The sequence below is a fragment of the Rhinatrema bivittatum genome, chromosome 12 (genome assembly GCF_901001135.1).
Source record: "Rhinatrema bivittatum chromosome 12, aRhiBiv1.1, whole genome shotgun sequence".
Taxonomy (NCBI): domain Eukaryota; kingdom Metazoa; phylum Chordata; class Amphibia; order Gymnophiona; family Rhinatrematidae; genus Rhinatrema; species Rhinatrema bivittatum.
In genome coordinates, this window is record NC_042626.1 from 4,466,716 (window position 1) to 4,608,308 (window position 141,593).

The 141,593-nt window shown below is 49.5% G+C and overlaps 5 protein-coding genes across 6 annotated transcripts in view; all 5 read right to left on the reverse strand.

Annotated features, from left to right (window-relative positions):
* Window positions 1–4,327: 4,327 nt before the first annotated feature.
* Window positions 4,328–39,184, reverse strand: NUCKS1 (nuclear casein kinase and cyclin dependent kinase substrate 1). 2 transcript variants are annotated; one of them, XM_029574223.1, is made up of 8 exons: window positions 38,795–39,184; window positions 12,123–12,172; window positions 10,420–10,525; window positions 10,166–10,221; window positions 9,808–9,957; window positions 9,265–9,417; window positions 8,986–9,135; window positions 4,328–8,553 (listed from the first exon to the last, which is right to left on the reverse strand). In XM_029574223.1, the coding sequence occupies exons 1-8, from the start codon at window positions 38,809–38,811 to the stop codon at window positions 8,360–8,362; spliced, it is 876 nt and encodes a 291-aa protein (XP_029430083.1). In that variant the 5' UTR covers window positions 38,812–39,184; the 3' UTR covers window positions 4,328–8,359. The 2 variants fall into 2 exon arrangements, with proteins under 2 accessions (XP_029430083.1, XP_029430082.1); XM_029574222.1 differs by lacking the exon at window positions 38,795–39,184 and having other exon boundaries at window positions 12,123–12,222.
* A 1,213-nt stretch (window positions 39,185–40,397) lies between these two features.
* On the reverse strand, window positions 40,398–50,825 carry RAB29 (RAB29, member RAS oncogene family). Its single transcript, XM_029574224.1, has 5 exons — window positions 50,040–50,825; window positions 47,382–47,453; window positions 43,272–43,453; window positions 42,382–42,503; window positions 40,398–42,187 (listed from the first exon to the last, which is right to left on the reverse strand). The coding sequence occupies exons 1-5, from the start codon at window positions 50,161–50,163 to the stop codon at window positions 42,076–42,078; spliced, it is 612 nt and encodes a 203-aa protein (XP_029430084.1). The 5' UTR covers window positions 50,164–50,825; the 3' UTR covers window positions 40,398–42,075.
* Window positions 50,826–55,140: 4,315 nt separating this feature from the next.
* Window positions 55,141–69,134, reverse strand: SLC41A1 (solute carrier family 41 member 1). Its single transcript, XM_029573288.1, has 11 exons — window positions 68,936–69,134; window positions 67,451–68,528; window positions 60,325–60,432; window positions 59,270–59,341; window positions 59,034–59,178; window positions 58,322–58,468; window positions 58,086–58,233; window positions 57,584–57,663; window positions 57,151–57,285; window positions 56,588–56,736; window positions 55,141–56,213 (listed from the first exon to the last, which is right to left on the reverse strand). Exons 2-11 carry the CDS (start codon window positions 67,817–67,819, stop codon window positions 56,028–56,030), a joined length of 1,539 nt encoding a protein of 512 aa, XP_029429148.1. The 5' UTR covers window positions 67,820–68,528; window positions 68,936–69,134; the 3' UTR covers window positions 55,141–56,027.
* Window positions 69,135–103,537: 34,403 nt separating this feature from the next.
* Window positions 103,538–123,418, reverse strand: LOC115073885 (N-fatty-acyl-amino acid synthase/hydrolase PM20D1-like). The gene is made up of 13 exons (XM_029572815.1): window positions 123,196–123,418; window positions 114,897–114,983; window positions 114,523–114,755; window positions 114,321–114,407; window positions 109,633–109,766; window positions 109,089–109,208; window positions 108,932–109,007; window positions 108,459–108,520; window positions 108,272–108,350; window positions 106,982–107,053; window positions 104,557–104,725; window positions 104,338–104,437; window positions 103,538–104,246 (listed from the first exon to the last, which is right to left on the reverse strand). The coding sequence occupies exons 1-13, from the start codon at window positions 123,374–123,376 to the stop codon at window positions 104,117–104,119; spliced, it is 1,530 nt and encodes a 509-aa protein (XP_029428675.1). The 5' UTR covers window positions 123,377–123,418; the 3' UTR covers window positions 103,538–104,116.
* A 1,016-nt stretch (window positions 123,419–124,434) lies between these two features.
* LOC115073884 (solute carrier family 26 member 9-like) overlaps window positions 124,435–141,593 on the reverse strand; it is a 42,508-nt gene continuing 25,349 nt past the window's right edge. Inside the window, exons 6-21 of the mRNA XM_029572814.1 lie at window positions 138,176–138,340; window positions 137,732–137,884; window positions 134,507–134,589; window positions 133,986–134,133; window positions 133,546–133,659; window positions 132,984–133,061; window positions 132,738–132,833; window positions 131,398–131,504; window positions 131,015–131,084; window positions 130,510–130,602; window positions 129,920–130,030; window positions 128,663–128,932; window positions 128,509–128,563; window positions 128,065–128,210; window positions 127,806–127,865; window positions 124,435–127,112 (exon numbers count right to left, since the gene is read on the reverse strand). Coding sequence (XP_029428674.1) covers window positions 127,065–127,112; window positions 127,806–127,865; window positions 128,065–128,210; window positions 128,509–128,563; window positions 128,663–128,932; window positions 129,920–130,030; window positions 130,510–130,602; window positions 131,015–131,084; window positions 131,398–131,504; window positions 132,738–132,833; window positions 132,984–133,061; window positions 133,546–133,659; window positions 133,986–134,133; window positions 134,507–134,589; window positions 137,732–137,884; window positions 138,176–138,340 — 1,797 coding nt within the window. The 3' untranslated portion in view covers window positions 124,435–127,064. The remainder of the gene's footprint in view (window positions 127,113–127,805; window positions 127,866–128,064; window positions 128,211–128,508; window positions 128,564–128,662; window positions 128,933–129,919; window positions 130,031–130,509; window positions 130,603–131,014; window positions 131,085–131,397; window positions 131,505–132,737; window positions 132,834–132,983; window positions 133,062–133,545; window positions 133,660–133,985; window positions 134,134–134,506; window positions 134,590–137,731; window positions 137,885–138,175; window positions 138,341–141,593) is intronic.

The window sequence follows — 141,593 nt, forward strand, 5'->3', positions numbered from 1 at the left end:
TGCAAGGCCAGGATCTGAATTTAAGAAAGCATGGGATAAACACAGCGGATCTTTAAGGAAGTGATAGGAATTATAAAGCTAAAATAATTGGACCGATGAGCAGACCGGATAGGCCGTAATGTTTCCCACTTTCTAACAACAGAAACTATATCTAAGTGGAACTTATCAAAGCTGTCTGTCCAGTAAAAGGTGAAGTTACTACTTATCTGATAATTTCCTTTCCTCGGGCAGGCCATCCACACCAGTGGATTATGCACGCCTACCCACAGATGGAGACGCAGTAAAGCGGACTCGCTGACATCACTGACATATAGCCTGCCAGGATCGCTAGAAAAGCCAAACTATGGACAAACTCATACTTCCAACACGACTATTAACCAGCAGCCACTCATCTGCTTCCAGCCCACTGTGAAGCACTGGGCTCAGTAAAACGTTATCAACTGATACTAGGGGCTGCTTATTTCACATACCAATCGTTCAACCGAAGCAGAAGAGTCTGCAAATAAAGGAAGAACTGAAACCAAACAGGCAGCCCAGGATGGGTTGTGGATTGGCCTGCCTTCCTTAGAGGAAAGGAAATTATCAGGTAAGAGGTAATTTCTCCTTCCTCCCCAGTATGATAAATAAAAGCTACTCCTGAAAAGGGTCAGAGGCTGCCTGTGGTCTCATCAACACCGCCTACATGAAAGCCGCATCCTCTTCAGCCTTAACGCTTGGAGGAAGTACATGAAGGAGGACCACACTGCTGCCTGGCAAATCTCAAAGGAGAAAACAACCGAATCTCTGCCCACGAGGCCGCCTGAGTTCTAGTGGAATGTGCTCTGACCTAACTCAATAATTGCACAGCTGCATCCACATAGGTTAGAGAGATCGTCACTGCTGCCTAACAGGCTACCGATGCCCACGATGCCGGTTCCCCTTGTTTACCTCCACCCTGGAGCACAAACATCTGATCAGTCTTCCTTAAGGAGCGAGTAACCTTCAAGTACTGCACCAGATGCCACTTGACAGCCAAGCAATGCAACAACTGATAAGCCCACTCATCTCTATCCCTGACCAGAGAGAACAGGGAAACAGACTGATTCAAATGAAACTCCAACACACTAATGTCCCAAACTGTAGTGCCCCCAGAGCTATCAACAGAAATGGCTCAGGGCAAGAGCAAGCCTGTAGCTCAGAAATCTGCCAGGCTGAACAGATTGCCAAATTGAGCAGCTACAAGGGGAGACCACATAGCAGCCAAAATGTAGGGTTGGGGGAATAAAATAAATCGCAAAACCAGATTAAGGTCCCAAAGAGGCACAGAGAGACACAAGGGAGGATGCAGATGTTTGAATCCCTTTGAGAACCTGGACACATATAGATGGGTAGACAAGGGTCTACCATTGATCCTCCCCTTATAGCATGCGAGAGCTGCTACCTGTACCTTCAGTGTTCAAGGTCAAGCCTTTAACTAAATCTTTCCACAAAAACTCCACTATTAATGGAATTTCTACTTTAAGAGGGTGAGAACATCACAGTCCATCCCAGCTTTCAAATACTCCAAACCCTAATATAAGCCAGAGGTAGAAAACATCCTGGCACAAAGCAACGGAGAAATCACTGCAGAAGAACCACCATGGTTTGGCAACCAAGTCCTCTCAAGGTCAAACCGTAAGAAAAAACCAACCAGCATTGTCATGCAGTCTCGGCCCCCGATACAGCAGATCCTCCCTGCCCACCAGGAACCACTGAAGATTGGCGTATCAGTCTCCAGGGTCACTCCGGGCCACTACAGGTATGGTCTCATTCGAGTCACCCCGCTCCGTGGCCACACCTGGACGAGAGCATCAACTCCCAGCACTACTGGATCCCTTCTGCAACTGTAGAACCATGGGACTTTCACGTTGTTGGAGCTTGCCCCAAAGGCCTTGGCCACCAGCTCCCACTCTGAGGAAGTCTGCCTGCACGTTATCCTTCCCGGCAATGTGGGAGGCGGCTATCACCCGAAGACCATGCTCTGCCCATACCATGAGCACATCTATCTATCTTCCCCCCCAACATGAGCAATCCCCACCGGTGTGGACTGGCCTGCCTGAATGCAGAGGAAGTAGCACATTCAAAACAAACTGGAGAAAATACTTTTCACTCAGAAATTCATTGCTGGAAGATGTAATTAAGGCATTTAATGTAGCTGGGTTTAAAAGGTTTGGATGAGGTCATGGATTAAAATTCCATAAACCATTACCAACCAGGTAGATTTGATGAAAACCTGTTTATCCCTGATCACAAGCAACAAGGAATCTACATGGGATCATACCAGATACTTGTGATTTGGAATGGCCACTAGTCTGACCCACTTACCCCTCTAACATACATTGGCAGGTATCCTCCACCTGAAACCTCTGATCCGGCAGAGCTAGTATCCACCATTCACATTTTTCACTCCCATAAACCCAGCCCCCCATTCATCTTTCTACTCACCTGGATTTTAAACTCTAAAGTATCTGTATAATTTGTAAATCATTTACTATGTCTTCCTCCTTTGCCGTAGAGCATCTGATACCCTTATCATGAACCACCATAATGTAGCCTCTATCCTTCCAGGCTGCCCTCTTCACCACATTATTAAAACCCCAAGCATCTTCTGTAGCAAACAGAATACAAGCAGCTTGGGAATCCATGTACCTACCTACTCATATGCAAGACCCACCCGATGCCTCAGGCCACCATCTGTTAACTGGACACCTGATAGGCTTTACAGAAAAGCCACATTATAACGTGTGGGGGCAAACAATCATTCTACCAGGAAATTGACTTCCCACATGATTTTATTCAGGATGGAACATGTTTCCTGGCGACATGACCATCTGCTCCCATCTTTTATGTGCACCTCTCTCCAGCCCAATACTATTCTACCGTACTTCATACACAAGGTGGTGCATGTCTCCCAAATCCCTTAAAGGCACTCAGTCCACAGTCGGCTGTGTGCTGATGCTGAGCGGGAGGGAAGCAAAGGAAAAGCACTGTGCGCCAAGTAAACTTTGCATTTATTTGTACGAGAAATTCTTTTCAAGACTGCAGCACTGGGTAGAATCATCCTACAGATGGTAATCTTGTTATTACATCAGTTTAGGCCAAGCCATTTCCAACTGCTCTTTTGGGTTTCTCCAGTTTACAGTGCCATGAGCCTTCAACCACATTTTATCTTCTGTCTCTCTCTGCTTTAATTCCACTAACTGCAGGCTGACTGGTTCCCATACAGACAGCTTGGCAATAAGGACCTCATAATGGCCATCTTTCTGTATCTGCAGGAGAAATCCTCTCTCACAGCTAGCACAAAGGATTCATTTCTGGGAACAGGCGCTGTTTAAACATGAAGACGCTCACAGCCACCTGGCAGCACATACAAATTAAACAGATGAGTCATGTGCAAAATAACCACTACTACCGCCAAAGCAAGAGGAGGGTAATCATGTCCTAGACGAGAGGCCGCCACAGACAGGTGCATGGGTAGCTTTCTCCTTAACACATTCTTGGCTCCCAATCAGAAGTCTGCACAATTCAATCTGCACGATAAGTGTTTCCATGGAATTGAGTACTGGAGACTTGGAGGGAGCAGAGGATACGAGCTTCACATCGCAGTAGTGACACCTTGCAGTACACTTGTACAGAGAGCAAAGCAGGCCTTTATAAACCTCTGGGCTGACATCCCTCACTATAATGGGAAGAGTGGGGCATATTAAAAGAGAAGAATCCCAGTAGCTGAAAGCCAGAAGCCTAATAACAAGCTACTACCACCAAGCTGCAAATTATGGAGAGGGTCCTTCGTTTACACGCCAGGGGCAGCAGTGCACTGCCCTGCACAGGCAAGAAAGAACACCATATAACTCCAGCACAGACCAGGCAGGCAGAGTTCAAGCCCCCACCCCCACACAATGCAATAAGGAAAATAGATGGCCACTGTCTAGGGAGGCTTTAGTTACTGCTTTCCATTATCTTCTTACATCAAATACTTGTGCTTTTCCAGGGCTCTGCCAATACCTCACATGCAACCCGGCACAGCGCAAATCAACTTTGCAAATGGTAGTGCAGCAGCTTAGCGCCCTCTGCTGGCTCCTGGAAGAGTCTGCACAAAGCAAATTCACTACAGCAGTCTGAAAAATTACACAGAGCATGGAGGGAGATTAAAAGCCCTTTTATAAAGCAATTTTTAAACCAAAAAAAGTTTACAAAAAAGAAAGATAGAAAGAAGAGTTTGCGCCATATAGTCCCCCACCTTCCCATCCCAAAAAAGTTGAGAAAATAATAATAAGAGGAAGGACACAAGTCCAACATGCTGAATACATTTTTCATGATTTTTTTCTTTTAATACAAAATACAAGCAAAGGGTACACATACTTAAAACAGCGCTGGAGCAGATACACAGTCCTCAAAACCCTTTTAATAAAAGCAAAGCATTTTTTTCCATTTGTTAAGTTTTCTTTTGCAGGTACATCGAGAGAGACTGGAATATGTCAAAATTAAAAGTTATCACAAAGACCACACTAATTCTACCAAATGCAGATTTGCTTCTATAGTTTTACTAACATGGTCAACAGAAGTCATGTTCACTTCAACCCCTTTTTTTTTTTAATATATATATAGAGATTATTTTTCTCTTTCCTATTTAAATAAAAGCATCGACATTACATTCAAACTCAACCCTTAGTACCATGCAGCAGAGTTCAGCATCCCTGAGATATCCCAAGAACTTCAAACCCTGCTGCAGCACATCCCAGCGAGTACAGGGGGCAAGGAAACGCCCGAATGCTTCCTGTCTCTGGCCCTCCAGAAGCCTGGGTATGTTACACTGTACAACTGCGCTATTCACTACAAAACAACATCTAGCTACTTGATATAAAGCTTTCAGCTTTTAAACACCGCCCAAGCAATAGCAAGGGGCCTCCATGATAATGGTGTGTCAGAAATACCTACTTGCCATGGCACAGATTTTGTTTTTACAGAGGTATGATCAGTTCACAGTGCTCAATGTCCAGGAGTCGGGGGCTAGTTGCATTCCTTCCATCCCCTTCCCCCCATCACTCGGAGTTGGTACCCTACAGGATGGAACAGCTACTTGTTATAGGAGAAGGCCTGGACAGGTCTGGGTTCCTTAGCTGTAGACCACACAAGAGAGATGTCACCGATCTAAAAAAGCTGCTAAAAGACCACAAGGGCTTATTTTATTTTATTTTTTAGGATTAGGGTTAATTGTGACAGCACGCTCATTGTAAACAAATCATGTTACGCTCTTATTTACAAATCTTTAATTGCTTCCGCAGAGGAAAAAGAAAAAGTTAAAAAATTCACAACTTTCCAGAACACAAGCTCAATGCACACGTTCATACATGCTACTTCAGGGACTTCTCCAGTTCACATCCCACCGCAAACAGTGTCATGCTCAGACGGACGTCACTGGCATGGCAAGGTGGCTTCAACTCAATGCAACCACCAAGTCAGCTTGCACACTCTGCCTATAGCATGAGCAGCAGCTGTCAGTCTCAAACAGCTGGATGTGCTCCTAGATACTCCTTCCCCCCAAAACACACCACCAAACGTCAACTAATGAAGACCATCAAGAGACTAGGCAGGCTGCTAGGTTATCTGAATTGGATTTAAAAAAAAAAAAAAAAAAAAGGAAATGTTCCCCATTTCATGAAAAGGCATTCATTGCCAAGGCAGGTTACAGATTTTAGAGTTCTTACTGCTGAAATAGTAAAATGGAAATAAGCAGATTTGGAGAAAAAGAATACAATTAAAAAGTGGTTCTTCCAAAATCCACTATCTTGAAAATAAAAGCAGTAGGAATTGAAAATGAAAATGTAGCTGCAGGATCAACACCCCACATGCATCTAAGCTGCTCTAGTAAAAAGCTAACAAGAGTGAGTGAACACAGCCCTCCTGCTCCATGGAACCAGGATGTTATCACTGAGCACGCTCAGAACCTGCTACGCATTCACCACAGCAGCAGACATTTTCCTGATTATAAAATTCGCCCCAGTTTTTGCTCTCCAACCAGATGCTTGCACAAGGCCTACCAAGTGCTTCACAGACGTGCCCAACTTAAAAATGTAACAATTGAAAATTCTACACTGGTCACCAGCTTCACGCTCCTTTTCAAAATCTGATCGATATGCTTTACAAGAAGCTAATGAGGCAATGTGAAAAATTTACAACGGTTAGACCTTTGGGCCACTCCGTTATTAACCTCAGATGGTGGTGACCAGTGTGCACCAGAAGGCTGTCACACTGTGAGCAATATAGGCAAGGCCAGCAATGACAGACCAACCCCTCACAGAAGGGCAAAGATCAGACAGATGTCGTGATTTAAGTCTTTGTGCTGTCTCTACCCTCAGCTAGCATGACCCTTTCCCAGCACCAATTGTCTGCCATAACAACGATGGCAGCCGTCTTCTCCCCATTCCCAGGGCAGAGTACACAATCGGAGACTTCCAGAAACACCAACCTAGACCACCTGCAAGGCAGGGCAGAACTGGCCAGGATGTGTGTAATTCTGCTTCCCAGGCTTAACATGAACATTTCTGCTTAGATGGGAGGCCAGGTCACTTTACTCGGTCTAAAATAAAGGACAGCAGGCCTTCTGACCGTCCAACTCTTCATGCACATCCCAAACCCACTTCAGACTGGCTTCCAAATAAACTAAGAGATAGAAGATTTGGCAGGTTAGAGGATGCCCTAGTATCAATTTCTGCCTGTGCTCCAGATTCACTTTGCCAAGAAAATAAACCTTAAAAGGTAAAAGACCAAGTCTCTTCACGGACCTCCAGTGCCAATCCTCTGCTAGGGAGAAGCTGGATAGTAGGAGAGAGGTGCTGTGAGTGCTGGCCTGAGAGACCATTTCCAAGCAAGAGGCCAGGAAAAAAAATCATGAACGTGTGGGGAGTTGGAGGGAGCACTAGAATGGGCTAATGCCATCCTCCCCACTTGACACACAGAGGGGGTTAAAAGCTGGAAGGATCAACTATCCAGCAAAACGGCTGGAAGACCTCTGGTGCTTCAGAATGGAAGCCACGCAGCAGTCCAAGAACACAGAACGCCATCTGCCACACCTGCCCTGCACGCCAAGCACATACAGACAAGAGAATTACAGGTAGGAAAAAATAAAAATACAAAACCAGCAGAACTTGCTAGACTTTCTTTAAAAGAGAAATAAATTGGTGGGGTAGATAGGGCGTCCAGTTTTTCTGCACCAGTCACACATTTCATGGCAGCTCCTTTGTCCAATGCATCCAGCATGACAGGGCCAAGTTCTCACTGAATCGAAAAAGGGGCGAGAAGAGGATATAGGATGCTCGCACACATTTCCTGGTGGGATGTATCTTGGTTAATCAAAGCCTGACTCATGGGTTACCCAATATCTGCAGCAGAGGAACGTGAAACCTCTGTCTAAAGTCATTTCCCAGCTATGCTATCAGGGAACAGAAAAACTCCGTGCGAGAGTCAGAAATGTAGCGTGACCATCTACTGACTGCAGGCATGGAAGGGTAGTGCAGCATATTTTCAAGAAACCAGACTCTCTCTCCATGCTGGACTGGCTCGGCTCTATGCTCACCCTACAGACATGAACTGGCATTAAGTAGGATTTAGCTGCTGGGTACAATGACAATACTGTCTGGTGGAAGCTACTGGGGGCATATGCACCTTTGAAATTTGATAATACATAGAGGCGAGGGACAGCTTTACAAACTCACCAGGATTCAGCACAGACGAGTGGTTGAAGGAGCAGCTCAGATTAAAAATGTCACATTAGTGCTTCAAAAATGACAGACTGGTCTGTTCAGACTAAGCTAGTCCTGTCCTTTGAGAAATGGGAGCCACGTCGCCAGCACAGCTTCTCTCCATTCCTCCCTAACCAACGTATTAAGCTCCTAGCTCTTCATGGAACTTTATGGCAATATTTGAAAATTGGGAGAGACAAAAGTAAGTTTTCAAAGTGATATTACTGAACACCTATCTGACAAAATATCGGTAGAGTCACTTAATGTAAAGCCAAGTCTTATTCACAAATGTAGCAATCCTTTTCTCAAAAAAAAACACAAACCCCAAAACAACCCCAAAGACATTACATTTTTGGCTACCTTAATTAGGCCTTGGAATTGGCTCTGGTGAGCAGCTGTAGAGTAAATCTTCTAAAATTGTTGTGGTAATAATTTTATTTCTTTAAAAAAGGATACTGTATCTAACACAGCTGAAAGCAAAGACCGCGTTTAAAGCCCATGAGTCAAGCTATTCCCCAAACTATCCTCTACCCCAGTACGTTTTTATTGGAAATTTTCTTCTTTTTTAATAAAATCCCCACCCCCTTTGCCCAAACTGTTTAATCTTCAGCAGATGGCGCCTCGTCCTCCGAGCCCTCATCCCCAGACTTCTCTGCAGGGGGACTTGTAGACTTCTTCTGTGGCGGGCTTTCTGGTTCCTCATCCTCATCGTCCTCCTCTTTTGGAGACTGGGACTTCTCCTTGGAAGCTTTGGGGCGGCCTTTTCCCTTCCCCTTCACTGGGCTGGGTGTCACTGAGGAGGGAGAAGACAGACCTCAATGCACCAGTCGGACTGGGCAGCTCCATTCCAGCCTCGTACTGATGCCAGGGCACCAATGCCTCTGTGTGCTGCACACACTCCCATCAATTACAGTGGAAAAGGCCTAGAGCCAATGCTGAGCCCTGGAACAAGGCCCTACCCAGGGGTGCTCACTCCTCCTCACCATGGCATCCATTAGTATTGCTCGTTCCATCTGTAATTAGCAGACACTATGGCCCTCCAGCATACGTCAGGCACAAAGCATGCCAGACTGCCTTTTGTATGGCACGGGATTGCTGTTAAGTGAGGTTTTATTTTTTTCTTTTGCAATTCTTTAAGCTCCTCCAGCAGAGGAGTCACATTTTCACCCTTAGCAGGGATGAGAGCACCTCCTACTAGGACATCACCTGACAAGGGGGCGCTCACCTGTGGCCTTTAGCCGGGGTTTGGGAGATTTCTTCTCTTTCCTCTCAGGTTTTGATTTCTTCACAACCTTCTTCTTGTTCTTTTTTGAGTGGCCGTAATCACTGTCGTCGTCATCTTCCACCATGAAGTCCTCATCACTGCCGGAATCCTCTGTGGGAGAAAGACCAACTTAGGCCCTAGTATTCGCTCACAGTGTTAAAAACATTCCACATTAGAAAAGTGAAGTCAAACGTTAGGAGCCGCTGCAGACGGCCAGCTTTGCTTTCTGCAGACACTCACTCTCCAAGAAGGCTGCTTCTTCCTCCTCCTGCTCCTCATCCTCACTGCCTGCATTATCCATCAGCATCTCCCGCTGCTTCGAGGCGGCTTTGGACGCCGCCTGCCGCTGCTGGCGCACGGTTTTACGGTCCTCTTTGTCATCCTCACTGTCTTCTGAAATAGAAAGCCACCAGGGATGTACCAAAAGCGCCAGAGCGCGCCAGTGAGAGAAGGGGAGGACAAGTTAAGCAAAACTCTGCAACTCCAAAGCAGCTCAGCACACAAGTGAAGCTAAAGCAAGCACGGTGCCCTCTCCCCTGGGAAGCAGGGAGAAACCGGTGGGTGAAGGGGGCCACCTTTGAGTGGCCTGCATAGAACCAGCCCTGTGCCCTCCACATACTGGGAGAGCGCACAGCGGCAGCTTCTCCCTGAGGGCTAGACCATTATAAACAGATCTGTCCAGCCCGGCCTGTATATTCTTGGTAAGTTACAGTGTGAAAGCTGCTAAAAATGCCATACTGCGCCCTGAATTTCAGATCAAAGAGTGGCGCTGATTCCTCTTACCTGGGGCAGCTCGTTTTCTAGATTTGATGGCACGTTTATTTTTGTCGGGCTTGGCTTTCTTCCCTTTTTTACTCTTTTTCGAGCTCTCATAGTCACTGTCAGCATTTGCATCACCTGCTGCCAAATCATCTTCACTGCCAAAATCCTCCTCTAGGGAGATGGACAAGATAAAAATATCTAAAAGTCACATTTCTGAAAACATGTCAAATGTGGCAACCTGTACAGTTTAGAGTGATGCCCCCAAGCCTACGTAGTATTTTCTTAACACAGCACTGCCCCAGTGAAAACTTTCAGGGCATGCTTTGTAGGCAGCAGACTTGCAAGTTCGGCCGCACAGCTCAGGAGAGATTCCACGTACCTGCGGAACGGGGCTCCTCCTTTTTGGTCTTCACCTCTTTCTCATCGGAATCTTCGCTGCAAGTCAAAAGGGAACAAAATGTACAACAGATTAACGGGAAGAGGTGCCCACAGATCCAAAGGATGCCCACAGATGGGGAATCATGGCTCCACAAGCTTTTCATTCTGCCTTCCTCCCCCCACCACAACCACCTTTTCCAACTGCAAACAAACGTGGGGCAAAAACGGATTGGAAAAACCTATGAAGCCAGCTACCTGTCCTCCTGAGAGTTTCTCCCAGGCCGTCTCTTATCTTTGGCCTCACGGGGAGAGGCACGGATTTTCTTGGCTGGTGGGGCAGTGTCTCTTCCATAGTCTTCATCTGGGTGAGAGAATTCAAGGAGTTATGCACAGGACTCAGCTGCACCATAAACACTGCATCACCCAAACGCTTTATACTGTATAAGCTTTCCATGTCTTTATAAAAAGGATCTCCAATAATCCACTGAAGCCCAGCAAATGTTTGCCTTGTACCAGAAGCCACAGTGCCGCATTGACCACATCACGGCACTCCATAGGTAACCCAAATGAGACTGTGGAAATCCAGGCGTACGCCTCTCTTTCCCTACAACTGCCAGTACCAACACAGGCAGCTTCCTCCTACAATCGTACAACAAATTGTATTCCAGTCTGACTCAACATTTCTGTGAAACAAAGAAAATTATGAAACTCCAGCACTTTGAGAACTATTAGCAACAAGGTGCAGACTGCACATCTCATGCAGGCCACTAACCGAAATGAACCGGTTCTTGAACTGTGAGAAGAGGAACACAATTCGGGTTTAACTCTAGTCCAGACTAGTCCTGCATAGAAAGGTGACAGCAGAAAAAGACCGTACCGGTTCTCTCATCCGCTCAAACACATCCTCCTTCAGAGAAAGAAGCGGAGACACCCAGCCTAACTCCAATACAGCCAGCCCTATCCACTCCAAAAATGTACTAAAATCCCTGACCACCACCTGAGGAAAACTGTACCTGGATTATTTCTGACCCGACTGCTTGTCAGATAAACTGGAATTCCCCCATTACAAAGGCTGTTGCTGTCAGTCTGATGCAGAGGGAGGGCTGGCAAGTGACTGCATCATCTTTTCCCAGCCCTCAGAGGTTGGACACCTTGCCCCTCTGTAGTCAAGTAGTAGTTCAGAACCTGCCTAACACCCCCCCCCCATCTCAGGAAATAAAACACACACTGCTACCCACCTGGAGAAGGCTGCAGGCAGGCCTCCCAGAGTCCCTAACGTTCAATACGAAGAGGCAAAAATGAGTCAATTTACATTCTTGCTCTCTAACCCATCTGAATATTTTTGCTAATTTGTTGAAGGCTTGGAATAATACAAGGCCATCTTCCTGCCATAATACTCATCAATCTGGTAGGCAGTTATTAAATTGCCTCAGTCCTCCAGCCACCACATGACTGTGTTTGTTCCCTTGTTCGCAATGTTTTCTTTCAATCATCCCTTCTAATTCGATGTTTATAGCTTTTGTTGAGCTGTGCATCGCTTTGCGAGGTTTACTGAACTCTAAGACGATTCATGCAGCTCTTAAATAAGTCAAAGTGATTCTTGCACAGACATCCCAGAAACCAAAGCTGGGAAGTAACTGGACTCTAGATGCCAAATCCTATTAGGGTTTCCCAAGCCCTGCAGGTTCTCCACTACATTAGAGAGTTGTAAGTCTGAGCAGAAGGGGCTGCAGTAATGATTCGTGAGGGAGGAAGGCACCAGCAGTGTTACACATAAGAGAAACAAGCCCTCATATCTGTAAAATATTGTCAATCAGTCGTATAAAACTAAACTCACCCAAGCTCCGGGCTCACTGACACCTTACCTATCCAATATAAGCTTAATGCTCATTTAAAACAAATATGGCGGCAGCGGCTGGCAAGTGAAATGCACCTGCTCAAACAGAAGCGTCACTCACCAGCATCATCAGATTCCTGAAACTGCGAGTAATCTACCACCTTCCTGTTCCTGGAAGAAAGAAACATGGGGAGAAGGTCATTCATTTGCAAGATTACAGGGCATTTCAGTTATCGAGAAACTGACAGCACTGATAAAATACCCCAATGACTGCATCAAATACTACTAAATATTTCTACAGCACTACACGAAAGCACTGTACAAACAACAGCAAAAAGACAGTCCCTGCTTGCTAGAGCTTACAATCTAAGACAAACATACAAGGCAAGAGACTAGGGGGTATTAAGCAAGACAATGGTTAAAGAAAAATTGAGACTAAAAGCAGAGAATCAGGCTTAAGATGTACAAGTGTCTTCAGAAAGGTGGTCTTTGGATGGGATTTAAACATGGCAAGAGAAGGAGCATGACGAACCAGTTCAGGAAGACTATTCCAAGCACGGAGTCGGAAAGTGGCGGGGCGGTAGAGGAGAAGGGCACAGAGCGGAGTGCACGAGGAGGGGAATAGAGAGAGATAAGCGAGGAAAGGCAGTGAGGTGCTGCAGAGTGAAGGCATTTGTAGGTGAGAGGAGCTTGAACTGTATGGGGGAGCCATTGCAGTGACTTCAGAAGAGGAGTTATGCGAGCGTAGCAACTGTGGCAAAAGGGAAATCATGCAGCTGAATTTAGGACAGATTGCAGTGGAGAGAGAGGGCTTGCCGGGAGACCTGGGAGGAGCACATTGTAATAACAGTTCAGCTAATTTAAGATATATTCCACCACGTTCACCTCATCTTCCAAATATATCCATCAGCAACAAATATTACCAGATTATTATGAGGGCAAACTAAAGCTGGAACACACTGCAAAGTTGACTCCCAACATTTAATCCTTCTACCAATTCCACTCCATGATGCAATTAATAAAAGCAAATTTAGTCCAAGGGTGGAAAAACTGAAATACACAAAGATCTCCTTATCTGTCGTCACTGAGCAGTAGTGTCCCCAACTATGCAAATTCTTACCTGACCTCCTGTGAAAAGAACAGCAACACTGCTGAGCACCATAATTAAAGAAATGCAGTAGCAAAATTAATTGCATGCATCAAAACACCAGAAGCTAGCGTGCACTAATGAAGAGCAAGATGATGAAATGGGTTTGCGTCAAGGTGATTTATTTATTTTTTTAAATCAGTATCATATCTCAATCAGAAATGTGATGCGGCAACTTCCAAGTCACGCCCAACTGTGCAGACACATGTCAGTGACACTCCCACAGGCCTCATTTACATTATATTGAAATTAAATCCACAAAGCCAATGGATGAAAAGCAGAGAAAAGAAAAATTGGTTACACCTGCTAATTTTCATTCTTGTACCGCCACAGATCAGTCCAGCAGATGGAGACAGAGAAAGTTTCACTCATACTGTACATAACCCAGAGTGCCACCTGCGGTCACTCAGTACTGACCCGTACCCAAGCCAAGATGACAGCAATCACCATACATTCTAAGCAAACCCCCTCCTCTCCAATGAGTTGCCCCAGCTATAAACATCAAATTAAAAGGGACAACAAACAAAACATTGCGAACAAGGGAACATAAGTGATCAGCATTGAAAGCCTCCAACAAATCCGCACTATATACAAAGCATCAGTACGAGCGATGCCCCCTCCCCCCGCTGAATAAATGGGCGAGTCTCTGGACTGATCTGTGATACCACAGGAACGAAAATTAGCAGGTGTAACCAATTTGCCCTTCCCTGTATGTACACAGATCAATCCAAACTCCTATGATGTACCCAAGGTCCCCTTAACTTGGGGGGAACCTGGAGAGTTCTTCTTGTAGATGGAAGCCGAATACCCTACATCCAAGCGATCATGCCTAGCAAATAAGCCTGCAATGACTTCCCAGTAGCCACCTTGCAAATTTCATGTGGAGACACCTGTTGCGACTGCGCCCAGGAGATCGCATCGAGGGCACCCTTTACAAATGTAAGTCGACTATCGCTTCCTTCAGCAACCGCGCAATTGTAGCCTTAGAAGTCTTACCTCCCCTCCCTTCTCTGGACCACTCCACAGTACAAAGAGGCGACGCGACCTTCAGATACCTCAATAACGTACTCCTCCCATCTAAGAGACTAAGCTCCCCTGTGTGAGGAGTAGAGGAACCCAAATCCGAAAAAAATGGAAGTTCCACCATCTAACACTCAAAGCAGCGACTAAATCAGACATCTCTAGAAAGGGATCAAGACACGATGTCTGGAGCTCCAAAATTCTCCTGGCTGAACAAATGGCCACAAAGAAAACCCCTTTAGGAGTCAAGTCCTTAAACGCAGCCTTCCTTTGGCAGTTCAAACTGAGCCTCACACAAGCCTCTAAAGACTAGATTCAGATTTCAAGACAGACAAGTTCCGCACCTAAGGACGCAAGTTCTTATCTCCCCGAAGGAGCTGTATAACATCCGGATGTGTGGACAGAGGATACTCTTGCACCTTACCCCGGAGACAACCCAATATCACTACCTGGACTCTCAGAGAGAAGGCCAGTCCCTTGACCACAACCTCCCTATAGAAAAGCCAAGATATGCAACACTGTAGCTTGAACAGGCTGAGGCTGCACTCCAACAGCAGACCAGGACTTGAAAACTGTCCAAATTCACACATATGCCAAGGATATAAGTGATCACCTAGCCTACAATAAGGTGGAAAAAACAGCTTCAGAGTATCCCCCGTCATCTCCTCAAAAGCGAAGCCGCAAGACCCAAAAATATTGAGCCCTGATTTCTGAACCTCAGCAGTCCGTCTATGGCCATGTTGATCAGATCTGGGAACAATGGTCGACATGGCCACTCTGGAGCTAACAGGATCACATTGCCTGGATGTTTCTCTATATACTGTAATCCCTTGTCCACCAGAGGCCACAGAGGAAAGAAAGAATTCCTCAAATCCATGGCAGAACCAGAGCATAGATTCCTTCCATATCGTGTTCTCTTGGGTCACCATTATGTCCCTATGAGGATACCTCATCTTCCATGAGACATCATTGCCTTTGACAGCTCAATTTCCTGGGGTTTTTCTCCCATTGAGAAAATTCCCCATCCCCAAGTGCTGCTCTGTCCAGAGAATCAACTCCTGGGCCTCTAGAGCCACTGTGCAACTCTTATTTTCGCCTTGAAGGTTGATGCAGGCCACCATTGTCGCACTGTCTAATAGGATCCATACTGGATGGCCATGTAACCATGGCAGACATGCAAGCAACACAAAACTTAACACTCATCTCTAACCAACTCATAGACCATGAGGCCTCCTGTTTTCACCACTGGCCCTGAGCCAGTGGTCAAAAACAAGATATTTTGACACCACACCCTCCATCCGGAGAGGCTTGCATCGGTGGTGACTATTACCCATTTCAGAACCTCCAATTCTACACCACACTCGAAACTGTCCTGGGTTTCTCCCTCTAAAGGAAGAGAAAGAGGGAAATCTTCCAATAACGGATTCCAGTGGGAGAGAAGAGCCCCCTACAGAAGCCACATATGCACGAACGCCCAATGCATGTATTACATACATCTTTGTTCCACAGAGAACAGGGCTCGAGAATACAAGTTGATGGGCAATTTTACATGCAACACTAAAAAAGTTGTTTATGCAATTATTGCCTGTGTGAACTTATACATTGGACAGACATGGTGCAGTATTAAAAACCGCATGTGTGAACATTTAAGCGGCATTCGAATGAGTAAAGTAATAGCACCATATTCAGTTGGAACACAATTATACCTCATGGACTCTGACGTTGAGTGGAATAGATTACCATGTGGGTGAGTTCTCTTTTTGGTCAGCTCAGATAGAGCAATACACCATTAGGCGATTATTGCAGTCTTCTTTTTGGTCAGTTTTGACAGTAATGCATGGCTATTCTATTGGTAGTTCTCTATCAGGTTGTTTTGGATTGTGAGTTACCTTCACTTTTATCGATAACGAGGCTGTGATGTTTTGTGGGGTTGAAGAATCCAATTTCTTAAAAATTTGAATTTTGGAAGTATTTTAGCTATTTTGGATTTACGCCATCAGGCATAAATAGACTTCAATTTCAGGTTCGTTTAGTTTAAAACCGGTTGGAGTTTCTGCGTATGCACAGCATTTTTGTGATCATGCGGCAGTAGGATTCCCGGTTGGTTGTATCTTTTGAAGCTTGTATAAGGTTGGTACATTGATAATTTATATATAGTTTGGTGCAGGTTACTACAGTCGTTTATGATCTTTTTGTTTGTAGATGTTATTGGTTTTCAGGTTGATGAATCACAAAAGATAGGTATCTATACGTAGTCACAGATTTTGAAGGGTAAGTTAGCTCTATTTGTAAGAAAATTAACAAACATTTAGGTGCTTAGTGTTTTAATTTTGATGGAGAAGTCATCTTTATTTAACTGATGAAGTGCACTGCATTCAAACAAATAGTTACAGCATGAGTGACCGACTAGGCATTCCAGAGAAAAATTGAAATTTTCGATTTAAAATTTGTGACCAACAGACTGTTTTAAAGACTGAAGGGAGAAATATCAATCCCCCTGAGGAAGGCAATTTGGCAAAACAGGGCCCTTTATCCGGGTTTCTGAAAGTGATACACAGAAAAATTACTTCATGAGATAGAAGCAAATCATATATAAAATATCTGTCTAGCGCTTAGCTGTGTCACAAGTTGGACTTTTTTATAAATTAGTATGGCTGAATTATAGTGAGCATAGCTGGTTCTTGATTATTGCTGTTAAACATTTTTGGTACATTTTTGCATTTTTACAAAATGTGTATATGTATTAACACATGTGATCTGTGATATTGTTTGACATTTTTTCTGGATTTTAAATCTTAATAAAGCAACTTTGTTTAATCCAGTTTAAAGTATCAAATCCTACAAGTAGTAATTATCATCTTTGTTAAATCCACCACCCATCCCAGAAACTTCAAGCACATCGGTATGTTTTATACCGAGTGTAGACAGAAATGCTTTGATTTCCCACAAATAAGCCAATCATCCAGACACAGAAGCACCAATACACCCTCCTTTTGTAATGTGGCCGTCACTACCACCATCATCTTAGTGAAGGGAAGGCTTGAAAGTGAAAATGTTCCCTTAGGATCATGAACCTCATGAATCTCTGGTGCTCCAGTCTGGTGGCCTCTGTCAAGTCAAGAGATGCCAAGAACTCTCTGCCCCTGACAGACCTCAGAGGTGGACCTCAGTCGCCACGCAGACCCTTGACAGCCGAATTTACCTTCTTTAAATTCAATGTTGGCAGAAACTTCCATTCCCCCCCCCCTTTTTTTTTTTTTTTCGGAACTATGAAATAGATGGAATATAGGAAAACTGGTTCTCCCCCTTTGTAAAAACCTGCCTCAGAGGCATTCCACTGAAGGCCAATTAACTCGTGACTTGGATACAAGAGGGAAAGAAACAAGATGCTTAACTTAAATTGTCCTCTGGCCACACTGAGCGTGTTCAGGGTCTGAGCCAAAACATTCCACAAAACATCTCTACCAAAAAGGAAAAAATCTCAGCAGAGTCTGATGCAGCTCTCAATCAGATGTGAGAAAGCCAATTCCCTATCGGAGACCTCTGATGTCTTGTGATCCACATCCTCTTGAACATTACCAGGGATAGCCTCCCTGCAGCATTTGCCCACCGTGACTGACAAATGGGAGGCCCAGCACGCAATCCCTACATAGTAGGTTGCATCATCTTTGCAGGGCACCTGGAAACATTCCACCCAGGAGGAGGATGGATCTATATTGGAACCCATAGGCCCAACCTCTCTCTCTTGGGGAACCTTCTGCCATTGGGAACAAGGGAGGAGGAGAACTGACCATTGTATCACCTCCCACTCCACAGGCTGAGGGGATGTCCCAACATTGTCATAAGCCGTAGTAGTCAAATCGCTTTGGGCATCTAAACAGGGGAGAGACCTGAATGGCTCTCAGGCAGCAAGCCTCACAGATAGCAAGGTACCTAGAACTGTTCGTCCCTGGCACCTAGCTCTCCTGAACTTCGGCTCTAGGCAGTCTCCTTGCGAACACTGTCACTCAGGCATACGCATGCAAATGTGTGTTCAAAACTAGATCATGGTCATAAGTGCACTAATACCCACACAAATACATGCTCCAATCTAGGTTGCGGTCTTACGTTCTCAAATACCTACACAAACATGTGCTAAGTCTAGGTCACAGACGTATGTGCTCAAATCTAGGCCACGACCTTACGTGCATATGTCCCAGCGCATGCAACTTCCACGCGGCGGGAATGCACGCACACGCCTACGTGCACAGGAAAAGAACCACTGCTGCAGCCTACCACGCAGCTAAGCAAAGCATACCTAGGCCTGGATTCGTTCAATAGCCAGCACCAAAGGTCTGAAGAGCTTCTCAACAGCTCAAGCTTCTACACTAACTGAGAATACCTGGAGACTGGGGCCGAGAGCCAGCAACTTGTTCCGCTAAACAAGCTTTGCGCAAAAGCAAATTAAAAACAGCAGAAACCTCTATCAGAATCAGAGACTCCTCCTGGATGCAAGTCTCCCCTCACCTCTGCTGGACAGGGAACCACTGGTGATAGTTAAGGAGGAGATTCTCTTGCCTCCCCCCTTGATGCTGCAGACACTGCTAGGGAATCGAAAATGGCCGCCGTTCCTGCGCTGACAGGGAAAGCCTCAGCTCTAGACCCAGTCACCTGTGAGGCTCGTTTAGCCGTCAGTCCAGTGGTGGGCTCCCCCGAAGTGCCTTCCCCACCAAGGATGCATACAGAATTCAAGCCGTCTGAATTTAGGAGCGAGTGTGCACACAAATGGCACCGTCTGCTCCTGCCATTGCCATGGGCCCGAGCAGCGAACAGCTATCGTAAACCCTGAATCTCAGGAAACCACCGGGTGACCAGTTCTGAAGCGATCAAGGCCCCGAGTGACCAGCACAATGATGCCACTGCCTCCCAGTTGCTCTTGCTTGCTTTTTTTTTTTTTTTAACCAAACATTTAAAACTATATTCACTGTTGTAACTAGCCCTGGAACAAAGATTCAATACTTCCATGCTCAGATGGGACCCAAAATGCAGCTGCCAATGGAACCAACGTTGCCTCATGGCGGATGAGGGATCTAGACCACAGATATAAACCCCCACAGAATCTTGGCGCGATCTGCTATCAAGAGTCACCAACCCCCTGCTTGTCCACCTCAAGCCAGGGGGGATGGCTCCACCAGTACTTAACCCCTTGAGAGGAACTGGAGATCTGTCTTTTTTTTTTTTTTTTTTTAAATATATACTCCAGACTGCTGGTTTTAACACCATCTATCATCTGCTGGAGACAGAGAAATACTGAGGGACTGCAGGTGACTCACTGGATTATGTATAGTATCAGGGAAACTTTGTCTCTAATTGCTGGCAGGCAGGTAAAACCCAGGAGTCTGGACTGATGTGGGTACTACAGGAAATGAGCCTTACCAGCTGTTTGGGCTAAGCCCAAAAGGATCAGCGGAAGAAAACAGGCTGCACATAAGCCAGCCCCACAAGGCCACCACGCTTCTGGTGACAAGGAATAGGCTGAGGAACCAGCTTCACTGGAGGCAGCTGAGACTATGAATGGTAATGGAGGGGCTGGCTGCAAAGATTTCAACCAGATCAAAGAAGCAGAGTCTCATATGGGTGAGCTGGAAGTCACTCTAATGGTAGCACAGCAAAAGAAAAAGTGAAATCCCTAGAAATGGAGGCAGATGGCTTTGAAAATTGAGAGGGCCGTAATAATTTAAGGATTATTGGCCAGAAAATATCGAGAATTGCGAACTGGACATCTTCCTCTCAACATGGTTCCCCAGAAATACTGGGCCTGCAAGGCAGGCTAACAATATGGCAATGGCACTGGATAAGGGTGGTAAGCCCATGCTTTGATCCTGTCTCCACAATTTCAGTGAAAGCAAAAATTAAATGTCGCCAGGAAAAAAGGAGTGTTCCTGTTTCAAGATAGTCGCATTTACATCTTCCCAAATTTTTGCCCCTGAGCTGTAGCAGAAAAGACAGGCCTATGTTGAGGTGAAAAAGGAGTTACAAAACCACGGTGCGTCATATGCTCTACTGCACCCATTAATGTAAATGGGCAACCAAGTTTCTTCAATCACAGAATTTCTGAAGAAAAGTGGGCATGACAATCAATGCTGAACTGCCTATGGTTACTTTCTAAGACGCCCGCACTCCGTGTTTTCGTAGGCTTCTCTTGGGTTTCATTCCCCTACTTTTACCATCATGGCTCTGGTCTCAATTTCTTTGTTGGGAGTTGTTGTATGTGAGAGGAACTGTTTTGGGGGTTCCCAAAGACTTCCTTTCTAATCAGGTCCATTTCATTTACTCTCCAGCGAGCTTTAGTGGAGTTAATCGTGTTGGAGCCTTTACCTTTAAAAGTTTTTCTTGGCTTTTTTTTTCCCACTCGTTCCCCATTAATTTTTGCAGTATTTTTGGATGTAAGTTAATTTGCAGCGGGAGAACCCCAACTAGTATTGGTGCATTGAATATTTGTCTATTTTTTCTGATCCACAGCTTGTTAATGTATTCCTCTGCAAATCTCGAGTGGACACATCAACCGAAGCTCCGCCCTTGTGGGGCAAAGCCAACTCAGCATCCACAGACGCAGCTGTGATAACCTCCTGAATCCGGCGGGCAATCATTGCCCACATACCTCCACCATGCAGCACAAAAGGATCAGACTTCCTGAAAAGGTCGTTCACATCTAACACCTGCAAGAGAGGTTACTCCTCAACATCTCTAACCCTGTCCAGCGTTGGCAGGGAAATAAATTGATTCAAGTGAAATTCTGAGACTACTTTCGACAAAAAGTTGTTCCGTCCCGGAGCGCACGCAGGAACAATTTGTGGCAAGAAAGAGCCTGCAATTTGGACACCCGACACGCAGAACAGACTGCCCGCAGAAAAGTTGTCTTCAATGTAACCTCAAGGAAAGGCTATGTAGCAGCTGAAAGGTGGAACCTGCTAAGAAATCCAGAACCAGATTCAGGTTCCACAAGGGCACAGGCAACCCACAAGGGAGGCCGAAGACGCTTCACTTCCTTTAAAGACTGGGAAACATTTGGATGGGCTGACAAGGATTCACTATTTACTCAACCTCTAGAACAGGCGAGAGCTGCCAAAACCCTTAAGCACGAATTCAAATCAATGGTACCACCGGTCAATTTTAACTAATCTGAAATCTTTAGCCAAATGTATATGTGGGCCCCTTACTCTAAGGGTCTGTATTGTGACACAGACTGATACGGTGTGGGGTAACCTTACTTTAATTACATCATTTTTTTGTTAAGATTTTTGTTTATATGTTAAAACTTATTATTTCTTTCCAGTATCAGTCAATTGTTCATTCTCGCTTTTACCACAATATTCAGAGATACAAGAGGAACAATAATACTCATCCGCTCCAATCTTGGTTGGTCTCCCGACACGAACGTGTTTCGAACAAAAAGTCCTGCTTCAGGGGGTTTCCTTCAGTATCTACTTCTAAAAGCGTCTTCCCGTATTGAATGATGCGAATTTCACCTTCTTATCCTCTTATCCAAGAGCAGACGCAGCTCAAAGGGGCTGGCGTGGAATTAAGACGAACATGAAAGCCAAAAGAACACAGTGCCGGCTTCTTGTCCTCTGGCAAATGAGGGACCTGAGATTCACCCCAACTATTGGCCATCTTTAACAACTCACTACCAAAACAGCAGGGAGCCCTTAAAGGGTAACCTAGTAAGGTTGAACTTGGAAATTATATCAGCCGACCAATTCCACAGCCATAGCTGCTGCCTTGCTATCATCACTAAAGCCACACCAGGTCACAGCACAGGTCCGCCAAGAATGCAGCTACTGGTTCCAACAATGCTCTGGAATTCAAACCAGCTTCACTCTTCTAAGAGAGACGCAGACTAGTTCGAGCCACCAGGAAGCAGCACAAGGTGAACTGCAAATTAATCGCCATGACCTCAAAGACAAGCTTAAGGATGGCCTCAATAATCCTACCCTGTGCATCCATCAACGCTGCTCCACCTTCAACCTGGATGGTTGTTCACTTGGTGATGGAACACACCAGTGCATTCACATTCGGAAAGCGCAACTGTTCCCTTGCTGCCAGATCCAAGGAGGACAGTCCTGCCAAAGCACGGCCTCCTTTAAAATTAGCCTTCAGGGCGCCCCATTCAAGGTCAATCAATATCTGAAAGAAGCATGATGCCTTGTGAAGCGTATCGAAAATGGGATCCTTAAAATTGCACTCATGGAATCCACTACAGGAGCTCCCAGCATCTTTAATGTTTGGGCCACCAGAGCCAGCAGCTCATTCCTATGAAAGAAACATAGCATTGTCCAATAAGGCTCCAAATCCAGAGGAATTTCACCTTCTTCCAAACAGTAGGAATAAGAACATAAGAAATTGCCATGCTGGGTCAGACCAAGGGTCCATCAAGCCCAGCATCCTGTTTCCAACAGTGGCCAATCTAGGCCACAAGAACCTGGCAATTACCCAAACACTAAGAAGATCCCAAGCTACTGATGCAATTAATAGCAGTGGCTATTCCCTAAGTAAAATTGATTAATAGCCATGATCAGTGCCATCCAGATCTCTGCAGCTGCGGCCCTAATCAGGCTGCAACGTATACTAGTGCTTACCCCTGGAGCTAGGCCGGGGAGCAGCAGTCTTGGCTGGTTCCGCCGACCAAACCTGCAGAAAGGACTGCAGCTCTTGAAAAAAATTCCACCCAAGAGAGAGTGGAAGGGTCCCATTCCAAACCCTGCAGACCCTACCATGGTATCCGTCACTATATCCTCCACTAAGGACAAACCAGTCAGAGGGCTCCCAGCAGGCGTGAAAGGCTGCTGTAAACTAGGCATGCAGCATGTCCAAAACAAGGGCGTGCACAGCAGCGCTGAATGTTCAAACGTTAGGCGTCCATTGTTGGACGCCTAAACCCCAGCGCTTATTGATGCGGTAGGCAGTCACGCCCTGCCGGACGCTCACAAAAACCGGACGCCCAAAAATAGTAGGCCCAGCAGTCACGGACGCGCAAACCAGACACACAGGCGTGGCCAATGTCACTTCAAAGTCTCACAGCAGACTTGTGCAGAAGAAAAACATGCACAACGCTGCAGCCTAACATGCGGCTACCTCAGGAGAGCCTGAGCGTGGGTGGGGCCTAGCCACTGGCTGCTCAACCGGCCAAAAACGCTGTAAGACACCATCTCCCAGAGGAGAACCGACAAGAGAAGGGACCCACACCTCTCTGACATATGCAATGCGCTTTATACTTTTTTTTGTTTTGTTTTTTTTTACACTTGAGCTCAGCCCCTCCCGGCTGTGCACATGATTGGGTCTCCATCTGAAAGGGGGGTAGAGGGCTAAGGCCTTCACTGCCGTGCCTCGGCGTTCTCCAACCGCTAGGCCTTTTTATAGTTTTAAGTCCATGCTGATCCTGGCTACCAGACACTCAACTGAGGGAGGGACCCCAGGATTTCACCTCTTGAGCAGTGCTCTCCTGGTCTTTTCTCCTTTAGTTTTAGGGGTTGTTTTTTTTTCTTTTTTACTAGCAATCCCCAGTAGGGAAATGCACATCCATCGAATGGAGATAGAGAATACTGACAGGCTGTCAGCTTTACTCGGTCTCTATCTACTGGTAAAGGTGCAAGACCCACTGAGTCTGAGTGCAAAGGAATTCTCTCTTTATGACTTTTTAGGGTTGTGACTTAACAGGATTATCGTGTTTCTTTACTATTCCTACTGTACAAGCTGTGCAATTTTCTGTGTGATCTATCTAGTGGGCTGAAATAGGATGTGCAGTAGGAAATTAAATCCAGGGTCATCTGGAAGCGAGGCATGTGGTCTCATGGTGAGACTTTCGGAAATCCCATTTATTCTCTCTCTCTCGGACTGCAGCCAAATATCCACTGTAAGGTACACTTGGTGCAGGACAGAAAGAAAAACAGGTTCCCTTTTCCGAGCTCAGGAAGACTGCACTCAACATGGAACAATTTGTTTTAATCACTTCTGGAATGTGATTGCAGGTTTCCACATGTAACAGAGTTGCTTACCTGTAAGTAGTGTTCTCCAAGGACAGCAGGATGATAGACCTTACACATGGGTGACATCATCAGATGGAGCCCGATGCAGAGAACGTGAGCACACTGAGCATGTCCAATATGCCCTATACCAGGCATCCATGCGGGGTCCCCTCTCCAGTTTTAAAACATAGTATACCGTATTTTTCACTCCATAAGAGACTTTTTTTTCCCCAAAAGTGGGGGGGAAAATGTCTGTGTGTCTTATAGGGTGAATATAAAAAAAAATAAATAAAATAATTAACTACAACACCCCCACCCCCCCGGAGATTTGTCTTATGGAGGGAAAAATACAGTAAAGAAAAATAGGAGAAACTCAACTCCACGGGGTGGTGGGCGGGTTTCATGAGGACAGATATCCTGCTGTTATTGGAGAAAGCAGGTGTTGCTTACCTGTAACAGGTGTTCTCCAAGGACAGCAGGATGTTAGTCCTCACATATGGGTGACATCATCAGGATGGAGCCCAATCACAGAAAACTTCTGTCAAAGTTTCCAGAACTTTGACTGGCCCCTACTGGGCATGCCCAGCACGGCACTAACCCTGCAGCCAGCAGGGGTCCCCCTTCAGTCTTATTTGATAGCTACAGGCAATGCCGAAAAAATAAAACGACAAAACGTTACGAACCCAACACTGCGGGGCGGCGGGCGGGTTTCGTGAGGACTAACATCCTGCTGTCCTGTGAGAACACCTGTTACAGGTAAGCAACACTTGCTTTCTCACAGGACAAGCAGGATGGTAGTCCTCACATATGGGTGAGTACCGAGCCGAGGATGTCCAAACATACACCAAATTTACCCAACGGCGTGCAACAGGCACAACAACTGGGGTGGAATTTGGTAGAGGGCATCCTGAACCCCACCGGGCAGGCGGAAGGGTGTTGGTAAGTCACGTTGGAAATAGGTTACGCAGGACAGATTGGCTGAAGATGGAATCCTGTCTTCCAGCTTTGTCCAAGCAATAGTGGGCTGCAAAAGTGTGGAGAGAACTCCAGGTGGCAGCCCTGCAAACACAATACCTGCCCCTATCCACGTTGCCAGACAACAGAGACTAATCTCAATTATGACATCTTCAATCACTCAACTCCTAGGTCTCTCACTTTTCACGTTAACCCTATTCAATGCACAGTCGCTTTCAAAAAAAATGCATATTCTTAATGACTACCTTATAGAGGTCAACCCAGACATCTGTGCAATCACAGAAACATGGTTAAAATCCTCAGTACTAACAAACCAGCTGCCTACACAAGCCTACGACCTCATTTCAGTACCCAGACCCAAAATAAAAAAAAGAGGCGGCCTCCTCCTAGCTGCTAAAAAACAACTAGGCCTAACCCTACAACATACAAACTCCTCCACAAAACTCGAATTCTCCCTATTCAAATCTGAACAGCTACAAATATGCCTCATCTATGCCCCACCAGGAACGCTAGACTCTAACCCCTCTCCTTTAATAGAGCTGATAGCCAAACACGTCAACGCAGACAAACCAACTACAATCCTAGGAGACTTTAACTTACACATCGACTCTTATCCTCAATCCACAAACTGTGAAACAGTTCTTTCTTCACTCAGTCACTTGGGTTTTACACAAATAGTCAACGGTCCTACACACAAGGCAGGACACACGCTGGACCTCATCTTCATCAACGACAGCTTATCCATCCACTCCAATCCCTCCTGCGCACCAGTCCCCTGGTCAGACCACCGAATCATCGACACGACCCTTAAGATAAAAAACCTCCCACCACCAAAACCACCATTCATTTCAGGAAACCATGCCCATTGGACCTACTCAGCGAACGGTGCTCCAAAGAACTTAACCAGCTAGACCTCTCCGACGCCACCAGTGCCACCACTTCTTGGATCAAACTTACCAATAAAATTGTGGATCAACTCACCACTAAAGTAATACAACCTGCACTTGACAACAGAAAACCTTGGTTCACCCTGGAACTTAAATCCCTAAAACAAAAACTACGAAATGAACAAAGCTGGAGAAAAAAACCCTCCTCTGCATCCCACGCTGCCTACAAAGCCACCCTCAATACTTACAGAAACACCATCCATAAAACCAAGAAAGATTTCTATGCAAAAAGAATCCACAATTTCATCTTTGACTCAAAGGCATTATTCTATGTCTCATCACTTACCAAACCAGCTCCCCCGTCCATTCCAGACCACCAAGCTCTGAACAAAGCCAAAGAACTTGCCAATTACTTCAAGAAAAAAATCTCCAACCTAACTCGCTCCCTTACAACCCACAACTTCACACCAACCCCCCTCAACACATCCCAGCCCCAACAGAATTTTAGCCTAGAGTCCTTCGAACCTACATCCGCCCTGGAGATCGAAACTACCCTCAAGAAAATCAAACCATCCTCCCATCCATCGGACCCACTACCTAAAAAACCTGCTCACCGCCATCCCAAACACCATCGCACAACCCATTGCGGATATCATAAATACCTCTTTAGCTCAAGGCACAGTGCCCAATTAGCTAAAACTAGCAATTCTTAAACCTCTACTGAAAAAACCAAACGCCTCGCCTACCGACCCGGCTAACTTCCAGCCCATCACAAACCTACCCCTGATTGCCAAACTGATGGAAAAAGCAGTCAACAAGCAACTGTCAGAATACCTTGAAGACCACAACATACTCTCTCCGGCTCAGTATGGTTTTCGGAAATCTCTAAACACAGAGTCCCTTTTGCTTTCTCTCACGGACACCATCCTCTTGAACCTGGAGAAAAAACAATCATACCTTCTGGTGCTTCTAGATTTATCCTCAGCTTTTGATACGGTAAATCACACATTACTCATAGACCAACTAGCAAACATAGGCATCAAAGGTACCGCACTCAGCTGGTTCAAGTCCTTCTTGTGCAACAGGTTCTACAAAGTCAGAATAAACAAGGAATCTCAGCCTGTCCCATCAGACCAGGGTGTACCTCAAGGCTCCTCACTCTCACCCACTCTCTTCAACATCTACCTCCTCCCTCTCTGCCAACTTCTCTCAAATCTTAAGCTCACTCACTACCTCTATGCGGATGACATACAGATTCTCATCCCAATCACAGAGTCACTTCAGAAAACCATCACCTACTGGAAGGACTGCCTACAACCTATCAAACAATTACTTTCCAGCCTTAATTTGGTTCTGAATGCCAACAAAACGGAGATGCTACTTATTTCACATGACTCAAATCAACCCATCCAGCTCCTCGCACTACCGGTGGAAGAGCAAGAAAGTTTAGGTGGTAACCCAGAGCAATGATTGCTAGCACCCATTGGTCGGTTGTGACTGATTGCCACATGCCGTGAAAGTGGCACAATCGACCTCCCACTGGTATGCCTGGCAGAGGAATCAGGCTGCTGCTCTCCAAGGGAAAGTCAAAAACCTGAAGCAGGCCCCAGCTGGGGAGCTGCTTGCGGCTTTTGCTTCCGGGGCTGGCAAGGCTGAGATTTTTGATAGGGCCTCGTAACTCGGGACCTTGTTGGTGGAGGATAGTACTTCCTTGGGCAGAAGAATGACTTCTTAAGAGTCCTTCTTGAAGGGCTGTCTAGAAGGGAAGTCAGAAAGTATCGATGAGAGCTGTTTGAGGGTCTCATGATGGTCCTTTAATTCAGCCACTATTTGCTGAATCTGTTCACCGAACAGATTATCTCCTATACTGGGCAGGTCAGAGAGCCTGTCTTGTACTTCTGGGCGAAGGTCAGAAGACTTGAGCCAGGCCCAGCGTCTTGCTGAAATGGCAGTTGCAGACACTAGTGGAGGTGTCTAAGATATCGTAAGCTGTTCTTATCTCATGTTTTCCTGCCTCAAACCCCTTGTTGACAAGGATTTGAAGATGTTCTTGGAATTGGTCAGGCAGGGTTTCAGAGAAGTCCTGTATCTGCTTGAAAATGACCCTGTTGTATTGGGTCATGTACAGCTGGTAAGAAGCAATTCTGGAGATGAGCATGGCCCCTTGGAACACTCATCGACCAATATTGTCTAGGAACTTGTGTTCCTTGACAGGAGGGGTAGAGGAGTGAGGCTTCGTCCTTTTTGCTTCCTTTTGAGCTGATTCCACCACAACTGAGTGGTGGTCGAGCTGAGATTTTTGAAAGCCAGGGGCTGACTGTACTAGATAGGTAGTGTCAGCCTTTCTCTGTGTACTGGGGCAATGGATCCAGGGTTTTCCCAGTTCTTTTTGAGGAGGTCAAGAAGAACTTGATGAATGGGAATAGAAGTGATTACTTTAGGGGCATCCAGGAACTGGAGAAGCTCCATCATCTGGTGCCTATCATCTTGCTCCGTCTGAAGCTGAGAAGGGACCAATTCCGACATTTTCTTCACAAAATTAATGAAAGAAAGGTCCTCTGGAGGAGAAAGCTTTCTACTTTCAGTAGGAGAAGGAGGTGAAGATAAGTCATCGGTGTCTGTGGAAGTATCATCACCCCAAGTGTCATAAGGATCAGCAGGCTGGCCTGTAGGACGAGAAGGGGGTTGGATACCCGAAGGGCCCGGCTGAGGCTCTGAGAAAATCGAAGGAATCACCGGGGGCACCGTGGACACCCTGGGGGGTATCGGTGCCGGCATCGAAGGCGCCGATGTGCGTATCGCCCCCGATGAATGAATCGGTGGCGAGGGATGACATGGCATCGATGGCTGAAGCAATACCCCCAAAGGGGGAATGCGGAATGGTGTTTCTCCTCCCGATGACGCTGTCATTGGGGAGCGCACCGGAGCCAGAGACCCGGGAATCACCGGTGGAAGGGCAGTCATGAGCACTTCCATCCGGGATAGCAGCGGTGCCAGCACTGCTGGAATCGGGTTGGTGACCGGTTCCACTCTCTGTGCCGGTGTCTGAGGAACCTGGAGCCGTTGCATCGCCTTGTCGATGGCCTCCTGGACCAGCCAGTCCAGTTCTTCCCTGAGACCTGGGGCAATCAGCCCCGGCTCTGTGACGGAAGAGGGAGGCTGAGGCACAGTCGGAGGGACCACCTTTACAGGCGGAATCGCGACTCCCAAATCCCGATCGGGTGAGGGTTGCCTCGATGACCCGGTCGCAGGAGTGGTCGGTGCCATTCCTGGATGGGGCTTCTTCGATGGTGGCTCGGACGGTGGCGAGGTCGATGATTTCGCTCCCTCGACGGTCCGAGACTTACAATGCCGATGTTTCTCCCTACGATCCCCTCGATCTTGAGGGGGAGAAACGGGAGTCGATGGCCGCGACGACGTAGATGGGCGGTCACCGGACGGTTGTCGATGCTGGTGCGACTTTGACGGTGCCGGTTCCGATGACGTCGATGCGATGGACGGCATTGGGGTGTGAGCACGGAAAAGGAGTCCCATCTTCTCCATTCTGGCTTTGCGACCTTTTGGTGTCATGAGGGCACATTTGGTGCAAGTCAGGACATCATGCTCACGGCCTAAACACATTACACAGACTCCATGAGGGTCTGTGATGGACATGGTGCGAGTACAGTCCGGGCACAGACGAAACCCAGATGCCATGGCCACAGAAAAATCGAGCCGCGGTACGGTCAACGGCCAATCGGCTGTGAGGGCCAAACTCGACGGTAATCGACGAAAAACGGTGAAAAACTTACCGGAGTACCGCGGCTTGAGAAAAGTTAGAGGAGGGACCCCTGTGGGGCAATTTAAGTTTAATTAACTCCGTGAGGAAATTTCCTGTCAGGAATCTCTTCAGAGCTCCTAAACCGCGAGGCTATTGCTGCGCGGAAAAAAGACGGCTGAAGGGGACCCCTGCTGGCTGCAGGGTTAGTGCCATGCTGGGCATGCCCAGTAGGGGCCAGTCAAAGTTCTGGAAACTTTGAAAGAAGTTTTCCGTGATGATGATGTCACCCATATGTGAGGACTACCATCCTGCTTGTCCTGTGAGAACAGCAGTTACAGGTAAGCAACTCTGCTTTCTCCAAGGACAAGCACAATGGTAGTCCTCACACATGGGTGAATACCTACCCATTCTAATAGAGAGGGGAGACAGCCTGAACCCAAACGGGCCCTAAGCAGAAGTGTTGGGTTCTACATCTCAAACAGGCTCTGGAGGACAGACTGGCCGAACCTAATGATACGTCCGTCACCCCATCCAGACAATGAGATGTGAATGCGTGGAGAGACCTCCACATTGCAACCTTGCACATCTCCACAGGAACTGCTCGCAAGTGGGCCACCGATGCTGCTATGGCTCTGACAGAATGAGCCCCAAGATGCAGTCCTGCCTGGGCACAATAAAAGGAAATGCAATCTGCTAGCCAACTGCATACTGTCTGTTTGGCAATGGCAACACCAACCTATTCTTGAAAAAGAAATACAAAATTGGGTGGACAGTCTATGGGCTCCTGTCCGCTCCAGATAGAATGCTAAGGCTTGCTTGCAGTCCAGTGCTCTTTCACCTTGGTGTGAATGGGCCCTAGGAAACAAAATTGGCAGGACGATTAACTGGTTAGGACAGACGTCTCTCACCACTTTAGGCAGGATCTTAGGGTATGAAAGCAAGACCACCTTGTCATGATAAAACGTAGTATAAGGTGGATAAGTCAAAGCCTGAAGCTCGCTGACCCAGCACGCTGAAGTGACGCCACTAAAAATATGACCTTCCAGGTCAGGTACTTCAGGTCACAGGTACACAGCGGCTCAAAAGGAGCATTCATCATCAGCTGAGCCAACACCACACTGAAGTCCCAAAACACAGCGGGAAGTCTTAGAGGAGGCTTCAATTGAAGCAGGCCCCGCATGAACCATACAACTACAGGCTGTACAGAAATGGGCATACTATCTACACCTTTGTATGCGCCAACTGCACTGAGATGAACTAACAGAGCTGGTCTTTAAACCAGCTTCCAATAGGCAGTTTGTGTGTGGGGCAGGAGAACAGATCTAGGGCCTCCTGCTCACACCACATGGAAAACTTCCTCCACTTCAGTCCATAGGACTTTCTAGTGGAAGGCTTTCTGGAAGTCACTAAGACCTGATACACATCCTCTGAAAGATCAACCAGCTGCAAGATTAACCTCTCAATATCTGGATGCCGCAGCCTGCCTTGGTCTGCGTGATGAGATCTGGGGACGTCCCCAGACTGATTGGTCTCCGGATGGACAACTCCCAAAGGAGTGGAAACCTTACCTGTCTCGGTCAATGAGAGGCTATGAGAATCATAGTTCCTCTGTCCTTGTGAAGCTTCAAGAGAATCTTTACCACTAAGGGAATCGAAGGATATGCATACAGAAGACCCTTGCCCAATGACGGGTAAGAACATCCAAGGCTGGTTTGCCATCTGACCTATACAGGGAGCAGAACAGAGGCACCTTCCTGTTGCAGGGAGATGTGAACAGATCTATATCCAATTCAGTACTCTGTGGTCCAGGGACCACTTGTGGGGTCTGAAGGCTTGACTCAGCCTGTCCGCTACCACGTTCTCCATCCCGGTCAGGTACATGTCCCTGAGCACCATCCCATGAGACAGCGCCCATGACCAGATCTGGACCACTTCCTGACATAGGACGGACAATCCTGTGCCTCCCTGCTTGTTGACATGCCTACTTAGTTGGTGTGGACAACTTTGTTGGACAGCCGTTCTCTGAAAGTTCTTAGTGCGTACCTGATCACCCGAAATTCCAGGAATTTGATTGGACAAAAGCATTCCTCTGCGGACCAAAGATTCTGGATGCTGAGCCCATCTACATTAGCTCCCCAACCCAGAGTGGATGCATCCGTGGTTAGGACAATTTGGGTAGGGGGACTCAAACGAGATCCCCCATTCCAGATTTGAAAGTACCCGCCACCAGGACGAGTTCCGGAGAGACGGGGTGACTCGGATGCAATCATGGAGGCTCTGAGTGGCTTGGCGCCACTGTAGCCTCAAATCACATTGGGCTCTCCGTAAGTGTAAATGTGCCAAGGGAGTGACATGGGTGGTTGTGGCCATAAAGCCCAACAACCTCAAGAGATGTCAGGCTGATATCTGCTGGCTCTGTTGAATCTCTGCCAAGATGGTCATCAAGACTATCTGGCGATGCAGGAAGGTCTTGGCCTGAGCCGTGTCTAGCAGGGCTCCTATGAAGTCCAATTGAAGTGATAGACTAAGATGGGACTTGGGTAGTTGAGAACGAACCCCAGTGACTCCAACACCAGGATGGATCTGGTGGCCTCTGCCTGAGAGGTGCTCTTGACCAGCCAATCATCCAGATATGGGAAACATGTATCCCCAACCTGCGGTTATGTGTCACCACCACGGCTAGGCATTTTGTGAAGACCTGTGGGGTTGACACGAGCCCGAATGGCAGCACTCAGTACTGTTTTCCCATCACAAATCAGAGATACTTCCTATAAGGAGGGAAGATCTTGATATGGGTGTATGCATCCTTTAGGGAGCATAGCCAGTTCGCTTTTTGCAAGAGGGGAATCAAGGTGCCCAGGGAAACCATCTTGAACTTTTTTTTCTTTTAGAAACTTGTTCAAGGCCCTTAAGTCTAGGATGGGACAGAGTCCTCCTGTTTTCTTTGGAATCAGGAAATACCAAGAGTAGAATTCCCACCCTCTGCCCTGGTCATACGGGCTTGATCACTCTGGCCATTAAGAGGGAGGAGCACTCTGCTAGTAGCACCTCCTGACGCGTTACTGGCCCCCAAAATAGGCACGGAGGGCAATTTAGCGGGACATGCAATAAATTCAATAGGTATCCAGTGGCCCAATATAACCTTGAACCCACTGGTTCAAGGTTATACTGGGCCACTGGTTTGCAAAGAACCAGTCTTCCCCCGACCAGAGGGTCCATCATCCCAAGTACAGGCAACTTGCTTACGCTCAATACAGCCCTAGATAGGTAACTAACAAATATTCATAAAACTCAGAACAAAACTTGCAGTTAAATACCTATTTTGCCTGTCTTAAAGTCATCAATCCCAAACTTCAAAGTTTAAAACAACTAATTTGTATATATAAAATTAGATATGTATCCCTTCAGTGATATATTAAGGACTGGATCTTTTTCATCGCTTACCAAAATGTACATATGGTGCAAAACATTCCCTTCAAAAATAAATAAAAAACCTAGATAAAACTGGACCCTGTCCACAATAAAAAATGGTCTAGAGTTCTTTTTGTAACCAAGTCAGCTTGCAAAAAAAAAAAAAAGGGATAGGCTAAAGAAAAAAGCCTCTCTGTAAAATCTGAAAGGACACCTTGCAAATGCTACTGGCAATCAATATCAAATAAAGTACGAACATTCATCCTCCAAGATACTATATCTTGGGAAAACGAGTCACCCAAGCTGAAATGTTGGCATTTGTCCTGTAATTTTTTTTTCCAGTAATAGGTATTTTTTGGTCAATGCCTACTACCCTCTTAGACAAGCAGCTTCAGAACTTCACACCTGAATACCAAGATCTGAATGCATCCCGCAATACATAAAATGTAACTAGCTGCAAGTATAAAATCACTCAAAAATGTTAAGAGAAAAATCACAAGTTTTAATGAACCAACATTGACCAACAGATTCCTCCAACTCAACTCACCCCCATCATAGTGCAGCATTATGAACACAATGGGAGGGCACCAATTTAGACCAATTCTTCTGTCACTTAACTTAGTTCTATTTTTACAGGTCCAGAAGTAAGAAGTAAACATTACAATTGCTGTTTCCTTCATTAAAAACAAATATAACCTGTGAAGATACAGAATTCAAGATAACACCATCTTTGAAAACAGATCACCAGTCTAAATAAGCAGACAATGTTGAAGATTACACACATACCACATAAGCAAAAATACAATTACTACCTTAATTTTACAATTAGAGGGCTACTGTCCTAGGTGCTACAGCAAAAGAAAAAAGTGTCATCTGAATATCCTGAACATACCTCCTGCAAAAAACAAGAAACAATAGCTGTCTATATACATTTAATACCATCAAAGACTATTACATACCTGTCTTCCATAATAAGTATGAAAAGAAAAACATAATGAAGTTGTATCAGCATCCAAGAGCTCCAGCAGTGCTGAAGGGACCAGGGAGCAAGGAAATAAACAAGATAATTCAGGGTCTTACGTGTTCACCATATACTGAGATCACTTAATGACAACCAGCATCAATTCAAGTGCTTGAAGCCCTTACTACAAGACAGTAATATAAAGTGATGTGAAAAGTATTCTAATTCCTGTAATACTCGCCTGAAGTCTTAAATGTATATTAAAACATCTCATTACTTATATTAATTCCTGTTTATGAATACAACCTCCATAAACTGTTGATTTATGGTACAACTGCTACTTTTGTAAACCACTGTGATCTTTATATGGAAAGACAGTATATAAAATGCCGAAATAAATACTTATTCTGAATATTCAAAACAAGTACATGCATTACCAGACGAGGCCCCATTGACTTTTCACCACTTTCTTTTTTTTATATAAAGTATCAATATTTCAGTCACAATTTATTAACTGCACATTCATAGTGGAGCGCACTGTTAGCCCACGTTTGGACGCGCATTGGACGCGCTAGCTTTACCCCTTCTATAGTAAGGGGTAATAGCGTGTCGAAAACGTGCGTCCAACCCCCTCCCCCCCCCGAAACTAATAGCGCCCGCATCATGCAAATGCATATTGATGGCTCTATTAGTTATTCCCACGCGATTCAGTAAGTAAAATGTGCAGCCAAGCTGCACATTTTACTTCGTTAATTTCTGCCGGCACCGGGAAAGCAGAAAAAACTGCTTTTCTGAACACCCTCCAACTTAATATCATAGCGATATTAAGTCAGAGGCCCCAAAATTTAAAAAACAATCAAAAATTTAAAAAATAAAAATTTAAATCGGCTGGTAGCACGCGTGTCGGAAGACGGACACTTAATTATGCAGACGTCTGTTTTCCGAACCTGTAGCTGTCAGCGGGTCCGAGAACAGACTCCGGCAAAATTGAGTGTCAGCTGTCAAACCCGCTGACAGCCGCCGCTCCTGTCAAAACGGAGGCGCTAGTGACGCACTAGTGTCCCTGGCGCCTCTTTTTACTGCAGGCCCTCATTAGCACATTCTTCCCCTCTGAACCGTGCGCACAGAAGAGCGGGCGCTCGGCCGCTCTCCTGCGACATTTACTGAATTGGCCTGTACTGTAGGGTGCTTTGCAACAATTTTTTTTAATTTCAATTTGAATGATAAAATTACCTTGATTTATTTTACTGCTGTTATTTGGAATCGAGTAGCTGCCTAGTAATTATAGTAGTCAGGGCTCAAATCCTTCACGTGCTCCTTGTGACCTCGGGCAAGTCACTTCACCCTCTGTTGACGTGGGTGCAAAACTAAGGGCCAGGTGTACTAAGGTGCACTCAGAGGTCAGTTTTACCTGCAGCTGTGCACACATCTGCACTACTTAGAGCTTTTGCATGGAAATTCCACACTAAGGGTGAAACTGGCTATTAGCCCACCCTCCCCTATGCGTTTTACTGCTGGTCTGAGGTACAGTTTCCAGCACTAGTATTAGATTATGGGAAGAAGAGATCCCACATCAGGACATGTAGTTAGTGTTTTATGCACAGAAAACATGATTCATACATATAAAATGTTACTGTGCTCTAAGCCTTTTCTTTGAACACATTTTCTGTCATATGTGCATTTACCTCTGCTAGAATATTAAGTCAGAGGAACCAAAACTTAAAAAAAAAGTCTGCCTACAGTTCAGCGGTTAGCAAAACCGGACACTCAATTTTACCAGTGTCCATTTTCCTAACCCATGGCTGTTAGCGGGTTCGGAAACAGACCCAGTAAAATAGAGCTTCGGTTATCGGACCTGCTGATAGTCACCTCTACCACTAATAAGGAGGTTCTAGGGAAGAGTTATTGTTCCTAGCGCCTCCTTATTAGCACACTACCTCATTTAAATACTGAACCACGTGCCCAGGAGAGGTGGCTGGGTGCGCGTCAGGAGAGCGGGCGCTCAACAGAGCACCAACTCTCCCCTGTTTCTTTCTGTCTCAGCCTGTAAGTGTCAAAACAATAGTTTAACACACAAGTTAATTTTTTTTAAAATTCACCATTCAGTAAGAACATAAGAACATAAGAAAATGCCATACTGGGTCAGACCAAAGGTCCATCAAGCCCAGCATCCTGTTTCCAACAGTGGCCAATCCAGGCCATAAGAACCTGGCAAGTACCCAAAAACTAAGTCTATTCCATGTAACCATTCCTAATGGCAGTGGCTATTCTCTAAGTGAACTTAATAGCAATGGTATGGTAAGCTAATGGTATGGTTATGCATCAGGAGGTAAATGCAAATAGACCAGAAAATGTGTTCAAAGAAAAGGCTTGGTGCACAGTAAGGCGTTATATGTATAAATCATGTTTTCTGTGCAGAAACAGGCATTTTATACACATAGCATGGTTTCTGTGCATAAAACACTAACTACATACCCTGATGTGGGATCTCTTCTTCACATAATCTAATACCTGGTGCTGGAAACTTTACCTCAGACCAGCAGTAATGAGTAATAGAACAGCCCTCCAACTTAATATCACTAGGATATTAAGTCAGAGTGCATACAGAAAAGCAGTATTTTCTGTACACTTTTCCAGATTGCTCAAAAATTAATGCTGCCCTGGGCATTAATTTCTGAACATAAAATGTGTGGCTTGGCCACACATTTTACTTTCAGTATCCCGGGGACTAACTAATAGCCTCACTATTAGTTTTCAAGGAGGGGTGGTGTTTGGCCGCACTTTTTGGATGCGCTAAACACCTTACTGTATAAGGGGTAATAGACGCACGTTGAAAATGTGCAACCAATCGCATGCTAAACAGTGCGCTCGGCCAAGCGCACCGAATTTTATTGGCCTGTTTGCTAATTACATCAGCCCCTTAGATTGTAAGCAGCCCGTGGAGCCAGGGAAAATACCCTGTATACCAGAATGTAACTCGCCTTGAGCTACCAATGAAAAGCCTTGAGCTAAATAAAAAGACAACTACCAACACATGGTGGAAAAAAAACAAAACAGAAATAGGATGGCAGACAGGACCATACAACAATCTGCTTCTCTACAATTCCTACCACTCCTTTAGAGATCTCCTTTACTACTCCCATGCTTTCTTGAATTGACATTCTGTCCTTGTCTCCACCACCTCAAATGGGAGGCTATTCTATGCATCTACCACCCTCTCTGTAAAGAAACATCTCTTTATATTATTCCTTAATGTATCCCCTTCCACCCTCATCTCTTGACCCTTCCTTCCAGAGCCTCCATTCCTTTGGATGAGCCCATCTTTACACGACAGCCAGTGCAAATGAACACATTTTTCTCCTTTAAGGAACGTCAATTACAGGCCTGACTATGGTGAATCCAGCTTCAAAGGACATCAGTCCCCTGTCCACAATATAAAATCACCTCCCACTTCGACTCAGGTGAAGGGCCAGTAATGGAACCAGAATAGACCAGTGATTTGACTATGTAAATTAGGATGCAAGTCACCAATGTTACCATATATATGTACTATGGCAAGATAGCCTTAGGATCCTTTAATTTGCATCTAAGCCTTTCCATGAAAGATCTACCATATTTTGCTTGCAAACGCGATTTAAAGTTGCAAGATAAACACCAGACCCTCTCAGGTCAGAGTATTCATTCAAATAATCTTCAGGATTCTAAAGAGATGGTATAACACCACCACGTGTATCCTGCAGTTTGTTTGAAATCGTGTCTGCATGTACAGATTCAAGAAAGCTTAGCTTGTTTTATTTAATGTTAATCAAAGTAGAACGTTATCGCAACAATGCAAGCTCCGCTTCAGCTAATAAGAACTTCCAAAGAGTTTGCTTTCTGAATGCGCGCCATTTTTCTTCTAGGAAATACGCGTATTTTAAAATCCCGCTTTACATGGGCACATCGACCAGGGGGGTATTTAATATCAGGCATTCCGCGATTCTATAGTATTCATTGCGGATGTATCGCATACACAATAAAAAAAGGGCATTAAACAGATAAAAACTAAAAACATTCAACATATGATTAACAAGCTGGCTAAAGCCATTTTATTTCTACATCAGAGAACAAACTACACAATTATTTAGGAAAATAAAGCAGCTACAGCAAGCAACATGGCAGCCTCCGCTCCTCTGGCTGGAAAGCGGTTCCTGCACACACAGGCCTTACCAATGCGTTACAAGCAGCAGCCTCACACACTTCTGGAGAGTAATATAATAAAGCGATACATAAATCCCTTGTCGCCATACAAACCTCAGCAAACAGATCCGCGATTCAGTTCTTTGCGAGAAAGGAAAAGCAAAGAGCAGCCCCTATTGCACCAAACAAAGGATCTCACGCACAGGCCTCACAACTGCAAGGCAAGCTGCAGTCTCGGGTTGCTGCAGACCGTAGGAAGGCCCTGCACGGTGCACAGCAGGGATGCGTTCATGCATCCCCGAGCTAAAGTTACGCAGATGTTGCAATAAAACATGGCAGCTTTCCTCCTCTCCCCGGTGCCAGCACCCGGACAGAGGCCGCTGTTGCATCTTCCAGGCTGGAGACAAGAGGTGGCGGAGGGAAGAGAGCCCCCGAGTAACCCCGCTTACCTGACCGGGCGCGACATCTCAGCAGCAGACACCGGAGCCCAAGCCCTAGACAAAACAACTAAAAACAAAATAAAGTCAACGACCCCCCTCCCCCAACCTGCCCGATCGTCGCGAGGGGGGACGCAGGTCCGCGTGAAGCGCGCGCGCGGTCTCTACGCCTCAGGCCTAGTACTGAACAAGGCCCCGGATGACCGGACACACCCACCAAACCGCGTTACAGCATCCGGAAGAGGAGAAAAACCGAAAAGCCACCGCAGGTAGGGGGAGCGGGGGGAGGGGGTTAATATTTATTATCCGCTAAGCTAATCACCCTCCCCAGCACCGACCAAACTGAAACCGCTGCCCAGCCACAACGAGCACCCGCCTCCTCCGCCGCGCGCGCAACCAAACTTGCCGCCCGACCTCCTGCACTCTCTCATTGGCCCGTTCGAATCATCACTCTTGCACTGGGAGATCGGGAATGGGCTGAGGAAGTCCCGCCCACCTAGGGCTCGAGGCGGGCGGAAGAGCAGTCAGGTTCGTGTGAGAGGGCGTCCCTCGGAGACAACAGAGGCGGGCTCTCCCCTCCCCCCGCAGCTATTCCTGCTCTCGGGACGCAGATTCGCCAGGAGCAGAAAGCGCAGGCCGCTGCTTCCTCGCTGCGAGCTGGAGTATACGCTGCAGGAGTTTTGTGTTTTGTTTAAATTATGATTAAAGGACCTTTCTGCCGTTTCCCTCTCCCCTGGGCCCACCACGGCCTGTTCCTGCGTCGTATTTTCCCTGCCAGCGGCAGATTCGCCGGGACCTGCTGGGCAGGGGTTTCGTTAGTAGTTAAGTGTTTGAATGCAGGCGCCACCAGCACTCGGCCCAGGAACGTCAGGGCGTGCTGGTCTCTGTGACACGACCCTTGGGGGTTATTGCTAACATTGACATTTACAGGGACGAGAACTAAAAATAGGGGAGAGGTTTCGGATAAGAACGTCCCCGTCCCTTCTCTCCCGCAAGTAACATAAGTATTAGAAATGCCATTATTGCCCCAGGCCATGTGTCACGTTACTGGTGCTCACTCTATGCAGCACTAGTCAAATACATGCGAGAGCCACTCCTACTCCGTGCAGCTTAAACTAGTGGCCTAGTGCTTAAAGCAGCAGACTGAAGCCAGGGTTCAAAGTGCGCTGCTTCTTCTGCTTATTGGGACCTTGAATGGAATCTGCTTTGAAGTGCCAGGAAACGCACTTCAGTCCCCATCTTGTCCAGTAAAGGGGAAAGGTTAGACCATCAGCTCTGGTACATTTAATCTTCCCATTGAAAACAGCATTGGCTTTATTTACTGTATTTAGCTCTGGCAAGTTACATGCAGGTACTGTAGCCCAGAGGGCTTACAATCTACAGTTGTACTTAAAGCAACAGAGGGGGAAGTGGCTTGCCCAGGGGTGGTGGGATTTTAACCCTGGCATCCTGAAAATCAGGCTCTTGCTGTAACACCTAAGCTACTCCTCCACTCCATGATGAACAGGAGGAAGCAGACTGCATTCGTCCAGTTTTAAAATGCCACTATCAGAATGGAGGGACAGGCCTCCATCAGCATATTTTCAAACCAAACCAAAAAAAAGGAGACAATCTCACACTAAAGTTGGGCACCCACGAGTGGTGAAAAATTAAGCACACGTAGTTCCAAGGCCTCCCCCCACTAATATTTCTTGTACACAAGCCTACAACTCAAGTTCAGCATCATTGCACTTTACTAACATCAATTCTTCCACTATTTTTCAGCAGAATAGACTGCAGGCTTTTTAAACTTTTGATTCCTCAGCCCTGCCTCACCTTTCCCATTCAAAATGCTATGAAGGAGGCAAAATCTTTTGGAAGGAGAAAAATGGGTATTGTTCTATAAAAGCAACAGTCACTCATGTCTACACCTATCACAGATCATGGGACTATGCAAGTCTGAGCCCATCCTATCGTAACTCTGGCCCTAGATAAAGGGTTACATACAAATGGAAATAATTCTTTCATTATGTATATTGTCTTAGAGCAAGGGCTTAAGAGGGCTGAAAGTAAGAGTAAAAAAATTTATTCAAATTTCTATAAGTACATGGGTGGTTAATAAGTGTTATAAAGAGAAAGCAATTCCTATGTCCTTCTGTTTAGTATAACAATAATTCACTGCCATTCTGCAGAAATTAAAGCCATTAAAACAATTAGAGAGAATCTGATATTGCTAAACAGTTAAAAACAGTATTTATCTGTCAATTCTTTGGCAAATTAGTTGCATTTCAATAGGATGTGGTTAGCTAAGCTTTTCCCAAAGCAGAATAAAAAAAATAGATTTTTCTTTTTTTAATGCACTTTTGCTTTCTGCTTGTATTTAAATGCCTCTGTGGTAAATTAATAAGGAGAGAACAGGAGAACTGTGGCTCATTTGTATGTACCTGCTGTGCAACTTACAGGTCAGATATATACAGGAAAAAGAATGTGAGTGGTGCAAAATGTATCTTTTTCGTCAGATAAGAGCATAGTTACTAAGCAATAGCGTTATCTAATAACATCTATGCAAGAAAGGGCACATGCAAGCAAAAGAAACTATTTTTTCTATTACCTTGCTCTTCAAAAATCATTTAGGGCCATATAAGACTTTGGTGCCCTCTATGCAGTGGCACCTTAATGGAATGGAGCGAAGCCAACATGGTTCTGCCAAACTTTATAAAGTCATTAAAACATTCTCTGGGGAGAGCAGAGCAAAATGCAAGGACTGCAGAGCCACTGGAGAATTCAGCAAAACTACAGCAGAAAGGAAAGATTTAACCTTGTTAAAGGCATATTTTGTTGAACTTTTTGTAACTTGCATCCTGTACACCTGTTTTGCAAAAACTTTAGTTTGGCAAGTACATTCTGTTTCTGACACCCACAAGAATGCACAGATGCAAAGCTCTTTCTTAACTTCATATCTTAGTTTTAACAATTGTTCAATCTCTTCCAAGTACTTTTGGTAGCTGTCATCAGAAAATAAAAATGTGTAAGCTGGTAACAATGGAGGAAGGACTATCATTCTGTCACACATTAAGAGAGTCCAAGAAAAGCACTCCTCACACGTATGTCTGACTGACTGAGGCCAGACTAACTATTCTCCCCACTGTGTACACAGATGAGCACTTCATAATCCTGCTGGTCACCAAGCCTAAGGACTGAGTGTCTGAATGGAAGAGAATTATGCTGTTTATCTAATAAATTAATCCCAGAATAAGGGGGGGGGTGGGGGGAAACAAAAAACACAACTCCTCAAAAGTTCCACTGATGTGTAGTTAGCAGCAACCCCATCCAGGCACAGGGGTGTCCTTCAGGTTAATGTACTCTCCCTGGGCAGAGGGAGAGGGCAGATCATCACTTGTGGCCAGCATCTTTTCAATAAGAACTCTGGAAATGGAGGAAATACAGAGATAAAAGCAGCATGTTAATAATTCATTGAAAGCATCTTTCATGCCACTAGGATCCCTGCATGCTTACAGCAGCTTCTAGTCAGCTCTGGTGGGCATGGCCAGGCAGCACATTTTCTGGCTCCCAAAAACACACAGATTTATCTGGAGTCAGTCACATTGCTTAGGACATACCTCATAGACTCATTAATGTTCTTATTTTCTTTGACAGATGTTTCAGTCCAACCAATGAAGTTATTCTCCTTGCTAAACAGGTCAATTTCTTCCTTGGTCATGGCCCACGGGGACAGATCACACTGTGTAGGCAATAAATAATAATTAGAAATAGAAATGGTACTAGATGCAGAAGCTTTTATTTAAACCAGCGATGCATTTTATAAAGACACACTGATTCCATTCATAGAATTTTAGTGTCCTTGTTTTTCTTGTATTACCCATTACATCATATTTTACTTGTATACAGGAGTTCTGCAGGTTCATGCACAGAATCTGATGAACTGTGCTTTGTAGTGTTTAATGCCTGTACTTATGGTGAACAATAAAGATGTAGCAAGATTCTTTTAAACCTGTGATCCACATCTGAAGGGGAGACTCTGGGTCCCATCCTGCAAAGAAACCTTTTCCAGGACCAGTGCATCTACGAGAACTCTGCACTATACCATCAAACAGCAAAAATGACTATTGTTATTCTTAGGCAGTGTACTGTGAAACACGTTGTTCTCAATTTATCATTGAGAAAAGTACATTCGCCTATGTTGGATATATGATAATGCAAGTGAATACAAAAGTTAAGAAAGTGATTAAATTACGAATATTTATGAAAGATGCACAAATGGATAGCAGCTGAGGCTAAAGCTTGGATAATTGGTGCTACTGCTCACACGTTTCAAATCTTGCTTGATTCAATCATTGCTCTGTGCGAGTCACCTTTGAAAGACTGCACTGGAGAGTGAACTGCAAAATTCTATTCCAGGTATTCTGAATGCCCATAGCTTTAAAGAGATGCACAGTTTTCAGATAAGAGGATTCTATACGGATTAGTTTATTTATGCAGGCTGCCTCACTTTATTGGCCAGCAGGATACAGGGAAGAGGGCATCCATTTGGAAGACTAATCTTGCTGTCCAAGTCCTGCTTCCACTTCTGGCTATTCCGAAATGTGGTGACATTGGTGAGATCAAACATGATGACACAGGCAGAGGCCTTCCTGTAGTAAAGTCTGGTCATGGATGTGTAACGCTCCTGCCCTGGGGAGAGAGTGAAGTCAAAGAGGAATGATTTAAAACAAAATTCTGCAACAAGTCATTCAAAGCTGCTGAAAAATGCCAAACTGACAACACGAGATATAAAATCCATCTCTGTGTCAGGACAGGTATTAACACTTGGCCACTGCCATTCAGGATTTCAGTGCAGTTTTAATGCTCAGATTTTTTTTTTTTAACTCCCAATGCAGCAAGCTAATGATCTAATACACTGGGAGTTTAAATAAAAGCTCAGTGAGAGTAAAATATGCCTTCTGCTGCCAAACCTTAGTTGGATAAGACGTTTTTGACTTTTTCCTACTTTAAATTTTTTTTTTTTTTTACTGGTTTTAAGTGCTAGAGCAGTAGCACTGGAAACTTAATTCCGTCTCTGACCCTTCAGTTAAGTTTCCAGCGCTAAGAAACTCCTGGCCAGGTCAATACACCTCTCCGCTTCAGGGAGTACTGCTTAATGCCCTCACTTTCATGGGTAAGCAGGGCTCCCCTGTACGCGCCTGGATCAGTCCAGACTCCTGGCAGTCGTCTTCTGTCTCCTAGCAGGTGGAGAGGGTGCAAAACCTAGGGTACAGGTGTTAGTTTTAGTTTGGTTCTATGCACCGCAGAGGCTTGCCTGCAGGTGGAACCTCTCGCCTCCCAGGGGGTTGCGAGGTCCTAAGGGGACCATCCCCCCTGGTTTCCGAGGCAGCTGAGGTGTGGGGGATTCCCACTTTCCAGCACATCTTTGCAGCTGGGCTCACTCCCTCCGGCTGACCCTGAACCCGAGGTGCTGGTTGCATTTAAGAAAAAGAAAAAAAAAGCAGTTCAGGAAAGTTTTTTTTACTTTGGCTGTCAGTTTCTTTCCTTCTTCTCTGCCGCAGGGAGGGGGCCGAGCGCCGATTTCGCCGTTGCAGGGGAGTAGTTTGTTTTTCTTTTCTTCCTTCGCTGTTAGGGTAGCGCTTCTGTGACAGCCGCGCCGGTCGGCATGCAGAGCCTGTGGCTCCACTTCGGCGCGGCTGTCCCGGGATGGCCTCTGTTCCTCCTGTCGGGCGGCGAGGGGGGTCCTCGGGTGCTGTCCAGCCTCGGGGCCGACAGCGATCGCGCGCCGGAGCGGCAGGGGGGCTGCCGATCGCGGAGGAAGGCCCGTTCCCGAGGAGCCCGGGAACGGGTGCCATCTTGGATTCCACGAAGTCAATTTCGGCGGGAACGGCCGCCATTTTGTTACCTTGGGGGGGGGGGGGGGGGGGGGGGCCGCGGGTTCCGAGTCAGGATCGGAACTGGGGGAGGACGATCCCCCACCGCGTCTCTCACCACAACACAAGGTCCCTGATGGGGACGGACCTGGGGGGCTTAGGCCAGGCAGCAAGCCTCGGCTCCCGGAGGGGGATACAGAGGAGGGCTCCTCAGATTCGTCATTTGGGTCAGACTTTGTCCTCCTGATGCACAGGGCGGTCAAGGCACGGCGCCTGGCAAGGAAGAGACCCCCTGATACCCCCTTCTCGGACCCCCCTGGGGGGCGGGGGAAGCCCGTTAGACACGGCCCGGCCCCGGGGGGCACGGGCAGTGCCTGACCGAGTCGTGCGAGGACAGTCCGGGAGGGTCCCGGATTCTTCCACAGATACGGATGGGCAGCCAGATGATCCGGATGAACTGTCCCAGTCCCCGAGGGGTGTGGAGGGGGACGGAGATTTGTTATCCACTGGTTCTTGGGGGACCCATGGAACGGAGGGGGTTGACCCAAAGGTGGTTCCCCTCATTCCAGAAATCCTGAAGGAGTTAAGTATCCCGGTGCCGCAGGAAGAGTCCCGACTTGGGGCGATGGATCCGGTGGTATTGGGATTAGGGGGTCCTCCCTCGGCCTTCCCATTACATTTTTCAGCATCAGATCTGCTTTTTAAGGAATGGGATACCCCGGAGTTAGGGACTCAAGGTGGCTAAGGCGATGGATAAGCTATATCCCCTCCCGGAGGATACCTTAGAGTTGTTGAGGTTACCCAAGATTGATGCGGCGGTGGCAGCGGTCACAAAGAAGACCACTCTTCCGGTGACAGGGGCTACTGCGCTAAAGGATTTACAGGACCGGAAGCTGGAAATTCAACTTAAGAGAATATTCAAAGTTTCGGCCTTAGGTGTTCGGGCGGCGATTTGCAGTAACTTTTCCTTGCGAGCTGGCCAACGAGTCTCTCTCTCCCGAGGAAGCGCGCCGGGCGGCACGATTGGAGGCGGTGATTGCTTACAGTGCAGACGCCTTTTACGATTTGCTTCGTACCTCGGCCAGAACCATGGTTTCCGCGGCCTCCGTGAGGCGTCTGCTGTGGCTTCGTCATTGGTCAGCGGACGTGACAGCGAAGGCCCGGTTAGGCTCATTACCCTTTAAGGGCAAGTTGTTGTTTGGCAAGGAATTGGAGGATCTTATCGAGTCTCTGGGTGACAACAAGGTTCATCGCTTGCCAGAGGACAGACCAAGGACCAGGGGAGGTCCGGCCTCTCGGTCTCGTTTTCGCGGTGGGTGCCGCCTCGGTCTTCTCGAGGATCGGTGTCCTCCTATCGTCACAGTGCCAACAGGCTTATTCGCGGTCCTTTCGCAGGCGCCGGTTCAGTCGTCCGGGATCCGGTCTGAATGTGCAGGGGGGCAAACCTGCACAATGATGGGCGGCCGGTCCATTCCTCCGTCCCGAAAGTCGGGGGCAGGCTGACCCAGTTTTACGGGGAATGGACCAGGATCACGTCGGATCAGTGGGTCTTAGACTGATCCGTGGTACTACAGGAATGAAAATTATCAAAAGGTAAGACCTAATTTTCTTTTGGTGAGCATAAAACTCCTTGCTGCATCGGCGGGAAAGTTTACACTCACAAAATGAGCATTCAAATACAAGCAAAAGGTGAGCATTGACCAGAACGCACCAGCCTGAGAGTGAGCTGAAGGCACCTTTCCAAAGAATTGAAAGAAAAGAAATCCTCCCCAAATAACCGGGGAGAGTCTTTAGCATGTGCTGTAATGCACATGATATGGCAGTAATGGTTTCTCTGGGCTTCTTTAGTATTTTACCATTATATAAACCTTGTTTGAAAGCACAGTACTTTTTCTGTAATTACTGATCATGAAAAGCATGTTACAGAGGTGAATGGTGCAAGTGTGCAACGTGACTGGTCCTTCCACCCAAGCTGGCCAGGTATTCAGGCCTAGCACAGTGAACATGCATAAGATAGCTTTGCACACATCCACCCAATTCTGAGACCCACAGCACTGCAAAGACCTCGTGCGCATTCATTGTCGATAGCCTGGACAACCTAAGCACCAGGTTGAGAACGAGTCACAATATTCACCACTTTTAAGCACAATACAGTTAAAAAATGAATACTGTGTTTAATTACAGTACAATTATGGTGTAGTTAAGTACTGAACACTTTATCTGCAGTGGAGAAATAGCCTACTGCAGTGGTTCTCAACCCAGTCAGGATTTTAGGATATCCACAATGAATATGAATGAGAGTTTTGCAGAGGCAGTGCATGGAACTCTCTCCTATGCATCTTCCTGAAAACCTAACTGACTAGGTGTGTCCCCAAGACTGGGTTGATAACCCAGTGGCCTAGTGGTTATCGAGGCAGGTGGAGAATCAGGGAAGCCAGGGTGCAAATCCCATTTCTCCCTCTGATACTCCTTGTGACTTGGGCAAGTCACTGCCCCTCCATTTTCTCAGATACAAAATGAGGGCCTCGTTTTTCCGTAAGACACAGAATATGATAAATCCTTAAGTAAACAGGCCCCTTAGAATGTATGAGATTCCTACAGTACCTGATTGTAACTTGCCTTGAGCTTGGATTGGGAAAGGTGAATGATTAAATCTATAGTCCACATCTGCAGTGAAATTTATTAAACCATCCTATTCTGTTCTCTAACCCCTTCTCATTTATACCAACATTTTTAGGCCTTACCTGCAATGTCCCATAGCTGAAGCCTCACTGTGTCTGAATCTGACCACTGTACCACCTTCAAAGCAAAGTCCACTGCATACCAGCCAGAAAAAAAGAAAACAGATTTAGCAGATAGCCTGGGTCATCTAGGTTTGTATTTAAATGTGTAGTTATGCAAACTTCATGCTTTCTCTCCTACATGGACTCATGTGACCCCTTTCAAGGAGGAAGATTTTAGGTGTCTGACAGCTCCCATCCCGATGCATTCTGGTATCTGCAGCATTGATTTCAAGAAGCAGGGGCTACAAACAGCACAATGCACTGGAATTTAAGTTCAAAAACCAGGATCCCTCCTTGAATTGGGCCACTTGGCTGCTCTGCTCTTCTTTCCTTCACAGATGTGTTTTCAAGAACTTGACTCTCATCTTAAGCCACTCTGGATCCGTGCCACTCTGGCTTTCTTCTTCTACATTCCACAGAAACGGCTTTTGCCAAAGTCTCCAGTGACTTCTTTGTGGCCAGGGCCCTCTACTTAATCCTCATCCTCCTTGACCTTATCTGCTGCTTTTGATATCGTTGATCATTTCTTGACACACTGTACTCTGCTCTATCCTGGTTTTCTTCTTACCTCTTCCATTGTATTTTCACTGTCCTCTGGTAGTTCTTCCTCCAACACTATTCCACTACCAGTCAGTGCACCTCAAGGCTCTGTCCTGGGCCCTCTACATTTCTTTTCTCAGTGCTCTGATCTCCCACAGCTTTTAGTACCACTTTTATGCTCAGATCTACCTTTCTGCATCAGAAATTTCACCAAGAATGCAGTCCCAAATCTCAGCCCGGATGTCCTGTCGCCATCTCAATCGTAACATGATCAAGAAGGAACTTCTCAGCTTTCCCCCAAACCCGCTTCCCTCTCTTTCATCTTTTTCTGTTTCTGTGGATGGTGCTCTCAAGCTCCATATTCCCTCTGCCCGCAACCTTGGGGATCACATTTGATTCCTCTCTCTCCTTCTCTACACCGCTGTAGTGTGTTGTTTCTTCCCCTGTAACATCAGTAAAATCCTTCTTTTCCTTTCTGAATCATGCTTCCAAAACACTCAGCCACTCTTCCTGCTTAGACTACTGCAACTTGATCTTCATGAACCTTCCCTTACAACCTCTTTTTCCACTGCAATCTACACAAATGTAGCTGCATGACTTTTTAAAAAGGAATGGAGGGGTGATCCAGGAAACTACAGACCAGTAAGTCCGACATCTTTGCCAGGCAAAATAGTAGGAAGCTATCACAGAACAAAATTACTGAACATATAGATAAGCATAGTTTAATGTGATAAAGCCAACATGGATTTAGCCAAGGGAAGTCTTGCCTCACAAATTTGCTACATTTTTTGAGGACAAATGTGGATAATTTTCTAACTTTTCCCAGCACCCCAAATCTCCAGAAAGTGTGGATAGTGGAATAAGGTAAACTCTATTTCTTCTTGCTATACCAGGAAACAGAATAACCTTGGATCTGTGCACACTGCCTTATGCCAGTGCTGGGAAAAAAAAAATCAAGAGGTCACTATTATTAAGCCTGAAGTCATCTTTCACAGTTTCAGAAAACTAGTTTGGAAAATACAATAAGGCACCCCTGGACACAACTTTGTAAAACATATTCAGCTGCAGTCAAGATAAACCACCAAAGACTTGGTAGTAATCCCAGCAGAACCATTCTCTGTGTATAAAAAGCAGAAGTGCTACTACTGCTTAACAAGTCTATTGCACCACTACACAGATACAGACAGACAGACAACAGAGACACAAATAATTTCAAGCAATCATTTAAGTATTATGGTAAAACATGTTTAATGTGAGATTGTCTAGATCAGGAAGTCAAGGTTTTCAGAATTAAAAGTAATCTCAGAGGGGAGGGAGTTGTTTTTATGTATTTTGAACCCAGCTAGAGACGGAACAAGACACCAACTCAGGAAGACCATTTCAGCCACATGGAGCCCTAAGACAGAAATTTTCTGTCAAGCATCAGCTTTCATTTTTACATAAACCCACAGCATGTAACAAACAACTGGCATCTCAAAGATTTCTAAGGAGAATTCCTTGCTCAGAATACAAACTGACATATTGCACTACCACAGCCAGGTAAAAGCAGGGCCCTGGCTAAACAAGTGTTTAGACTCAAGCCAACTGATTGTTTGCTTTCCAAGAGAGTTACAATAGTATTCAATAACATTTATCCAAACAATGACCTGATGGGAATAACATTTAAACCACATATTTCACTACAAACGCTCAGATCACAAAACAAAGGCCTCCTAGAAATCCCAACTAGAAGAAACAGCAATTTCAGTCTCTGGCCCCAAACTATGGAACTCCTTGCCAGAGGACCTGTGAACAATAAGAGACTTTAAGAGCAAGGTAAAAGACATGGCTATTCACAAATACCCACTGTCTGAAAGAAAACTCCAGTTCATCATGAGTCTGATAACCAGAAATGTCCTAATTCCCCCTACCCTTGGCCTACCAGGCATCCTCTGTCTCTATCTGCCTCCCTCCGTTTTTCACTATTTTATTTATGAACGTCAGACCTGTACACCATTATGAACTAGTGATTTTCACATGGAATGATGGTTTATAAAACACATATTCATTGTATCATTCTTACTTATAAGTGGTTATTACCTCCCATTGTAGGTTTGTAGGTCTTCGTGAAGTTGTCATTAGTATAGCGCTCGAGTAGGGACGATTTCCCCACGTCTCCATCTCCTATGATGAGTACTTTGAACAGGTGATCGTGGCTCCCCATGATAACGTGGATTAGGGAGGCCCTTCTTTAGGACACTCTCAGCATCTCCACTCCATTTGCAAATCTCCAAAGGGTTAAGCCATCGCAGTTACATAAATTATAAACAGGAACCCTGCTACTAAAAGTGAAACTAAAAGCAGCAGCAGCTGCTGCCTTCTTGGGAAATCTGTGACGGCTCCTCTCGTATGAGTCAGGCTCAGGCACTTTGCAGCAAGTGTCCCGTGCTAACAGAAGTCCAGAAGGGATCCCCGAACCGGGCCTCCAGGATCCCCTGCTGCAAGAAGCCAAATCCGCTCCCGGGACGCTTCGCTTCTTTCCCGCCTAGAGAAGGAGGAAAGGCTGCCTATGAGCACCCGGTTCCGGCTTCACGCGCAGCTCCTTACCCGGCCCTACAATGTCATATGACCACGCCAAGATAGGCGCCTAACACTACATTTCCCGTCAGGCGCTGCCACCCGTCAGAGTGGGCGTCGACTGAGTGCAGGACGCAGCGCACCCTGGGAAATTTCCGGCCGCCGACGACATCCACGTGTGCGGCTGAAGTGAAAGGAGCCCAGTAAAAGCAGAAAGCATAGCAAGGCCCAAATCAAAACCCAGTCTGGACCTGCTCAGCGTTAGGGAGGGGTTGTTTGACTGCTTTACAACGGCTGGTTTTATTCGTTTCGGCAGTAAATCTCTGCCCGCTGCTCTTCAGGTCCTACCTCAGTGCTGATGTTAATGGGATGGAAGCTGTGTATTATTGAGTTAATTCATTGTCCCATGAGATAATGATAATTGCGTTTATAATTAATTTCTTGATTCACTTGCCAACCCCAATGGAGCCTCCGCTCTAGCCTCTACGTTTGTACTTAGGTGGGAAATGCAATGAATAGCTGGGTGGGGAAAGTGACTTTATTGAAAGGAAGGCTGGAGCAAGAGAGAGAAGTCCCAACGTCGCCCTGCCTTTTTTTTTTTTATCTTGAAGCCCACAAAAAAGAGTGATAATTGCATCAAAAAGTGTGTTTGACAGCCTAACCTGGTTACATACATTCAGGTCGGGCGCACCGTTAGTCCCTGTCTGGACACGCTATTATTACCCCTTACTGTATAAGGAGTAATAGTGCGAGGAAAACACGTCCAACCCTCCAAAAACTAATAGGCTCATCAACATGCAAATGCATGTTGATGAGCCTATTAGTTTTTCCTGCGCCATACAGAAAATAAAATGTGCAGCCAAGCCGCACATTTTACTCTCAGAAATTAACGCCTGCCCAAAGGCAGGAGTTAATTTCGGCTGGCACTGGGAAAATGTACAGAAAAGCAGAAAAAACTGCTGTACACCCTCCAACTTAATATCATGGCGATATTAAATCGGAAGCCCCAAAAATAAAAAAAATTCAGCCCGCTCAATGTTGCCAGTGTCTGTTTTCCGCACCTGTGGCTGTCAGCAGCTTTGACAACCAACGTTGGTAAAATTAAGTGTCGGCTGACAGCCGCCGCTTCTGTCCATAAGGAGGCGCTGATACAATTGCCCCTTTAGGCCTTGTGCTGGTGGGATTTTTGCCACCTCCAACCAAATGGAAGCAGTGGCCTTGTGTGGATGTGGGAGGGAGGCTGTTTGTACTCTTTCCTCATAATCTCCACAAACACCCCCTCACCCCCCTCGGTGTAGGGGGGTGGGAGAATGTGTTCATTTGTTTTGGGGGTGAAAGGGTAGGTGTGCATATGGGGTGAGTGAGCTGGGGGAGATGTGCACTCTCCCCTCTCCTTCCACCTCCCTTCTCTTTCCTCATGTCTGTGAGTTTGAGGAGGGGCAGCATGGTAGGGAAGGGTTTTGTGTATGTGTGTCGGGGAGTGACTGGGAGAATGGAAGGGGCTTTCTGGCAGTAGGTGGTGGTGGAGGTGTATTTGTGGGAGGGGTCAGGTGTGTTGGAGAGACTGGGATTGTGTGTGTGTGTGTGGCGTTGGAGAGTGACCAGAGAGGGGGATTTGTGTGCATGGGGGAAGGTAATGGGGTGCCTAGGAGTGGCAGAGGATGTTAGATGTGGTGGGTGGGGGTTAGGAGTGTCAAGAAAGTGATGGGGGATGTGTGCATGTGGAGGTGTCATGGCGCAATGGGACGGGGGAGTGGTTGTTATAGGGAGTGCAGGGACGTTGGGGTGGGTGCAGACGTAGGAGACAGGAGGTACAACTGAGGGTGGGAGGAATGTGTGGAGATGGGGGGTCATTGGGGCACAGGTGGGGGGGGGGGTGTAGGGAAGTGCTGGGAAATGACTTGAGATGAGTGTTGTAGGGAGTGACAGTGGGGTGGGGTAGGGAATCCACTTTATTCCTTGCTGTACTCCTCCTGTGGGGGTGGAGGCAGGAGTTTGGGTGGGGTCTGTATGTCAGGCAGGGAGTAAGCTGTGGGACACGAGCTAGGTGGAGCAGAACACTCCCCCCCACCCCTTTCACTCATGCTTATGTGGAGAGGTGGGAGATGGGGATAAGGAGGCCTATGGGTGGAGGGGGTAGTGTGAGTTTGTGCATGAGAAAAGGCATTTGCAAGCACATGCAGGGGAGTGGAGAGTGTGTGTGCACAGGGGAGTGGAGGAGTGCACACATGCGTATGAGGTAGAGTGAAGGCCCGAGTATGTGCACCTCTCACTCCTACTGCTTCCCCCCCCAGTGCTGTTCTGCTGCCTGCGCTCCTTTCTCTGCTCCAGCTGAGGTCATTACATTGCACATACACAACACAAGGCTTACCCACAGCCCTAGTACTCTTATAATAGAGATCGGGCTGCTGTGTTAGTGGATTTAGGAGATGGGGACTTGCTTTAGCAGTAGTTGAAAAACACAAGTAACAATGTCAAGGAGCAGCAGAAGCAACACGTGGTTCCCGTCGTCCGTGTTTTGCCGCTGGCAAGCCTTGCGCACTGGTGCACTTTTAAAGCCCCAGTGACCTCTCTTCCCTACCCCATAGTTGTGGTCCTAGCAGGGCTCAAAGCTTGCTGCTTATGATTTTGAGCAAGTCACTGCCCCTTCTGTTGGCTCAAATATAAACGGAGGGTAGAAGTGCTCTGGAGCAGAGAAATTGTTACTGTACCTGCTTTTACAAAGCACTGTAAACTTTCACACTTCTGTACCTTTTTCACATTCTGCTTTCTAAGAAAATTCGTGTTAATGCATTTGTGTGTTTGTTTCACTAATCTACCCACCATACTCTACACATTCACTGTGAAAGAAAAGTTTTAGAAATACTCCAAAACTAGTATACAGAAGTATACTATAGAATACAGAGTGGCTGTAAGCTTCACAGTACCCAATATAGGATCACATCAGCAAAACAGTTGTTGCCTTCTGCTGGTAGTATGAGTAAAAGCCATGCATCCTGGACTGGACTCCTGGGATGATAAGGAAAACAAACATGCTTGATAGTGGCCAAACACATTTCCAGTGTCATAACAAATCCAAATTAGCTCCAGTTCTAACAACGATCTTAACAAGGCCCATATTAAGTTAAATATAGCTGACCTGATTCAAATACTCTTGGAAGAACAGAGCTGCTTCTATTGTATGAAGAGAACTGAAGCAAAGGTCAAAAGGATTCTGGGTAGCATTATTGAAGGGTACAGACTGAGGGAAGGCTAGAAGTGATTTTTAAATGTTGGACTCTCTTTTAGGGCACTGTCAGCGTCAGCAGTATAGAGTGGAAAGTTTGGTACATCCAGTCAGCCTATTCCTCCCACGTTACGAGCTGGGAGGTCACAGAGGCCTAAAGATTACTTTAAAGGAACCACAAGGGACTCGGGGTAATACTGGGAAACATTAATTGTTAACAATTTCAAGGTTATTGCACAGATATAGCTTTGTATGGGAACGTGGTAAGAAGGAAGCCACAGCACGTGGCCCATAGCATTTGCACTTAAGGTACACTACATCCATGGGGGAGAAAGTTTTGTCAGCAGCTGCACCCAGAGCGGCACATTTTGGTCTCACTGCTAAGCGCTGTGTGTGGTATAAAGAAATACAGCACCGCACCCTGCTAACACCATAGCGTGCTGGGAAGACCGAGGAGGAAAGCCTGGCAGTCTGCTGAAGATCTGGCACCGAGGAGAAGATTTCAGTTTTAGCAGAACAATGGAATGGTTCAGGCAGAAGAAAGTGAACATCCTCGTGAAGCCAAACCTGAATCCAACAGAAAATCTGGGGCAAGGCTTGACGGCAGCAGCGCACAGACAAGCCTGAGCTTTTCTGCCAAGAATGGGAAAACCGGCGCTATCCTGCTGTGCAAACTTGCTCAACGCTTATCCTGAACGGACTTCTGCCAATTATTGAAGACTTTTTGTATTCTTAATTCCTTTTAGACTATTTCTAAAATTGTTCTTTGCCGATGAACGTGTAAAGCAGTGAAACAAAACTTTATGGATTTTGGTTTGTAGTTTTTAGACAGCAGGGTGTGAAGACTTTTACAAGGCACTGCACTGTGGCTTGGAAAGGGGAGGGACGGAAGGAACGCTCGTGTTGCTACTGCTCCCTTATAGCAGTAAGCAACAAAATTAAAAAAAATCTAAAGTGGAGGAGGAGACGGGAAGGGTAGGGAGCTGGGGAAGGCCAGGATGTGTCGCCGCACGGGAATTGTGTAACTGCTCCCCCCTGCGTGCATTACAAAATCTGCCACGGATGTGCGCTCGCATTTTATAACACGCACAGCCATGCACACGTCATAAAATACGCACGTCCATGTGCACTTTGTTTAAAGTCTACCCCTTAGCGTATTCTGAGTTGGGTTTAGGATTTGGCAAGCGAGATGTCTTAGCTGAAACCTGATAAGAGTTGATGGATGTCTTGGTTGTTACAGGGGAATTTTGTGCATGTGATATTGTAAAGCAGCGAGGGCCTCTGCTGTTGGCAGAATATAAAAATAAGGCCCCAGCAGCCTGAATACTGCAAGCAGATACCTAACCCTCTCACCGCCATGAGAGCCCAGACGCCATCTTTCCTAAAGACAGGAGACAATTCATTTTATGTTCTTTTTATTTTACCAAATATAAATTTAACAGTGTAGGTCAACAAATTCATTTACAGCAGCTATAAATACTCTTTATAAGATACACAGTTGTAAATTCTTTCAATTTTCATCCGTCTGAGGGGGAAGGTGTAGATTTCATCACAATCAGGCCAAAAGCACGCATGCAGTGCAAGTCTGTGCAAACGGGAGGGGAGTGAACCGTCCCACAGTGAATACGGTTTTCAAAATGCCGTTCTCTTTGGCTGCCTCCTCATGACAGCCGATGCTGGTGCAAACCACAGAATCCAGTGAATGGAAGTAGAAATCTCTCTGCTTTAAGGAGGAAGTCATCCACTGGGAGACGAGAATTAAGTCAAACAAGATTTGTCCATCCCTGTGGTAATGAGGTGGGACATGCCGCATGTGCAGTAGGCATTTTAAGGAAGGGGGAGAGTCTTGCGTTGGAGATAGGAATTCCCTTAGCAAAATGAGATCGTTCTGTCAAAGGATCTGAAGAACAGGTGTAAAACGAAAGCACACAGGAAGTACAGGGTACAAGGACCTGCTGTTTACCTACAATAAAATCTGTTCTAGCAGAAGACAAGGAGCCACCGCATGCTGGCAGGCCTTCCATGATCACCCTTTACTCCTGGCTGCATACACAGGGGCAATGTTCAAAGTCCGGATTTGGACAAAATCTTCCAGATGCTGCTCAGAGTTCAGATTTTACCAAATGAATTGCACTTGCTGAGAGTTTTCCAGACATGCCTCTGGGTCCTTGTTACATCCAACCTTACCATAACAAACTCCATTTTTCAAAGATGACGTAAAAAATCCTCATTCAAAAGAACGAGATTTCGGCCTACGGAAAGCTAGGCAGGAAGATCAGATTGCATTAATCCCCAACATCAGTGTCCCGGTCTCCAATCAGCCAGAGGATATGGAAGCTGAGGGCGAGAAGTCCTGTCCCCAGCAAGTCTCCCAGCGCTGTCAGGTAGGGGATGGAATAGTTGTCAGGATTCATTCCTCGTTCCCACATCCAATGCACCATCCAGTCAGAGATGTACAGAAGGAGCAGCACCTGCAACACAGGCCCCAAGGGAAAGAAGAGCTAAGCACAGGTTACGTAGTGCTACAGGCTATGCAGCTCTATGACAGCACTACAGGACACAGACGACTGACCAACACGGGGGGGGGGGGGGGGGGGGGGGGGGAGGTGGTGGGATTTATCCCAGCAGCTTCCTCATGCTTCTCTGGACTCCCAGCTCACATTGGAACCAGTCCGTCCTGAGGCTATAGAAGAATGGGGGGGGTTCACCTGCAGCTACAACGCCCAGGCACCTTGTGTCCTCACAGCATAGCCAGGTGGGCTCAGGGCCAGGCAGCAGGCATTGCTATTCCATGCTGCTTGCAACTCGCGGGGCAACACTGGGAAGGGCGAAAGAGTTTCCTTACCTGCAGCAGGGCAGTGGTCATGTAGAAAATGATGAAGATGAAGGTAAGGGTGGTGTGGCCACCTTGCATGGAACTGATAGTATAAAGGAAAACCAGGTGCCCTGGAACTACCAGCAGGAAGAGCACGCGAGTGGATCGGGAGTTCACATCTGTCAATCAGAAAAAAAAAAAAAGAGTAAGACAGCGATCCTATCATGTAACACGGTGGGGGATGTGAGAGGCCCAGGTTTAGTCTTGTCCTATACCCAGCACCCACGAGCAGACGAGTGACCAGCAAAGTCCTGGTGGGCTAGGATTTGTTTCCCAGATTGTAGAAAGATGGGACTTGCTATTTATATAGCAATCTCTCTAGAGGTGAGAGCACAGCACACAGAGAAATGTTTGCTTCTGCAGGGCATCAGCAAGGTTTACTCCCTTTATTCCCTCCTATGGTGGTCCAAGGAGCGCAACAGGGGCTGAGATTTTACAAAATCATTTCACATCCGACCACAAGCCTGCAGGAGAGGCAATGTCACATCTTTTTGTACCTCGGTCTGGCCAGCAGGCCAGGGACAGTCACGTACCAGCACTAAAGAAAGTGCCACAGGGATTTGGGCACTTGCACGGAGGGGCTTCTGTCCCCTCGCCTGGCATCCCCTGCATGTGCAGATACGTAGAGATCCGACTGGCCTGGACTGCCACCAAGTTACCTCCAACACCTGCACGGAGGGGTAACAAGAGGGAAAGCACACTTAGACTATCACTCTGCCTTCCAAGCATTAGTTATTTAAGGTTTTTCTATACCGACATTCGTTTTTAGACATCATATCGGTTTTGTGAAACAAACAAACAGAAGACAGACACCCCCCTGTGGCTTTCCTCCCTGCACCCCCAGCATGTGTAGTGCGTGGGACCCCAGAGATTCAGCTGGGGAGAGGGGAGATGCACGTCTACGTGCTGCGGGTGGTCCCCTTCCACCAGCAGCGGCACTTGGCTGAACCCCGACAGAAGACTTACCATTAATAACTGGAGTGAACACAGCCATGCCAGCAAAATTAGGATTGGAAACGGTTTTATCCAATATCAATCCCCCAGCACTGCAAAGAAAAAAAAAAAAAAGCAAGAGAATGTTCCTGAGCTTGGGTGAACCACTTTGCTCTTCTCCGTACAGAACTGAACTTTTGCCACATTAAAAATATAAAAAACAGACAAGATCCAGCCACATGCAGGAAAGAAAAGTGGGAAGGGAGGCAGAAGTGCAGGAGTTCCTGGCCACACATGCAACACGCTGGCCCAGAAAGATTTGTGCCTGGCTCTAGCGATGCCAATCGTTTCTGCTTTCCAAGCACTAGGCCAAGTAATGCATTGTACACAGACACCCAGACAGAGCTTGAATCTTCCCTCTGGACCCACCCACAGTGCTCCTTGTTGTATGCAGCCACCCCCCCCCCCCCCCCCAATCTGCACTGGGCTGCAAACCATGACCAGGACACCACCCATCCCTGGCGCTCTCGTCTACCTGCTTATTGCCATGGCAACGATGACGGGCTCCCATCCTGAATACAGCACCTCCCGCGTAGTCTGGCTCCTCTTTGCAATGATGATCCAGAGGGGCAGCAGAGCCACAAAAAACGCGCACACCAATGGGTTTAGATAAACCTTGGTCTCTGCAGCGGGCGAGAGGGATAATCAAAGCAGAGGACCCCAAAGCCGAGCTGGGAGCTCTCCCTCAACCTTAATTCCCACCAGACTTACCGAGCTCCTTGTACAGGCCCCAGCTGATCCCCGAGAGCAGAGCCAGAGTGAGCAGGTCTCCCAGGCTCGCTGCAATGGGAGTGGCCACGTTATCTGGATTTATCCCAATCTTCCGAGACCCAATGATGACCCCAATCATGATGATACCTTCAGAACAAGAACAGAAGGGACCAGAAATTAAAATCCAGACCCACAAAAGTACGTCACCATGAAAGCCTAACCCACCAAGATCTGCATCCCTTTCTTTTTAGGGTAGGAGGAGGGGGATTTAGGCACTCGATACAAGCAACCACAGAGCGGTTCCTTTTAACTTCCTGCTGATGGTTGCAGGGTCAAATCCCAAAGTACCCCAGAAGGTTTACCAGCTCATGGGGAGTTCCCCTCAGTGCAGACTCCTCTCTGCAGGAGGAGATCCTCATTGCCCTGCAGATACTCTCATGTTAGGCCTCTCAGGACTGACCCGTCCTGGAGCCCCTCTGTCCTGGCTCGGTGATAAACTCCAGGCAGAGCAGGAAGTCGTGTCCGATACAAGGAGGCATCAGGGCGAGAACCCTCCTGATTCCCAGAGGATAACTGCATGAACAAGCCACAGGCTGCTCTCCTCTGCGCCTCAGTTTTCTCAGCTCCGAATTAAAGATTTCCTTTTTCTGCCCCGAGTGCCTGGGATAGAAAGGGAAGCTGTGATCACACAGGTCTTCTCCTCCCGCCTTACCTAGCACAAGTGATGCGATGAAGGCCGTGGCCACACTGCTGGCACACAGGAGAACCGCGTGGTCCACGTAGAAGTGCCCGTCTGGAATCCAGCCAAACACCACCGCCGCAATGGAAGCCAGGAAGCCCACCACAGTGGCCTGGACCTGGAGGGAAGCAGAACAGGGAGAGGAGGCAGGAATGACGTGTGCCACAGCGTGCACCGAGAGGCACTCCCCTCACATCCCCCCCAGTTACCTGGATGAGGGCCATGTTGCCAGTGATCATGGTCCACTGCTCTTTGGCTGTGTCCATCTGCCCAATGTTAGCCTGGCAAGAAGAGAAAGACAGCCCTCTGAGGCCAAGCAAGCACAAGAGTCGCCCATCTGCCTGTACAGCCTCATTCCCAGGGGGGCCCTGGAGGACAGCGTATGGGATCCAGCCCCAGCATCCCCCACCTTCTTTGCAGAAGTTATGGGAATACCTCAGATGCATCCTTCCTTCCTGGCTGGCTCTCTCCAGTTGCTTTTCATTGGTCTTAGAAACCTCCTCTCTCAGACTTCCTACCCTCCTCTCTCCTCATGCACAGCTTCCATGGGAGGGGGGGAGAGGGGAAGCGCACCAGCCCTTGAAATAAAGATTTCCTTGCATGGCAAAACACCATGAAGTCTTTACAAGGAAAGATTGCAGCCAGAGGTCACCTCGTCCCAGCAGCCTGACCCAACCTGCGGCAACACTGACAGGGCAAGAGAGGAGTTTGCAGCAACAGGGGCCGAAGGGCAAAGCCACATCACCAAATCCCTGGATGAGGTTTAACTAAACACTGCCCAGGATACACTGAGCCCAGCACATCCGCCGCAGCCCTTCCCGCCTTACAGCGCTTCTCTTTAGTAAATGTGACTGTGCAGGAGCCAGGGAAAGCCAGAAATCACCTTCCAAGAGGAGGACAATGCTAAACCCTGCCCGCGAGCTGGCCGGTTCCCCGGCACCTCCTGCAGCCAGATCACTTAATCCTCAGCGTCACGCCAGGCGCCGCTCACGGGACGTCTGCCACAGACCAGAGCAGACAGCACCACCACGGGGTCCCCAAGCAGCTCACAAGGCTAAGGCCATGCTCGGTCCTGTGCCCTCCTCCACCTCCGGCCAGGGACACTGTGAACCTGCTCTACAGCGCGTACACAGCTTATGGGGGGGGGGGAGAGCTGAAAGAGGTAAATGCTGGACAGGTAAGGCACTGGGAGGAGGGGACGCAGACCAGCATCTCTCTCGTATCCCTGCTGCAAGCACAAACGCACACCCCATGGGATACTCACAGCTGTTGAAAGACGCGATGCTAGGGTCATCTCCAGGTTCCCCTTCAATCCCAGCAGTGCTGGGACCAGGATAAACACCTCCGTCACCTCCTTAAAAACATCCCAGTGCTGAAAACATAAGGTCACGTGGTGAGAAGAGGCCCCCGGGCAGGCTGAATATGCCACCACATGTCCTCCAGCAGAGATTTCCCAGGGCCACGCTTTGGCTGCTCAAGCTGTGCCTAACCCCCGAGCCTGTACGGCTTCAGCTATGCTCCAAAAGAGGCTGCCTGCCCCACACAAGAGCTGCCAAAGCTGGGCGAGGAAGGGCTCAGCCAGGGGAAAGGGCTCGCAGCAGCAAACCCAGCTTGATAATCAGGGCCAGGGGATGTCTCCCAATCTGCACCTTCTGGGGCCTGTCAGACCACCCTCCTCCACCTCCATGTGCAGCCCCCTCGTCCCTGGTGAGCCACGCATTGCAAGCAGGCGCCTGCAGCCCTGGAAGGGATGTGGCGGGAGCAAGCAGCAATGCTTCTCAGCAAACACACAAAACAGAAACTGACCTAGGAATAAACTCAGGAAGATCGGAGCACTTAGCCGAATAAAACAGGGGCGGAACTGGAAGGTACTGAGGGCCGGCAGAAGCACTAGGTGCACTAGACGATGGCCTAGGGTGGCAGGGTCAGCAGCCACGGAGACCTGCTGTCCTGTGCCATCACTAACAGCCCGGCTCCTGCCTCCCTCCCGCATGTTCAGATGACTGAGGCCCCTCCGCCAGCTCCACAGCCCCTCCCTCCCTCCGGTGATTGATGCCTCTCCACTCTTTTGCCATCCCGGGGGAAGCAAGGAGCCAGGCAGGGGGAGGGGCAGGAGCAGGACACGGCACCACGGCGGCTCAGCTCCTTGCACCGGCCCCTCCGATAACATTCGCACATAAACTTAGCCTATATTTTCAGCTAACAGAGACTGAACGGGGACCTCCCCAAACCTATCTCCGCATTGAGTTTGTGATCTTATTCACTTTGTGTATTTTTTATTTTATCATTGTTAATGTTACAGCCTGCACTGTGCTTCCAAACACCGGAATAAAAAACAAACTAAGAAAAGCCCACTGGTTGCTTCAATTCAAAAGCATCATTTTGTAACTTCTGAAGTTTGTCAACATCGATCAAGAACAGTTTAGAGAAAAAAAACCAGAAAAAAAACCCCAGACTTGCTTAGAAAAGCCACAAAGCCCGTTCAAGAAATCTTTTCCAGTCAATATTTCCTTTCAGGCAGTGTAGAAATAAGGAACAAACAACCTACAGGTGAGATCTGCTTACTGGACTAATTTAGGGTGGATTTTTAAACTTCTCAGCAAAGTGGAACATGATTAACAGAATAAACAGATCTCAAGGCAAGTAACACAGCTCTGCCAATGCACCTCCCTCCTGCCCTGCAGCACCTCCTGCTATTCCAGTACTGAGACCCTCACACACAGCTCTGCCCATGCACCTCCCTCCTGCCCTGCAGCACCCCCTGCTATTCCAGTACTGAGACCCTCACACACAGCTCTGCCAATGCTCCTCCCTCCTGCCCTGCAGCACCCCCTGCTATTCCAGTACTGAGACCCTCACACACAGCTCTGCCAATGCTCCTCACTCCTGCCCTGCAGCTCCCCCTGCTATTCCAGTACTGAGACCCTCACACACAGCTCTGCCCATGCACCTCACTCCTGCCCTGCAGCACCCCCTGCTATTCCAGTACTGAGACCCTCACACACAGCTCTGCCCATGCACCTCACTCCTGCCCTGCAGCACCCCCCTGCTATTCCAGTACTGAGACCCTCACACACAGCTCTGCCAATGCTCCTCCCTCCTGCCCTGCAGCACCCCCTGCTATTCCAGTACTGAGACCGTCACATATAGCTCTACCAATGCACCTCACTCCTGCCCTGCAGCAGCCCCTGCTATTCCAGTACTGAGACCCTCACACACAGCTCTGCCAATGCACCTCACTCCTGGCCTGCAGCATCCCCTGCTATTCCAGTACTGAGACCCTCACACACAGCTCTGCCCATGCACCTCACTCCTGCCCTGCAGCACCTCCTGCTATTCCAGTACTGAGACCCTCACACACAGCTCTGCCAATGCACCTCACTCCTGCTCTGCAGCATCCCCTGCTATTCCAGTACTGAGACCCTCACACACAGCTCTGCCTATGCACCTCACTCCTGCCCTGCAGCACCTCCTGCTATTCCAGTACTGAGACCCTCACACACAGCTCTGCCCATGCACCTCACTCCTGCCCTGCAGCACCCCCTGCTATTCCAGTACTGAGACCCCTTACACAGCTCTGCCAATGCACCTCACTCCTGCCCTGCAGCACCCCCTGCTATTCCAGTACTGAGACCGTCACATATAGCTCTACCAATGCACCTCACTCCTGCCCTGCAGCAGCCCCTGCTATTCCAGTACTGAGACCCTCACACACAGCTCTGCCAATGCACCTCACTCCTGGCCTGCAGCATCCCCTGCTATTCCAGTACTGAGACCCTCACACACAGCTCTGCCCATGCACCTCACTCCTGCCCTGCAGCACCCCCTGCTATTCCAGTACTGAGACCCCTTACACAGCTCTGCCAATGCACCTCACTCCTGCCCTGCAGCACCTCCTGCTATTCCAGTACTGAGACCCTCACACACACAGCTCTGCCAATGCACCTCACTCCTGCCCTGCAGCACCTCCTGCTATTCCAGTACTGAGACCCTCACACACACAGCTCTGCCAATGCACCTCACTCCTGCCCTGCAGCACCTCCTGCTATTCCAGTACTGAGACCCTCACACACACAGCTCTGCCAATGCACCTCACTCCTGCCCTGCAGCACCCCCTGCTATTCCAGTACTGAGACCCTCACACACAGCTCTGCCAATGCACCTCACTCCTGCCCTGCAGCACCTCCTGCTATTCCAGTACTGAGACCCTCACACACACAGCTCTGCCAATGCACCTCACTCCTGCCCTGCAGCACCTCCTGCTATTCCAGTACTGAGACCCTCACACACACAGCTCTGCCAATGCACCTCACTCCTGCCCTGCAGCACCATCTGCTATTCCAGTACTGAGACCTTCACACACAGCTCTGCCAATGCTCCTCACTCCTGCCCTGCAGCACCTCCTGCTATTCCAGTACTGAGACCCTCACACACAGCTCTGCCAATGCTCCTCACTCCTGCCCTGCAGCACCCCCTGCTATTCCAGTATTGAGACCCTCACACACAGCTCTGCCAATGCACCTCCCTCCTGCCCTGCAGCACCCCCTGCTATTCCAGTACTGAGACCCTCACACACAGCTCTGCCAATGCACCTCACTCCTGCCCTGCAGCACCATCTGCTATTCCAGTACTGAGACCCTCACACACAGCTCTGCCAATGCACCTCACTCCTGCCCTGCAGCACCATCTGCTATTCCAGTACTGAGACCCTCACACACAGCTCTGCCAATGCTCCTCACTCCTGCCCTGCAGCACCCCCTGCTATTCCAGTATTGAGACCCTCACACACAGCTCTGCCAATGCACCTCCCTCCTGCCCTGCAGCACCCCCTGCTATTCCAGTACTGAGACCCTCACACACAGCTCTGCCAATGCACCTCACTCCTGCCCTGCAGCACCCCCTGCTATTCCAGTACTGAGACCCTCACACACAGCTCTGCCCATGCACCTCACTCCTGCCCTGCAGCACCCCCTGCTATTCCAGTACTGAGACCCTCACACACAGCTCTGCCAATGCACCTCACTCCTCACCTGTAGCACCCCCTGCTATTCCAGTACTGAGACCCTCACACACAGCTCTGCCCATGCACCTCACTCCTGCCCTGCAGCACCTCCTGCTATTCCAGTACTGAGACCCTCACACACAGCTCTGCCCATGCACCTCACTCCTGCCCTGCAGCACCCCCTGCTATTTCAGTACTGAGACCCCTCACACACAGCTCTGCCCATGCACCTCACTCCTGCCCTGCAGCACCTCCTGCTATTCCAGTACTGAGACCCTCACACACAGCTCTGCCCATGCACCTCACTCCTGCCCTGCAGCACCCCCTGCTATTCCAGTACTGAGACCCTCACACACAGCTCTGCCAATGCACCTCACTCCTGCCCTGCAGCACCCCCTGCTATTCCAGTACTGAGACCCTCACCCACAGCTCTGCCAATGCACCTCAGTCCCACTTGTGTCATGCTACACTGTGCACTGCAGCAGTTTCACAGCAGAAAGTCGGTGGAGGGAGTGTGGTAGTGCAAGAGACTTGCTTTTCCCAGCAAGTGTGCGAGGCAGAAAGCCAGCACATGCCGTGCCATATAGTGTTACTCTGACTGCAAATTCTCCAAGGACACCCCAGGATGCACACAATCTGATACCCTGTCCTGGACTGCATTATTCCAATCGGATCCCATTCCTACAGGAAGCATGGCCCAAGCTTTACTCTGCAAACTCCAGCAGCTTTATCAATGCAACTCCCCACATAATGTGTGTGTGTGTAAAACCTGACAAGTTGTGTCCTCTCAATCGCCCCCTCCCTCTCCGTGCTCAGTCCTAGGCAACATTTGGCAGGAGAGGGAATCCAGAGTGCGACTACCTCTGGGTTACAGGAAAGGAGCTAAGGAGAGTGGATGATAAAAATACGATCATCGCAAACAAAGAAGAATTGCCTCAATAATATAATTAAACAGCTGCTGGAGGGCGGGTGTCCTACAGCCAGAAAATAAGCGAATACCACCTTATGCTCAAACTTTCCAAGTCCTAAATGTAGGGGATATCAGAGACATTTTAGAAACTAAAATATTCCAAAGTACTGGCAACTCCTTTTAAACATTTTAGTCCTATTTTCAGTGCAATGAGCCCTGGTTGCTTCTGTGCCAAACGCCTCCCCTTCCTACCCACAGTCTCACCACAGAGGGCCCCTCCCTAGACAAGGGCACCCAAAGCACAGGCCATGTCCTGCGATAGGTCAGACAAACACAGAACCTTCCTCCAGGCCTGGAGCCGTCATCAGGAAAGGAGGGGCCAGCACTGCAGCACCTGCCAAGTATCAGGCCAGTTCAGGCTGAGCGCACCCTTACACAGTAACGGGTAATGACCGCGTGGAAAACGCACCTCCAACCCCCCCGAAACTAATAGCGCCCGCAACATGCAAATGCACACTGATGAGCCTATTAGTCCCGCTCGATACAGAAAGTAAAATGTGCAGCCAAGCCACACATTTTACTCTAGGAATTTCAGCCGGCCCCGGGAAAGTGCACAGAAAAGCAGAAAAATTGATTTTCTGTGCACCCTCCGACTTAATATCATGGCGATATTAAGTCGGAGGCCCCCCCCCAAAAAAAAAAAAACCCATCTGCCCGCGGGTTGGAAAACGGACGCTCAATTTTACCAGCATCAGTTTTCCGAACCCGTGGCTGTCAGCGGGTTCGACAACAGACGCCGGTAAAATTAAGCGTCGGCTGTCAGACCTGCTGACAGCCGCTGCGTCCACCAATAAGGAGGCACTAGGGACGCACTAGTGTCCCTAGCGCCTCCTTATTAGCGCGGGCCCTCATTTGAATACAGAATCGCACACCCAGGAGAGTGGCCTCCCGCGCAGTTCACTGAAACGCCCTGTATTTGAGGGAGGGGAGGAGGAACAGAAATTCCACTCAGTGCACAGTCCAGGTGTCCTGACAGCTGTCCCAGGTCTTCCATCAATGACCCTTGGAATCACAAGCCAGGACAGCCGGTGCTGTGCGTCTCCTCACCAGGGATCCTGGCAGTGGCAAAGAAACATGGAGAGGAAGGCAGTAAGGGACTGCATAGAGCAGTCAGGGGCACGGGACCACCACAGCTAACATTACCGTCCCAGACGCTGAACAGGATATTAAATAGTGCAGCAGTCCCAGCTCCCAAACCATGTTTTCTCTCTCTCTGGCCATGAGCTAACCTCTCACTTGTGCAGGTGGGAAGAGAAGGCTCCCCCGAGACACCTCATTAAAAGATCAATTTCTGCTTCACTTATTTGAAATGACGAAGTAGAACAGGTCTCCATGAACGGATGCCGACAGCAGGGTCCATCCAGCCCACGTGACCCTTCCCTAGCACCGTCAGTCCCACACAGGAACAGACTGATGGCAGATGAACTCCCTCGGCACCTCTGTCTGCCCAGTGCCCATCAGCCCTTCCTGCTACAATAACACAGACTCTCCTCTCCACTTCCCAAACAAAGGATCCTCTGTGCCTGGAAGCAGCTCTCCAGTTCTTACACTGGTTGTTTGCTGCCACGTGTGGCCATTCTATGCACCCAGCAGCAGCAACAGGCCCTGTGCGTCACTAACCCTTACCCTCAGTCACAGCCCCAGTGGGTTTCCTGGACCCACACATCCAGGAATGACACGGGAGGGACTGGCTGAGCTGTGACTCAGAGTCCTAAGGGCAAGGGGTGGGAGGGAGAGCAGTGTGTGGTCAGCACCATCCTCAACCCTCCAGGCACAGGCAGGCGTAAACTCCGTCCTCCCTTCCAATAATGCCAGCTCCTTATCCCTTCATGCTGGTGCCCTGTACTTCTATTCCTATTAAGAACAGGGAGAGGACACTACCCCCTCACAGACCTGGGGCTTCTTGCATACTACCCAGACAGCTTCCCCTTCCCTTTAATCCAGGCGCTGCAGTGACGCTCCCGAGCCCTAAATCCAGCCCCTACGTGAGGCCTGAAAGACCGTGATCGTCGCTTGGTCTTATTCCAGTCTATTTCATCTTGTGCAGTTTTACAAGTCTTCCATAAAAAGGGGTGCGCTTTTCATTCAGGCACCATACCATGCTTTTAAGCATTTCTCTCCCGCCGCCCAGCGGATTCGCAGGCAGACTAAACATTTTATCCCTCCCTAGTACTGGCTGTCCAAGCTCTGCGTACAAGCCCGGAAGACTTTGGATGTACACATGGTCTGCTCTGCAACACTCATACATTAATCAGCCAGCTTTCAAAAATATGAAGCGGCTGGAAAAACAATCCTCAGAGCAAGTCAAAAAAGGAACGTTTGTGATCACCATAGATAAATGCGATTAAAAGCAGTGGATCTCCTCACAAGCAGGCACGCCCAGCACCAGGGGGGAAGAGGAGACCCGCATCTACCTACCTGCACAATGTCCAAAACCATCCCAGCAGCCACGGTCCCAAAGCCCGCCAGCAGGAAGGGGAAGAGAACCTGCAGAGCGATGGAGAAGGAGGTCTCCTTCCCGGGGGTCTCCGGGCTGGGGCAGTGCTCACTGTCCTCGCTCTCTGCGCTCTGGCTGCCGTTCTCCAGCAGGGCATCCTCCTCCTGCACGCCTTTCCCGTTTGCCCGGGACTCCAACACCACCACCGTCAGCTCTTCCTCCTGCCCCGAGATCTTGGCGGTGTCCCCCAGCTGCAGTCTCTCCAGGTTAGCATTGAAGTCTTCATGGCCAGTGCCAACGGGGCGCAGCGCCCCAGTTGCCCGACCTTTGCCGTCTGCCAGGGAGGACATGGTGCTCACGTCTAGCACGGGTACTACTCAGCTGTGCAGCTCCCTGCTGGTACCGATGCCCGCATTGAAGGGGCAGTCTCTCCGGGACGTCTCTCCTCCTCCTCTCAATGCCAGGCACTGTGTGTACAGCAGTGATCCCCATCAAGCAACAAGCAAAGAGGGGGGGAAACAGGACTTTCGATAGAGGCCGTTAATGAGTAAAGGAGAAAAAAAGTGATCCAGGGGCAGCAGAGGGCCAGGGACATCCCTCTCCCTGGCACCACCCCTCCTCACTCCCTCTGTCCAAAAGACCTTGGCGGCCCTGCTCTGTGAGCTCTCTTACTGGTGTTCCTGGCTGGTCCCACAGAAAGGGAGGTCCATGTGCCAAAGCTGAATCCCAAATATCCGCTTCAAGAGAGCCAAGCTTGTGGAAGGCGAGAATCAGCCCCAGAAAGGGGCGGCAGCTTTGTCTTTTGGGATCAGTCTGGGTGCAGTTTTAGTTGGAAGACTTGTGCAGGCTCACTGTCCTCTCACCTCCCTTAGCTGTGGCTTGAGCACCAGGGCAGAAGGCAAACAGCAGACTCCTCTGAAAGGCAATCTCTCACCTTCCAGCGAACACGTGGCAGAGGATTTATTTAAAGTAACAGGAAGTTGCTGGGTTAGGTTACTTCGTGGTGCATCTGGCATTTCAAGGCCTGGGAATCCCTTCCCAGAAGGAGATCTTCAGCACCTTAAGGAAAGAGAGAACAAGTTAGCAGGCCCTGGCAGCCAGGACCCAGCTGCTCTGTCACATGCAGGCTCTGAGGGCAGGCAGCTGGCCATGCCTCAGTCTGTCGGATGCACCTAGCGGTGGGCGAAGTGACCACACCTGTCCACCCAGCCCCGAGAAGCAGCAGCAGAAGAGCTGGCATGACCCGGCTAACAGGTATTGCAGGTCCTACAGAGGCTGAAAGTTTGTTTGTTCCAAGGGGGTCATTAGGGGTCAATGGTACTGCCCCTCCCCCATCCTGAGGGGGAAGGGGCTGATAACAGCGCGGCTTGGGTAGAAGGGGCTAATGATGGCCAAGGCTCCCGATCAGCCTTGGGGAAACATTAGCGAGCCCCGGACCCCTTCCTCATCAGGTACCTGACACTTACCGGGCCACGGGAGGGAACGAGCTCGCTCGGTGCAGAATCAGCGGGGCGCGTGCCCCCGGGAGGGGGAGGGGGAAGAAGGCAGCGGATACTAATCCGGGCTCCTCGTCACGGGGCGGGCGGGCAGACGGTCCCCCACCCTCGCCGCCGCACACCGGGAGAAGCAGCGCCGCTTTCCGCTACAATGTATCCCCCTCCCGAGCCAATGGCTGCGCCCCTCGACCTCCGCGCAGCTGCTCATTCGCCAGAAGAGACAAACGTGGGTGGGAGCTGGGCGGAGGCTCCGCCCCCTTTGGCCCGAGACTTGGGAGCTTCTCCGCGCTTTGGGCGGATCTCGCGCGCTGCAGTGGCCCGGAAAGCATTAGGCAGGCAGCGAGGATGCGAAGGCGCCGCCGCTCTTTGCTTTTGTAACCTAAAAACACCCCGGTTCTAATTCTCTTCTTTTTGGTGTCTCCGTTCTCATCCACTTACATCGCTTCCCAGTTCTCTATAGAATGCGATTTAAAGTGCCTCTCCTACCTTCTCAACTGGTTAAACTCCCACTACCTTACAGCACAGGCTGGGTTTCTCAGTTATCAAGCACCATCTCTTTGGAACGCATTACCTCGATCTCCTACTGTCTAACATTCAGAAAAGCTGTCTTTTATATATAGAGATAATATTAGACATTTCTGATTGCTTTTATTTTATGTACTTCCGTTTTAATAAATGAAATGAAAATGACAGCTGATTACAGACCGCAAAGAGCCAGCCCCAGGCGCCAGAGGATCTCCATTAATGCCTCCACCACCTCCTTAGGTGCACAATCGGGTGCATGATCTTCAGTTTAGTAGACCCGGAACATGAAGTCTACCCAGAGACAGCAGCAGCAATTCCAAAAATGATACAGTCCATGGAGTCAGGTGCATTGCAGAACTGTGTGTGAGGGTCTCAGTACTGAATGAATATATATATATATATATATATATATAACCAACCAAAAAATTATTTGGCAATAATGTCTCCCCTAGTGCTAAGGCTTATATACCAACAAATTTCCCAACAAATTCTTGTCAGGGTATAAAGCACTGTTGTAACATGTAATAAAATATTTCAAAGAATATGGCTATTTTTAATCCTATAAAAATTTATTTATGATTTCAAGCAAATGTATGTTTTACAAATTATGAGATACAATTTACTAAAAACCTCACCACAAACCTTAATATTTATTGACCCTCCATCCTGTTCTAGTATAACCCTCAAGCTGACCCTGATTAATTAAATAATCCCCCCTCTCTCATTGACGTTAAAGCAGATCAATGGAAAAGATACACCACTTAGTACTTCAACTATTTTCAATGTTATATCTTCAATCACATTCCTTAATAATCCTTTATATATATATAACAGCAAATGGGCTAAGATGATCCCACTAAAAATTATATAATTCACTCATAAAAACAATACACAATGACTTAAAGATTAAAATAACAAGACAAACTGCTCAGCCGATATTTCTGACCATAAGCACTAAACTGGAAAAGGTCTCCACAAATAGAAATGCCTATAACTTTTTCCAGCGGAAAAAGAAATCATGTGTGATGCAGGGCAGGAGTAAGGAGCTTTGCCAGAGCTGTGTGTGTGAGGGTCTCAGTACTGGAATAGCAGGGGGTGCTGCAGGGTAGGAGTGAGGTGCATCGGCAGAGCTGTGTGTGTGAGGGTCTCAGTACTGGAATAGCAGGGGGTGCTGCAGGGTAGGAGTGAGGAGCTTTGCTAGAGCTGTGTGTGTGAGGGTCTCAGTACTGGAATAGCAGGGGGTGCTGCAGGGTAGGAGTGAGGTGCATTGGCAGAGCTGTGTGTGTGAGGGTCTCAGTACTGGAATAGCAGGGGGTGCTGCAGGGTAGGAGTGAGGTGCATCGGCAGAGCTGTGTGTGTGAGGGTCTCAGTACTGGAATAGCAGGGGGTGCTGCATGGCAGGAGTGAGGAGCATTGGCAGAGCTGTGTGTGAGGGTCTCAGTTCTGGAATAGCAGGGGGTGCTGCAGGGCAGGAGTGAGGAGCATTGGCAGAGCTGTGTGTGAGGGTCTCAGTACTGGAATAGCAGGGGGTGCTGCAGGGCAGGAGTGAGGTGCATGGGCAGAGCAGTGTGTGAGGGTCTCAGTACTGGAATAGCAGGGGATGCTGCAGGGCAGGAGTGAGGTGCATTGGCAGAGCTGTGTGTGAGGGACTCAGTACTGGAATAGCAGAAGGTACTGCAGGGCAGGAGGTCTATTGGCTGAGCTGTGCATGTGCCGGGAGGCTGGGGTTCAGTCCTGTCAGAATGCTGCTCTCAGAGTGATTCCTGCTCCTTTTCAGATGTTGTTTGTTTTTTTTTTAATCGAATGGAACTTTGGGTTTGTTACCCTGCCGTTTTCTTCTGCTTCTTTCTCTTTCCAGCTTACTTAGAAGCAGGGCTCAGATCCCATGCTGTCAGTCCTCATTTGTAAGAACCTGGGTTCATTTTCCCTCTTTTATAATCACCTGCAGTGATAGTCCTGGCTCCTTCCTGAACCCTGCAATTTTGAGCCCTAAATCCAGGCACAAGGAGTTGCTCTTCCCCCTCCCCACCCGTGACTTTCCCCATGGCAGTGTGCAGGGCTCAGCACCTGAGGCACCCGCCAGCCCTTTACCCTTCTCCTCCTTCCATGGGAGTGGGGGACCCTCACTGACCACACTTACACACCAAGGCCCTGATCCCATGTGATGGGATCAGGGCCTTGGTGTGTCAGTGAATTCCTTTACAGCAGCGACCTCACTTCCATGCAGCCTCAGGGCCAGGAGAAATGGTTCCAGCTCGGAGGGCCTCAGCTTGGCTATTACTGTGGCCACCAAAAAATAGATAGCGATGGTGGTTCTGAGTCATTAGGGGGTCTATTCAGAACCAACATCAGGAAATATTTATTCAGGGAAAGGGTGATGGATGCCAAGGAAGTGCTGAGGACAAAAATAATGAACAAATTGAAAGAGGGATGGGATAAACACTGCAGCTCTCTAAAGGCTCGAGGAGGAAATGAAGAAAAGAGTGCATGGGGGTAACTGAGCGGCAGTCACTACCCTTAACAGAAACATGGGGGTAACCTGCACGGAGCGGCAGTCACTACCCTTAACAGAAGGCATGGGGGAGGGGGGGGTAACCTGCACAGAGCAGCAGTCACTACCCTTAACAGAAACATGGGGGTAACCCGCACGGAGCGGCAGTTACTACCCTTAACAAAAACATGGGGGTAACCCGCACGGAGCGGCAGTTACTACCCTTAACAGAAACATGGGGGTAACCCGCACGGAGCAGCAGTCACTACCCTTAACAGAAACATGGGGGTAACCTGCATAGAGCGGCAGTTACTACCCTTAACAGAAACATGGGGGTAACCCGCACGGAGCGGCAGTTACTACTCAACAGAAAGCATGGGGGTAACCTGCATGGAGCGGCAGTTACTACCCTTAACAGAAAGCATGGGGGTAACCTACATGGAGCGGCAGTTACTACTCAACAGAAACATGGGAGTAACCTGCACGGAGCGGCAGTTATTACCCTTAACAGAAGGCATGGGGGTAACCTGCACAGAGCAGCAGTCACTACCCTTAACAGAAGGCATGGGGGTAACCTGCATGGAGCAGCAATCACTACCCTTAACAGAAGGCATGGGGGTAACCTGCACAGAGCAGCAGTCACTACCCTTAACAGAAACATGGGGGTAACCTGCATAGAGCGGCAGTTACTACCCTTAACAGAAACATGGGGGTAACCCGCACGGAGCGGCAGTTACTACCCTTAACAGAAACATGGGGGTAACCTACATGGAGCGGCAGTTACTACTCAACAGAAACATGGGAGTAACCTGCACGGAGCGGCAGTTATTACCCTTAACAGAAGGCATGGGGGTAACCTGCACAGAGCAGCAGTCACTACCCTTAACAGAAGGCATGGGGGTAACCTGCATGGAGCAGCAATCACTACCCTTAACAGAAGGCATGGGGGTAACCTGCACAGAGCAGCAGTCACTACCCTTAACAGAAACATGGGGGTAACCTGCATAGAGCGGCAGTTACTACCCTTAACAGAAACATGGGGGTAACCCGCACGGAGCGGCAGTTACTACCCTTAACAGAAACATGGGGGTAACCTGCACGGAGCAGCAGTCACTACCCTTAACAGAAACATGGGGGTAACCTGCATAGAGCGGCAGTTACTACCCTTAACAGAAACATGGGGGTAACCCGCACGGAGCGGCTGTTACTACCCTTAACAGAAACATGGGGGTAACCTGCACGGAGCAGCAGTCACTACCCTTAACAGAAACATGGGGGTAACCCGCACGGAGCGGCTGTTACTACCCTTAACAGAAACATGGGGGTAACCTGCACGGAGCAGCAGTCACTACCCTTAACAGAAACATGGGGGTAACCTGCATAGAGCGGCAGTTACTACCCTTAACAGAAACATGGGGGTAACCTGCACAGAGCGGCAGTTACTGCCCTTAACAGAAACATGGGGGTAACCTGCACAGAGCAGCAGTCACTACCCTTAACAGAAGGCATTGGGGTAACCTGCATGGAGCGGCAGTTACTACCCTTAACAGAAGTAGTGGGGGTAACCACGGAGCAGCAGTTAGCCGATGACTAGGGCCGGCAAGGGTTAGGAAAATAGACACTTGTAAATTGTTTCCCTTTTCCTAAGCTGATTGCTGTCAAGATTTATTTTATTTTATTTATTTAATTAAAGTATTTATATACCACTGTTCAGATAAAAATCACTGCGGTTTACAATAAATATAATAAAACCAGAAAGTATAAACTTACAAAAAGCATTGGCATAATAAATCCAAGATTATTTTTATTTGTTTTAATGTATTAAGTACAAATACAAATATAAAATCAGTCAAGAAATATTTGAGGTTAAAATAAACATACAAGAAGCATAAAATAGTCTAAAATGCCTCATTAGTATTCCACAGGCCTGTGAAAAAAGGATAAAATCGGCTTTTTTTTTTCATGTTGCAGCTTTCTGTGGTTCCTCTGCCTAGTATTGCAACAATATTGAGGAGGAACTTTTTTCTTTTCTGAGCATGACTTAGGGTGCCTGAAAACTTAATACCTGCTCTGGGCTGGCGTTAATTTTTGAGGGTAAAAGTGTGTGCTTCGAGCGCCTTTTTTTTTTTTTTTTACGTCGGTATAGCTAATAACCTCATCAACATGGCATTTGCATGTGATGAGCGCTATTAGCTAAGCGCCGGTATGGATGCCGGTTTAGGACGCGCTAATCCAAAACACGAGTCCGAACAGCGTGCTGAGCTCAGCGCCTGGTATTGCATCGGCCCCCAAGGTGTCTGACTGGACGACAACATCTATCATCGGGAACCTGACATTCCTGGAAGCTCTTCCCTTTAACTCACACCACAAACACCGCGCCACGGGAACGGAGAGAAGCTTGCGGCGGGGTAATCCCCAGCTAAGTCAAGTTTATATTTAAGACTCTCAAAACAACTCACTGAGTAAGTCATGAAAATTTATCATTTCATATCCATTACTTGTACCCTTAGCCTTATGTACTAGATCCAATTAAAATACACTAGAAAATTTCACTTGATAATGCCTGCCAATGACTACCACATCTGTAACCAATCGTTATTTGTTTGTTGAGTTATAACTATGAATGTCACTCTGTACATCGTCGTGATCTACCCCTAGAACAACGTTATATAAAATGTCTAAATAAATAAATACATACATTCATAAAATAAATAGCAGTAATACCCCTGCATAGGGACTTAAGGCATCTCTCATTACCCAGCGTACGCATCCCACCCTGCCTCGTCTGTTTATTGCCGAGCAGCTGCAACGGCAGGAAGTGACAGTGTCAATACAAGCTGAGAACCGACCCAAAATAGTCAAAAGTCAGGAACCGAGGAGAGACTGCGCAGTGGGGGGGGGGGGGGACGGGACGGGAGGCCTGGTTATTCCAGCCAGAGAGAAAGGCAGGTGCTATAATCCATTCTATAGCCCTTCCTGCATCCGTTCCCAGCACGTGCAACTCTGCTCCATCGGGTTCTGGGGTGCTACATTCCCCGAGTGTCTGAGATCCAGGGAGAATAAAATCCACGCATGCCCTGCCCGAAGGCACGCGTACTCCCGTGTGTAAATTATACCCAATGAACTGGCAAAAACATACAATTCAGCCAACTGGGACCAGCTCAAGGTCGGAGCACAACAATCTGCATTTATCCAACACGAAAGGCAGGCCCTATTCTCCCAACCTCCACCCTCCACCCTTCCAAACATAACCTGCTGTGAAGAAAACTGCAGGTCAGCAGATTAGCAGAATGTGGAATACTTCCCACTGGAAGCTGCTGTGAGGAATAAGGGAGGCCTTGTTTAATTCCTGCTGTTTACACCTTTCTCTGCTGTAATCCCTCCTCCCCCTCCTGGCCCACAATGTCTGCCAGTGTCTGGGAAAAGGTTTGCACGGACATCGGAGGCCCGCATGGTGGCAGCGAGCCCAGCCAGACCCTGGAGCAGCAGGCAGGCTGCACAGCTGTCTCCCCTCTCCTTCCACGTGCCAGCCGGTCCAGCTCTGCAAATCAGGATCCATAGGGCAAGGGTCAAGGTTAGAGATAAAGCGTTCAGCGGACCTCCTACGGCAGGGAGGCTATCACGAGTATCAGACGCACGCAGCTTAGGAAGCCTCCAGAGTGCCTGCCGCCGGACGCTGCCGAGCGACTTCTCTTCCTAGTTTTGGAGGCAGGGTTACACGGTTAATTATTAGGCAGCCCCCCAGCACGGATGTGCGGGCGGCTGCCCCTGCTGCTGCGCCGGTGCCTTGGCCTCTGCCCGGAGGGGAGGGGGCTCCGACCCTGCCCCCCTCCGCGTGGTGGGAATGGCGCCGGCCTCGTGTTGCCGGCGCTGAGGGGCGCCACCTGTGACATCACTCCCACCCGATTGGCCCGGTCTCGGAAGTGGCAAAGTCATCAGGATGCGCCCCGACTCCGGGTCACCTGATTGGCCAGGTGGGAGCGCGAGCCGCTGTGTCGGGGGAAGGATGGCCGGTGGGCAATTTATTTATTTATTTATTTAACGTGTTGTGTATACCGTCATTCGGTTTCGCCATCAGAACGGTTTACGGTGCTCGTGAAATAATCATTGATACAAATATCAACGCAGCAGAATGGCATCAGGAAGGAACGTTTTGGGGTTTGATTGTTAGTTGAAAACATGTACAATAATTATTACATATTAATAATCTACTATCCCAGCAATGTTCACACAAGTGGTAGTATTGTTACTTATAAAAGAAATTGTTGTTACACATAGGCTAGGGGTAGTAATTACAGTCAGTTGCTCATTGCCTTACTTGTTTAACTGGTGGAAGTTATTTAATAGTTTGATGGACGAAGCCTTTTTCTTGGTGTTGGGTTGCGTGGTTGATGGGTGGTCTTGTTGCTTGAGATGGGATTGAGTAGGCTCTGCTGAAAAGCCAGGTTTTTAGGTCTTTTTTTAAAAAAGTTTTGATGCTTGGTTGATTTCTTATTTCCATTGGTATTGAATTCCATAGCGTGGGGCTGGTGATGGTGATGGCGATGGCTCTCTCGCGTGTTGTGTTTAGTCGAGTGATTCTTGCGTGAGGGATTTTGTTCGTTGAGCGTAGGTTCCGGTTTGGAGCGTGGGTTATGATGAATTTAAAAGCCGCCGGCTCCCCTCGGCTCAGTCTTTTCTTGCTTGGGCCCCCAAACAGAACAGTTTGATTGCTGTTTCGGAGCTCCGTGGTTTTTGGCGAGTCTCCTTCCTCTCCACCCAAAAAAATATATATATCAAGCAATTTATAACAGGAGCTTAATAAATTTAACCCCTTCCTTGCTGTTCCTTCCCATGGGGACCTTTGGCTGCACAGTCCTTAGGCTCTGCATTTGGAGCTGTGCTCCTGCCGGTTCCTGTGACGCTCTGAATAAACATACAAATAAATATCTTACCTTAATTTGCGATTCAGTCGATACCCGTTTGGGTTGCGTTATGGCAAGGAGGTGCTGCCAACGTTTGTAGAGATGTCCCTGGTCCAAGGCTGTGGCTCGGCCGGCCCTGCACCATGCGCTATGGGGATTTTAGGCACCCCCGACCCCGTGGTCCTCCCGCCCACTGGCGTTTCTGATTGTAGGGGAGCTAGAAGCCGACTGGGAGGAGGTAGGGCACTTGGGCCACCTCAAGGAGCAAACGTTACTAACAAGGGAGCCGCAGAGCGTGGGGGGAAGCATAATTCAGCTAATTCGGCAAAAACAGGAGCCAAGGAGGAAAAGCGTCAGAGGATAGCAGCAGCTATCTCAGCAGCTATCTCAGCCCGAGGAAATCAAGGCTCGGGCAGTCATCCAGACGCAAGTCTTCCTGCCTATCCTTACTAATGTTGGCAAAGTCTGGCTGGCATGTGGAACAAGCCTCAGCATCTCCTCGCGAGCCCAGCATTAGGAATTCCTGTAGCCCAAGGGACGAGATGCAGGACAGATCCCCATCCTGGCCTGCCAGCCACTCGCCTTCTGAGCGTTTCCGCACCAGCCCTGGCCCTTGGCACAGACCGTATAGTGCTCCTCCTATGACGGTCACCCCTACGGTGATCCAGACTGCGTCACGCATTACTGTGGATACAGACTCTAGGTACATATTTGCTATATTAAGTGTTTTTTCCAAATTGGTAGTAGTAGTTGAATGTTGTCAGCATAGATGTAGCAAATGACTCCCATGCCTGCTAGGAGGTGGCATAGCGGCAGCAGGTAAATATTAAATAGTGTGGCTGATAGTGCTGATCCCTGTGGGACTCCTGTTTGTAGATTTATTTTTTCTAACAGTACATTATTTATACAGACTTGGTAAAATCTGTTTCTTAGCTATGATCTGAACCAGGCTATAGTCTTTTTCTGTAATCCAATTTCTTCTAATCTCTTTAGAAGTATGTCGTGATTTACTGTGTCAAATGCTGATGATAGATCTAGCATCATCAGGATGTAATGTTTTCCGCTATCGAATCCTCTTAGGATGTTGTCAGTCAGTGAGAGTAGTAAGGTTTCAGTGCTTTAGTGTTTACGAATCCATGTTGTGCAGGGTATAGTATATTGTTGTTATCTAAATGTTCAGACAGTTGCTTTTGTACAGTTTTTTCTAGTAATTTTGCGATTAGTGGTAGGTTTGAGACTGGTCTATAGTTGCTTAGAACCAGGGGGTTGCTGTTTTTTTTTCTTTAGAATTGGTTTAATGATTGCTCCTTTTAGTGTGTCCGGCGTGGATCCTTCTGTAAGGGAAAGGTTTATGATTTTTGTTAATATTGGGGCAACTATGTTAATTTTTTAATGTCAGTAGTAGGCAGGGTGTCGATTATATGTGGTGCAGGATTTCTCTTTCAGCAAGGATTCTACTTCAAATTCTGTTGTCTCGTCAAAACTGGACCATTGTGAGGCGTCTCTTTTGTGCATTTTAATTTCTTTTTTGGTTGTATTAGGGATTTTGATTCTTAGTATTGCTATTTTGTGCTATTTCGTTGCATCTATTTTCTGGTAAGTTTTGGGGGGTCTCTGTTTTATCGCTGGTGAGATCTTTAACTATGGTGAATAATGTCCTTGGGTTATTTGCAAATTTTTCAATTTTGGAGCTGTAGTATGGTTTTTTTGCGTCATAGATTGTTTGTTTGTAGTAGGCTAAGTGTTTTATGTTTTGTCCAATCTTTTTCTTTTTTTCTAAGCTTACGTTTTACTTCTTTTATTTTTTCATTGTACCAGGGGTTTGTCTGTTAAATTTCTTTGATGCGTTTATTTCTCATGGGGTTGATTTCATCTGCTAGGTTGTTTGTTGTTTCTAACCATGCTTTAGTTGCCATGTGGCAATCTTTATAGTCAAGTTTTGTTAGCTTTTCTTCTAATTTGTTTCCTAATGTTTCAATGTTTTATGGCAGTCTATATTTAAATTCAATTGGTTCTGTTCTTTGTTTTCCTTGGGGTTTGAGATGTTTGATAGTGGTCTGGATGAGAAAGTGATCTGGCCATGGGATTTGTGAATAATCTGTTTTTATTTGTTCTAGGTAGCTGTGATTTATAAATGTGAGGTCAAGGGAGTGTCCTGCTTTGTGGGAGGGTTTATCCGTGATTAGGTTAAAACCTAGTGCCGTCATTATATCTAATAGTGTCTGGCAGGTGTTTGATAATGGGTATATATATATGTCCATGTGGAGATTAAAGTCCCCTAGCACAATAGTGGGTTTTGATGAGTTTAAGTGAGTTGTGAGGAATTCGATCAGTGGTGAAATGTTTAGTTCAAGTAGGCTTGGAGGGCAGTAAATCAGGCAAATCTGCAAATGTGCTGTTTCAAAAATTGCAATTTCGTGGTGATTTGGGGGTGTTGTTGGTAAACGTTTGCATTTAAATTGTTTTTCTATTATTAATAGAAAAGCATGATGCAGTCTGCCTGCCTGTGTCTGTCTTTCTGGGTGTGGTGTGTGTATTTATTTATTTATTATTTTTATATACCGACATTTGATCTCAATTGAGATATCACATCGGTTTACATTCAGGTACTGTAGGTATTTCCCTATCCCCAGAGGGCTTACAATCTAAGTTTTGTACCTGAGGCAATGGAGGGTAAAGTGACTTGCCCAAGGTCACAAGGAGTGACAGCGGGACTCGAACCCTGGTCTCCTGGTTCATAGCCACTGCTCTAACCACTAGGCTATTTCTCCTCCCTATCTGTGTGCATGATGTGGTCTGCCTGGCTGTGACTGTGCCGGGTTTCTGTCTCTCTGGGTCAGTCTGGGTGTGGTGTGCGTATCTGTGTGCATGATGTGGTCTGCCTGCCTGTGTCTCTCTCCTGTCTGTCTCTCTGGGTCAGTCTGGGTGTGGTGTGCGTATCTGTGTGCATGATGCAGTCTGCCTGCCTGTGCCTCTCTCCTGTCTGTCTCTCTGGGTCAGTCTGGGTGTGGTGTGCATAATCCGTGTGCATGATGTGGTCTCTCTCCTGCCTGTGTCTGTCTCCTGTCTGTGTGGTATGTCTGTCTCTCTGTGTCAGTCTGGGTGTGGTTTGTGTATCTGTGTGCATGATGTGGTCTGCCTGCCTGTGTTTGTCTCCTGTCTGTGTGGTATGTCTGTCTCTCTGTGTCAGTCTGGGTGTGGTTTGTGTATCTGTGTGCATGATGTGGTCTGCCTGCCTGTGTTTGTCTCCTGTCTGTGTGGTATGTCTGTCTCTCTGTGTCAGTCTGGGTGTGGTTTGTGTATCTGTGTGCATGATGTGGTCTGCCTGCCTGTGTCTGTCTCCTGTCTGTGTGGTATGTCTGTCTCTCTGGGTCAGTATGGGTGTGGTTTGTGTATCTGTGTGCATGATGCGGTCTGCCTGCCTGTGTCTGTCTCCTGTCTGTGTGGTATGTCTGTCTCTCTGTGTCAGTCTGGGTGTGGTTTGTGTATCTGTGTGCATGATGTGGTCTGCCTGCCTGTGTTTGTCTCCTGTCTGTGTGGTATGTCTGTCTCTCTGGGTCAGTCTGGGTGTGGTGTGTGTATCTGTGTGCATGATGTGGTCTGCCTGCCTGTGCCTCTCTCCTGTCTGTCTCTCTGGGTCAGTCTGGGTGTGGTGTGCATAATCCGTGTGCATGATGTGGTCTCTCTCCTGCCTGTGTCTGTCTCCTGTCTGTGTGGTATGTCTGTCTCTCTGTGTCAGTCTGGGTGTGGTTTGTGTATCTGTGTGCATGATGTGGTCTGCCTGCCTGTGTTTGTCTCCTGTCTGTGTGGTATGTCTGTCTCTCTGTGTCAGTCTGGGTGTGGTGTGTGTATCTGTGTGCATGATGCGGTCTGCCTGCCTGCCTGTGTCTGCCTCCTGTCTGTGTGGTATGTCTGTCTCTCTGGGTCAGTATGGGTGTGGTGTGTGTATCTGTGTGCATAATGCAATCTGCCTGCCTGTGACTCTCTCCTGTCTGTGTGGTATGTCTGTCTCTCTGTGTCAGTCTGGGTGTGGTGTGTGTATCTGTGTGCATGATGCTATCTGCCTGCCTGTGTCTGCCTCCTGTCTGTGTGGTATGTCTCTCTCTCTGTGTCAGTCTGGGTGTGGTGTGTGTATCTGTGTGCATGATGCGGTCTGCCTGCCTGCCTGTGTCTGCCTCCTGTCTGTGTGGTATGTCTGTCTCTCTGGGTCAGTATGGGTGTGGTGTGTGTATCTGTGTGCATGATGCGATCTGCCTGCCTGTGACTCTCTCCTGTCTGTGTGGTATGTCTGTCTCTCTGTGTCAGTCTGGGTGTGGTGTGTGTATCTGTGTGCATGATGCTATCTGCCTGCCTGTGACTGTCTCCTGTCTGTGTGGTATGTCTGTCTCTCTGTGTCAGTCTGGGTGTGGTGTGTGTATCTGTGTGCATGATGCGGTCTGCCTGCCTGTGTTTGTCTCCTGTCTGTGTGGTATGTCTGTCTCTCTGGGTCAGTATGGGTGTGGTGTGTGTATCCGTGTGCATGATGCGGTCTCCCTGCCTGTGACTCTCTCCTGTCTGTGTGGTATGTCTGTCTCTCTGGGTCAGTATGGGTGTGGTGTGTGTATCCGTGTGCATGATGCGGTCTGCCTGCCTGTGACTCTCTCCTGTCTGTGTGGTATGTCTGTCTCTCTGTGTCAGTCTGGGTGTGGTGTGTGTATCTGTGTGCTTGATGCTATGTGCCTGCCTGTGTCTGCCTCCTGTCTGTGTGGTATGTCTCTCTCTCTGTGTCAGTCTGGGTGTGGTGTGTGTATCTGTGTACATGATGTGGTCTCTCTCCTGCCTGTGTTTGTCTCCTGTCTGTGTGGTATGTCTGTCTCTCTGGGTCAGCCTGGGTGTGGTGTGTGTATCTGTGTGCATGATGCGGTCTGTCTGCCTGTGTCTGTCTCCTGGCTGTGTGGTATGTCTGTCTCTCTGGGTCAGTCTGGGTGTGGTGTGTGTATCTGTGTACATGATGTGGTCTCTCTCCTGCCTGTGTCTGTCTCCTGGCTGTGTGGTATGTCTGTCTCTCTGGGTCAGTCTGGGTGTGGTGTGTGTATCTGTGTGCATGATGCGGTCTGCCTGCCTGTGTCTGTCTCCTGGCTGTGTGGTATGTCTGTCTCTCTGGGTCAGTCTGGGTGTGGTGTGTGTATCTGTGTGCATGATGCGGTCTGCCTGCCTGTGTTTGTCTCCTGGCTGTGTGGTATGTCTGTCTCTCTGGGTCAGTCTGGGTGTGGTGTGTGTATCTGTGTGCATGATGCGGTCTGCCTGCCTGTGACTCTCTCCTGGCTGTGTGGTATGTCTGTCTCTCTGGGTCAGTCTGGGTGTGGTGTGTGTATCCGTGTGCATGATGCGGTCTGCCTGCCTGTGTCTGTCTCCTGGCTGTGTGGTATGTCTGTCTCTCTGGGTCAGTCTGGGTGTGGTGTGTGTATCTGTGTGCATGATGCGGTCTGCCTGCCTGTGACTCTCTCCTGTCTGTGTGGTATGTCTGTCTCTCTGGGTCAGTCTGGGTGTGGTGTGTGTATCCGTGTGCATGATGCGGTCTGCCTGCCTGTGTCTGTCTCCTGGCTGTGTGGTATGTCTGTCTCTCTGGGTCAGTCTGGGTGTGGTGTGTGTATCCGTGTGCATGATGCGGTCTGCCTGCCTGTGTCTGTCTCCTGGCTGTGTGGTATGTCTGTCTCTCTGGGTCAGTCTGGGTGTGGTGTGTGTATCTGTGTGCATGATGCGGTCTGCCTGCCTGTGTCTGTCTCCTGTCTGTGTGGTATGTCTGTCTCTCTGGGTCAGTATGGGTGTGGTGTGTGTATCCGTGTGCATGATGCGGTCTCCCTGCCTGTGACTCTCTCCTGTCTGTGTGGTATGTCTGTCTCTCTGGGTCAGTATGGGTGTGGTGTGTGTATCCGTGTGCATGATGCGGTCTGCCTGCCTGTGACTCTCTCCTGTCTGTGTGGTATGTCTGTCTCTCTGTGTCAGTCTGGGTGTGGTGTGTGTATCTGTGTGCTTGATGCTATCTGCCTGCCTGTGTCTGCCTCCTGTCTGTGTGGTATGTCTCTCTCTCTGTGTCAGTCTGGGTGTGGTGTGTGTATCTGTGTACATGATGTGGTCTCTCTCCTGCCTGTGTTTGTCTCCTGTCTGTGTGGTATGTCTGTCTCTCTGGGTCAGCCTGGGTGTGGTGTGTGTATCCGTGTGCATGATGCGGTCTGCCTGCCTGTGTCTGTCTCCTGGCTGTGTGGTATGTCTGTCTCTCTGGGTCAGTATGGGTGTGGTGTGTGTATCCGTGTGCATGATGCGGTCTGCCTGCCTGTGACTCTCTCCTGTCTGTGTGGTATGTCTGTCTCTCTGTGTCAGTCTGGGTGTGGTGTGTGTATCTGTGTGCTTGATGCTATCTGCCTGCCTGTGTCTGCCTCCTGTCTGTGTGGTATGTCTCTCTCTCTGTGTCAGTCTGGGTGTGGTGTGTGTATCTGTGTGCATGATGCGGTCTGCCTGCCTGTGTCTGTCTCCTGTCTGTGTGGTATGTCTGTCTCTCTGTGTCAGTCTGGGTGTGGTTTGTGTATCTGTGTGCATGATGTGGTCTGCCTGCCTGTGTTTGTCTCCTGTCTGTGTGGTATGTCTGTCTCTCTGGGTCAGTATGGGTGTGGTGTGTGTATCTGTGTGCATGATGTGGTCTGCCTGCCTGTGCCTCTCTCCTGTCTGTCTCTCTGGGTCAGTCTGGGTGTGGTGTGTGTATCTGTGTGCATGATGCAGTCTGCCTGCCTGTGCCTCTCTCCTGTCTGTCTCTCTGGGTCAGTCTGGGTGTGGTGTGCATAATCCGTGTGCATGATGTGGTCTCTCTCCTGCCTGTGTCTGTCTCCTGTCTGTGTGGTATGTCTGTCTCTCTGTGTCAGTCTGGGTGTGGTTTGTGTATCTGTGTGCATGATGTGGTCTGCCTGCCTGTGTTTGTCTCCTGTCTGTGTGGTATGTCTGTCTCTCTGTGTCAGTCTGGGTGTGGTGTGTGTATCTGTGTGCATGATGCGGTCTGCCTGCCTGCCTGTGTCTGCCTCCTGTCTGTGTGGTATGTCTGTCTCTCTGGGTCAGTATGGGTGTGGTGTGTGTATCTGTGTGCATAATGCAATCTGCCTGCCTGTGACTCTCTCCTGTCTGTGTGGTATGTCTGTCTCTCTGTGTCAGTCTGGGTGTGGTGTGTGTATCTGTGTGCATGATGCTATCTGCCTGCCTGTGTCTGCCTCCTGTCTGTGTGGTATGTCTCTCTCTCTGTGTCAGTCTGGGTGTGGTGTGTGTATCTGTGTGCATGATGCGGTCTGCCTGCCTGCCTGTGTCTGCCTCCTGTCTGTGTGGTATGTCTGTCTCTCTGGGTCAGTATGGGTGTGGTGTGTGTATCTGTGTGCATGATGCGATCTGCCTGCCTGTGACTCTCTCCTGTCTGTGTGGTATGTCTGTCTCTCTGTGTCAGTCTGGGTGTGGTGTGTGTATCTGTGTGCATGATGCTATCTGCCTGCCTGTGACTGTCTCCTGTCTGTGTGGTATGTCTGTCTCTCTGTGTCAGTCTGGGTGTGGTTTGTGTATCTGTGTGCATGATGCGGTCTGCCTGCCTGTGTTTGTCTCCTGTCTGTGTGGTATGTCTGTCTCTCTGGGTCAGTATGGGTGTGGTGTGTGTATCCGTGTGCATGATGCGGTCTCCCTGCCTGTGACTCTCTCCTGTCTGTGTGGTATGTCTGTCTCTCTGGGTCAGTATGGGTGTGGTGTGTGTATCCGTGTGCATGATGCGGTCTGCCTGCCTGTGACTCTCTCCTGTCTGTGTGGTATGTCTGTCTCTCTGTGTCAGTCTGGGTGTGGTGTGTGTATCTGTGTGCTTGATGCTATCTGCCTGCCTGTGTCTGCCTCCTGTCTGTGTGGTATGTCTCTCTCTCTGTGTCAGTCTGGGTGTGGTGTGTGTATCTGTGTACATGATGTGGTCTCTCTCCTGCCTGTGTTTGTCTCCTGTCTGTGTGGTATGTCTGTCTCTCTGGGTCAGCCTGGGTGTGGTGTGTGTATCTGTGTGCATGATGCGGTCTGTCTGCCTGTGTCTGTCTCCTGGCTGTGTGGTATGTCTGTCTCTCTGGGTCAGTCTGGGTGTGGTGTGTGTATCTGTGTACATGATGTGGTCTCTCTCCTGCCTGTGTCTGTCTCCTGGCTGTGTGGTATGTCTGTCTCTCTGGGTCAGTCTGGGTGTGGTGTGTGTATCTGTGTGCATGATGCGGTCTGCCTGCCTGTGTCTGTCTCCTGGCTGTGTGGTATGTCTGTCTCTCTGGGTCAGTCTGGGTGTGGTGTGTGTATCTGTGTGCATGATGCGGTCTGCCTGCCTGTGTTTGTCTCCTGGCTGTGTGGTATGTCTGTCTCTCTGGGTCAGTCTGGGTGTGGTGTGTGTATCTGTGTGCATGATGCGGTCTGCCTGCCTGTGACTCTCTCCTGGCTGTGTGGTATGTCTGTCTCTCTGGGTCAGTCTGGGTGTGGTGTGTGTATCTGTGTGCATGATGCGGTCTGCCTGCCTGTGTCTGTCTCCTGGCTGTGTGGTATGTCTGTCTCTCTGGGTCAGTCTGGGTGTGGTGTGTGTATCTGTGTGCATGATGCGGTCTGCCTGCCTGTGACTCTCTCCTGGCTGTGTGGTATGTCTGTCTCTCTGGGTCAGTCTGGGTGTGGTGTGTGTATCTGTGTGCATGATGCGGTCTGCCTGCCTGTGACTCTCTCCTGTCTGTGTGGTATGTCTGTCTCTCTGGGTCAGTCTGGGTGTGGTGTGTGTATCCGTGTGCATGATGCGGTCTGCCTGCCTGTGTCTGTCTCCTGGCTGTGTGGTATGTCTGTCTCTCTGGGTCAGTCTGGGTGTGGTGTGTGTATCCGTGTGCATGATGCGGTCTGCCTGCCTGTGTCTGTCTCCTGGCTGTGTGGTATGTCTGTCTCTCTGGGTCAGTCTGGGTGTGGTGTGTGTATCTGTGTGCATGATTCGGTCTGCCTGCCTGTGTCTGTCTCCTGTCTGTGTGGTATGTCTGTCTCTCTGGGTCAGTATGGGTGTGGTGTGTGTATCCGTGTGCATGATGCGGTCTCCCTGCCTGTGACTCTCTCCTGTCTGTGTGGTATGTCTGTCTCTCTGGGTCAGTATGGGTGTGGTGTGTGTATCCGTGTGCATGATGCGGTCTGCCTGCCTGTGACTCTCTCCTGTCTGTGTGGTATGTCTGTCTCTCTGTGTCAGTCTGGGGTGTGGTGTGTGTATCTGTGTGCTTGATGCTATCTGCCTGCCTGTGTCTGCCTCCTGTCTGTGTGGTATGTCTCTCTCTCTGTGTCAGTCTGGGTGTGGTGTGTGTATCTGTGTACATGATGTGGTCTCTCTCCTGCCTGTGTTTGTCTCCTGTCTGTGTGGTATGTCTGTCTCTCTGGGTCAGCCTGGGTGTGGTGTGTGTATCCGTGTGCATGATGCGGTCTGCCTGCCTGTGTCTGTCTCCTGGCTGTGTGGTATGTCTGTCTCTCTGGGTCAGTATGGGTGTGGTGTGTGTATCCGTGTGCATGATGCGGTCTGCCTGCCTGTGACTCTCTCCTGTCTGTGTGGTATGTCTGTCTCTCTGTGTCAGTCTGGGTGTGGTGTGTGTATCTGTGTGCTTGATGCTATCTGCCTGCCTGTGTCTGCCTCCTGTCTGTGTGGTATGTCTCTCTCTCTGTGTCAGTCTGGGTGTGGTGTGTGTATCTGTGTGCATGATGCGGTCTGCCTGCCTGTGTCTGTCTCCTGTCTGTGTGGTATGTCTGTCTCTCTGTGTCAGTCTGGGTGTGGTTTGTGTATCTGTGTGCATGATGTGGTCTGCCTGCCTGTGTTTGTCTCCTGTCTGTGTGGTATGTCTGTCTCTCTGGGTCAGTATGGGTGTGGTGTGTGTATCTGTGTGCATGATGTGGTCTGCCTGCCTGTGCCTCTCTCCTGTCTGTCTCTCTGGGTCAGTCTGGGTGTGGTGTGTGTATCTGTGTGCATGATGCAGTCTGCCTGCCTGTGCCTCTCTCCTGTTTGTCTCTCTGGGTCAGTCTGGGTGTGGTGTGCATAATCCATGTGCATGATGTGGTCTCTCTCCTGCCTGTGTCTGTCTCCTGTCTGTGTGGTATGTCTGTCTCTCTGTGTCAGTCTGGGTGTGGTTTGTGTATCTGTGTGCATGATGTGGTCTGCCTGCCTGTGTTTGTCTCCTGTCTGTGTGGTATGTCTGTCTCTCTGTGTCAGTCTGGGTGTGGTGTGTGTATCTGTGTGCATGATGCGGTCTGCCTGCCTGCCTGTGTCTGCCTCCTGTCTGTGTGGTATGTCTGTCTCTCTGGGTCAGTATGGGTGTGGTGTGTGTATCTGTGTGCATAATGCAATCTGCCTGCCTGTGACTCTCTCCTGTCTGTGTGGTATGTCTGTCTCTCTGTGTCAGTCTGGGTGTGGTGTGTGTATCTGTGTGCATGATGCTATCTGCCTGCCTGTGTCTGCCTCCTGTCTGTGTGGTATGTCTCTCTCTCTGTGTCAGTCTGGGTGTGGTGTGTGTATCTGTGTGCATGATGCGGTCTGCCTGCCTGCCTGTGTCTGCCTCCTGTCTGTGTGGTATGTCTGTCTCTCTGGGTCAGTATGGGTGTGGTGTGTGTATCTGTGTGCATGATGCGATCTGCCTGCCTGTGACTCTCTCCTGTCTGTGTGGTATGTCTGTCTCTCTGTGTCAGTCTGGGTGTGGTGTGTGTATCTGTGTGCATGATGCTATCTGCCTGCCTGTGACTGTCTCCTGTCTGTGTGGTATGTCTGTCTCTCTGTGTCAGTCTGGGTGTGGTTTGTGTATCTGTGTGCATGATGCGGTCTGCCTGCCTGTGTTTGTCTCCTGTCTGTGTGGTATGTCTGTCTCTCTGGGTCAGTATGGGTGTGGTGTGTGTATCCGTGTGCATGATGCGGTCTCCCTGCCTGTGACTCTCTCCTGTCTGTGTGGTATGTCTGTCTCTCTGGGTCAGTATGGGTGTGGTGTGTGTATCCGTGTGCATGATGCGGTCTGCCTGCCTGTGACTCTCTCCTGTCTGTGTGGTATGTCTGTCTCTCTGTGTCAGTCTGGGTGTGGTGTGTGTATCTGTGTGCTTGATGCTATCTGCCTGCCTGTGTCTGCCTCCTGTCTGTGTGGTATGTCTCTCTCTCTGTGTCAGTCTGGGTGTGGTGTGTGTATCTGTGTACATGATGTGGTCTCTCTCCTGCCTGTGTTTGTCTCCTGTCTGTGTGGTATGTCTGTCTCTCTGGGTCAGCCTGGGTGTGGTGTGTGTATCTGTGTGCATGATGCGGTCTGTCTGCCTGTGTCTGTCTCCTGGCTGTGTGGTATGTCTGTCTCTCTGGGTCAGTCTGGGTGTGGTGTGTGTATCTGTGTACATGATGTGGTCTCTCTCCTGCCTGTGTCTGTCTCCTGGCTGTGTGGTATGTCTGTCTCTCTGGGTCAGTCTGGGTGTGGTGTGTGTATCTGTGTACATGATGTGGTCTCTCTCCTGCCTGTGTCTGTCTCCTGGCTGTGTGGTATGTCTGTCTCTCTGGGTCAGTCTGGGTGTGGTGTGTGTATCTGTGTGCATGATGCGGTCTGCCTGCCTGTGTCTGTCTCCTGGCTGTGTGGTATGTCTGTCTCTCTGGGTCAGTCTGGGTGTGGTGTGTGTATCTGTGTGCATGATGCGGTCTGCCTGCCTGTGTCTGTCTCCTGGCTGTGTGGTATGTCTGTCTCTCTGGGTCAGTCTGGGTGTGGTGTGTGTATCCGTGTGCATGATGCGGTCTGCCTGCCTGTGACTCTCTCCTGGCTGTGTGGTATGTCTGTCTCTCTGGGTCAGTCTGGGTGTGGTGTGTGTATCCGTGTGCATGATGCGGTCTGCCTGCCTGTGTCTGTCTCCTGGCTGTGTGGTATGTCTGTCTCTCTGGGTCAGTCTGGGTGTGGTGTGTGTATCTGTGTGCATGATGCGGTCTGCCTGCCTGTGTTTGTCTCCTGTCTGTGTGGTATGTCTGTCTCTCTGGGTCAGTCTGGGTGTGGTGTGTGTATCTGTGTGCATGATGCGGTCTGCCTGCCTGTGACTCTCTCCTGTCTGTGTGGTATGTCTGTCTCTCTGGGTCAGTCTGGGTGTGGTGTGTGTATCCGTGTGCATGATGCGGTCTGCCTGCCTGTGTCTGTCTCCTGGCTGTGTGGTATGTCTGTCTCTCTGGGTCAGTCTGGGTGTGGTGTGTGTATCCGTGTGCATGATGCGGTCTGCCTGCCTGTGTCTGTCTCCTGGCTGTGTGGTATGTCTGTCTCTCTGGGTCAGTCTGGGTGTGGTGTGTGTATCTGTGTGCATGATGCGGTCTGCCTGCCTGTGTCTGTCTCCTGTCTGTGTGGTATGTCTGTCTCTCTGGGTCAGTATGGGTGTGGTGTGTGTATCCGTGTGCATGATGCGGTCTCCCTGCCTGTGTCTGTCTCCTGGCTGTGTGGTATGTCTGTCTCTCTGGGTCAGTATGGGTGTGGTGTGTGTATCCGTGTGCATGATGCGGTCTGCCTGCCTGTGACTCTCTCCTGTCTGTGTGGTATGTCTGTCTCTCTGTGTCAGTCTGGGTGTGGTGTGTGTATCTGTGTGCTTGATGCTATCTGCCTGCCTGTGTCTGCCTCCTGTCTGTGTGGTATGTCTCTCTCTCTGTGTCAGTCTGGGTGTGGTGTGTGTATCTGTGTACATGATGTGGTCTCTCTCCTGCCTGTGTTTGTCTCCTGTCTGTGTGGTATGTCTGTCTCTCTGGGTCAGCCTGGGTGTGGTGTGTGTATCCGTGTGCATGATGCGGTCTGCCTGCCTGTGTCTGTCTCCTGGCTGTGTGGTATGTCTGTCTCTCTGGGTCAGTATGGGTGTGGTGTGTGTATCCGTGTGCATGATGCGGTCTGCCTGCCTGTGACTCTCTCCTGTCTGTGTGGTATGTCTGTCTCTCTGTGTCAGTCTGGGTGTGGTGTGTGTATCTGTGTGCTTGATGCTATCTGCCTGCCTGTGTCTGCCTCCTGTCTGTGTGGTATGTCTCTCTCTCTGTGTCAGTCTGGGTGTGGTGTGTGTATCTGTGTACATGATGTGGTCTCTCTCCTGCCTGTGTTTGTCTCCTGTCTGTGTGGTATGTCTGTCTCTCTGGGTCAGCCTGGGTGTGGTGTGTGTATCCGTGTGCATGATGCGGTCTGCCTGCCTGTGTCTGTCTCCTGGCTGTGTGGTATGTCTGTCTCTCTGGGTCAGTCTGGGTGTGGTGTGTGTATCTGTGTGCATGATGCGGTCTGCCTGCCTGTGTCTGTCGGTCTGGGGTGGATTATCTGTCTCTGTGTGTATGAGCTTATTCCTTACAATGAAACAAAACAGGGGCTATGAAGCACTGGCTGGCTGCCTGGTGCCCACCCCTTCCTATGTGTGTGTATTACAGATATATATATAAATATGAAGTAAGCCATCTCGGGGAGGAGGTGAAACTGATTGCTTAAATTGCAGTGGGTCTGCAGCTCATAAACTTTGCTCATGCCGATACAAGCCTGGAAACAGGACTGAGGGCAGGCAGAATCCCTACACAGTGCTGGGGCCAGCAGCAGTGAGCAGGAGGTCGCGCAGTCACAGGCGATACAGCCTGGAAACAGGACTGAGGGCAGGCAGAATCCCTACACAGTGCTGGGGCCAGCAGCAGTGAGCAGGAGGTCAGGCAGTCACAGCCGATACAGTCTGGAAACAGGACTGAGGGCAGGCAGAATCCCTACACAGTGCTGGGGCCAGCAGCAGTGAGCAGGAGGTCAGGCAGTCACAGGCGATACAGCCAGGAAACAGGACTGAGGGCAGGCATAATCCATACACAGTGCTGGGGCCAGCAGCAGTGAGCAGGAGGTCAGGCAGTCACAGGCGATACAGCCAGGAAACAGGACTGAGGGCAGGCAGAATCCATACACAGTGCTGGGGCCAGCAGCAGTGAGCAGGAGGTCAGGCAGTCACAGCCGATACAGTCTGGAAACAGGACTGAGGGCAGGCAGAATCCCTACACAGTGCTGGGGCCAGCAGCAGTGAGCAGGAGGTCGCGCAGTCACAGGCGATACAGCCTGGAAACAGGACTGAGGGCAGGCAGAATCCATACACAGTGCTGGGGCCAGCAGCAGTGAGCAGGAGGTCAGGCAGTCACAGGCGATACAGCCAGGAAACAGGACTGAGGGCAGGCAGAATCCATATACAGTGCTGGGGCCAGCAGCAGTGAGCAGGAGGTCAGGCAGTCACAGGCGATACAGCCTGGAAACAGGACTGAGGGCAGGCATAATCCCTACACAGTGCTGGGGCCAGCAGCAGTGAGCAGGAGGTCAGGCAGTCACAGGCGATACAGCCAGGAAACAGGACTGAGGGCAGGCAGAATCCCTACACAGTGCTGGGGCCAGCAGCAGTGAGCAGGAGGTCAGGCAGTCACAGGCGATACAGCCAGGAAACAGGACTTGAGGGCAGGCAGAATCCATACACAGTGCTGGGGCCAGCAGCAGTGAGCAGGAGGTCGCGCAGTCACAGGCTATACAGCCTGGAAACAGGACTGAGGGCAGGCAGAATCCATTCACAGTGCTGGGGCCAGCAGCAGTGAGCAGGAGGTCGCGCAGTCACAGGCGATACAGCCTGGAAACAGGACTGAGGGCAGGCAGAATCCCTACACAGTGCTGGGGCCAGCAGCAGTGAGCAGGAGGTCAGGCAGTCACAGCCGATACAGTCTGGAAACAGGACTGAGGGCAGGCAGAATCCCTACACAGTGCTGGGGCCAGCAGCAGTGAGCAGGAGGTCAGGCAGTCACAGGCGATACAGCCAGGAAACAGGACTGAGGGCAGGCAGAATCCATACACAGTGCTGGGGCCAGCAGCAGTGAGCAGGAGGTCAGGCAGTCACAGCCGATACAGCCTGGAAACAGGACTGAGGGCAGGCAGAATCCCTACACAGTGCTGGGGCCAGCAGCAGTGAGCAGGAGGTCGCGCAGTCACAGGTGATACAGCCTGGAAACAGGACTGAGGGCAGGCAGAATCCATACACAGTGCTGGGGCCAGCAGCAGTGAGCAGGAGGTCAGGCAGTCACAGGCGATACAGCCAGGAAACAGGACTGAGGGCAGGCAGAATCCATATACAGTGCTGGGGCCAGCAGCAGTGAGCAGGAGGTCAGGCAGTCACAGGCGATACAGCCTGGAAACAGGACTGAGGGCAGGCATAATCCCTACACAGTGCTGGGGCCAGCAGCAGTGAGCAGGAGGTCAGGCAGTCACAGGCGATACAGCCAGGAAACAGGACTGAGGGCAGGCAGAATCCCTACACAGTGCTGGGGCCAGCAGCAGTGAGCAGGAGGTCAGGCAGTCACAGGCGATACAGCCAGGAAACAGGACTGAGGGCAGGCAGAATCCCTACACAGTGCTGGGGCCAGCAGCAGTGAGCAGGAGGTCAGGCAGTCACAGGCGATACAGCCTGGAAACAGGACTGAGGGCAGGCATAATCCCTACACAGTGCTGGGGCCAGCAGCAGTGAGCAGGAGGTCAGGCAGTCACAGGCGATACAGCCAGGAAACAGGACTGAGGGCAGGCAGAATCCCTACACAGTGCTGGGGCCAGCAGCAGTGAGCAGGAGGTCAGGCAGTCACAGGCGATACAGCCAGGAAACAGGACTGAGGGCAGGCAGAATCCATACACAGTGCTGGGGCCAGCAGCAGTGAGCAGGAGGTCGCGCAGTCACAGGCTATACAGCCTGGAAACAGGACTGAGGGCAGGCAGAATCCATTCACAGTGCTGGGGCCAGCAGCAGTGAGCAGGAGGTCGCGCAGTCACAGGCGATACAGCCTGGAAACAGGACTGAGGGCAGGCAGAATCCCTACACAGTGCTGGGGCCAGCAGCAGTGAGCAGGAGGTCAGGCAGTCACAGCCGATACAGTCTGGAAACAGGACTGAGGGCAGGCAGAATCCCTACACAGTGCTGGGGCCAGCAGCAGTGAGCAGGAGGTCAGGCAGTCACAGGCGATACAGCCTGGAAACAGGACTGAGGGCAGGCAGAATCCATACACAGTGCTGGGGCCAGCAGCAGTGAGCAGGAGGTCAGGCAGTCACAGCCGATACAGTCTGGAAACAGGACTGAGGGCAGGCAGAATCCCTACACAGTGCTGGGGCCAGCAGCAGTGAGCAGGAGGTCGCGCAGTCACAGGTGATACAGCCTGGAAACAGGACTGAGGGCAGGCAGAATCCATACACAGTGCTGGGGCCAGCAGCAGTGAGCAGGAGGTCAGGCAGTCACAGGCGATACAGCCAGGAAACAGGACTGAGGGCAGGCAGAATCCATATACAGTGCTGGGGCCAGCAGCAGTGAGCAGGAGGTCAGGCAGTCACAGGCGATACAGCCTGGAAACAGGACTGAGGGCAGGCATAATCCCTACACAGTGCTGGGGCCAGCAGCAGTGAGCAGGAGGTCAGGCAGTCACAGGCGATACAGCCAGGAAACAGGACTGAGGGCAGGCAGAATCCCTACACAGTGCTGGGGCCAGCAGCAGTGAGCAGGAGGTCAGGCAGTCACAGGCGATACAGCCAGGAAACAGGACTGAGGGCAGGCAGAATCCCTACACAGTGCTGGGGCCAGCAGCAGTGAGCAGGAGGTCAGGCAGTCACAGGCGATACAGCCAGGAAACAGGACTGAGGGCAGGCAGAATCCATACACAGTGCTGGGGCCAGCAGCAGTGAGCAGGAGGTCGCGCAGTCACAGGCGATACAGCCTGGAAACAGGACTGAGGGCAGGCAGAATCCATACACAGTGCTGGGGCCAGCAGCAGTGAGCAGGAGGTCGCGCAGTCACAGGCGATACAGCCTGGAAACAGGACTGAGGGCAGGCAGAATCCCTACACAGTGCTGGGGCCAGCAGCAGTGAGCAGGAGGTCAGGCAGTCACAGCCGATACAGTCTGGAAACAGGACTGAGGGCAGGCAGAATCCCTACACAGTGCTGGGGCCAGCAGCAGTGAGCAGGAGGTCAGGCAGTCACAGGCGATACAGCCAGGAAACAGGACTGAGGGCAGGCAGAATCCATACACAGTGCTGGGGCCAGCAGCAGTGAGCAGGAGGTCAGGCAGTCACAGCCGATACAGTCTGGAAACAGGACTGAGGGCAGGCAGAATCCCTACACAGTGCTGGGGCCAGCAGCAGTGAGCAGGAGGTCGCGCAGTCACAGGTGATACAGCCTGGAAACAGGACTGAGGGCAGGCAGAATCCATACACAGTGCTGGGGCCAGCAGCAGTGAGCAGGAGGTCAGGCAGTCACAGGCGATACAGCCAGGAAACAGGACTGAGGGCAGGCAGAATCCATACACAGTGCTGGGGCCAGCAGCACTGAGCAGGAGGTCGCGCAGTCACAGGCGATACAGCCTGGAAACAGGACTGAAGGCAGGCAGAATCCATACACAGTGCTGGGGCCAGCAGCAGTGAGCAGGAGGTCAGGCAGTCACAGGCGATACAGCCAGGAAACAGGACTGAGGGCAGGCAGAATCCCTACACAGTGCTGGGGCCAGCAGCAGTGAGCAGGAGGTCAGGCAGTCACAGGCGATACAGCCAGGAAACAGGACTGAGGGCAGGCAGAATCCCTACACAGTGCTGGGGCCAGCAGCAGTGAGCAGGAGGTCGCGCAGTCACAGGCGATACAGCCTGGAAACAGGACTGAGGGCAGGCAGAATCCATACACAGTGCTGGGGCCAGCAGCAGTGAGCAGGAGGTCAGGCAGTCACAGGCGATACAGCCTGGAAACAGGACTGAGGGCAGGCAGAATCCCTACACAGTGCTGGGGCCAGCAGCAGTGAGCAGGAGGTCAGGCAGTCACAGGCGATACAGCCAGGAAACAGGACTGAGGGCAGGCAGAATCCATACACAGTGCTGGGGCCAGCAGCAGTGAGCAGGAGGTCGCGCAGTCACAGGCGATACAGCCTGGAAACAGGACGGAGGGCAGGCAGAATCCATACACAGTGCTGGGGCCAGCAGCAGTGAGCAGGAGGTCAGGCAGTCACATGCGATACAGCCAGGAAACAGGACTGAGGGCAGGCAGAATCCCTACACAGTGCTGGGGCCAGCAGCAGTGAGCAGGAGGTCAGGCAGTCACAGGCGATACAGTCTGGAAACAGGACTGAGGGCAGGCAGAATCCATACACAGTGCTGGGGCCAGCAGCAGTGAGCAGGAGGTCAGGCAGTCACAGGCGATACAGCCTGGAAACAGGACTGAGGGCAGGCATAATCCATATACAGTGCTGGGGCCAGCAGCAGTGAGCAGGAGGTCAGGCAGTCACAGGCGATACAGCCTGGAAACAGGACTGAGGGCAGGCATAATCCATATACAGTGCTGGGGCCAGCAGCAGTGAGCAAGAGGTCAGGCAGTCACAGGCGATACAGCCTGGAAACAGGACTGAGGGCAGGCAGAATCCATATACAGTGCTGGGGCCAGCAGCAGTGAGCAAGAGGTCAGGCAGTCACAGGCGATACAGCCAGGAAACAGGACTGAGGGCAGGCATAATCCATACACAGTGCTGGGACGAGCAGCAGTGAGCAGGAGGTCGCGCAGTCACAGGCGATACAGCCTGGAAACAGGACTGAGGGCAGGCAGAATCCATACACAGTGCTGGGGCCAGCAGCAGTGAGCAAGAGGTCAGGCAGTCACAGGCGATACAGCCAGGAAACAGGACTGAGGGCAGGCATAATCCATACACAGTGCTGGGACGAGCAGCAGTGAGCAGGAGGTCGCGCAGTCACAGGCGATACAGCCAGGAAAACAGGACTGAGGGCAGGCAGAATCCATACACAGTGCTGGGGCCAGCAGCAGTGAGCAGGAGGTCAGGCAGTCACAGGCGATACAGCCAGGAAACAGGACTGAGGGCAGGCATAATCCATACACAGTGCTGGGGCGAGCAGCAGTGAGCAGGAGGTCAGGCAGTCACAGGCGATACAGCCAGGAAACAGGACTGAGGGCAGGCAGAATCCATACACAGTGCTGGGGCCAGCAGCAGTGAGCAGGAGGTCAGGCAGTCACAGGCGATACAGCCTGGAAACAGGACTGAGGGCAGGCAGAATCCCTACACAGTGCTGGGGCCAGCAGCAGTGAGCAGGAGGTCAGGCAGTCACAGGCGATACAGCCAGGAAACAGGACTGAGGGCAGGCATAATCCATACACAGTGCTGGGGCCAGCAGCAGTGAGCAGGAGGTCAGGCAGTCACAGGCGATACAGCCAGGAAACAGGACTGAGGGCAGGCATAATCCATACACAGTGCTGGGGCCAGCAGCAGTGAGCAGGAGGTCAGGCAGTCACAGGCGATACAGCCAGGAAACAGGACTGAGGGCAGGCATAATCCATACACAGTGCTGGGGCCAGCAGCAGTGAGCAAGAGGTCAGGCAGTCACAGGCGATACAGCCAGGAAACAGGACTGAGGGCAGGCATAATCCATACACAGTGCTGGGGCCAGCAGCAGTGAGCAGGAGGTCAGGCAGTCACAGGCGATACAGCCAGGAAACAGGACTGAGGGCAGGCATAATCCATACACAGTGCTGGGGCCAGCAGCAGTGAGCAGGAGGTCAGGCAGTCACAGGCGATACAGCCAGGAAACAGGACTGAGGGCAGGCATAATCCATACACAGTGCTGGGGCCAGCAGCAGTGAGCAGGAGGTCGCGCAGTCACAGGCGATACAGCCTGGAAACAGGACTGAGGGCAGGCAGAATCCATACACAGTGCTGGGGCTGGCAGCAGTAAGCAGGTCGCGCAGTCACAGGCGATACAGCCTGGAAACAGGACTGAGGGCAGGCAGAATCCATACACAGTGCTGGGGCTGGCAGCAGTGAGCAGGAGGTCGCGCAGTCACAGGCGATACAGCCTGGAAACAGGACTGAGGGCAGGCAGAATCCATACACAGTGCTGGGGCCAGCAGCAGTGAGCAGGAGGTCGCGCAGTCACAGGCGATACAGCCTGGAAACAGGACTGAGGGCAGGCAGAATCCATACACAGTGCTGGGGCTGGCAGCAGTAAGCAGGTCGCGCAGTCACAGGCGATACAGCCTGGAAACAGGACTGAGGGCAGGCAGAATCCATACACAGTGCTGGGGCTGGCAGCAGTGAGCAGGAGGTCAGGCAGTCACAGGCGATACAGCCTGGAAACAGGACTGAGGGCAGGCAGAATCCATACACAGTGCTGGGGCCGGCAGCAGTGAGCAGGAGGTCGCGCAGTCACAGGCGATACAGCCTGGAAACAGGACTGAGGGCAGGCAGAATCCATACACAGTGTTGGGGCCGGCAGGAGGTCGCGCAGTCACAGGCGATACAGCCTGGAAACAGGACTGAGGGCAGGCAGAATCCATACACAGTGCTGGGGCTGGCAGCAGTAAGCAGGTCGCGCAGTCACAGGCGATACAGCCTGGAAACAGGACTGAGGGCAGGCAGAATCCATACACAGTGCTGGGGCTGGCAGCAGTGAGCAGGAGGTCGCGCAGTCACAGGCGATACAGCCAGGAAACAGGACTAAGGGCAGGCAGAATCCATACACAGTGCTGGGGCCAGCAGCAGTGAGCAGGAGGTCGCGCAGTCACAGGCGATACAGCCTGGAAACAGGACTGAGGGCAGGCAGAATCCATACACAGTGCTGGGGCTGGCAGCAGTAAGCAGGTCGCGCAGTCACAGGCGATACAGCCTGGAAACAGGACTGAGGGCAGGCAGAATCCATACACAGTGCTGGGGCTGGCAGCAGTGAGCAGGAGGTCAGGCAGTCACAGGCGATACAGCCTGGAAACAGGACTGAGGGCAGGCAGAATCCATACACAGTGCTGGGGCCGGCAGCAGTGAGCAGGAGGTCGCGCAGTCACAGGCGATACAGCCTGGAAACAGGACTGAGGGCAGGCAGAATCCATACACAGTGTTGGGGCCGGCAGGAGGTCGCGCAGTCACAGGCGATACAGCCTGGAAACAGGACTGAGGGCAGGCAGAATCCATACACAGTGCTGGGGCCAGCAGCAGTGAGCAGGAGGTCAGGCAGTCACAGGCGATACAGCCAGGAAACAGGACTGAGGGCAGGCATAATCCCTACACAGTGCTGGGGCCAGCAGCAGTGAGCAGGAGGTCAGGCAGTCACAGGCGATACAGCCAGGAAACAGGACTGAGGGCAGGCATAATCCCTACACAGTGCTGGGGCCAGCAGCAGTGAGCAGGAGGTCAGGCAGTCACAGGCGATACAGCCAGGAAACAGGACTGAGGGCAGGCATAATCCCTACACAGTGCTGGGGCCAGCAGCAGTGAGCAGGAGGTCAGGCAGTCACAGGCGATACAGCCAGGAAACAGGACTGAGGGCAGGCATAATCCCTACACAGTGCTGGGGCCAGCAGCAGTGAGCAGGAGGTCGCGCAGTCACAGGCGATACAGCCTGGAAACAGGACTGAGGGCAGGCAGAATCCATACACAGTGCTGGGGCTGGCAGCAGTAAGCAGGTCGCGCAGTCACAGGCGATACAGCCTGGAAACAGGACTGAGGGCAGGCAGAATCCATACACAGTGCTGGGGCTGGCAGCAGTGAGCAGGAGGTCGCGCAGTCACAGGCGATACAGCCAGGAAACAGGACTAAGGGCAGGCAGAATCCATACACAGTGCTGGGGCCAGCAGCAGTGAGCAGGAGGTCGCGCAGTCACAGGCGATACAGCCTGGAAACAGGACTGAGGGCAGGCAGAATCCATACACAGTGCTGGGGCTGGCAGCAGTAAGCAGGTCGCGCAGTCACAGGCGATACAGCCTGGAAACAGGACTGAGGGCAGGCAGAATCCATACACAGTGCTGGGGCTGGCAGCAGTGAGCAGGAGGTCAGGCAGTCACAGGCGATACAGCCTGGAAACAGGACTGAGGGCAGGCAGAATCCATACACAGTGCTGGGGCCGGCAGCAGTGAGCAGGAGGTCGCGCAGTCACAGGCGATACAGCCTGGAAACAGGACTGAGGGCAGGCAGAATCCATACACAGTGTTGGGGCCGGCAGGAGGTCGCGCAGTCACAGGCGATACAGCCTGGAAACAGGACTGAGGGCAGGCAGAATCCATACACAGTGCTGGGGCCAGCAGCAGTGAGCAGGAGGTCAGGCAGTCACAGGCGATACAGCCAGGAAACAGGACTGAGGGCAGGCATAATCCCTACACAGTGCTGGGGCCAGCAGCAGTGAGCAGGAGGTCAGGCAGTCACAGGCGATACAGCCAGGAAACAGGACTGAGGGCAGGCATAATCCCTACACAGTGCTGGGGCCAGCAGCAGTGAGCAGGAGGTCAGGCAGTCACAGGCGATACAGCCAGGAAACAGGACTGAGGGCAGGCATAATCCCTACACAGTGCTGGGGCCAGCAGCAGTGAGCAGGAGGTCAGGCAGTCACAGGCGATACAGCCAGGAAACAGGACTGAGGGCAGGCATAATCCCTACACAGTGCTGGGGCCAGCAGCAGTGAGCAGGAGGTCAGGCAGTCACAGGTGATACAGCCAGGAAACAGGACTGAGGGCAGGCATAATCCATACACAGTGCTGGGACGAGCAGCAGTGAGCAGGAGGTCGCGCAGTCACAGGCGATACAGCCTGGAAACAGGACTGAGGGCAGGCAGAATCCATACACAGTGCTGGGGCTGGCAGCAGTAAGCAGGAGGTCGCACAGTCACAGGCGATACAGCCTGGAAACAGGACTGAGGGCAGGCAGAATCCATACACAGTGCTGGGGCCGGCAGCAGTGAGCAGGAGGTCAGGCAGTCACAGCCGATACAGCCTGGAAACAGGACTGAGGGCAGGCAGAATCCATACACAGTGCTGGGACCAGCAGCAGTGAGCAGGAGGTCAGGCAGTCACAGGCGATACAGCCTGGAAACAGGACTGAGGGCAGGCAGAATCCATACACAGTGCTGGGACGAGCAGCAGTGAGCAGGAGGTCGCGCAGTCACAGGCGATACAGCCAGGAAACAGGACTGAGGGCAGGCAGAATCCATACACAGTGCTGGGTCAGCAGCAGTGAGCAGGAGGTCAGGCAGTCACAGGCGATACAGCCAGGAAACAGGACCGAGGGCAGGCAGAATCCATACACAGTACTGGGTCAGCAGCAGTGAGCAGGAGGTCAGGCAGTCACAGGCGATACAGCCTGGTAACAGGACCGAGGGCAGGCAGAATCCATACACAGTGCTGGGTCAGCAGCAGTGAGCAGGAGGTCAGGCAGTCACAGGCGATACAGCCTGGAAACAGGACTGAGGGCAGGCAGAATCCATACAGTGCTGAGGCCAGCAGCAGGGAGCAGGAGGTCGCGCAGTCACAGGCGATACAGCCTGGAAACAGGACTGAGGGCAGGCAGAATCCATACACAGTGCTGGGACGAGCAGCAGTGAGCAGGAGGTCAGGCAGTCACAGGCGATACAGCCTGGAAACAGGACTGAGGGCAGGCAGAATCCATACACAGTGCTGGGACGAGCAGCAGTGAGCAGGAGGTCAGGCAGTCACAGGCGATACAGCCTGGAAACAGGACTGAGGGCAGGCAGAATCCATACACAGTGCTGGGACGAGCAGCAGTGAGCAGGAGGTCGCGCAGTCACAGGCGATACAGCCTGGAAACAGGACTGAGGGCAGGCAGAATCCATACACAGTGCTGGGGCTGGCAGCAGTGAGCAGGAGGTCGAGCCGTCACAGCGAGAAAAGAAGAAAACACCCCTTTATTAGGCCACAGTGGCCAGAGGAGCAAAGCAGCCTTAAAGTCTTCTGTGTAGCCAGGACACAGCCAAAACTGCCCATGGCTCAAACACTGCTACCAGACAGACAGACAGACCGCGAGGCTCCTCTAGCCACATCTGCAGAGGACTGGATTGCTCCGTGCTCCAGAGATGGGAAGGACTCAGTGATCTGATTTGGGATTAGCCAGCCTTAGTGAAGGTTTGTCCACACTCACTGACTTTTCAGTTTCCTGCAAAACTATGTAACTTACAGCAAGCAAGCAGCCAGGACACTCGGCAACACCAGCTGTGGGGCAGATTTCCCTCAGGCTGCTGCTGTTACCTCTCTCTCTCCCCCACGTGCTCCCTTCTCACCAGAATAGAGCTGATGGATCACCCTAACAAATGCTCTCCAGCCTAATATAGAAACACACAGAATCCGATCGCAGATAAGGGCCGCAAGGTCCAGCCAGAGTCTGCTCAATTTACATCTTGGTGAAATGCCAAAGACTCCAGTTAATCTCTGACTTTTCCTCAGGTCTTTTCCACTAGAGATCCTCTGTGTTTCTCCCAGGCTTTACCACTATCTTCCCACCCCCAAGGATCCTCTACCTTCATCCCAGGTGTTACCTCCTCGCCCAGGGATTCTGTGCCCGTCCCAGGCTTTACCCCTCACTCCCTCACCCAGGGATTCTGTGCCCAGCCCAGGCTTTACCCCTCGCTCCCTCACCCCCTCACCCAGGGATTCTGTGCCCAGCCCAGGCTTTACCCCTCACTCCCTCACCCAGGGATTCTGTGCTTATCCCAGGCTTTACCCCTCACTCCCTCACCCCCTCACCCAGGGATTCTGTGCTTATCCCAGGCTTTACCCCTCGCTCCCTCACCCAGGGATTCTGTGCCCAGCCCAGGCTTTACCCCTCACTCCCTCACCCAGGGATTCTGTGCCCGTCCCAGGCTTTACCCCTCACTCCCTCACTGCTGAGGATCCTCTGTGCCCGTCCCAGACTTTACCCCTCACTGCTGAGGATCCTCTGTGCTTATCCCAGGCTTTACCCCTCACTCCCTCACAGCTAAGGATCCTCTGTGCTTATCCCAGGCTTTACCCCTCACTCCCTCACTGCTGAGGATCCTCTGTGCTTATCCCAGGCTTTACCCCTCACTCCCTCACAGCTAAGGATCCTCTGTGCTTATCCCAGGCTTTACCCCTCACTCCCTCACTGCTGAGGATCCTCTGTGCCCGTCCCAGGCTTTACCCCTCACTGCTGAGGATCCTCTGTGCCCGTCCCAGGCTTTACCCCTCACTGCTGAGGATCCTCTGTGCTTATCCCAGGCTTTACCCCTCACTCCCTCACAGCTAAGGATCCTCTGTGCTTATCCCAGGCTTTACCCCTCACTCCCCCACAGCTAAGGATCCTCTGTGCTTATCCCAGGCTTTACCCCTCACTCCCTCACTGCTGAGGATCCTCTGTGCCCGTCCCAGGCTTTACCCCTCACTCCCTTCCACAGCTAAGGATCCTCTGTGCTTATCCCAGGCTTTACCCCTCACTCCCCCACAGCTAAGGATCCTGTGTGCTTATCCCAGGCTTTACCCCTCACTCCCCCACAGCTAAGGATCCTCTGTGCTTATCCCAGGCTTTACCCCTCACTCCTTCACAGCTAAGGATCCTCTGTGCTTATCCCAGGCTTTACCTCTCACTCCCTCACAGCTAAGGATCCTCTGTGCTTATCCCAGGCTTTACCTCTCACTCCCCCACAGCTAAGGATCCTCTGTGCTTATCCCAGGCTTTACCCCTCACTCCCCCACAGCTAAGGATCCTCTGTGCTTATCCCAGGCTTTACCTCTCACTCCCTCACAGCTAAGGATCCTCTGTGCTTATCCCAGGCTTTACCCCTCACTCCCTCACAGCTAAGGATCCTCTGTGCTTATCCCAGGCTTTACCCCTCACTCCCCCACAGCTAAGGATCCTCTGTGCTTATCCCAGGCTTTACCCCTCACTCCCCCACAGCTAAGGATCCTCTGTGCTTATCCCAGGCTTTACCCCTCACTCCTTCACAGCTAAGGATCCTCTGTGCTTATCCCAGGCTTTACCTCTCACTCCCTCACAGCTAAGGATCCTCTGTGCTTATCCCAGGCTTTACCTCTCACTCCCCCACAGCTAAGGATCCTCTGTGCTTATCCCAGGCTTTACCCCTCACTCCCCCACAGCTAAGGATCCTCTGTGCTTATCCCAGGCTTTACCTCTCACTCCCTCACAGCTAAGGATCCTCTGTGCTTATCCCAGGCTTTACCCCTCACTCCCTCACAGCTAAGGATCCTCTGTGCTTATCCCAGGCTTTACCCCTCACTCCCCCACAGCTAAGGATCCTCTGTGCTTATCCCAGGCTTTACCCCTCACTCCCCCACAGCTAAGGATCCTCTGTGCTTATCCCAGGCTTTACCCCTCACTCCCTCACTGCTGAGGATCCTCTGTGCCCGTCCCAGGCTTTATCCCTCGCTCCCTCACCCAGGGATTCTGTGCCTGTCCCAGGCTTTACCCCTCACTGCTGAGGATCCTCTGTGCCCCTCTCAGGCTTTACCCCTCACTGCTGAGGGTCCTCTGTGCCCCTCTCAGGCTTTACCCCTCACTGCTGAGGGTCCTCTGTGCCCCTCTCAGGCTTTACCCCTCACTGCTGAGGATCCTCTGTGCCCCTCTCAGGCTTTACCCCTCACTGCTGAGGGTCCTCTGTGCCCCTCTCAGGCTTTACCCCTCACTGCTGAGGATCCTCTGTGCCACTCTCAGGCATCCTTGATTTCTGGCTGTAACGCACAGTCAGACTATGACAAAACCTGAATTCAGGAAACAACCCAGTAAACATCCTGACAGTTCCCAAAGGTGGCTGAACCACCACCACACAGTGCCAGGCAGCTTCTTTCAGCAAAACGTCTTCTAAAATAAAGCACTCCAGAGCCAGGACTCAACCGTTCCCTGCCATGACTTTAATTAATCCTTCCCTGCAATTCATATTAACATTAAATCTTCTCTTTCCTGGCACTGTTCTCACAATCAATTGCTCTGCATATAAAGGAGCTGGAGGCACATCCAAACCCTGTGCCCCTTCAGCCTTGCAGGGGGGGCTTTGATGTTAAATACCTAACTACTTGGGTAGGTTGTTGCCCTGCCGGATGAGTGCTGTCCCCTCCCCTTGCCAAGGAAACCCTGCTGCCCTTCCCTAGTGGAGGAGCAGCAGCCACCTCCAGGAAAGGGTATGGTGACCCCTGACTAGCAGCCAGCGAGGAGGGGAGGGGGCAGTATTGGTCTTCCGGAAGCCCCTAGGGCAGGGCACAGCCCTGCACACAATCAGCAGCAGCTCATCCGGCGACAGAGTCTGAAAACTGAACAAAACAGATCAAAAGGCAAACTCCATCAGTGCCCTATCTGCGCTGTTTCTTTCTAAAGATCTCTTTCTGGTCCCGAGGGTGGGGGATAGGGCAGAGAGGGGGAACGTTTGCTCCAGGTTTGGCTCCAGGTTTCTTCTTCAGCAGAGCTCGCCCGGTTAGAGCTCGTGAGCGCTTTTGTGGGGCTTTGGCAGCTGGGCGATGTCGGAGTTTTCCATGAGGTGAAAGTAAAACTGCACCCCTCTCTCATACATCTCTAGCGAAATCCGTTCATTCAGGCCATGAATCCTGTTTGAAAAACCACAAATGCACACTTTTTATTTCTTTCACGCAACGCCTGGTGCCAGACATTTCAGCCCGCTGAGGGGAGCGCCATTACCTGCCCAGATCCTCGCGTTTCAGCCAGATTGGGGAAAAGCGATAGATGCTGTCAGTGAGATTGACAAAGTGCCGGCTGTCCGTGTTCCCGATGCAAACGCCTGGGAAGCAAGAAACAAAACGCAACAGTGTCCAAGATGCAGCGTGCACTGCAGCCAACGGTCTCTGCCCATGCCCAGCCCAGCCTGGCATCAAGGACCCGGTCAACGTCCTCTCTTACCGGGAGCCACCATGCTAACTTCGGAGAAAACCTCATGGATGGTGCGTCTGATGATCTGGAATCCGAAGGAGTCCTCATCGTAGGGGCTGACAGGGAGCGGGTCAAAGGCATCCTGCACGTTTAGCTTTACTCTCTCATCAGCAACAGTGGCTCTCACCAGCTCTAGGACCTGCAGGAGAAGAACAGGGAGAGAATTCAGAGCTGGAAAATCACACGGAGCCAGATCCAGAACCATTAATCCCCAGAGTAAGAGAATCACAGAGAGCCAGATCCAGAACCATTAATCCCCAGAGTAAGGGAATCACAGAGAGCCAGATCCAGAACCATTAATCCCCAGAGCAGGAGAATCACAGAGAGCCAGATCCAGAACCATTAATCCCCAGAGCAGGAGAATCACAGAGAGCCAGATCCAGAACCATTAATCCCCAGAGCAAGAGAATCACAGAGAGCCAGATCCAGAACCATTAATCCCCAGAGTAAGAGAATCACAGAGAGCCAGATCCAGAACCATTAATCCCCAGAGCAGGAGAATCACAGAGAGCCAGATCCAGAACCATTAATCCCCAGAGTAAGAGAATCACAGAGAGCCAGAACCATTAATCCCCAGAGTAAGAGAATCACAGAGAGCCAGATCCAGAACCATTAATCCCCAGAGTAAGAGAATCACAGAGAGCCAGATCCAGAACCATTAATCCCCAGAGTAGGAGAATCACAGAGAGCCAAAACCAGAACCATTAATCCCCAGAGTAAGTGAATCACAGAGAGCCAGATCCAGAACCATTAATCCCCAGAGTAAGAGAATCACAGAGAGCCAGATCCAGAACCATTAATCCCCAGAGTAAGGGAATCACAGAGAGCCAGATCCAGAACCATTAATCCCCAGAGTAAGGGAATCACAGACAGCCAGAACCAGAACCATTAATCCCCAGAGTAAGGGAATCACAGACAGCCAGAACCAGAACCATTAATCCCCAGAGTAAGAGAATCACAGAGAGCCAGATCCAGAACCATTAATCCCCAGAGTAGGAGAATCACAGAGAGCCAGAACCAGAACCATTAATCCCCAGAGTAAGGGAATCACAGAGAGCCAGATCCAGAACCATTAATCCCCAGAGCAGGAGAATCACAGAGAGCCAGATCCAGAACCATTAATCCCCAGAGTAAGAGGATCACAGAGAGCCAGATCCAAAACCATTAATCCCCAGAGTAAGAGAATCACAGAGAGCCAGATCCAGAACCATTAATCCCCAGAGTAAGAGATTCACAGAGAGCCAGAACCAGAACCATTAATCCCCAGAGTAAGGGAATCACAGAGAGCCAGATCCAGAACCATTAATCCCCAGAGTAAGAGATTCACAGAGAGCCAGAACCAGAACCATTAATCCCCAGAGTAAGGGAATCACAGAGAGCCAGATCCAGAACCATTAATCCCCAGAGTAAGAGAATCACAGAGAGCCAGAACCAGAACCATTAATCCCCAGAGTAAGAGAATCACAGAGAGCCAGATCCAGAACCATTAATCCCCAGAGTAAGAGAATCACAGAGAGCCAGAACCAGAACCATTAATCCCCAGAGTAAGAGAATCACAGAGAGCCAGAACCATTAATCCCCAGAGCAGGAGAATCACAGAGAGCCAGAACCATTAATCCCCAGAGTAAGAGAATCACAGAGAGCCAGAACCATTAATCCCCAGAGCAGGAGAATCACAGAGAGCCAGATCCAGAACCATTAATCCCCAGAGTAAGAGAATAACAGAGAGCCAGATCCAGAACCATTAATCCCCAGAGCAGGAAAATCAAAGGGAGCCAGAACCAGAACAGTGAATCTCCATAGTAGTAGCATCATGGAGATCTAGAACCATTAAACCCTAGAGCAGGAGAATCACGTGGAACCAGAACTATTACATTTTTAGAGCAGAATAATCAAAGAGGGCAAAAGTGGTATTTCTAAAGCAAAACAAAATGCTGGCTGCTGTTTTTCCGGCATTTCAGCTCACCAATGAGCAAACTCACTCAGCTCTAACTCCTGGGAAGTAACTTCCTGTGCTGGGCTCTGCCCTACACCTTTTTGACTCCTGTTGAAATATTCTCTTCTGGGGGCTCAGACTGTTCTCTATGTAATCCTCATCCTACCTTAAACAGTGGTATTAGGAAGCTAATCAAGGCTTTGTTATTCAGGCAGCCTTTACAAATGTTAAGTTATCGGTTTAATGCTTTTTGATTTGCTTTTACTGTTATGTACGTAAAAACTTGTAATGGGCACTGGCCGTGACTTTGGGGAATGTAAGCATGGAAAATAAATATCTGCCTGACTCAGGTCATTATCCCCAAGGAGGCAGTGCTCCTGGAAAGCCACCGGCCCCAGCCATGCCAAACTCATCAGAGACTAAATAAAGGTGACGTGGAGTAGGCAGTTGCTATAGAACCTCTTCCACTGTCTGGGCCGGGTGGATCCGGAAGTTGACTGTTGCGTTTGCAAAAGGCGGGATGACATTAGCCTGCGAATGTAAGAGACAAAGAAAGAAAAGGACAAATAAAGAATCTATTGCCAGGAAAACTGAAATGTCAAAAATACAATGTGATAAAACAGGAGGTAGAGCAGTGCCCCTTGCCCTCAGTTACTGGGATTTCAGCAGCCCCTGTATAAACTGGCTCGGAGGCATTCGAGTTTGGACACGTCCTCGACAGCCATTCCCATCACTCTGAATCTAACTAAACCAGCAGTGCCACTGCACGCAGATGTCACACTCAGAACGTGAAACATGAACACAGGAAGGCTAAAGAGCGTTACACTCATATACATGAAGCACAAACACAGCACGGACAGCTGAAGAGTGAATCTATCAGAGCCACACACAGGCGTCACAATTTATACATATAAAACACGAACACAGCACGGACAGCTGAAGAGTGAATCTTTATCAGAGCCCCATGCAGACGTCACAGTTTATACATATAAAACACGAACACAGCACGGACAGCTGAAGAGTGAATCTTTATCAGAGCCACACACAGGCGTCACAATTTATACATATAAAGCATGAACACAGCACGGACAGCTGAAGAGTGAATCTTTATCAGAGCCCCATGCAGACATCACAATTTATACATATAAAACATGAACACAGCACGGACAGCTGAAGAGTGAATCTTTATCAGAGCCACACACAGGCGTCACAATTTATACATATAAAGCATGAACACAGCACGGACAGCTGAAGAGTGAATCTTTATCAGAGCCCCATGCAGACGTACAATGATACATATAAAGCACGAAAACAGCACGGACAGCTGAAGAGTGAATCTTTATCAGAGCCCCATGCAGACGTACAATGATACATATAAAGCATGAACACAGCACGGACAGCTGAAGATCTGGATTCAGGGAAGCTGGTTTTTAAAAATGGATGTGGCCCTGCTATATTGTACTGTACGGTTTTATTATTTTATATTTTGTGTGTTACTTTGTTGTGTGTATTTGTAACAATTGTATTTCTTTCTATCTCTGTTTTGATTTATTTGTTAAAGGTGTGACAGATAAGTAAGAGCAAATAAACTAAAACTGTACCAAAGGTTCCGCCCTTTGAGTAAAAAAATGTGTAGAAATCTAAGAGATACAAACTATTACGACAAAAAAAAGAACAGTAAGACGGGAATAAGCTGTAAAGATGAAGTGAGGGACAGAGGGAGGAGGGAAGCGGCACTTGCCCCAGTACCTTCACGCCTGCGTGAAACAGCGTCAGGGCGGTGGTGGTTCGCACCAGTGCGCTGGTGGACGGCTCGCGCTCCAGCACTCTGTGTAGAAACAGGGGAAACAGAAGGCTTGTTTAACCACCTGCAGGCAAGCCGGCCTAGGAAGGAGGGCTAGCGAGCACCTTGCGCACGACGCCGCGGGCCACTCACCTGCCAACCACGGGAGCAAACAGCCACAGGTTGCCCATGACGACATTCAGAGGGAAGGCGAACTGGGAGGAAAAAAACCAGAGGTCACCTGAAGCCTCTGCTTCTCCGTCTGGGCCCCTGGTTCCAGACCTCACCCCCGCCTGCGCCCACTCACTGCCAACCTGTAAAGGGGGCCCCGGCTACGCGAGTAGCACAGCCTTTTCAGGGGTGGGGGAGGAGAGGCGAGGGATCCTGCTTTCATATCCCCCCAGCCTTGTCTCATGAGGCTTTACTGTTCAGGTCTCATTCATAACTCACATTTCTTGCTTGCTGGAACTCTAGGTGGGATTTCACACGCAAGAGCAAGAAAGTCTTCTGTACTGCAACCGGCGAGAGCTTCTGTCCGGCTGACTTTATTCCCCGGTTAGCCACGTGGCGCTGACTTGCTATAACCACCCCATTCTGGCAGCCAAGTACCCCTGCTTCAGCTTTACCTGTGTGGCCAGCTGTTCAAAGGTCACCAGCTCCGGCCCTTTCCCAAATAAACTGGGCATGGGGTTCTGCTCCAGCCTGCAATAAAAAGATGGCGTTAAACAGCTGGAAGGACTCTGCCTTGGGCAGTGCTGGGATTCCAGATGTGCTGCTTCTCACCTGGACACAGCTGCGGCTAGGATCCCAATGCTCGTCTCCTTGGGAGGGAAGGAGGAGTGGCCGGGCTCACTGTGCACTGTCAGGGTTAGCGTAATTGCGCCCTTCTCCGTGGTCCCCACCCTAGAGAGCAACAACCAGACTCCACATGTTATAGCTGGCATTTCCCCTCTACAGCATCTGCAGCTTTAACCTTTTACAAGAGAAGACTGGACACTGTCCGGCAGACCTTCCGGTCACTCTTTGAGCAGCCCTCGTTCTGCGACAGCAACACAAACAACGAGGCACAAAATGTCTGCAGCGACTGGTCCCCGAGGGACCTGCGAATCCACATCTGTGTCGCCCACATGGCAGGACGTGCGGAAGCACTGGAGAGTCCCTGCCCATGAAGGCCCAGGGCACTGCTTAATGAAGCAATTATGAATGCGATACCTCCCGGTGAGCGTCAGCCACACCAATAACTGCAGCCGCACAAAGCAGGGAACAGCTGGGCTCACGGGGCGAGAACACGGCAGAACCTCTTCATCCACACTCCCTTTGGACTTACAGGGCCACAGGATCGCTGATGCCTTTCACCACTCCCTCCAGCACCGCCAGCCCCTCATCAGACACGAAGGAGAGTCTCACACCCGCTCGCTCCAGTTTCGCAGCAATTTTCCTTGCTCCGTCATTCCCAGACACCTACAGGATCCCCCCCCAAAAAAAACAACACCCCGTTTAAATCCTCGGCAAATCTGTCTCTGGCATGAAACACAGAGGGTTAGTTTTCACTACCTTTTATACTCGATGGTAAAAAGAAGCACAGAAAAGAGCCTCAGTAAGAGAATAGAGGGGCGGCCTTTACTGGTAACAGCGCACCACACACACAAAGATTTTGGAACTGCATTCCTTTGATTTCTGAATATTATCTTCTTCCAATGAAAGTGAGACTGTGTTCCTCCTGTGTGATGAACGCTGAAATCTTTTTTCCCTGAGGGAGCTCTAATTAGCAAAGCATGTTGAGATGCTATGTGATTATGAGATGATGACAGGGAATGTGTTATATGCTGGGATGCTATGTGATTATGAGATGACGACAGGAGATGCGTTGTGTGTTATATGCTGGGATGCTATGTGATTATGAGATGACAGGGGATGCGTTATGTGTGTTATATGCTGGGATGCTACGTGATTATGAGATGACGACAGGAGATGCGTTATATGTGTTATATGCTGGGATGCTACGTAATTATGAGATGACGACAGGAGATGCGTTATATGTGTTATATGCTGGGATGCTACGTAATTATGAGATGACGACAGGAGATGCATTATATGTGTGATATGCTGGGATGCTACGTGATTATGAGATGACGACAGGAGATGCGTTATGCGTGTTATATGCTGGGATGCTACGTGTTTATGAGATGACGACAGGGGATGCGTTATGTGTGTTATATGCTGGGATGCTACGTGATTATGAGATGACGACAGGAGATGCGTTGTGTGTGTTATATGCTGGGATGCTACGTGATTATGAGATGACGACAGGGGATGCGTTGTGTGTGTTATATGCTGGGATGCTATGTGATTATGAGATGACGACAGGGGATGCGTTGTGTGTGTTATATGCTGGGATGCTATGTGATTATGAGATGACGACAGGGGATGCGTTATATGTGTTATATGCTGGGATGCTACGTGATTATGAGATGACGACAGGAGATGCGTTATGTGTGTTATATGCTGGGATGCTACGTGTTTATGAGATGACGACAGGGGATGCGTTATGTGTGTTATATGCTGGGATGCTACGTGATTATGAGATGACGACAGGAGATGCGTTATATGTGTTATATGCTGGGATGCTATGTGATTATGAGATGATGACAGGGAATGTGTTATATGCTGGGATGCTATGTGATTATGAGATGACGACAGGAGATGCGTTGTGTGTTATATGCTGGGATGCTACGTGATTATGAGATGACAGGGGATGCGTTATGTGTGTTATATGCTGGGATGCTACGTGATTATGAGATGACGACAGGAGATGCGTTATATGTGTTATATGCTGGGATGCTACGTAATTATGAGATGACGACAGGAGATGCGTTATATGTGTGATATGCTGGGATGCTACGTGATTATGAGATGACGACAGGAGATGCGTTATGTGTGTTATATGCTGGGATGCTACGTGATTATGAGATGACGACAGGAGATGCGTTAATATGTGTTATATGCTGGGATGCTACGTGATTATGAGATGACGACAGGAGATGCGTTATGTGTGTTATATGCTGGGATGCTACGTGATTATGAGATGACGACAGGGTATGCGTTATGTGTGTTATATGCTGGGATGCTACGTGATTATGAGATGATGACAGGAGATGCGTTATATGTGTTATATGCTGGGATGCTACGTGATTATGAGATGACGACAGGGGATGCGTTGTGTGTGTTATATGCTGGGATGCTACGTGATTATGAGATGACGACAGGAGATGCATTATATGTGTTATATGCTGGGATGCTATGTGATTATGAGATGACGACAGGGGATGCGTTGTGTGTGTTATATGCTGGGATGCTATGTGATTATGAGATGACGACAGGGGATGCGTTATGTGTGTTATATGCTGGAATGCTACGTGATTATGAGATGACGACAGGAGATGCGTTATATGTGTTATATGCTGGGATGCTACGTGATTATGAGATGACGACAGGGGATGCGTTATGTGTGTTATATGCTGGGATGCTACGTGATTATGAGATGACGACAGGGTATGCGTTATGTGTGTTATATGCTGGGATGCTACGTGATTATGAGATGACGACAGGAGATGCGTTATATGTGTTATATGCTGGGATGCTACGTGATTATGAGATGACGACAGGGGATGCGTTGTGTGTGTTATATGCTGGGATGCTACGTGATTATGAGATGACGACAGGAGATGCGTTATATGTGTTATATGCTGGGATGCTATGTGATTATGAGATGACGACAGGAGATGCGTTGTGTGTGTTATATGCTGGGATGCTATGTGATTATGAGATGACGACAGGGGATGCGTTATGTGTGTTATATGCTGGGATGCTATGTGATTATGAGATGATGACAGGAGATGCGTTATATGTTGGGATGCTATGTGATTATAAGATGACGACAGGAGATGCATTGTGTGTGTTATATGCTGGGATGCTATGTGATTATAAGATGACGACAGGAGATGTGTTATGTGTGTTATATGTTGGGATGCTATGTGATTATGAGATGACGACAGGAGATGCGTTATGTGTGTTATATGCTGGGATGCTATGTGATTATAAGATGACAGGAGATGCGTTATATGTGTTATATGGAGGGGCTGCTATGTGATTATAAGATGACGACAGGAGATGTGTTATGTGTGTTATATGTTGGGATGCTACGTGATTATAAGATGACGACAGGAGATGTGTTATGTGTGTTATATGTTGGGATGCTACGTGATTATAAGATGACGACAGGAGATGTGTTATGTGTGTTATATGTTGGGATGCTACGTGATTATGAGATGACGACAGGAGATGCGTTATGTGTGTTATATGCTGGGATGCTATGTGATTATGAGATGACGACAGGAGATGCGTTATATGTGTTATATGCTGGGATGCTATGTGATTATGAGATGATAGGGGATGCATTATATGTCAGGATGATATGTGGGGATGCTTTAATTTGGGAGCACAGTTGTTTGATGTAATTTGGGTTTGCTTTTGTATATACTTTTTTTTTTACATTTATTAACATTTGTGAATCACCTAACACTTAAAAGGTCTAGGCGATGAACAAGAGTACAATCATAAAAAACATATACAATACAACCCCTGTTTTTTGTAATTTCTGCTCTTTAGTTCAATGTAAACCGATATGATGTCTGCTCTAATATTGGTATAGAAGACTCTTTAAATAAATAATTGTTCATCCGTAATTATATGAGGGGTGCCTATATGGGGTTTTGTATTGCTGTATTTTGTATTTTTTCATTAAAAACTGAAATACTGTATTTGTGATCTCTCATCAGTTGTACATTGGTATTTTTGGATGATATACAGTATCTGAGCATCATCAGAGTACAGAGGGAACAGACAGTACCAAAGAAGAGAAAAAAAAAGTTGTGGAACTGTAGATGCACATAATGAAAGGAGAAGCAGAGGAGGAGCACAGGCACATGCAGTGTAACAGCAGCACAGGCGCATGCAATAACAGCAGGAGAAGCACAGGCACATACAATAATAGCAGGAGGAGCACAGGTGCATACAGTGTAACAGCAGCACAGGCGCATGCAATAACAGCAGGAGAAGCACAGGCACATACAAAAATAGCAGGAGGAGCACAGGTGCATGCAATAACAGCAGGAGAAGCACAGGAGCGTATAGTGTAACAGGAGCACAGGCGAGTTCAATAGCATCAGAAAGAGAACACGCATGTACAGTGACAACAGAAGAAACACAGGCATATACAGTGTAGTCTGAGGTTCACAGCTCTTTAGTGACAGTGAGAGGAGAATGAGGCATGTTCGGTGACAGAATAGGAGCACAGGTATGTACAATGGCAGCAGAAAGAGCACAGTCATGTACAGTGACAACAGAATACAGGCACACACAGTGTAGCATGAGGTTCACATATATATATATATATATATATATATAGTGACAGTGAGAGGAACATAAGGCATGTATGGTAACAGAACTGGAGCACAGGCATGCACAGTGACAACAGGAGGAGCACAGGTGCATACAGTGTAGCCTGAATTTCACAGGTATATAGTGACAGCAAGAGGAGCACAAATGCACACAGTGACAGGAGAAGGAACGAGCATGTATGGTGACAACAGGAGCACAGGTGCGTACAGTGACAGGAGAAGGAACGAGCATGTATGGTGACAACAGGAGCACAGGTGCGTACAGGGGAAGCAGAAAGAGCACAGGTGCGTACAGGGGAAGCAGGAAGAGCACAGGTGCGTACAGGGGAAGCAGAAAGAGCACAGGTACGTAGAGGGGTAGCAGGGAGAGCACAGGTGCGTACAGGGGAAGCAGAAAGAGCACAGGTACGTAGAGGGGTAGCAGGAAGAGCACAGGTGCGTACAGGGGTAGCAGGAAGAGCAGAGGTACGTACAGGGGAAGCAGAAAGAGCACAGGTACGTACAGGGGAAGCAGGAAGAGCACAGGTGCGTACGATAGCAGATGGCAGCTCCCTACCTCTTCATCATGCCCGATGCCGATGTAGAAAGACCGGACTGGCCTGTACTGTCTCTTCAGCAGGAACTCCAGAGCTTGAAGAATGCCCTGTTGTTGCGGGAGAGACGCATGTTACTGATGTCCTCAAAGCTCCCAGCACACGGCTGCCGGCTGCTGCACCCGTCATGCCCTTTCCTACCCGCTCTGCTTTCCCTGCACTTACAATTGCTGCGTTCTTGTCATCCAGAGTCCCCCGGCCGTAGAGGAATCCATCTCGCTCCTGAGCGGAGAAAGGCGGCACCTCCCAGCCCTCGTCGGAGGCTGGGACCACGTCCAGGTGAGCAAGCAGCATGTAAGGCTGGAGGTGGGGGTCGGAGCCCTGCACCGTGAAGAGGTGGCTGTACCCCCCAATCACCTCATGCTGAACGAAGCTGGAGGAGAAGACCCCAGGGAAGACTGCGGGGGAGAGAAGCAAATAAGGGAGACCACATCAGCAAAGGGGCCCCCATCCACTACTGCCTGCAAGCCCAGAGGTTCCCGTCACAGCGGGAAGAGGATGGGGCATGTCGCAGGCCCCGGGACAGGAGAGCACCGTACCTTTCCGAATGTAAGCACTGAATTCCTCCATTGCCGAGGTAGCCACTTTGCCGGGAGAGAAGGAGACAGTGGGGATCCTGATGGCACCTAACGAATGAAAGACAAGAAACCAGGAGGGGGTGAGACAGGACTGCCGGGCCTCAGCTAGGGTCACAGCTGGATAACCCCCCCCCCAACCCCCTCAGGGGGACCAAAGAGGGCCACCTCTTCCTCTCACAGGTTCACATTGACTTTTTCCCTGGAATTTCTCAGCTGACTGCATCCTTTCCTTCTGGTCATCCTAAAGGGGTCTGCGCAGGGCCAGTGCTTCCTTTAGGCAAACTGGGCGGTCGCCTAGCGTGGCAAAAGTTTGGGGGGGGGGCAGCAAAATCCCTCTGGCATGAGGCCCAGAAGGGCTACCTCAGAGCCAATACCAGCAAAGAAGAGGTGGGGGTGCCAGACTCTCCCGCGCCAGCCTTGGGTCTGCTTCTGCTTTCCTGGATAAAGCTCCCGAGGTCTCGCTTCCCTTCCCCTCCCTGTTCTCAGACTTTGAAAAAGGATTTCGCTGCTCTGCTCACAAACACTTCTGCTGCTGAACAGCACAGTATCAAGGCCTAATATTCAGATTTGTAATGTCCTCAATGGATAATCCGGAAAAGCATTAAAATATTCAACATTTAGCCTCAGGAATGGAATAGCAACTAGTAAAAAAAGGTTGTAGTAAAGTTATTCTTTGTTTTCTCTGCTGATATTATTTTAAGACGGGGGTTTTTTTTCCAGAGCTCATGCACGGTGCAGAAAGCGTCATCACTGCATCAATACAGAGCAACCCACAGTGATAGGGAAATCACCGCTGGCCAATCAGATCACTCCTTTTGTTCCCAGCATTCTCATCTCATAATCATTCTGGTTAATAATTAAGATGTTTCATAACGCTGACAGTTAATTTTCACTTATTTTCTGTGCCAGATGAGCGTATGTTACACTAAAACTCCTCCTGCAGCTCCGTCTGTGCTGAGCTGATGTAATTAATACCTCCATGCAGCTATAGCAAAACACAGAAACTCCTTGTAAGCAAAGATCCCAAGACTCATCCATTCTCTTGCCATTTTCCCTTCCTGTTACAGTTCAGAAGACCCTACTTCATCTCCATTTACACCCATCACTTCCGACAGCTAAGGATCCTCTGTGCTTATCCCAGGCTTTACCCCTCACTCCCCCACAGCTAAGGATCCTCTGTGCTTATCCCAGGCTTTACCCCTCACTCCCTCACAGCTAAGGATCCTCTGTGCTTATCCCAGGCTTTACCCCTCACTCCCTCACAGCTAAGGATCCTCTGTGCTTATCCCAGGCTTTACCCCTCACTCCCCCACAGCTAAGGATCCTCTGTGCTTATCCCAGGCTTTACCCCTCACTCCCCACAGCTAAGGATCCTCTGTGCTTATCCCAGGCTTTACCCCTCACTCCCTCACAGCTAAGGATCCTCTGTGCTTATCCCAGGCTTTACCCCTCACTCCCTCACAGCTAAGGATCCTCTGTGCTTATCCCAGGCTTTACCCCTCAATCCCCCCACATCTAAGGATCCTCTGTGCTTATCCCAGGCTTTACTCCTCACTCCCCCACAGCTAAGGATCCTCTGTGCTTATCCCAGGCTTTACCCCTCACTCCCCCAGAGCTAAGGATCCTCTGTGCTTATCCCAGGCTTTACCCCTCACTCCCCCACAGCTAAGGATCCTCTGTGCTTATCCCAGGCTTTACCCCTCACTCCCCCACAGCTAAGGATCCTCTGTGCTTATCCCAGGCTTTACCCCTCACTCCCCTCACAGCTAAGGATCCTCTGTGCTTATCCCAGGCTTTACCCCTCACTCCCCACAGCTAAGGATCCTCTGTGCTTATCCCAGGCTTTACCCCTCACTCCCCACAGCTAAGGATCCTCTGTGCTTATCCCAGGCTTTACTCCTCAATCCCCCACAGCTAAGGATCCTCTGTGCTTATCCAGGCTTTACCCCTCACTCCCCCACAGCTAAGGATCCTCTGTGCTTATCCCAGGCTTTACCCCTCACTCCCCCACAGCTAAGGATCCTCTGTGCTTATCCCAGGCTTTACCCCTCACTCCCCACAGCTAAGGATCCTCTGTGCTTATCCCAGGCTTTACCCCTCACTCCCTCACAGCTAAGGATCCTCTGTGCTTATCCCAGGCTTTACCCCTCACTCCCTCACAGCTAAGGATCCTCTGTGCTTATCCCAGGCTTTACCCCTCAATCCCCCCACATCTAAGGATCCTCTGTGCTTATCCCAGGCTTTACCTCTCACTCCCTCACAGCTAAGGATCCTCTGTGCTTATCCCAGGCTTTACCCCTCACTCCCTCACATCTAAGGATCCTCTGTGCTTATCCCAGGCTTTACTCCTCACTCCCCCACAGCTAAGGATCCTCTGTGCTTATCCCAGGCTTTAGCCCTCAATCCCCCCCACATCTAAGGATCCTCTGTGCTTATCCCAGGCTTTACCTCTCACTCCCTCACAGCTAAGGATCCTCTGTGCTTATCCCAGGCTTTACCCCTCACTCCCCCACAGCTAAGGATCCTCTGTGCTTATCCCAGGCTTTACCCCTCACTCCCTCCCACAGCTAAGGATACTCTGTGCTTATCCCAGGCTTTACCCCTCACTCCTCCACAGCTAAGGATCCTCTGTGCTTATCCCAGGGTTTACCTCTCACTCCCTCACAGCTAAGGATCCTCTGTGCTTATCCCAGGCTTTACCTCTCACTCCCTCACAGCTAAGGATCCTCTGTGCTTATCCCAGGCTTTACCCCTCACTCCCCCACAGCTAAGGATCCTCTGTGCTTAACCCAGGCTTTACCTCTCACTCCCTCACAGCTAAGGATCCTCTGTGCTTATCCCAGGCTTTACCTCTCACTCCCCCACAGCTAAGGATCCTCTGTGCTTATCCCAGGCTTTACCCCTCACTCCCCCACAGCTAAGGATCCTCTGTGCTTATCCCAGGCTTTACCCCTCACTCCCCCTACAGCTAAGGATCCTCTGTGTATGTCACAAGCATCCACCCTTTCTTTGAATCAAATGCATGAGGGGTGCAGAGCAGGGACAGCGCTGCTTATTTTAGTCAGTGCCTTTCTGTCATTGTTAATGGTGTGGGAGCAAAAGACAGTGCATCCTATATGAAATAGTATGAAAGAAGAACTGGAGGGCTCTGTGCTTTATATGCTCCCTGTCACTGCAGATGCCTGTTCTTCAGCATCCTAAGCAGCAGATGGCGCTGCACCCTAAGCCATGCATCTGTTTATCAAGGACTAGAAAAACCATTCCGTTTGCCCAAACTCACTAGCGGGCCGATTCAGTAAAGGCCGCGGGAGAGTGGGCAAACGCCCACTCACCTGTGCGCGTGATTCAGTATTTAAATTAGGTCCGGCGGTAGAAACGGGCAAAAGGAGGCGCTAGGGACACTCCTTTTGCCCCGGAGCGGCGGCTGTCAGCGGGTTTGACAGCCGATGCTCAATTTTGCCGGCGTCGGTTCTCGAGCCCACTGATAGCCATGGGCTCGGAAACCGGACGGCGGCAAAAATTGAGCGTCCGGTTTTCGACCCGACAGCCACCGGCCGACTTCAAAATTTTTTTTTTTACTTTTTTTACCCTTCGGGACCTCCAACTTAATATCGTCATGATATTAAGTCAGAGGGTGCACAGAAAAGCAGTTTTTACTGCTTTTCTGAGCACTTTCCTGGTGCCTGGAGAAATTAGCGCCTGCCTTTGGATATGCACTAATTTCTGAAAGTAAAATGTGTGGCTTGGCTGCACATTTTACTTACTGAATCGCGAGGGAATACCTAATAGGGTCTTCAACATGCATTTGCATGTTGAGGGCGCTATTAGGTTTGGCGGGTTGGACGTGTGTTTTCCGCTCCTTACTGAATAAGGGGTAAGGGAAAATGCGCGTCCACTCGCGGGTTAACAGTGCACTCCGCCGGAGCGCACTGTACTGTATCGGCCTGTAGGGTAGATGGTCAGTGGCAGAAGGAAGATTTAAACTTATGTCCCTGGTCTTCCCTGATGCAAAATCCAGTATTCTGGCTATCAGGCCACACGCACCTTGATAATCCCTCCCAACTAATTGCTTTACAGTAAGATCAGGGAATTATATCAAGGATGAGCACTTGATGTGATTTATCTGGACATCAGCAAAGCTCTGTCCTGCATAGGAGTGTCATGAGTTAAATTAAACGCCTGGGAGTGGATCCCAAGGTAAAGGATTACAGAGTGGCTGACGGACAGACGACAGCGAGTGGTGGAAAATGGAACCTACTCTGAGGAGGGAAGAGTGATAAGGGGAGTGCCTCAGCAATTGGTTTAGGAGCCGGATCCATTCAATATCTTTGTGAGCGATTTAATGGAAGGATTAGAAGAAAAAGTTTGTCTTTTTGTGAATGACTAAGATCTGCAGCAGCATGGAAAACCTGAAGGAGAATGAAAAGTGAACTGAAAAAGCTTGAGCAGCGGCCGAAGAGATTCAAAGCCTAGAAGTGCAGAATTGTGCATTTGGGAAGCAAAAATTCAAAGATGCTGTACAGGATGGGGCACGGACTGGGGAGAAACGACCTGAAGGCAGTAAAGCAATGTAACAAGGCAATGCTAAGGCCAGAAGATCGCTGGGCTGCACTGAGAGAGAAATAACCAATAAGAAAAAGGAGGTGATGATGCCCCTGTACAGGTCCTCGGTGAGGCCTTACCTGGATTCAATATCCCAAAAAGGATAGGGATAGGATGAAGGCGGTCCAGAAAAGGGCGAGCAAACTTGTGGGGGAGTCTGTATCAGAAGATCTACGAGGAGAGATTGAAGGATCTAAATATGTACACCCTGGACGAGAGGAGGTGCAGGGGAGATACCTGAAAGGTTTTAATCAGGCATAAACATCTAACTTTTTCAAATGGAAAAGATGTTGAAGAACACGGAGGTCAAGCTATGAAACTGCAAAGGACGAGACTCAGGAATGTCAGAAAATATTCCTTCACATGGAATAACTCCTGAAAAAAGAGGTGAAGACAAGAACAGCGATGGAATTCAATAGGGCATGGGGATCCCCAGAGGATAGAGCACAGCTTTCCAAACTGTGTGTCGCCTGCAGAGTGAAGGTGTCACCCGGTCCACATAGCAGCAGGACCAGGGGAAGCAGGGAACTACAGCAGGAAGATTGGCGGGGTCCTGGTGGAGCTTTACCTCACCACGGCCCGAAGAAAAGGGTCACGTTCACTCCTCCTCCTTCCTGCATGCGCAGCCCCGGAAGAAAAACGTTGCTGGAGCCGCGTGGGCAGGAAGGAGGAGGAGCATCTGCCGTGTACAGAAGAAGAGCAGCATTAATGGGCTGCCACGGATCCCACGTCGCGGTGATCCAAGAAGAGGAGGAAACCCGGTAGTGGGGCCACTGTGAGAATGAGAACCTGACTGTGTGTTTGAGGGAAGAAGACAGATGGAGAGATGATACAAAATTATTCAGAGTAGTTAAATCACAAATGGATTGTGATACATTACAGGAGGACCTTGTGAGACTGGAAGATTGGGCATCCAAATGGCAGATGAAATTTAATGTGGATAAGTGCAAGGTGATGCATATAGGGAAAAATAACCCTTGCTGTAGTTACACGATGTTAGGTTCCATATTAGGTGCTACCACCCAGGAAAGAGATCTAGGCATCATAGTGGATAATACTTTAAAATCGTCGGCTCAGTGTGCTGCAGCAGTCAAAAAAGCAAACAGAATGTTAGGAATTATTAGGAAGGGAATGGTTAATACGGAAAATGTCATAATGCCTCTGTATCGCTCCATGGTGAGACCGCACCTTGAATACTGTGTACAGTTCTGGTCGCCGCATCTCACAAAGAATATAGTTGCGATGGAGAAGGTACAGAGAAGGGCAACCAAAATGATAAAGGGGATGGAACAGCTCTACTATGAGGAAAGGCTGAAGAAGTTAGGGCTGTTCAGCTTGGAGAAGAGACGGCTGAGGGAGGATATGACAGAGGTGTTTTAAAATCATGAGAGGTCTAGAATGGGTAGATGTGACTCGGTTATTTATTCTTTTAGATAATAGAAGGACTAGGGGGCACTCCATGAAGTTAGCATGTGGCACATTTAAGACTAATCAGAGAAAATTCTTTTTCACTCAACGCACAATAAAGCTCTGGAATTTGTTGCCAGAGGATGTGGTCAGTGCAGTTAGTGTAGCTGGGTTCAAAAAAGGTTTGGATAAGTTCTTGGAGGAGAAGTCCATTAACGGCTATTAATCAAGTTTACTTAGGGAATAGCCACTGCTATTAATTGCATCAGGAGCATGGGATCTTCTTAGTGTTTGGGTACTTGCCAGGTTCTTGTGGTCTGGTTTGGCCTCTGTTGGAAACAGGATGCTGGGCTTGTTGGACCCTTGGTCTGACCCAGCCTGGCAATTTCTTATGTTCTTAAGACCCCGTAAAAGGAATTGGCAAAAAAACAAGAAAGGGAAGGTGGAAAAAAAAGCCTGTGACCAGCTGATTAGAAAACTAAGATCAGACAGCAAAGGTAAAAAAAAATTACTTTTTAGTGCTTGGCACATGTTATCTTTGGGAATGTGCAAGAGTAGCACTTTCTCTCTGCTGATCTTGCAATGTACGAAATCGGCATGGAGGAAGTGGAAGCCCACAAGTATTTAATACTGCGGTGCCTGCACAGAGGAGGCACCAGAATGGGCTTCAGTGCCAGTAGCAGCAATCAGCACCTCCCCAAATATCCACATGGCAGCAGTGACAGCAGCAGCAGAGGCCTTCAGTGTGTGCAAGTGTATGAATGGGAGTCTGCCTGGGGGTCAGTGTATGTGAATGCATGGGTGCCTGCCTGAGGCTGTATCTGTGTATGAGAATGAATGGGTGTCTTCCTGGGGTTTGTATGTGTGAGAATAGGTGCCTGCATGTGTGTGTGTGTGAATAAATTGGTGCCTGCCTGGGGGTCTGTGTGTGTGAGAATGAATGTGTGCATACCTGGGGGATGGGGAGGGAGCGGTGTGAGAATGAATGGGGAGCTGCCTGGGGGTCTGTGTGTGTGTGTTTGTGTGAGAATGAATGTGTGCATGCCTGGGCGGGGGAGGGAGCGGTGTGTGAATGTATGGGTGCCTGCCTGAGGCTGTATCTGTGTATGAGAATGAATGGGTGTCTTCCTGGGGCTGTCTGTGTGAGAACAGGTGCCTGCCTGTGTGTGGTGTATGTGAGTGTGTGAGAATAAATTGGTGCCTGCCTGGGGGTTTCTGTGTGTGTGTGAGAATGAATGTGTGCATACCTGGGGGATGGGGAGGGAGCGGTGTGAGAATGAATGGGGAGCTGCCTGGGGGTCAGTGTGGGTGTAACCTTATGTAATCCACAAAAATGTATGTATATATTTAAGGAAACGTACATAAATTGTTCAATACGTTTTGTTCGTTTAACCTTTAACCTCTGGTTTGCTAGTAGACTGAATTTCTGTGTCCAAAAGGATGGGCTTCACCTTAACCAGAGTGCAACCAAGCTGCTGGCACTAACTTTCAAAAAGGAGATAGAGCAGCTTTTAAACGAGAACAAGGGGGAAAGCCGACAGTCGCTCAGAGGTGCATGGGTAGGAGAAATGTATCCTTGAAGGATACTAATGAAACAGGAGAGTTAGGGCATCCCAACAGAGAGGTTCCAATAAAAGCAAACGTAGCCCATGTGCCTATATGTAAAAAATCACCGAAGCTAATGATTTCCGAATTATCCCTAACAACTGAAAAGCAGGTTGTTAAAACAAACAAAAACCACACTTTGTTATGTGGGTACTTAAGATGATGGGAAGTGAAGGGACTTGGCCAAGGTCATGAGTGTCAGTGGCAGAAACGAGGAAAGATCTGAACTCGAGCCTCCTGTGTGTATTAAATATCCTCACCTGGCCAGGCAGATGACACAGTATTAGGGGGACCTATAATCTTAAGTCCATAAACCCCACTCAAGGACACAAGCGGAGTCCATGATGCTGAATTTTCTGTTCTTTTTACAGCAGAAGGTTTCTTCGGTTTCAGACAGTTCAGGTAGCATTTAAACAAAAAGATTACATAAAGTGGGCAATTTCTGTTTTACTTCTGCGCGTTAAACACTGCCCTATTTTGTGTCCCACACTGACACAAGCAAAGCAGGAATACAGCGAAGAGGGGCCCCTAAAGGAAGCCGCACCCCCCTCCCCTTCATACGTGCGCAGTTTACAAACGGGGAAGGAGGACGCAGCAGCAGCAGCAGGAAGGACGTGCGCCTGCGCCCGCGCCCCGGCTCGGTCACCTCGCAGCGCCTCGCGCAGCTGCTCCTTCTCCTGGGCGCTGAATCCCACCGGCCGGCGCCGGGCCCCCTCCGCCTGCGGCTCGGAAAAGCGGCAGCTCCTCAGCAGCAGCGGCACCGTGAACACGAACAAGGCGAGCCCGAGGCCGAAGCCGGCCAGCCCGGCCGCCCCACCGCGAGCCATCTGCACTGGCAGCGGGAGCGCCTTCCACCAATCCCTGGCCTCACCGCCCCGCAGCCAGCCAATCACAGCAGCACCCTCTGCGAACGGCCTGCTGGGGCTTGTAGTTTCTCGGACGTGTCGGTGCAGCGCAGAAAGGTGTCCTTGCCAATCTGAGCTGCGGGGTACAAGGTCCAGCCTGGGGACTGCTAGGCCTTGTTTGTTTTCCCAGTGCAATCTGCTCCTTCTCCCCATGACTGTATTGTACCGAAAAGGCAGAACAGGTGATGACTATGAATCTGAAAAGAATTTGGTATCAACACTACAGCTCTTTCCTGATGGCGTCCAGGCATCGGGTTCGTCCTCCACCTCTCACCCCGAATCTTGGCTTCGTTTGTAAGTAGGAACCCTCCTGTACGGTTTGTAGTTTATTTTCCCTAACAATGTATCGGGGTTTATTAAACCTGATCAAACGGCAGAAAATTAGTTGACAGATAAGGCTCCTTTTTTCTGCCAATGATTTTTCTTGGTTATAATAAAAACCGATAAATTATCGGGGAAAATAAAATAAAAACTGAAAAGGAAGCTCCCTATTTGCAAGCAGAGCTCCTGCCTTTGCAGAAAATTGCCATGCGTTTGTATCACACGTCTAGAGAACCTCCTTTTCAGATTCTATATTCCCCGCGAATTTATCAGTGTTTATAACCAAGAAAAACCGGAGAAAATCATTGGCAGAAAAAAGGAGCCTTATTTTTCAACTAATTTTCTGCCTTTTGGTCGCTTATAATAAAACCCGATACATTCTCAGGGAAAATTAATCTGAAAACTGAACTGGAAAGTGCCTACACATCACATGTGTTTAAACCTGGCTGTATATGTGCTGCCGGGCTGTGACTTTCATGCATTTCTGTAGGGAAGCAGGCACTTTGGTCTGTTGATACTTTCGGCTGGACTAGTGCTCCTAAGGTCCCACAGCCATCCTCTTGAAATCTGTATTTTATAAACTGAGTTCAGCAGTCCTGGCATTGTGTACCCCTAAACCTCTTGCTTCCTCTCTCACCCATGAAACAAAACAATGTTCATCTTGGATACATAATTTATTTCCAGCAGTTGCACAAAATATTACAATAAATAAATTACACAAATTCCAATTGATTGCATTTTCTGCAGTTGCAACATAGAACATTCAAACATGGCATGGTGATACCAGCACTGTGTGCGATTGACATACGCACATACTCGGTCTGGGCTTCTTTCCAGCTGTGCACTGAGAAGCAGACTGCGTGGACATGGAGTGCCAGAGATACCATGCTTCCTTTGCAATCTGTTCATAAGGTCAGAGAGCATTTCAAGGCTCAGTCCCAGGGCCTTCCTAGAGTCTCTCTTTGGGGGGGAGAAGTCCATCAAACAACGGTCGAGATATCCTATCCACCTTTGGAATATGGGGGACCGTAGTTGTCACTGATGGGCCGTTAAACTGGGATCCAAATGCATCACTGTGCTAAATTATTGGTGAACAAGGTGGTCTGGAAAGACTGTGTAACTCCTCAGCTCCAGATCATGCTTCCTTTCATCCAATTGGTATCACGGCCTGCAAGCAATGCTGTCCGCTTTCTCCAGCAGCAGTACAGCCACTAACATTTGGCACATCAAACGGTGTAATGCAATGTGTGCAAATAGGAGCTCAGCAGATACCCGCCTCACCCCAGTGTACTCGGAACATTAAAATGACAAAGCACCTCCCTGCGTCAGGGTACAAACTGCTCTCAGTTTCTGCTGCACTGAAGCCAGATCTGTGTTTCATCTGTCAGAAAGATTCAGCCCTGGTGACGGTGACTTTCATAGAAATCAAGTGCCAGAGTACGTGTGCTTTCCTCCTTATCTGAGGGTGGCAGCTGGGCATCACACCCGGGTCCTGCCCTGGGGCTTAATGCCTTAGTACTTCAGTGGGTGGCAGGTTCCGTTCACCTGCTACTCAACGGGGAAGGGGGACACAGGCTCCGTACATTTTCTTTCAGAGCGAAGAAAAAATAAACGCAGAAAGAGAGAGAACACAGGAAACTAAGAGGAAAAACCAAACAGGAGAAGGATCTAAAACAATAAATTCAAATTGTAAACTTTCTTATCTCACACTATAACCATTTCTTTTCTTGTGATGTTTTATGCTACTTTGCTCTGAAATCTTTCTGCATGAAATAATCTCCATTTAATATTTGGAACAACATGACATCTCTGTGTCCTGGTAACACCGACAGCTCCCTTCTGTGACTAAAATATCTGTGCTGAGAGGGTGCAGGGCCAGGGAAGAGGAGCGGGGCCAGCAAGCCATGCACAAGCATTTCATGGTGAGTTCTCCATCTGTGCTTTATTTGTGCCGGCCAGCCCCTGAATTGTTTTAAAGGAAGCAATGCTAGGATTTAAAAAATTGCCCACTGGAAGACCAATTTATAGGACCAGCAAGAAAGCTGTTATAGTCCAGGAGCTTCCTGCTTCAGATGTCAAAAGGCAGCGAAATTCTCAAAACTGCGGTGGTTCTGGATTAAAGACCTCTGCATTTTTTCAAGGTGCCAATAAAATCATGGAGCTGCTTCTCCCCATTAAATGTTTCTGATGCTGCCACCCTAACTCTGTGCCAGCAGTAAGTGATCTGCATTCAGTCCTGGTTTTCACAGACTCCAATATGGACTGCAGTTTTCTCTTTGCTGCAGTCATCTGGGAGTTAGACATGCAGGACTGGTGCAAAGTCCTATCATGACCCAGAGTTAGCCCAGTGGTGGTTGCTGGCTGCCCGGGGTGTCAAAAGGTACACAACAGAGCAAGCAAGGCTTGGACCAGAGGGAATGCACTCATAGCATCTGCTGCCTGCTACCAGCTTTCACCTTCTCAGCAGCACAGCAGGAGCTGAGCTCAGATTGTACAACAGGTGACCTGGGCATGTGTGTACAGAAGGAGGCAGCTTTGCAGATAAAGCAATCCGTACTCTGTGTTAAGCCATCACATGACTAATTATTATTATGGCAAGAGAGAAATGACTTTATTGCCCTGGTTGATGAAAGGAGCAGTCTGATTGGCTAAGGCTAATCACACTGGGGAATCACTTCTCCCTCTTTGTGATGCTGTGTCTGAAGATGTAGTATGGCACTGCTGTGGCAAATGAACTCTGCCGTCCCTGCTCTCCGAAGGAGCCGAACACTAGCAGTCTGAGGGCCTGCTGCCCCATCTCACAGCTTGGTCACTTTCTTGGACATTACCCCAGTGCTCTGACCTGGTTGCAGGGATGCTAAACTACCCCTGTGGTCTGTGCATGCTTTCACCCAGTACGGATTGTGTGGCAGTGGTCCAGGCGTGTGTGAAGGATGGGGGAGGTAAACAGGGCGCATTGTCAGGATTTACCCGCCCTCAGCCACCCAGTGTGAACCTGCACACTCCACACTACCCGGGCAGTTTCCCTTTCTGGACGATGCTACTCTATGGGCCACTCAAAACTGCTTCACCAAACTAACCCTCAGCCAATCACACTGCAGCTTTTTAGCAGCATCAGTCCTGGTTCCTGCAGGAGCCTCTCCTGGAGGTCCTTCAGCCGGCGAGGCATGCTTTACGCCTGGTGTGCTCCTTGGCTGGACATCGTGGGGTGCAAAGGTCGAGGTCTCTGTTCCAGCTACCCTAGCTCATGTGCACCTCCTCCCTGTGGATGCTGTGGGGGTTCCTCAGGTCATAGAGCCGTCAGTGTTTCCGTCTGGAACATGCTTCCGAACATTGCCTAAGCAGAAGAAGAGATGGGAAGGATTAGTGCCACATCCTCCCCCGCAGCTGGACAGAGGGGACCAGAATGTGCTTGATCTCGGGATACTGCTGGGGCTCAGATTGTGGCCAGTAGAGAAGATACAGAGAAAACGGCTCAGGATCTGAGATTCACGGTGGAGCCTGGACAGGGCTTTAATGAATAAGGATTGGGAGAAAGCTTTTAAGGATACAGCAACAAGGAACAACAAAAAATTGTCAGCTGGAGGCCAGTGTACCAGGGTGCCATAGGCATACGTTGTCTGCAGAGTTTGGGGAGACTAGGAAGCTCATATTGGCAGTAGTGATGGTGGCGATTTAGGGGTTCCCCCTACCCCATGTTCTCCCCATCTACGCCAATGCATGGTGCAGTCATAGTTCTGGGGAGGGGAGGGAGCAAAAAATGAAGCACTGTAAGCAGGACCAGACAAGAAGCAGCTGAGCTGTGCGTGGAGCCCAGTGCAAGAGTCTCTGACAAGAGCCAGAGGTTACAGCTCAGAGAGCCACATTTTCCACAGAAAACTCATTTAGGAAGCCTAACGCAATGCCTAAGGTTTCTGTGATGTCTGGGTGACAGCAGCTGATATTCTCTGGGTTGTCCTCACTAAGCTATGCTCAGTCTCACATTGCTTAGGACCTGCTAACGTTCTCATCACTTGCAGCTCTCTCTCACCTCTTCCAGGTTCTGATAGTCTCCGCTGTCTCCCTCCAGGGACTCCATATCTGCCAGGCCCTACAATCAAAAAGCAGGAGCTCATCAACAGCTGGATGAATGAATGTGGATCCAGCTGGCGCCAGTGTACTGGTTGGGGAGATGCCCTGTGTCTTCCATGGACCTCGCAGAGCAGAAAACCGTTTGGCCCGCTCAGATGAGGACAGAGTGCATGTGTGGCTGTTGGTGAGCTCTGGCAGATGTGGGGTGGGACCCTTACCTTCTCCGCTCCAGACCACTGCATTGTCCTTTTGGCATTTGCCAATGCAAATAACACAGCATCATGGACAGTGAGGAAGAGGTCACTTCTATCTAGCCCTCCATCCGCAAAGACCCCTCCAGCCTCAATATCGTGGTAGACCTGAGCTGCGGGGGGAGAAGAAAGAAAAGAAAAGATAAGACTAAAACAGAACATCAGGCATCCCAGTAACATCCACATCCTCCTCCCACAGACTCTGATACAACCAGTGCGGGTTTTAATGGTTTATGTTTGATTGTGTTGCAGATTGCCTTGGGTATTTTATGACGTGCGGTTTAGAAAGGGAAGAAACCAAAGAGCTGTAAATACTGGAAGGTAGGATCAGCCCCGGTGCAATGTGTTGGAAGGAGCACCATTGCACCACAGGATTGTGCCAGTCACATGCTGAGCCCTGGCTCACCTTACCTTGTACATTGGCAAGGAAGAAATTCACCCCAATCTTCTGGTAACTGGAGCTCAGCTAGAGAAAGAGAGGAAAGCATTACCACTGATGCGTCCAGCTTAGGAGGAGGGATTCTGTAAAGTCCACATATGTGCAGATGGTGCTGTAGCTGCCTACCTTGCTCAGGGCTTTGATACCCATCAGATCCACAAAGCACACTCCACTCATGTCTAAGATAATACTGTGAACATCAATGAGAGGTGGAGCAGTAAGGATGGGGTCCATTGGCTCAGTAGTGATTGTGCTGGATGTGCCGTCCTGCCTGGGACTTCCAGTGGGTGGGCTCACCGTGATGTAGGACACGCTAGCAGGGCCAGTGGTATTATTGTTTGAGTCTGTCGCTGCTGCGCCTTCAAAATCCTGCTGCAGTTCTTGTAAGGACACAGTCTGCCAAACAAAGCACAGCACAAGATCAGCACTGCCGTGCATCTCACTCCTGCCCTGCAGCACCCCCTGCTATTCCACACTGAGACCCTCACACAGCTCTGCCAATGCACCTCACTCCTGCCCTGCAGCACCCGCTGCTATTCCACACTGAGACCCTCACACACAGCTCTGCCCATGCACCTCACTCCTGCCCTGCAGCACCTCCTGCTATTCCAGTACTGAGACCCTCACACACAGCTCTGCCAATGCACCTCACTCCTGCCCTGCAGCACCCTCTGCTATTCCAGTACTGAGACCCTCACACACAGCTCTGCCCATGCACCTCACTCCTGCTCTGCAGCACCCCCTGCTATTCCAGTACTGAGACCCCCCATATACAGTTCTCCAATGCTCCTCATTTCTGCCTTGCAGCACCCCCTGCTATTCCAGTACTGAGACCCTCACACAGCTCTGCCAATGCACCTCACTCCTGCCCTGCAGCACCCCCTGCTATTCCAGTACTGAGACCCTCACACACACAGCTCTGCCAATGCACCTCACTCCTGCCCTGCAGCACCCCCTGCTATTCCACACTGAGACCCTCACACACACAGCTCTGCCAATGCACCTCACTCCTGCCCTGCAGCACCCCCTGCTATTCCAGTACTGAGACCCCCCATATACAGTTCTCCAATGCTCCTCATTTCTGCCTTGCAGCACTCCCTGTACTTAGAGCTTCACCCGCACAGCTTTGCCATTGCACCTCAGTTTTGGCTCTAAGAATAAGAAATGATACTACTACTTATCATATCTATAGCACTACTTTATGTATCCATCGCAGTACAAAAACATATACGAGACAGTCCCTGCTCAGTAGAGTCTTAATTAGGACAAACATACAGTAGAAAAGAGACTTTATGAATTTCATTTATTAAGGAAATAGTTAAAATCAGTAAGGCTGCCCCATCACACAGCTCTTGCATGAGTATGAAATCAGTTTCTTGTTACCTTGTTTTTCAGGAAGAGGGATCCCCGCTGCTTCTGGACAGGCTCGCCTTTATCCTGTTTCTTCAGGTACTTTCTTTTTGCTAAGTAGATTTTGCTGGGATCCAGTCCTGTCTGGGAAGGAGAGAGGAGGGAGGACTCGTGGGAGCATCCTCATAGCATCAGCTTTAAACTGTGCTTAGCACAGAGGATCTCTTCAGCCTGTAACCTTACAGGACTTATTACCATTCTGCAATCTTTCCTGTCTGTTTTCCCCTTTTATTTTAATCACTCTGTATGTTACTCAGGCAATGCATGTAAACTTGCCCTGGCAATGCACTTATCTGAATCTAAAGCTGATGGCAGAGCTGAGCACTTGGTGAGGATGGCAGACTAGACAGGACAACTGGTCTTTTTCTGCCATCTCGTTTCTATAGTTCTACTCCTGGTCCATCCTGGTGCTTCAGAATCATTCCAAAGTTGGAAGCAACACCATGGAAACCAGAGGTACCCTTCTTCCTGGAGCTCTGATCTCGTTCTTTGCACCTATGAGGGGACGAAGTGCAATGTGACTGGGCCTTGACTTCTCTCCTGCACTGAGGGCGAGGTTTTACCTTCTGAATGACCTTCTGGCAGAATATCTCCGAGTTGGCGAAGTAGAGAGGAGAGCAGTAAGTGACAATCTTTATACCCTCGATGTCTTGGGTCTGAAACAGACAAAAGGGATGTGGGGTAGACATGGGAGGTCACTAACTTGGAACAATGTAAGGGGAGATCAATGCCCTCCATCTCTGCCAAAACCGCTGCTGGAACCCAAACTGGCATCCTGTTCCTAGACACCAGAGCTCCTGGAGCAGTGCGGAAGTGCACACTTAAGCAGTGAGCAGGCTCTACGGCAGGGCTTCAAATCAGACAGACAGACAGATAGAAAGCTGGAAGAGAAGATCCGGATCACAGAACGTAGTACAGTAAAATAACTTAGAGGTGCATGGAAGAAACGAGTGAAGATTAGATTCAGACTATTGAGCACTGCATCGAGGAGTGAAGGAGAACGTGAAGCTCTAGTGCAAAGCCTGGTTTAGAGTATGAGGACCAGAGTCCACGGCACCGGGCACATACCTTGCTGTAGACTTTAGGATTCTTGTAAATGTCCGTGGAAGCGACCTGTGCCAGGGCAGAGCCATTCCGACTAAGAAACAAAAGGGAGACATTGGTATCTGAGTTAAGACATCCTGCTTTTCAGTTTGTAGTCGGGACAGTCCCGCTAAATTCCTCTCCAAAGCCAATGCTCTCTACCAATGACCTTACTGCAGATCCTGTCCTCATTTAAAAAGGAGCAGTTAAAGGTTCTTTTGCTATGGTCCTGCATTCTCTGTGGGACACGGATCAGCATCAGACACCTCACCTGAGAGCTTCTCACCTGGCGGGGGCAGGGAAGTGAAGGTAGAGGACCCTGTCTAGTAACATTCAGTACACAGAGGAACCAACTGCACTTTACTTACAACTGGGTATGGAAGACCACGACCAGGACGGAGAATCCCACGCCAACGGCCAGTCCGTAGGGCAGTCCCAGAATAAAGGCAGACAAGAAGCTTACCAGCCAGACACACTGCAAGGAAGGATCAGAGAGCACAGGATCAGAAGGGGCTGATGGCTGCTCCAGGTCTAACACCTGCTGGAGAGGATCAGACTGATACCACTGAAGTCTCTGGAGGCAAGTGATGATGTAGCCAGGAGGGAGACTGTCTCTGTCACCAGAGACAATAGCAGCACTGCCCCTTTTAAGTATTTTGCCCTTTGTCTGTCTCCAGGAAGAGGGCACAGGTTCCATCAGCGAGCATATTAACAGTAATCACTTTGCTGATTTACAAGTCCCAGCTAATAATGGGAGCTTTGAGATCCTGACACAAGGCAAAGGGTCAGGTGGTGGAGAATTACACTCAGACCCTGCCAGGTACGGCTTTCCTGCAGACACTGTGCTTCTCCCCCAGCACCCGTGTGCCTCAGGGCCCCAACGTGGGAGCACTTAGCCAAGAGGATCCACTTGGACTGCCATTAGCAGCCTCCTCGGGCATGCGGGAAAGGAGCAGGCCCTCTACCATCATCCTGAGGAAGGGCTGCAAGGGCAGTAAAGCCCCCTGCATGATGGGAGCAGAGAGATTACTTTCTATCAGGCCAAGCACACCGTTAGCCCCCGTTTGGACGCGTGTTTTTGATGCGCTATTATCACCCCTTATACAGTAATAGTGCGTGGAAAACGCGCGGCCAACCCCCCCGAAACTAACAGCGCTCATCACATGCAAATGCACGTTAATGAGCCTATTAGGTATTCACCCGCAATACAGAAAGCAAAATGTGCGGCAGGAGTTAATTTCAGACGGCACCGGGCTAGTGCACAGAAAAGCAGAAAAAACTGCTTTTCTGTGCAACCTCATAGCGATATTAAGTCAGAGGACCCAAAAATAAAAAGAATGAAAATCTTATTTAAAAAAAACACGGACGATCAATTTTGCCGGCGTCCGTGTTCCGAACCCGTGGCTGTCAGCGGGTTCGACAACCGACGTGGGTAAAATTAAGCGTCGGCTGTCAGACCTGCTGACAGTCACCGCTTCCGCCAATAAGGAGGCGCTAGGGACGCGCTAGTGTCCCTTGCGCCTCCTTATTAGCGCGGGCCCTCATTTAAATAGTGAATGGGGAGCTCCGGCCTCGGCGCGCCGCCTCTCCCGCGCAGTTTACTGTAGTGGCCTGTATGTGTGGTGCCATCGCTCTGAGACCTAACAGTGCTCCTATTGGCCATCAGGGCCACCTCTGTAGCCAATCAGACTGCAGCACTGGAACTCACACAGTCCAGCTTGCTTTTCCTCCACAAATAGAAGGGGTCCGAGAGCTGCTTCAGTGAATTCTTCAGGTTCACAGCAATCAGTGCCCCCAGGACTGACTACAACAGATACAAAGGGGAAACAATTAGGTAACGGTGCAGTGCGCGACCGCTGTGCACAGAGCTGAGCTGCTGCAGGTATGGCACTGTATGCAGTCTTCGTGAACTAATTGTGTCTTGTTTGAGGACTGCTTTATTAAAATAAGTTACCTTTGGGAGAGGATTGAGGTACGTTCCCAGCGCCAGCATAGTGACCATCACCACCATCATCACAAAGAAACTGGCAATCTGAAAAGGTAGAAGCTTCTAATTAATGCTCTTGCAGATCGAGCAGCACATAGGAGTGTGCTGTAGAGGCTCGGGTACTGGGAGACAAAGTGAAGACACCTAACGGGACAAACCGTCACCATGGACAAAAGTAGCTCATCATGGGCCTGGCCTTGCATCGGCCAGTAGCAGGCAGAATTAGCCAGAGCAGCTTGTTGAGCATTATTAATAAATACAGTTCTATTTTAATTTATCCGCCGGTCTGGTGCTCATCAGAGTCCCTTCATTGTAACTCATTCATGAGATGGCTCTGCAGACTCTCTCCATATTGAAATCCTTATTAACTGTGACCAGGATCAACACCAGAGACGCATCTGATGTTCAGTCTCCCTCATCTACTCTCTCTCCCTGAGCCAAATTTTCAGCAGGAATAGAAACAAGCGGTCAGGCTGGAGGACAAGGTGTCAGGATGCAAACAGGAGTTCCCCCAGGCCCCGTCACTCACCTGAGATTTCCCCCCGGCTCCGTCCACGGCCAGAGTGACAGACAGAGCACAGCAGATGACGTGGATGCAGAAGAAGGAACCAAAGAAATTACTGCAACCCAAGGCCAACATTTCCTGCAAGCAGAGAAAGAGCTTCAGCGAGAGCAAACCCTGCCCAGGTCAGCAACCAGGCTGGCAGTAAGGCCATTAGCCCTCCTTACTTACAAAAGGCACTGCTGCTCTGCCCAGCCCACCATGTTTCGCTCAAGGCAAGGCAACAAGACGCCAGGTGCCACGTTGCTAACTGTGTTCACTGAGTGCCCAAAGCAGTACCAGGGTGTTCTCCTGCCTTTTCTTTCTTAATGTGCACGGAGCTCTTGCAGCTCAATAGGGTCCCATGAACTCTGCTTTTGGGAAAGCTACCTGATACCTTTTTCCTGTCCATCCCAGGGATATATTACCTGGTTGGCATCCACATCGTAACCGTGTTTGGCCCCAAGAGTTCTGCCCATGGCGAGGTTGATCACATAGCCAACAATGGCCAGGGAAAAAGCAGTGCCCACCATGTGCGACCACTGGTTCACCTCTGGAAGAGTGGGAGCAGGAAAGCTGTAACCAAGAGACAGGCATGAGGAAGAAAAGCACAGATGGCCACTTCGCAAAGACCAGTCCCAACACTACTGAGAGAGCAGCCTCCCCTGGGGTGCAACAAGGCAGCAATTACTGCTGTGCCAGCTCTCAGCAGCACAGCGATGGTCGTGGCTTCCATACTGCTATCAGTGCCTCTAGAGTCAAGAGATAGGACCTGCATTCTGCACCTTAACCAGTCAACTGGGCACAGGTGAGCTGCAAGCCACCGATAAGTCTAACACAGTCAACCCTAGGAGGGTCTCATTTTCAGGACAAGTCCCTTCAACAAGGGACTTGTTGATTGATTTTGCACCCCTGCTATTCCTCTTACCCCAGTGCTGGGAGTACTTACCCCAGTGGAATCTGTCCCACAACATCCATATGGAAGCTTTCCGGCATGTTCAGACTACCAGAAATAGCTGTGGCAATAATGACCTGAAAGGAGAAAGCCCAGACCTAGTTCATTTGAGAAGCAAAACCCTCCATCCATGGCAGGTACTTTAGAATAGAGTGGAGGCTGACGTAGCCAGGATTTATTTATTTAATATCTTTTATATACCGACGAACGTTGGGAACATCTCGTCGGTTTACAGAGAACAGAGCAGTTCAGGATTTGAACTGCTCTAAGGTACCACTGCATAATGCTTCACCACACAAAAACCCCACAGCAGGGATAGATCAGCTCTGCCGGACGTTGGCAGGCTTCATGTGTCCACAGGGGTGGGAGGGCTGTTTCCCCTGTAAAAGCTGGACCAGCATGATGCTGCCTTGTAACTTACCATGAAAAATGGGCACAGTGACTCACTACGAGTGGTGGGCAGCCTAACTCATCTCAAGCGACTGGCACCCTGACTCACTATGAGCGATGGGCACCTTGATTCACTAGGATCGGTGAGCACCCTGACTCACTATGAGCGATGGGCACCTTGATTCACTAGGATCGGTGAGCACCCTGACTCACTATGAGCGATGGGCACCCAAACGCACTACAAGTGACTGGCACCCTGACTCACTATGAGCGATGGGCACCTTGATTCACTAGGATCGGTGAGCACCCTGACTCACTATGAGCGATGGGCACCTTGATTCACTAGGATCGGTGAGCACCCTGACTCACTATGAGCGATGGGCACCCAAACGCACTACAAGTGACTGGCACCCTGACTCACTATGAGCGATGGGCACCTTGATTCACTAGGATCGGTGAGCACCCTGACTCACTATGAGCGATGGGCACCCAAACGCACTACAAGTGACTGGCACCCTGACTCACTAGGAGCACTGGGCACCCAAACGCACTACAAGCGACTGGCACCCTGACTCACCATGAGGGATGGGCACCTTGATTCACTAGGAGTGGTGAGCACCCTGACTCACTATGAGGGATGGGCACCCAAACGCACTACAAGTGACTGGCACCCTGACTCACTATGAGCGATGGGCACCTTGATTCACTAGGAGCGGTGAGCACCCTGACTCACTATGAGCGATGGGCACCTTGATTCACTAGGAGCGGTGAGCACCCTGACTCACTAGGAGCACTGGGCACCCAAACGCACTACAAGCAACTGGCACCCTGACTCACTATGAGCGATGGGCACCTTGATTCACTAGGATCGGTGAGCACCCTGACTCACTAGGAGCACTGGGCACCCAAACGCACTACAAGTGACTGGCACCCTGACTCACTATGAGCGATGGGCACCTTGATTCACTAGGATCAGTGAGCACCCTGACTCACTAGGAGCACTGGGCATCCAAACGCACTACAAGCGACTGGCACCCTGACTCACTATGAGCGATGGGCACCTTGATTCACTAGGAGTGGTGAGCACCCTGACTCACTAGGAGCACTGGGCACCCAAACGCACTACAAGCGACTGGCACCCTGACTCACTATGAGCGATGGGCACCCTGACTCACTATGAGGGATGGGCACCGAAACGCACTACAAGTGACTGGCACCCTGACTCACTATGAGCGATGGGCACCTTGATTCACTAGGATCGGTGAGCACCCTGACTCACTAGGAGCACTGGGCACCCAAACGCACTACAAGCGACTGGCACCCTGACTCACTATGAGCGATGGGCACCTTGATTCACTAGGAGTGGTGAGCACCCTGACTCACTAGGAGCACTGGGCACCCAAACGCACTACAAGCGACTGGCACCCTGACTCACTATGAGCGATGGGCACCTTGATTCACTAGGAGCGGTGAGCACCCTGACTCACTAGGAGCACTGGGCACCCAAACGCACTACAAGCAACTGGCACCCTGACTCACTATGAGCGATGGGCACCTTGATTCACTAGGATCGGTGAGCACCCTGACTCACTAGGAGCACTGGGCACCCAAACGCACTACAAGTGACTGGCACCCTGACTCACTATGATCGGTGAGCACCCTGACTCACTAGGAGCACTGGGCACCCAAACGCACTACAAGCGACTGGCACCCTGACTCACTTTGAGCGATGGGCACCTTGATTCACTAGGAGTGGTGAGCACCCTGACTCACTAGGAGCACTGGGCACCCAAACGCACTACAAGCGACTGGCACCCTGACTCACTATGAGCGATGGGCACCCTGACTCACTATGAGGGATGGGCACCGAAACGCACTACAAGTGACTGGCACCCTGACTCACTATGAGCGATGGGCACCTTGATTCACTAGGATCGGTGAGCACCCTGACTCACTAGGAGCACTGGGCACCCAAACGCACTACAAGCGACTGGCACCCTGACTCACTATGAGCGATGGGCACCTTGATTCACTAGGAGTGGTGAGCACCCTGACTCACTAGGAGCACTGGGCACCCAAACGCACTACAAGCGACTGGCACCCTGACTCACTATGAGCGATGGGCACCTTGATTCACTAGGAGCGGTGAGCACCCTGACTCACTATGAGCGATGGGCACCCAAACGCACTACAAGCGACTGGCACCCTGACTCACTATGAGCGATGGGCACCCTGACTCACTATGAGCGATGGGCACCTTGATTCACTAGGAGCGGTGAGCACCCTGACTCACTAGGAGCACTGGGCACCCAAACGCACTACAAGTGACTGGCACCCTGACTCACTATGAGCGATGGGCACCTTGATTCACTAGGATTGGTGAGCACCCTGACTCACTAGGAGCACTGGGCACCCAAACGCACTACAAGCGACTGGCACCCTGACTCACTAGGAGCGATGGGCACCTTGATTCACTAGGAGCGGTGAGCACCCTGACTCACTAGGAGCACTGGGCACCCAAACGCACTACAAGTGACTGGCACCCTGACTCACTATGAGCGATGGGCACCTTGATTCACTAGGAGCGGTGAGCACCTTGACTCACTATGAGCGATGGGCACCCAAACGCACTACAAGCGACTGGCACCCTGACTCACTATGAGCGATGGGCACCTTGATTCACTAGGATCGGTGAGCACCCTGACTCACTAGGAGCACTGGGCACCCAAACGCACTACAAGTGACTGGCACCCTGACTCACTATGAGCGATGGGCACCTTGATTCACTAGGAGCAGAGGTCAGGCACCCCGACTGGAACCGGGACTTACTATGATGATCTCCATGGGGATCGGGAAGCGGATCTTGTGCATGTATCTTGCGTTGAGCTCCTTCACCACAATCAGCAGCACACAGCTGACCAGGGCATACACCAGAGAGGCAATGTTGGTCTTGGGAAGATTTTTACAGATGTCTATAAATGTCTGAAAACAAGAAGGAAGAGCAAAGCAGTGAACTGTCAGTGAGGGAGAATATTCTGAGTGTCGGTGATGTTGGTTGCACATGTGCCTGGATCTGCTGTTCCTCCACTGGAAACATTTGGAAATGATAACGGGACGGTCCCTATCTAGGTCACAGCTGCATGGCTGCCACCACAGTGTGGCTTGTCCATAATCTTCCATTTCTGGAGGAGATGTGCACATTGACCAGTGTCAGTGATGACACGGATAACGACAGGTACGTTACACGGCAGTCACTGTGTGATGCTCACTTACATAGATGATGGCCAGTGGCCCGCTGTAGGGTGGGATGGCCAGGCCAAAGATGTACTTCAGTACCGATATGAGGATCTGCAGCCCTGCCGCTGTCATAAAGCCACGGATAAAGGACTCCGATAGGTAAATGGCTACAAAGCCAAACTGCACAAATCCCAGTGCTATCTGGTGGTGGGAGAGAGCGAGAGAAAGAGAGAGAGAGAGAGAGAGAGTATTATTGCTCTTAATGTCTTTGTTCAGAAATTAAGGCGGGATAGACCCAGGAAATGAAGGTTTCTGAGCTCATGTAGGGTCCTTCCATCCCTACCCTGGCGAAAGCCCTAGGATCTGCTGCTACTGATATTACATCAGTTTCTCACTTCTGTAGGCTGTCTGTACACAGCACTGTACAAAGACACGCCAGAGAGAGCAGAACCATTGCCCTCGCAGAGTGTCCTTAATACCTTTACTGGCGGAGAGATCTGCAGGACCCAAAAGCTTGTCAAGCTGAGCTCCATATTCAGAAGCTTTTAGCCATTTATTTATTTATTTATTTATTTAACACTTTTTTATACCGACCTTCATAGTAATAACCATATCGGATCGGTTTACATAAAACAAGGGTATAACTGAAGCAATAAATAAAAGTAATTAACAAGAGAAGTGAATAAGGCAAAGTTACATTTAACAAGGACTAAAAAACTTGGGAAGCTTAAAAGCTGGAAGAAAGGTAAAGGCAGAAGGTAATTAAAAAACATAATACAGAAAGGAATTTGGGTTAGAGCATAAGATGCTTTAACCAGTGAGTGCCAGAGTCCTTCGTTTGAATGGTTGGAGGACCTCAATCTTCTATGTCCAAGTGTCAGTAGTTCTGCATTGTTTCCCAAATAAATTGGCAGAAGAATGGAAAGTTGAACGAGATAGGTGTACCATGGCTGTCTCGGCCATGCTGGAGCGATGAGAATTAGATCCACTTTGTCTGTGATGCATTTCTGCACATATAACTCAGAAATTAGCCAGCTAAATTAATGTTTGCGCTCTTATCCAGCTAAATACCAAAATGTATCTTAACTAAGTAGGCGCTGTAGCAAAGTAAGTAATGACCCAAGGATAAATGATCTTCTCTTGGAACGATGGTATATAACATAACTAACTAGCTAAATCCTAGCCACATAACTCAGAAATTAGCCAGCTCAATTAATGTTTGGGAACTTATCCAGCTACAATGTGGCAGAATAAGTAAGGGGCATTCCAGGGGTGTAACTGCGAGGAGCTGAGCTAGCCAGATATGTATCCGGCTAGCTCCAGTTCTGCTAAATATATGCCCTGAAGTTATCCAGTTAACTGTAGAAGAGCTGGTATATTCAGCACCAAGCTGAGCTGCACAGTGGCTGAATATGGACCTCAAAACCTATTAACTTAGTACAATAAAAAAGTCTAATCTTACAAATTTTTTACTTTTTGGATTTTTTTTTTATTTGCTAACCTTTCTGTGCATTCAAGTGGATTAACAGGGTAGCCACAATATGTCATCCAGGATTGTCCAAGAAACCTGCATAAGATACAGGGGAGGACGCTGTATCCTGTGCTATGAGATCCAGCAGGAACTCCTAGAAACCTGCATTAGATATACAGGGGAGGACATGGTCTCCTGTGCTGTGAGATCCTGCAGGAACTCCCAGAAACCTGCATTAGATACAGGGGAGGATGTTGTCTCCTGTGCTGTGAGATCCTGCAGGAATCCCCCAGAAACCTGCATTAGATACAGGGAAGGATGCTGTCTCCTGCGCTGTGAGATCCTGCAGGAACTCCCAGAAACCTGCATTAGATACGGGGAGGATGCTGTCTCCTGTGCTGTGAGATCCTGCAGGAACTCCCAGAAACCTGCATTAGATACAGGGGAGGATGCTGTCTCCTGTGCTGTGAGATCCTGCAGGAACTCCCAGAAACCTGCATTAGATACAGGGGAGGATGCTGTCTCTTGTGCTGTGAGATCCTGCAGGAACTCCCAGAAACCTGCATTAGATACAGGGGAGGATGCTGTCTCTTGTGCTGTGAGATCCTGCAGGAACTCCCAGAAACCTGCATTAGATACAGGGGAGGATGCTGTCTCTTGTGCTGTGAGATCCTGCAGGAACTCCCAGAAACCTGCATTAGATATGGGGGAGGATGCTGTCTCTTATTCTGTGAGATCCTGCAGGAACTCCCAGAAACCTGCATTAGATACAGGGGAGGATGCTGTCTCTTGTGCTGTGAGATCCTGCAGGAACTCCCAGAAACCTGCATTAGATATGGGGGAGGATGCTGTCTCTTATTCTGTGAGATCCTGCAGGAACTCCCAGAAACCTGCATTAGATACAGGGGAGGATGCTGTCTCCTATTCTGTGATATCCTGCAGGAACTCCCAGAAACCTGCATTAGATACAGGGGAGGATGCTGTCTCTTGTGCTGTGAGATCCTGCAGGAACTCCCAGAAACCTGCATTAGATACAGGGGAGGATGCTGTCTCTTGTGCTGTGAGATCCTGCAGGAACTCCCAGAAACCTGCATTAGATACAGGGGAGGATGCTGTCTCTTGTGCTGTGAGATCCTGCAGGAACTCCCAGAAACCTGCATTAGATATGGGGGATGTTGTCTCCTGTGCTGTGAGATCCTGCAGGAATCCCCCAGAAACCTGCATTAGATACGGGGAGGACATTGTCTCCTGTGCTGTGAGATCCTGCAGGAATCCCCCAGAAACCTGCATTAGATACAGGGGAGGATGCTGTCTCCTATTCTGTGAGATCCTGCAGGAACTCCCAGAAACCTGCATTAGATACAGGGGAGGATGCTGTCTCCTGTGCTGTGAGATCCTGCAGGAACTCCCAGAAACCTGCATTAGATACGGGGAGGATGCTGTCTCCTGTGCTATGAGATCCTGCAGGAACTCCCAGAAACCTGCATTAGATACGGGGGAGGATGCTGTCTCCTGTGCTATGAGATCCTGCAGGAACTCCCAGAAACCTGCATTAGATACGGGGGAGGATGCTGTCTCCTGTGCTGTGAGATCCTGCAGGAATCCCCCAGAAACCTGCATTAGATATGGGGGAGGATGCTGTCTCCTATTCTGTGAGATCCTGCAGGAATCCCCCAGAAACCTGCATTAGATACGGGGAGGATGCTGTCTCCTATTCTGTGAGATCCTGCAGGAACTCCCAGAAACCTGCATTAGATACAGGGGAGGATGCTGTCTCTTGTGCTGTGAGATCCTGCAGGAACTCCCAGAAACCTGCATTAGATACAGGGGAGGATGCTGTCTCTTGTGCTGTGAGATCCTGCAGGAACTCCCAGAAACCTGCATTAGATACAGGGGAGGATGTTGTCTCTTGTGCTGTGAGATCCTGCAGGAACTCCCAGAAACCTGCATTAGATATGGGGGATGTTGTCTCCTGTGCTGTGA

Coding starts and splice junctions, on each gene's coding strand:
- SLC41A1 (XM_029573288.1), bottom strand. CDS start 67,819: ATGTCCTCCCTGGCAGACGGCAAAGGTCGGGCAACTGGGGCGCTGCGC. Junction 59,179..59,269: donor GCAACATGGCCCTCATCCAG/GTAACTGGGGGG, acceptor GCTTCCCTCCAG/GTCCAGGCCACTGTGGTGGG. Junction 56,737..57,150: donor TGGCACTTTCTTTAGTGCTG/GTACGTGACTGT, acceptor TCTGATTGACAG/ATGTGAACTCCCGATCCACT.
- RAB29 (XM_029574224.1), bottom strand. CDS start 50,163: ATGGGGAGCCACGATCACCTGTTCAAAGTACTCATCATAGGAGATGGA. Junction 43,454..47,381: donor TCAGCTATGGGACATTGCAG/GTAAGGCCTAAA, acceptor CTCTCTCCCCAG/GGCAGGAGCGTTACACATCC. Junction 42,188..42,381: donor AACATTAATGAGTCTATGAG/GTATGTCCTAAG, acceptor CTCCATTTCCAG/AGTTCTTATTGAAAAGATGC.
- NUCKS1 (XM_029574222.1), bottom strand. CDS start 12,207: ATGAATGACCTTCTCCCCATGTTTCTTTCTTCCAGGAACAGGAAGGTG. Junction 10,526..12,122: donor TCAGGAATCTGATGATGCTG/GTGAGTGACGCT, acceptor TCTCTCACCCAG/ATGAAGACTATGGAAGAGAC. Junction 10,222..10,419: donor AGAAACTCTCAGGAGGACAG/GTAGCTGGCTTC, acceptor TTTGACTTGCAG/CGAAGATTCCGATGAGAAAG.
- LOC115073885 (XM_029572815.1), bottom strand. CDS start 123,376: ATGGCTCGCGGTGGGGCGGCCGGGCTGGCCGGCTTCGGCCTCGGGCTC. Junction 114,408..114,522: donor ATGACAAGAACGCAGCAATT/GTAAGTGCAGGG, acceptor CCGCAACAACAG/GGCATTCTTCAAGCTCTGGA. Junction 108,521..108,931: donor TTGAACAGCTGGCCACACAG/GTAAAGCTGAAG, acceptor TTTTCCTCCCAG/TTCGCCTTCCCTCTGAATGT.